Raw genomic sequence first — 144,179 nt, forward strand, 5'->3', positions numbered from 1 at the left:
ACGGGTTAAGACTCAGGCAATGTAAGTGTTAGAATCGATAAAGGGTCATATTGAGTTTTACTACCTTGGTAACAGGAAGGAATATGTCATCACGTGACCACTGTTTGTTTTACCATTATGTTAATGCTTTAATTATTGTTCTGATCTAAGTAAATGATATGTCTTAGATGATTTTATTTATTAATTATGTTGTTGCATATCATATAAAGCATTATTAATTTCTACCCATTATATTAATGTTGTGCAGTACGTCTGTAGCTGCTCATAATTCTCAGCCAATTCATTGATTTTAAATCATCGTGTCATATGTGTTAAAGATATATCTTGCATTTACTTTATTTTGTGCGCATATTCATGTTAATATTTAAGGTCATTGCTAGCATCCTTTTATCATTGTGTTCGTGTTTGCAATTTTACTGGTTATACATGTTGTTGTAGAATGAATGCCGTGTATTGCCGTTAAAATAATGAAAACCCAACATATTTTAGGCCATTTTTCTTTGTGTTTTCACTGTATGTCAATTAGTTGAGAGGGCATTACCGGCGTTGACGCTTTCCTTTATTTAGAAATATTAAACAGGGCATCTTGAAAGCTTCCTTTAACCAACTATCTATAAAGCAAAACGTTCCGGCAAAAAAATGATAACTTATGATGTATATGGTCCAAGACAATAAAAAAAAGATTTTCCGGTTCTGAGCTGAAATTGAATATTTTTTTACCATTAGTTGTTACTAGTATTTCCTATTTTATTTATAGTACCTCCTTTGACGATTAAACATAACTGTTGTTTTCATGCATGAGCATGCTACACAAAATAAAGAAAACAGATTAAAACTGGTAATTGCTGGTGGTTTATAGTTTTACTTGCTTACAACTCTGGTTTTTAAAAAGTACAGCCTGGTCATCTCAAGTTTAGTTTTACCGTAAACATGTTTGCTGTTCACATGTCTTTTTGCTATCAATGATGGGCAGCAAATGGAAACAATCAATCATATATCCTTTACCGTGTAGCAAGCTAGCTTTCATTTAGAGTTTTAATTTGTTGACTCATTATTTAAATGTTTTACGCACCTTTTTAGAAATTGACGTAATGAAGTTGGTTTCAAGTTGCATATCGACATTTGTGCTATGGTCTTACTTATTATAAAAGAAACAAACACAGATGCAAAATGTACGGCACATGGTTTTAAGTTTGTTGTTTTATTGATTAAAAAGGTTTTGAATGTGTATCTATAGTAAGAACATTTTGTTAACTTTTCGACGGTGAATGTAAGATTGCTCCTTGACTGTAATGAATGTAACAATGCTGACGACACTGGCATCAGAGAATGGCAGCGCCCGTCGCTATCACATAAGCAATTATCTCAACTACTGTTGACCATTTCTCACAGCTAATTATTCCAAATTAGTGATATCAAGCTTGAACTGATCAATTCATTGAATTATAATGTGTATTTTAAAAGAAAATTATGTTCGATTCCCGGCTTGGGCGCATGTGAGTTTGGTTTGTGGTCACAAAGCCGGACAAGTGGGTTTTTCTTCGGGTTCTTCGGTTTCCCCCACAACACAAGATCACACTCTCGCGTAAATAAAATCGTGCCAACGAGAGTGATTAATATAATGTTGCAAATTTGTTTTACAATCGTTTAAAACAAATATGTTTAGACCAAAGGCCGATATTTACCTTGTGGCAGAAGCGTGTGGGAAAACGGATGTCGGATACTTCGTACCTCTTCAAATCGTACCTTTAATATATCGTACCTTTCTTAGTAATTCTTCCAGCCGAATCATCGGCAAATGTTACGAATACTCCTGGTACGAGATTGTAGTGGTTACTGGTACGATGTCTCCGTTAATCGGGGAAAACCCGTTTCTTGCGTTAAGATTCTTGGTTTGAATGCGAAGATCGATAAAACATGAGGTTGCTAGTGGATAGTATTTCAATAAAAAAATATTCAATTAAAATGAAATTTATGCATCTCAGTTAAAGTCACCTTTACAAGATTTAATCAGTCTGAGAATTATCTGCTCTGCTTACAAACAAACACAATGGCGTGCATTATTCTCTTCAAGACTTAATGAAGTTCATTGTTACGTGAAATACGGATTAATAAATTTAAATCTTATTTCACGAATACTTTCTTCCAACGATACTTTATGAAAATTTCATTTGCAATAAACATTTAAATGACAAGAAATAGTTTGCTACACACTGTATGAACAATATTACAGAATCATACTTTTCTATCCATACATGGAATGTGCCGAACTAAAAATGAACATGTTCCTCGGGTGTTTCCGTTTTGATTTTCACTGGTTAATTGAAGTCAAAACCCGAATAAAACATGCCCATTTTGCTTGCTGGCCTGCATGCGCTTTAAATATATTTTTAATGAATGATAAGCCTTTCAAGTTTCCGTTTGATGGTTCAATTTTACCCCCCCCCCCAAAAGATAGCTATCAATCCGGCAAGTAAAGAAAATAGTCCATACATGCGATCTGTAAACAAACTTAAGTCAGCTTCGCCGACTTCAAGCCCATATCAAGCATACGATATTTTTTTATAATGTATGCTTGTTTCGAACATGAATGACGTCACGTACATTTAAATGACGTTAAAATCGGTAAAAAAACTTGACGACATCAGTTCGTGAAACGGTCAATAAATATGTATTATTTTTGTTTTTTGTGTGTGATTTTTTAATTTTATAATTTGGCGTATTTGATATATATTGTAGGTTTTAATAGGGGCGTGCTGCCACACGTGTTCACTGAGTGTTTTGGCATGTGACGTCATTTTCTTCAAATATTTTACATGGGTAAAAATTTGGAAGAAAATATTAGATAAAATAAGACGCTTTTATTTTTAATAATGTTTCTTTATTTTTCCCAGTTTTAGTATAACGATGTTATTTTTTATTATGAAACTCTATGATCACACAGTTTTAAACCTTTTATTTTATAAGGCAGATTGTGTGAGATGCTCATAGTTTTAAACAATGACTGCATCGTGTTTTTGAAATGTTTTTGCATTAGGTGCTCTGAATTGTATTCCTCCGTCTGTAGATAGAGTTGGGATCTCTAATGATAAAAGTACTTTGGGGTTTACCTATAAGTTTATTATTATTTGTTTTATTGTAAAGTTTCCTCAAGTTAATGCATTCTTTGATAAGATTTACCTTTTACGTTTTTCTTTATTTAGGATTGTTGGGATAAGAGAGAGGTTTGTGCACTTAAACTGATGTAAAGCCCAAATAAATTTACATTTTACTGACCGTTCAAGGCGGTACCTAACAATCCTTGATAAACAAACCTAGTTTTTTATATATAGTATGTATGCACTTTACTGTTTGTGGAGTTTTGTGCTGTTCTTCCATGTTTCTTGTTTGTGATATTTTGTTTCTATGTTCTATGTCTTTGGCGTTCAACCAGTGCCATTAAACCGGGTTTAATGTTTAAACATTTGCTTCTGAGCTTGTTTCTGTAGTTCTTCTCATAAATAGTCATTATTTTTCTTTAAAACATAATGAAGACTACAATAGTAGTTCGCACTTGACATACACATTAAGTGTGTGTCATTGAAATTAAAATAATGTTATGTGATTTTTGCAATCGAAAACGATGCACCCAAGAAAGATGCAGAATGTCGCGATTACGTATCTAAACGCTAATTTCATTTGGACTGTTTCATCAAATTCTACATTGTTGACTGCCGCAGTTTCTTTATCTACTTGTTCTGATCGGTACCGTTTTCGTGTGTCTTTACTTAAATAGCAGGTTACGAGTTTTTAAAAGTTGTACGAATGGTTTAATTGATAAATTAAGTACTCGGTAAATAATTATTGATTATAAACAGCGAACATAATGTAGTAATGTGCCACATTGACTTTTAAGCACCATGGACTTGTGTTAATTATAATTTCTAAGACCACATTTATAACCGTTGAACAGAAAACATCAGCGACGAGATTTTGAAATATTTCGAATAACAAACTGATTGTTGTTCCAGTCAGCCCTCATTCACATACTATAATCTGATTAAAAAGCATCAAGTGCTCACACAAGACTGAATCCATGAATATATGTCTTAATCACCGATAACAAAGGTAAACTACACTGTACTTGTACGAGTAGCAACATGCACATGGTAAAGCTGCAGCTGAATGTATAACTCATTTTCAAGTTTCTCCTTAAACTAGTACTTGTAGGTTCGCTTATACTCCCACAAATCATTTTCCTCGGGCTATCGTACATTTCAGTCGTAACGTGTATGTAATGAACAAATACCTCGATGACGTAGCGCACAAAAAAGTCCGCACTTAGACGTACCCGTATTATTACAATCTTATCCGCTCTTTTTAATATAGTCATTTGTATAAAGAGAAGAACAGAACAACACACGTTTATTTCAACAAATGATAATTTTTGTTCTTTAACATTTGCTTGGCGTTTTTGATAAATTACTTGATAATTAAACTCACTGTTACTGGAGTGATTAGTTAAGAATACAATATGATTCAGAAACGCCATTAAGAAATATTATTAAAATCATCCGGAAAATACATATATGATAATGAGATTTACTTTGCAACATTATACTAGCACTTATTGAATAACATAGTGATTAACTTATTTCTCTGATTATATTTTGTATACGAAAAAGGTTCTTTAACATAATTCAACCGTTCCATAACTTTGTATATGTATACGAGTACGTTACGTCTAATTTCCATCTATACTTTGCATTCAAGCAATATATGAAATTCTCATGCATTTACTATACAGGCAAGTTCTTCGCACAAAATCTGCAGTATTTATACAACCTCTTTATTAAGCTTATGGAATGATAATAAGTATAATTCTTAATTTTGTAGCGAAACAAAATTATGGGAAGGTTGAAATTCAAATTTAACGCTTTCGTTAATTCTGATAACATGCTTTCATCATATTGAACGAAAACGTCTCCTAATCTTTGTGAACACTAGCACAACCAATTTCTTGTGCGATAGGACATTCTCAAATAACTGAAGATAGTATTTACATATATTTAAGAACATACAACATGTCAAAAATTGTAAGTCAAAGGGCAATAAATTAAAAATATGTCATTACCTATCATGCGAGAGTACATACGTATGTATACGTGATAAATATCCATCGTGTAACCAATGGTCGTCTACAGTGGTATCAATACAAAAAGTTCCATATAAAAAATTCTATCTCAAAAAGACAAAAACAAAAACAAGTCAATGTAAAAGCAAACGAAAATATATACATAAACGCACACGCACACACACATATACAACACCCACAAACCAACACACACATTAAAAGTATACATTATCGGAAGTTAGTTTACATAATGATTCGTAAATGTTCTGGTTTGTCAGTGCGTCTTAGTACTGTGCCAAGTACGGTGCCTGGTGTTGCTCCCGTGTCCTGTTTAATGTGACTCGAGGCAGGATATACGGAGATACGTACTGAAAAGTACGTTTAAATGTTTTAAGGTAAATTAACAAGTAAAATACCACAGTAATTAGTGTAATGTTCAATTGTTTTATACAAATAATTAATTATTAAATACAAATTGTAATGTGAAATACACTGAAAGGAAGACAAGCAAATTTTTATATTATGCGATTCAAAACTGTCGCCGGTGAAGGTACTACGGTAAGAGCGCTGTCCGGCTGCCAAGTGGAGTATTTAAATCAAAGCTTGTATGGCTGTTCATGGGAATGTTTTTGAATGTTTTCATAGTCAAAACATCGATTGATGTCCCCCGCACCACCTTAAGTGACATTTAACACAAACAATACAGTTCATTTCGTGAACATTTATGCTGTATTGTGACAAAGACTGTCTTAGTATAAATTTACTATTGAAGATAACGCATGTGTTTTTGATACCCGGCCGAAGGACATGAAAACCAACAAGGTCAAGTTTTGAGCTTAATTGTGCGTATCTTCAGATTAAACAAAAAAAACCCAAACAATTGCGTTACATCTACGACTAATTTAAACAATTAATCACAATTGATGCCCTACTCAATAAATTATGACTCATATGCAGAAATTATCAATATTAAAGTGATCCCGGATCTATAAAGGCATCTTTGTGAAAAATCCACGGTCATGAACCTCAATCAATTAACTCGATTAAGTTGTAACAGGAGTACGGTATATGCACGACAGAGTAGGATTTATGGCGATGTCTGAAAAAATTGACATTGTAATAGAACCAGTATAAAGGAGCGTGTTTATCATTCTTAAACCTGCCGTAAATTATCCGTGTGTACTACTCTATCGCAGCTGATTTTGTCAGCGTGAATAGGCGAGAGATCGTTCTACAGTATGCGACAATATTTCATATCTATATCTGCTTTACTAAACCATTACCTTGCATACGCCCCTTGCCGCAAATGGTTGCGAAATTCATGACAGTATGACAATGAAATTTTATATAAACTCAACCAAGTGTTATTCTAGACATCTATCCTTTAATTAAGGAATGAATTGCGGGGTTGATGTCATTATCGGGGTATAAACGCATTTTAGCTGGTTAAAGTGTGTGAAATCCGAAGAAAACAAGATAAATAATTTTCAATATACATATTGTTATGCGATGACTCACGATCCGAACATATCGGAAGATATTGCGCTCGTCGGATAAATATCGCAATTTCCGAAAGGCAGTTCATTTCAGAAATGGAAGTTGAGGTGTAAATATTGCTTAGTTGAACATATAGTCCAAAACTAAGAATTAGAATAGAAGAGCAAATAGTGTTGAAAAATGATAAGTAAGAAGCCCACAACAAAAATGTAAAACTGAAAATAACGTCATTACAAAGACACAAATAGCCATAACAACATTTTAGTATATGTAATGTTCTTCGAATTCTATAACAAAGATAGAGTATCCATTGTAGGTTATCTTTACAAATAATTAAGTGTAAGTGAATTCGCTGTCGTACGCGAGTGTGTGTGTGTTTGTGCGCGCGCTCGCGCGCGCGTGTGTGTGTGTGTGTGTGTGTGTGTGTGTGTTTGCGTGCGCACGCGTGTGTATGTGTATGTGTCCGTGTGAATTCACGTGTGTGTAAGGTTTTTTGCTACGGTGCGTGTGCGTGTGTGTGTGTGTGCGTCTGTGCTTAACCATATCAATGGAAAAAAGTGATAAAAAAAGCATAGACTTGTTATATTTATATTATTTAAAGTTTAAATTGTATGTGTTTAATTGAAATCTATGTGAAAAATAAATGACAAAAAATCAGGACAGGATGAATTGGGCATAAATCCACTTAGGACCATTTAAAACAAAATAAAAATAAAATAAAGTTTATAAGCAAACCACACACAGTTTTAATGTATGAAATAATTCATCTGATTTTAAAAGAAAATGTTAAATACCGTGTTTTCTTGTCCGAAACTATTTTTTGTTCCCCATGAGTTGAAACGGGGTCCAGTCGCTGCAACATGGATATATAAAAAACAGTTGATGAAAAACTGTGTCAAATGTTGGGTTATGAATGATCATAATATAAGTGACGAATGTAATATTTAAACATTCTAATTACTACTATACATGTATAAGTGACCAGACAATAAATATAAACATTTGAATGATCGATGTATAAGTTACGGGTAAATAATTAAGAGATAAACGTTGATAATCAACATTGCCTTTTGACGGTTTAAAACTAAAAAAAAATCAAATGATCATTATATAAGTTGCAGCATGTTTACAGTTAAACACTCTTATTAAAGTCATATAAATGACGGGCTGAATCAAGATAAGTTTCGAATTACGTTTTGCTAAGTGACGGTGTATAAAGTTAAACAAATGCATTATCATTAAAGAAGTTACGGATAAATAATTTTAACATTCAAATTTAAAATTATATAAGTGACGAGGTTAGAAAGTTAAACATTTGAATGTCATCCTACCTATCTCTTCTTTCCAAGGCGGCCAAACACTCATCTGATTGTCGCCTGAAGCTGCCGAATCACGCCGCCTGCATAAATTAAATAAACACAATTTTGTATTTGTAAAAGGCAAGATTGTTAGAAATATATTTGTTCAAGTCAGTATATTTATTTCAAAGCACCCAAATGTCATAAATTATCATAGATATTCGTGGAGCTCATTTTGTACATGATTGCCGATTACGCAATGGACGTCATTGCCGAAAGCACAGATGTCCACGATACCAAGTTACTCCTTGCCGATGACATTGATGCCCCTCTTTTCTCTTCGATCAGATATACATCCTTGCCAGAACCACTTGTGTATCTCCTTGAAGACACAACTGCTGTCTATAATAATAAACCCCTCCTGGCTTAAACTACTGAGTTCCTCCTGGCCGATAGCAAAGATGCTCGTCCGTTCTATAGCACTAATGCCCCTCCTTGCCGGTACCACTGATGTGCATATGTACCTTCTTGCCGATACCCTGATATCCTTCCATGCCATTTCCACAGATGGTCTTCTTTGTCTATATCACTGATGTCTGTAATAGTTGATACCACATGATCTTCCGCTGATGTGTCTCCTTACCTGATATCCATCAACGAAACTCATAGTCGGAACCATTGATACCCCTACATAGAGATACTAGAGATATCATTTCTTGCCGTTACGGATACCATCACCGCCAAGACAGCTGATGACCGTCCTTGCCGATACTACCGATGATCATTTTGTACCAATACCACAAATGTGTCTAATTGCTATACCTCTGACGTTCCTTTCCGATACCATTGATTGTACTAAATACCAAAACGACTGATGCCCATCCTTGCCGAAACCGCCGATTTACCTCCTTTCCCAGTCTGATGATAATCCCCATTGCCGATAACGCTGATGTTTCTCTTTTCCGATACCGCTGAAGTCCCTTCTTTTTGATACCTATGTTTCCAATACAAATAATGTATTTTCTTACCGAAATTTCCGATGTTTCTTCTTGACCATTCTGCTGAGCTTTGTCCCCCCTTGCCGATACCACTGATGTCTGTTCTACCCTTACGATGTAAGGAAACATTGTAACTATTAAAACATGTTGGTATTTTTTGCCTAAATGTCAAACATACCGTTTCGAGCTCTTACCTATGAATATTGCCACGGCGTGCCTCTCGGTTCTTTGTGTAAACGACGACAGAGGTGATGATGATCAGAACGGCAATACAGAAGACACTAAGACCTACTGCTACTCCTACCACAACTGCATAGTTGTCTGAAAGTGTAGCATTGTTCAATATATCAAATAAAGCACTGATGTTTATCAAACAGATAACATGATATTGTTATACTGTTTGGCGAAAATATAATGCCTGAATTAGAAGTAAACATGTAAACATTATGAATGAAATGCACTAAAAATCGTAAACATATACCTGTTAATAGTTTAATTGTGTGACATTAAATTATTTCTTATTGTTTATAACCTTTTTATATTTTCATGACGCAATGGTGCTAGCTGTATACTCTGGTATATCAAAAGAAGTAACACATTTAAAATTTGAAAACCTTGATATGTATAAATCTATAGAAACAGTGTTTCCATATACTTGATGATACATTCAGGTCATACATACCCGAAGTAGACAATAGTTCGCACATGGGTTCGTTCCCTTCTATCACACATTCATATCCGGATTCACAGCCACCAAGTGCTTTTTCATAGAGGCCACACAAATCATCATTGGTGTATGATTCTGGAAACGATATTCGGATTTAACCACGATTATTGACATGATTAATATTGTTGGATACATCAGAGGTTGTCTTTTGGAAAGTCAGTCAGATACAGGTACCGGCAATCGTTTCAATTATTTTTATTGTGTAATGAAATATTCCCGCAGCGATACCCTCCGTTGTCCGTCGCAGTGAACTACGCGATCAGCATGGAAACTTTAATGGCTAATGTAAACATTCCACAGTGGACAATAGTTATTTTCCGAAAGTTTAATGAAAAGATGAAATGAAACTAATATCTATTAATGTATATATTCATGCAAAAGTACTCATTTTTCATGGAATGTCAAATGCTTTGTTTTATCGCCGCTCGTCCATTTTACCAATCCATTAGTACAAAAAAGACAGTGCGTTCAACCAATAAGACGACATATTTAACATTGTATGTACAATGTTTTTAAACGTTTTGTTGTCTATCTCCTTGATCTGGTCTTTGAAAGAATTGAAATAAGGTAGCAGTAAATTGTGTGGCAGTCTGACTCGTCCCAGTATGGTATACAACAACATCTTCCAAAATGATTGCATTAGTCGGATTTGCAGAAGCAATAGATACACACTTTAAATGATTTGAACCAACCTAGATATAGCTATCCAAGCTAAGTTTCCTTCTATTTTACGACAAAAGTACAAACTCAAATTGGAAAAGGTACAAATACACAAATGGCTTAATCCATTTATATATTTATATTAAAATACTTCAGTGCAATACATTCAGAAAGAGAGGTGTTTTAAAACATACTCTAAGTACAATGTAAGCAAATCAGGCAATTATTATTATAAAAGGTATAACATACATACCTGGTGCCGACGCAGCCACGATCAAACCATCGTACTCTATCTCTGTGCCTGCAGCAATGTCTACTAAGGCATGTGAAACACCCAACGCCACTTGAGGACTCTTTCGGTATATGATCGAGTAGTTTACATTTATACTTCCAAAGCTAAAACATAAAATGCTTACATTTCTTTCTATATTTCAAAAATGCGATAAAAGTTAACAACACAAGTCAAGAAACAAAATCATAAATGATCATGTTGAGACGTTAACGAATCAACCCAATTTCAATGATAAACGAACAGCCAAGCAAGATACATACAGCTAAAATCATTTTAAATGGTATATTTACCTTAAGTCATTGATTAGAATAGTAATTTCTATTGATATGAATTTCGACAAAAGCTTCCTGATCTGAAAGAAGAAAGAAGAAAGTTTATTCTAGGAAATGTATATTTGAAATATGCCAACGGACCCGTGATCAAATTCATAGAATGGCTAACATTTAACCTATAAACAAGTACATTTGTATTAAAGTTAAAGCAACAGTATCTGAAGAGTTTGATATTCATATCATAAATTATAAATGAATTAAACTATAAACAAATAAATTTGTATCATAGTATTAACAACAGTATCTATAGTATTATATAAACCTCTTATAAATGTCACATAACGTATGCACTATATACAAACACTATTAAGCTAAACGAAGTTAATATCATAAACTATAACTCGAATAGTGCATAATTTAGTAATGATACTTAATAAATTGTACCTTAACTTTCATGTAAACTCAATACAATTACATAGCCATACCCTAAATGTGATATTTATTTTTAAAAATACTACTGATGCGCCATTTTACTAGAATTACTAGGTTATTCTAGGTTATTTGCAATTCTATTTAACATCGTTTTATACATAATTACTTTTATTATACTTTCTTTCACTGAAATGCAATATTTTGAACCAGTGTTTTAAAATATATGTGAATCACATAGAATACAAATCGATTCTTCCTAGCTCACCATATACCAAATCATTTTGTGTATAGATCTAACTCCTTATAAGTTCTTGCAAACATTGTATGTATACTTTCTATATTGGTAGCACGGGAAAATCCCCAAACCTCATTAAATAAGATAGACTTTAAAATAAGGCCACAACAAATTTGCCGCACCTAAAATTCGAAAAACGAAAAAAAAAAAAAAAAAACTTTTTTTTTTGCGCCCGCACTTACTATTTGGCCGCGCATATTATTTATTTTATTTACTTCTGAATTTCCTCTATTTTCTGAAGTTTTTTTACTTAAAATTTGAACCTGCAACGTCGACTTCGCCTTTTTTTGAAGGTATTTCCATGCTTTACATTCTCCGCGAGCAAACTTTCCTCGTGTCAGGACAAAATCAGGTCCGGGTAACCGCAAAACAGCCGATATTTGTTGACAGTCTTTTTTGTCGGGAATATTTTGCAGGACGCACCGTTGTTATCTATGTCCGGTATTAATTTGCAGGATACTTTCAGTTTTCGTTAATGTAAAATACACACTTTTAATTGAAAATCAGTGTCATAGTCAATGGATTATAGTCTTCAGTAAACAACAACAGTTTCACAGCGTCGAAGGCAATAATTATTTATGTGTGTTTTAAGTAATTCATTGTTTTGTACTCAAAATTTAGTGTTAAATAATAACTAAATCAGATTTTGAGTGCAAAACTTATATTAAAATACACGGACACTCGACTTACAACAAATGAACATGTTTTCGTGAGTTATTTTTTAAATTCTAAAATGCATTTCTCTGTTTTATACTCGTAATTGATAAAAATAGGACTTGTAAATGTTTCAGAAACAGTCTGTATTTATGCACCATTCAATAATTGTACCCCCCCCCCAGGACCGGGGGTATACCGGAGATAGCCGGTGAAATGGGCCGTGTTTTCACCTTCCAGGTTGCCCCGCAGTGCCGTTGGTTTTACCCGGGGTTGGCTGGACCGAAAGTCAAAGTCCCCGCTATTCCCCGGACCATGGGGGTCGTGGTTATAATTGACTAGTCCATTACACATACATGTACATGTACAGTATAAAATAACATCAGTAAAATCAGAAAATAAAACCTTTTATAAGTAAAATGACTGTTTTAATTTTCTCAATTCTTTGTTCTTATCCATTTGTTTTCTTTGATCGATTTGTAGTAAAGTGGCCTGTTATTAAAGTGGCCTGTTTCTTACGGGCATTGAAGCTATCGAGGGTGTCATGGTTTTTTTTTTCAAGGCACGGACCTATAAACCATTGGTTCGTGGTAAAGGCGAGGTCTTGAAAGGGAAACATCTTTATTCCACCACCTGCTCTAATATAATGACCGGTGCCACATTTGCAGATTTGTTTAATACTGCTTCAATTGTGTTGTTCCGCAATTTAATCGGCAGTATCTTAAGTAATAGTAAAGCACTGGATCTTATTGCCATTTGTTATATATAGAGACAGATTTTCATGTGATACAATCAAAACCGTTTCATTTATATTTAAACTAAGAACCTATGTTTGCAATTAAAAAGCATTTCTTGACATATTGCATGATAAATTTAGTAAGAAATAAACTTTTTAATTTTTATTTTATTTTTCGCCCTGCGCTCGCCTCTGAATTGCCTTAAATTTTAAAAAAAGTATTTTAATTTTTTTTTCGCTCGCTCGCTCCTACTTTTTTTGGGCAAAATCCGTAGAACAAATGATCAATTTGTTGTGGCCTAAAATGTAATTGAACTAATTTATCAAATAGATCTAACAAATTTTTCCGTTGATATGTTAACAAAACTTTCAAAATAAATTTTCCACTTTAAAAGAGCCTTATTTACCTGGACTGACCTGATAGTGTTTTTATAAGATTATAAAATATTTTCAAAAAATCAGTAAATTAACTAAACAATTGTTCCTTCACATTAAGGACATAACTTATCAAACACCGTTAAGCCAAACTATTGTCAGTAGTTCCCATTTTTGAACGAAACCCGCCATGTGATCCACCTTTATGTACTTTCTTACAGCCCATGATGCCAAGCGTTCATTGGTACAACTAGTGAATATTTTCCCTAATACACTCAAAAATCTAATTCCTCTAAAGTTTTTAACATCTGACAGACCAACCTTCTTTTCAATAGCCACTAAATATTTATCATTAAATAATTCCGGAAAACGACATTTTATTGAACAACAGAGATAATACTGGTGAAAAAATGTCATTTAGAATTAATTATTTTTACTTATATAAACAGTAAAAGGTGCATCTAGCTCATTGAACATTATCTTCATCTCATTATCGACTATGTTTTTATGAAAATAGATAACACCCTCGTCTGCTTGAAAAAAATCTTTATAAGGGTTATTAATTGTTTAAAAATCCCGTGAACGTATTTAAGGTAACGTTTTGTGGATAATTTACGCTTAAGGTTTACTTTAAGAAGCGCGAGCATAACGTTTCATTTTTAAATCGTGCCTGTAACAAAACATTTTTTTATCCTTGGCCTTTACAAAATTTAACGAAGGGACACTTTTCTTATAAAAAACTTCTTGATTGTACTATCGCTGAAAAGATATTATATATTTAAGACTGCGGAAACTTGGAAATAAGTATAGTTTTGTTTGTGAAATGCTGAGGGTTTAATTTAAATATTTTCCGAGAAAATAACACCAACACAACTTACATGATTTATTATGTTTGCTCGATAAGCAATTCAATGTTTTATAATATACTCGTAGGCAACTTAACATATTCCAGTTACTAACAACGTCGAGGGACCCACCGAATATTTGGCTTTTGCTGCTATCTCATCAAAGACAGTATGTACCCTGAGATCTGTTCCTGGGTCCAATTCAACTTCCAGAATTATCGTAAGATCAACCCGAACCTCATCGACTGTAAAACACATAAAACATAACGATAAATCAGAGCAGATATGACTGTCTCGTGCATAACCCGAAAGTGAGTGTCACTTGAAGTTAAAGTTTTAGTCAAGACTTACATAAGTCAGTTTTGCCACTGACATATTGGGAACACGGGAACAGAATCTGTTAATTATTGTTTTGGTCATTTTCGTTCGATTTATAGTGATTACAAGTTTCTGGTTGCTAACAGTTATTATCAGTTATTTGTTTTATTTTAAAGGGAACTATGTATGTTTGATATGCTTTCAAGTTTGGACAATACATAGGGAAACATCAATTATTTGCTATTCAAACTCCGTCAACTTATAAATAAAATGTAATTTAACAAAATGGATAAATTGTAAAGCGCTTAGACTTATTTTAAGTGCAACGCTGCTCTTTGTGGTGTTAATTCCTAAGAACAATTCAAGTGATACCATAGCTTCTGTGACATTCTTAAATTGTTCCTGTTATGAACAGGTAGCAGTATTTCGTCTCCTTGAAAATCGGTTGAGATGCAAATCATCTACAATGTGCCGTCGTGAAGGACAGATGTATCAAACAAATACAACAAAAAATACAGGGACAAGCCCAACAGCAGAACTTTCAGTAGTCGAAAGTTTAAACATAAACCCAGTTTAATGGTATGGGGTTAATTTTAATGACATAGAACGCAGAAACAAACAATCACAAATCAGAAACTTGGAACAACAACACAAAACTCCACAAGCAACACACTACACATAAAACACATAAAACTAGGGGTGTTTATCAAGGATTGTTAGGTATCGCTTTTGAGCGGTCAGTAAATTGTAAATTTACGTTGTTTTTTTCTGTAACGAGTCCCAGGACAATTATTTAGTACAATGTTTAACTCTTAAATGTCATAATTGTAAAAAAAATACCAAAACGTAAAACAAAATATGTGTCGGAGAACCGGTGTCGCCAAAATTGCAGTCCAGTTTTGTATCCACTGTTTTGGTAATATCACGTGATAACATCGACTAGCCAATCACGCATAAGGTATTAATTCTACTAGGTAGACATACCTAGTAATCCCTTTTAATGGAAAATACGAACAAACTGCGAAAATTAAATTAATTGTAAACAATGTGATACTTCAGTTAGTAAGTTTCAATGCATTGTACACATCGATACCAAGTTTTCGACAATTTTATTTTTTCGCTATTTCATTATACGGAGTGCAGCCCCACGAACAAAAGGTTTAAAACTGTGTGATCATCGAGTTTCATAATGTAAAGCATCATTGTACTAACTCTAGGAATAAACAAAGAAAAAATTATTAGAAAAACGTAATATTCATTTGCTAAATTTTTGTTCCGCATAATAACCCTTAGAAATCTTTTGAAATAAAGTGACTTCGATTGAAAAACGGTTTTAAAGATAACACGAATCTGTGTAAAAAAAGTAAATCAAAGGACAAAAGACGAATGTTGCTGTTAGGCATCAAAGACGCGGCTGAATGGGGATTGACCCAAATGGACGTCATTATCACCGTTTACGTCACCATAGTAAACATCAAGCATATATTGCGGACAAAATAAATCATTTCTAAACCTAACGGATGTTGGCAAATCATTATGCGATAACTATCGAGCCTCGTTAATACTTTCGACTATGGTAGAATACAAAGCATTTCCCTCATTCAGTATACAGTCTACATCGACAGCCGTTAATGAGGACATGTGGTTGTGTTCGTAACTAAAAAAGCCAATAATGCAACCAGAGCCATAGCGGTACATTGCATGTCAGTGTATGGAAAAAACAAAGTTTGCCCTTGGTGAAAATGTCCTAAAACACCTCTTTCCATAATGAGTTTTTGCGTTTTCTTTCCCCGCAAAAAGATGGAGGACGATGCTGAATCGTTGTGTCACGTGAAAAATATCGATACCCAATTAGCTTAATAAAGTCATGTGACAATATATACAATTGTTAACATTCCGAATAAACACGGAAATAGCCGAACTATGACGGTTTAATCAACTTTCTAGATCGTAGTTACTCGGTCGTCTCCAGCATGCGTAACTTATTTAGACTGGTACCTTGCATTATCACCGATAAAATTATTGGTGTCGGGTCGATTCGGCCGAGAAATCATTTCGGTCTGATCCTTTTCGGCCTACTTTTATTCATTAATGTTTGTTTTAAATCGTGTGAATGACGCTTTGAACTTTCATTTTATATCAGTTACATTTAAATTGTGTTAATTTCGTTATTGCGACTTATTTTTGTTAGTAAAATCGTGTGAATTAAGCTTAGTACTTCCATTTTATATCAGACACTTAAATTTAAAATAGTCAATTAACGTCGTGTTAAGGCACTTATATTTGTTATCAAATGCATAATTTAAACTATTATTCACAATATGCCCGTAAATTCTCACATGCTTATTTACTACCACAGCATGTATATAAATCGTTTTCACAGAAAGTAAATTTCTAAAATAACGAATTCGTATGACCGGCGACCAGTCAATACAAAAACACAGAGAATAACCTTTTTTTAATTTTCTGTTTTAAACATTAGGCTTATTCGTTTTATATGACGTTTTGGAAGTTTTACACGCATCAAAACGGTTATTGACGACAAATTTTAAGTAAAGATGAAAAAGAGATGATATCATTAACAAATCTTCTTTTTTTTCATAACTAAAATTTATCCGGGTACTCTTCCCCATTGACAATTACAAACATGTCTCCCTATAGACGCGGCCTCCAGTCCGCGTCCAATAAAGCTTAGTTTTGTAAGGTCGCCATAATATATTTTATACAAGAAATTCATCCTCAAAAACAAGAAGGCAAGTCATAGTATTGCCATTATTTACACGGCATGTCTTATGTTAATTGTTATGAAAACGAGAAAAACGATTGTCCCGAGAAATTTAATAGCCAGCAACCGGATATTGAACATTACTTACCCGCAGTCGATACTGTTGTTCTTTCGGCAACTGAAAAAATTTAAACCCCAATTTAACATTGAATGTAATACTTGCGTTGAATACTTGCATTTATAATTATGACTCGTTTAGAAGGATTTTAATTTATTAACTTGATTTACCAATTTCACATTCTCCAGTTCCGCTATTTTTCCTGTATCCTCTTAGACAATCACAGCGGAAACCTCCAGGAAAATTGAAACAGCCAGCGCTGGCGTTCGTGCAAATACCAGAAGTAGTGCATTCATTAATATCAGTGTCGCACATATCCCCTGTCCAGTGTGGGTCACAAATGCACGTTCCGGTCTCTCTGTCACAAGACTGTTCGTCATTTTGAGTGTTTCCAAATGTGCAGTTGCAATTCTGGTTACACTCAGTTCCGTAAGTGTTGTTACTACACTCTATAATTTTGTTAATGCACATGTAGTCTTTTACATGGTCAATAAAGTGTGTGTTTGCATATAAATAGAAGGTACATAATGGGTTGTTTCTTAAATAAAGCTAAAAACAAGCAAATACGACTGCTAAGGCACACAAAAAACAAAACTCAGTTTGTAAACATATTGTATTCAATTATTTTACATAAATACCTTGACAAGAATTATCATTGCTCAATCGCTTGCCTACTGGACATATGCATACGAAGGAACCATCCGAATTCTGGCATGTGGCATCTTGATCGCATATGTTTGCTTTACATTCATTCACATCTAAAATATTATACATGCAAAGAAACTCTTTATAATCATATACGATAGCATCATAAGAATGGCTTATCGCATATATGGCTGTGTTTAATGACACGTACTGTGTAGGTATTATGTCAGTCGTTTATATGTCCTAATTTTATAAAGAAAACTCTTGATTAAACACTAAGTAATCAAGCTTTAAAATACATTTACTAGAAATCTTTGATATCAGAAACATTACAAACCTTCACATGCACCATTTATATCTGTATATCCTGCTTCACACATGCAAATAAACGATCCTTCAGTATTCATGCACAAGGAGTTGGATTTCTCTGCACACGTATTTTCCTCGAAGCTACATTCGTCAACATCGTCATTGCACTGGTCACCCTGCCAGTTCTACAACGTTAAGATCAACAACATCATTCGTTTGTTTCTATTGGCTTCTCAAACCGTGTACCAATCAGCTTATAGCTGTCTTCACAATCGGGAAAACACTTTGAACCAGTCAGCTTACAGCTGCCCTTACAATCGAAGTGAAATTTGGAATTTGTAACGTTTGCATTCAGAATCGACCTCAAAATTTGGTCCAGTTACCTTCAGCTGCCTTTACAAACGAACTCAAAGCGATAATTATATGTTAAATCAAATTAAATAAAAGATAAGACAATCCTGTTTCGAGGCAATACGATCGACAATATATTTTAATGTGTGTGTGCGTATATATCTATAATGTTTTATTCTTAAATAGAAAATATACCTTATACTGCTTATATACTCATCTTAGATTACGACATCGACTAACAAAATATATTCAAAAGCATATACATTTTTTCGGAAGTAGTTTGTATAGTGAACTTTTTAAGAAAATACGCAAATCTTACAATTTTGCACGAACAGTTTCCAAGCACATGATCACACGAGTCAGCACCGGTAAGAAAACACGAACACTGGTTTTCGCAAGAGTCGCCATACCGAAATAGTTCACACGCTGTCGATGGAAGTTGGTAATGCAGATAAAACGTTAATTATATCAACTAAATCTAATACGTTTTTATATAATCAAATCCAATTTTTAATGCAGATCAAGATTAAGTCTTTAATAAATCACACCTAAACCAAATGTAAAAAGTATTAATATTGCTACATAAAAAGGGAAACTGCTAAAACAAAATTGATAAAATAGTGTTTTTGAATGACTTGGAACTACCAAATGTTTATAAAACTTACCGATACATAAACCGTCTTGGTTCACTATGTACCCCGTGTTGCATAGACAGGAGTAACTACCGACAGTGTCGACACAATGCGAGTGTTCGGGACAGGTAATAGAAGACTCGTCTTCACACTCGTTAACGTCTTCTTTGCAATCATCTCCTGTCCACCCGGCTGCGCATGCGCACGTGCCATTTACGGCGTCACATGAGTTTGCATGTGCCTGATCACAGTTACATGCTGATTCGCAGTGTTGACCGAACGTGTATGGTTCACATTCTAAGTCAATAGAATTACATCTAGCATCATTTTTTGAGGTCTACTTTAATCACGTAAACATTGGTCTTGGAAATGTTTTACGTATTCATGTGAATCAAGATATCATTTAAACAAATTCGAGTTGTACAAGCATACAAAACACATAACGCTACTGTATTGTTAACACAAGAGCATTGCTTATCAGACCAGCAGACAGTTACAATCCTACGAATTCTTATGCTCCAATAACTACCTTCGCATGCGGTGCCTTTTATCAGTTTAAAACCAATGTCACAGCTGCAGAAGAAGCTCCCGGCGGTGTTGTTGCAATTCTGGCCGCATGGAGAGGAATCGCTGCATTCATTTTCATCTAGAACAAAATGTCAATGTAAGATAATGTATCAGATAATTTTCGTCATAATATTTTTCGAAATATCAAATCTGTTAAGGGTTGTTATTGCAAAGACAATAAATAAAGGCTCAATACCTTTGCATAGGCCATCATCTTTAAAATAACCCTTATTGCATCGGCAATCCAGTTCAGTTCTATCTCTATAGCAAACCGAATGTTCGGGGCATGCTGAAACTTCTTCCTCTGTGCAATTGGTAACAGCTGAAATGATGCGTAAGCTACGATAAAACGGAGATCGAGTACTTGCCGATTGCCGAAAGTGCCGCTAATCGATTATAAAATATCGGAATTGATATGTCATTTTCTTAAATATACACAGATCATTCCTCGAATATATATATTAACATATATATATAAATGTATTTTTTTTAATTGTTTGATTAAGGTCAGTATGACCCTTGATAAAAACCTTTCATTAAAGATACAATGCAAAACATATAGAAATTAAACGGATAAAACATGACAGTAAATTATACTTAAAATGATATGGAAAAACAGTCTAAGAAACACTCTTACATGCTGCAAATAATGAAAAATGATCATGATTTATAACACAGATTTGTCAAATAGAATGCCCTCTAAATATGAAAAAAAGAATATGAGAAAAGGTTTGATCTAGATATATAATAAAGTCAATAACATGTATGTATTGTTTTGTTAAATGCATTTCGAACCTAGTAAAATTCTCATACCATATACAAAGCATTTGTAAAATAACTTTACGGAGGAATATACTCTAAATAAAAACATTACATTTGAATTTCAGTTGTGATTTGACGAGATTGGTGATTTGTTTTATACCCTTGAATGAGAACTTTTCCAGCATATAACTTATATGTTAATTTAGTTATGTATAAATAAATGCGAAGTACATACGTATGCATGTCTTGTTGTCTGAAACACCTAGATAAAACCCATGTTCACATCCACAAGTATACCCTCCTTCGGTATTGTCACAGGTTTGGTCGCAATCGTTCAGTGTATCGGCAAGACACTCGTCCTCGTCTTTTAAAAGAACAAACTAACACAGTTTTAATACAACTTTAACTACGCAATTCTTATTTATTAAAATCAATTCGAAACAATTTGATTATACTATAATGTTCTTTAAATAGTTTGATTAAAACTGACTGATCATATCAGATGCCGCGAGACCGAGACATGTCCCGTGACCGAGACATGCTCTTATTTGATATTTATATACTATGTTGGGTATTAAGATAGATTACCGTTGCATGTGTTATTTTCTCTGCTGTAGCTATAACTCTCATAACATCCACAATTGTATCCACCTGCAGTATTTGTGCATGTCTGTGTGCAATTGTTCAATGCCCCTTCTTTACACTCATCAATGTCTGTAAAACATAAGTTTATATAACATTTAGAATACAATGACAGAGGTAATTCAGTTTGGGAAACAAATACTGTTTGATCAATGAAACATGATGACAAAGATGGACAGGTAGATGTACTAGCTTATTAATTGAATACTATAAATGAATCCGACCAACAAATATGTGAAATTTGAGCGAAGGGACTGACGATGTCAGATTGATAAATGTTATCAAATTGGTATAGGTAAAACACTTGGTTCGGGGGATTCAAATGCCAATTTTAACATGCATTAAGTTATTATGCAGCTTGAACTAAATTATTGATCTTTTATAAATAAATAATATAAATTAATAATTAAACTATAAACAAAAACAAGGCCGCTCCAACCATTGCAATTTTCTGTCGTCTGGTTTCTCTCGTACCCATCTTGACACACACAATCCGCACCTCCTATCGTATTACTGCAAACAGTGTTTGAATCTTCACAGACTAAATCACCTATTGTACATTCATCTCTATCTATGTTGCATTGGATCCCAGTCCATCCGGAACCACAATGGCATCCTGAATAAGAGCAACCATCGTATAACTTTGAAAAACAATAAAAAAGGAACTTCTTTTGCGGATAGGAAAGATTCAGAGTTTATCTGCATTTTTTTCTGTTATATTTCGTATAACAATGTTTTTACGATACAGGTTTTACAAAAGAGTACATCGAACCAATTAAAACGCGATTATATCATCACTTGCTTCCATTTTCAACTATAAACAGTTATAATCGTATTTATTAAGTTATTTGAGACAACATATGAAAAGGAGACGATCCTATGTACCTGATGTTCTGTTGCACGATCCATGTTCACAATTGCACATTTTCGAACAATTCAGTCCGTAAAAGTTTTCATCGCAATCTGAATCATTGTAGACATTTAAGTAAATATTTTTTAAATATTTTCGAAACAAATGATGTCAAAAATTTAATTTACAAAACATACCGTGACGGTTAACAACGATAGAAGGAAAACAGGATGAACTAGGTGATCTACCTATACAAGAACGTCCGTCATCTTGCAGGTGCGTTCCAACTGGACAAAGGCAAGTGTAATTCCCGTCAGTTTCTTCACACTCGGCGCGCTCATCACAGTGGTTCAAGTCCTCAGCTAAACACTCCTTGATGTCTTAAATACCGATAACAGGCAGAATACATGAGCATGTATACTTTTTGCATCCAAATTATACATAACACAGGAAGGGCAAATATACCAAAGGCGACTGTAAGTTATATTTATCAGTATATTCCGGAATGTAGGAATAAGTACATAAAAGTATGAAAACATACGCTCGGTTGAATGAGAGTTTAACAGTTATGATTAGTGTAAAACTTTGATCTGAATGAGATATGTCTAATAATTTATGACATTTATACACAAAGGGAATAATTTCTTGTTTTCAAATCAGATATAATATATGCAAACAGTCTACCTTTACAAATTTCATCTTTTGCAGTGTACCCAGCGTCACAAGAACATAAGTATGAGCCGTCCACGTTTTCGCAATGACTGTTATCTTTCACAGAGCAAACGTCAGGCGTTTCTGAACACTCGTCCAGATCTTCGGAGCATATCTGTCCTTTCCAACCCTACAGTTGAAAAAACATACATATAACGAATCGATTTATCTTTCACTTTGAGGGTAAAGAAAGGGTAAAGAAACGTTGAGCTGCAACTTAGTATAATTAATACAAAATGCTATGATAATAGGAATTATTTTTCGTCATTGTAAAACTACGCGTTAAAGAGGATAATAGTTTAGAACTCTTATTACGTACCTTAGTTTCCATGACGTTTAATGGCGGTGCATTAATATTTTAATGGACGTTTAAAAGTAATTGCAATATTGTTTTATTGTTCTGTGACTTTTAAGAATCTTACTTTTAAAGTTTTGTATTTTTATTATGTTTTATGAAGACTTTGTTTACAAAAAAGTTCGATCAAGTATTAGGTTGAGCTTTCACAAACTGTTTTTCCCCTAGTATGTTCTCTATATTGACATCTTTTAATTAATATGCTTGTTTTATGTGTTGACCTGTGACGCTCTGTGTCTTTAGTTGAGTATTTCCATGACCAATGTGTTTTTAAACATAATCTTGGTGAATTATTAGGCTACCGAGCTTGATATTTTTGTTTTGTTTAATTGTATCTTGGCTACTGACCTGTAAACAGAAACAGCTCCCATTAACGTTGTCACATTTTGAGGAATGATCCTGTTGGCATGGGCATGTTTCATTGCAACTCCACCCAAAGGTAAAGTTGACACATTCTATCACATAATGTAAAGCACTTTAGAATAATAAGGAGGACATTAACTAGTAAATTCTGACACATATCAACTACAATTTTGTTCAAATAGAGCAAATGAATGTCATTCAAACGTATGTATTAGAACTCAAAATAACCTATTTGACATTTGATATCGTATACATGGTATATACATTATATTGGAACTAGCTGACATATTTTTGCGTTTAGCTTACCGCTACAGTTATCGCCACTTGCTTGTGTATTATAGCCTCTGTTGCAGTTACAAAGATAACTGCCAAACGTATTACTACACCTAGAATTGATCTTGCAAGTGTACAAACTTTGATCTCCGCATTCGTCAACATCTTCGTCACATATTTCACCCGTCCAGCCTTCATCGCACGCACAAGTTCCTGTCACGTGATTGCAAGATTCGGTCCTCAGCCCATTGCACGCGCAAGTGTGAACACAGTCATTTCCATAATGACCCTGCTGACATTCTTTAAGAAAACGTTTAACTTTAAGCAAACTAGAATTGAACGCATGCATTTTCAACATATTGCCGCGATTGATTTAATAACGTATCGAAAAGTATATATCGAATGTACGTATTTTGTATCATAAATTGCAGGTTAAAAAGTAGGTATGATTTAACTCATAATAACACGTATATTAATATCATCTATACCTTGGCACTTCCCATATCCATTCATGAGATAGCCAGTGTTACACACACATTTAAAACTCCCTGGAGTGTCAACACAACTTGAATTATAAGGGCAGTTGTTGGAGCCACCAGGAGAGCATTCATTCAGGTTTTCGGAACAGATGGAGCCTAACCAACCAGCTTTACAAGAACATTCTCCGTTTGTTCCGTTGCATGTTTTGGTATTGTCTTGGTCACATAAACATGGTGAATCACAGTTCTGACCGTATAGCCAGCCTGAACACTCTGAAACATGAACACACATCAATGTTGTTCAAATTAAAGTCGTATATCTTTTGCTTCATGCGTAAGTTGTTACATAAGATGTCCATAACATATAATACGTTTTAAACAATTAGGAAAAACAATATATACATGATTTAAAGCAGGAATAGATAAGACCGACTACAGTGTATGTCTATTTGTAATAACATGTAAGAACAAAAACAGATATTAACCGTTTATTGTAGCTTACCTTCACAAGTAAACCCGTCAGATAACAGTTGGAACCCCATATCACATGAACAAACGTATCCGCCATATTTGTTTAGGCACTGATGCGTACAAGCATCTGTTTCCTGCTGGCATTCGTTTATATCTGAATCACAAGTAATACCTTATAAGTTTAAGGTATACGATTGCCCCTCCCTCCTTTCAAGTTTTTGGAATTGCATACATCAGATAATTCGTCACTTATGATGTAAACTGCAAATAGTTTACTGTGTATTGCAATAAACATAGCAATTCATCATACATGTATTGAGCATGACCATCTCCACAAAAAGGAAAGTTAGTTGTATTTAAGCATAAACTATTACATAAAGAAATGATTTGAACAACCTTACCGTCGCAGCTTCCATTAATCAAATGAGAGCCTTTTAGACAGGTACAAGTGACATTCCCGTTCGTAACGGCACAGGTAGCATTTTGCGGACACCTGATACGTTCGTCATCCGTGCACACGTTTTCCGCTGAAAAGAATATGTACCTTTTTTCTTAATATCGACGTGAACAACATGTAGTATTTTGACCGCATAAGACACAATATGTTATTATAAAATAATTGATAATTATTATTGCAAATAATACATTGTTTGATCATTTTAATCTTTTCTCATCTTCTAATTACTTGAAAACACCAGCCAGACAACATATAAAGAATATGTTAATCTACTTCACAAGTACTTGTAATACAAATGACTACAGTAATTCCATACGTATGCAAGATTGTCTGTCCACGAGATTCAAACTGTACCCGGTGTCACAGAAGCACTTGAAACTGCCGATAAGGTTTGTACACTGGTGGTCACAGTCGTGTGTTCCCTTACACTCATCAATATCTGAAAAACGAAAGTTTTCCTGTTTGAGCAGTCCTTAGTGCACTCGCTTTTCACCTAGGCGCACAGGGTTCGATTCCCGGCTTGGGCGCAAGTGTGTTTGATTTGTGTTCACAAAGCCGGACAAGTGGGTTTTCTCAGGGTGCTCCGGTTTCCCCCACAACATAAGACTACACACTCGCATAAAATCGTGCCAACGAGTGTGATTAATATAATGCTGTAATAACTTCATTTACAATCGTTGTAAAATAAATATGTTTAAGCTTTTAAAATCAAAAGTGAGGGTTTAAATGTAAGTGAAATTATATAAATATATAAACCTACATTAAAAGTCTCGAATAAACCTAGTATGACCATATGGCCACAAGGGCACAGCACAACAATAAGAATATTCTGCAGTTTATATACAAAAACTACCACAATATCATTAGAAATGTTGCCTTTGCATGATGCTGAAGTTTACCTGTACAACTTCCGCCATTTTGCAAAAATCCATGTCGACAACTGCATTCGTAACTTCCGTCAGTGTTATTGCAAAATTGTTCACAGTCGTGCGTCGATATTTTTATGCATTCATCGATATCTATGGAACATAATCCAACTTATATTAAGATAACCAAACCATCATACATTTTACTGCAACGTTTCAACCTATGGACCCGATTTATAAGCAATACACTTTGGATATTCATATACGAAATACCTAAACATTCGTCTGATGTTCCTTCAGCAGTGTACCCTGTTTTACATTGACAAGATGCAGACCCGGGTGCATTCACGCACTGTGTGTAAGGAAGTGTGCAGTTGACTGCGTTTAAAGCACATTCGTCTACATCAACATCGCAGTTAGGTCCCATCCATCCACTTTCACAAATACAACCTAAAGAAAAATACGAAGAAATGCAAGAAAATAGGAATTTGCTTAAACATTAAACAGTCATATATATCAAAATAGAACAAAGGCCAAAACAAACAAAAAAATCACTATTTCTATACAGGCGTGTGGTTCGGGAAGCGCAAGAAATTTCAAAATAAACATAATCAATGTTGTTGTATATGTTTGTAGATTGGTACACATTTAATCGAATCTTCATTGATTAGATGAAAATTGGCGTATTTTATCAAACGGCACTGATATCTTTCAAGCATCCAAGACAACTAGACTCGGGTCGAAACAATCTCAACGTTTGCATTCAAGGTATTATCTAAACAGATTGATAGCATCATAATTTGTAAATTAAATTTGACGCTAAAATATGTGACAGAATTGCAATAGTCAAACATCATTTCCTGAAAATATTAAAAATATAATATCATTTAAATCAAAGAACTAACATACCTATTATATTGTCACATGTGCCCTTAATGCAGCTGCACTCCTGTGTACAATCTCGACCAAAATGGAATTCATCGCATTCTAAAATAATATCGATATTATTTGTCAGATAGTATTTATTATCACAGTATAATATAGTTTACAGTGACAAATATATAATATCATGTTTTGATCATGCCTTCTTAAACCATTATAAAAGGGTTTGAAATCTCATCTTCGTCAAAACAAATTAAGGAGTGTATGCTGCATTTTCAAACACATTGCAGGTATCACTTAAAATAAAAGTTTGAAAGCTGAAAACAGTCAAAATATAAATTGTATGAAATGCCTTCATGCAGTTTTGATAAACAAAGAAATGCGATTCAAGTTAACAATACCTGTGCATGTGCGACCATCGTTTTCCAAACGCGCACCTATTGGGCATTCACACTGATATGATCCGTAAGTGTTCATACATGTGGCAGTAGAATCACAGCCATTCAACTCACTAGTTTGGCATTCATTTACATCTGAGAAAAATATTATAAATATTTAAATACATTCTCTGAGAGATGTTTTAGATGCATTTATTTTTTATGTATATTTCATGTACAATGTTGCAAAATCGCTTTAATTGAGACTGTTCACTGATAAAACATTTTAAATAATAATTATCTCTTTCAGTAACTGCCCAAACTCCGAGATAAGTTTTGCGAATGTAAATGTTTAAATTTGTATATCAATTAGGGATGCAAACGAATGGCAAAATTGATATTCGAATATTCGGTAATTCTTTCGATCGAATATTCGAATACCAAAATGAACCTTTAAGAATTGTAGTAAACTAGTATTCACTAACGTAATAGCCGGAGCCCTGTTACCCTTCTGTGTCGTATACGGTACACGCGACGGACCCTTATTGTTCCACAAATTAGCCTCTGAATTTCCCTATTTTCAAGATATATATCCCAAGAAAAAGCGATATATCTTTATAAAAAACCCCGAATTATACCAATTCCTCTGCGTTCATTTTTGTAAACAATGCAAAATAAGATCAGGTAATTGCGTATTTTCCCGGATTTGCATCCTCGTTCTGGGATTGATGTTTGATATTATCAATCAATGTAATTCACTAAAACGCTAAACGTAATCAAGATGAAATAGAAGTATGTATCTGGTTATAAGAATAAAATCAGTCGATACATTATCTCGGCATCTCTGTGTACGATCATATGTACTGTTAATGAAAGAACATAAAAAACACGTACCAAGACATGTCTGTGCATCTTGTCCTATAACAAACCCTTTTCGACACCTACAATCTGAGGTGTTATCTTTGACTACACAGTACCCGGAACATGTCAGATTAAACAATGTTCTGCACGGATCAGCAACTGAAACAATAAATCGGAACACTATAGATGTAGAATTCCGATAATGTGATTGTCATGTAGAGCAATTATTCGATTGTACTATAAACTAAGGTAGACCCAAATTACTGATAGAAATATTAAATGTGAATATTACTCAGTGTTATAAACCTACTATTAATATTTAGCATGTTCCCATATACTTAATTTAGTATAACGCATTGCGAACTAAATACAACTGAAATGTTATGTTTTAGATATACACTAAAACACATCGTCGTTGTCATTGCGACTAACGTTTGGTACATGTCCGACGATCATCATTCAATTTGTAGCCAAAGTGACAATAGCAGTTGTAGGAGCCAGGCTTATTCTCACATATTTGCTCACAGGTCGCAGTTCCACGGGCACATTCATCAAAATCTTAAAGTAATTAAATTAAAATTAGGCCCATGTTTTTCAACGAAACTGATTTGAAATAATCGTCTTATTATCTGTAATTACGGCAAATACTTCTTTGAAAGAACATATTATATTCGATAATAATCAATAAATCTGAGACACATTGTTTTCATTCCTTGGATTAAACTAGTCCTGACCTTGACACGACGTTCCATTTATTTTGACATAACCAACGCTACAACCGCACGTGTAACTGCCAATGTTGTTCGAACACTGTTGGTGGCAGTCGTTTAACGACGCGTCGGTACATTCATCAACATCTGTGTATCATAATTACAGGCAATGTTATTCATTAAGTGATTGATATAATTGAACATATGCATAATAGGGATAGCATTTCTACTAAAACATATCATAACGAAATAAACGCTAATAGTAAGATGCAATATTTAAAATTAAAAAAACAACAACGATTCCTCGAGACACTTACCAGTGCATGCATCTTCGTCGTTCTTCTCATACCCATTTATGCAATCACACGTGTAAGATCCAACAATATTAGTGCAATACTTTCGAACATCTGCGCATATGTCAGGATCTACGTAACACTCATTAGTGTCATCATCGCACGTGCTTCCGACCCATCCCTCCTCACACTCACAACCTCTGACAGTGTTGCATTCCATCGCCCCTCTTCCGGTACAGTCACACGTATTGTTGCATTCATGTCCATAATATGGTACTTCACATACTTGATAAAAAATAAAATTAAGTCAATGTCCAATTAAAAAAACTTTTGTGGGCAGCAAAGTTATACCTTAATATACAATATAAAGGCATATTTTACAATCTGAAATACAAAAAAATGTAAAACTCATTTCATTAATATTTGTTCTCGTTTAATCTGGTTCAATCTTATCGCTTATCGCTGGTTTTACTAATGTTTTGAAGTTTAAGTTTTGTTTTCAGACATTCAATCTTTGAAAATGGCACATACCAGAACATGTGGATATTCCTTCTAGTCGGTATCCATCTAAACACGAACATTCAAATCCACCATTGAAATTGATGCATTCTTGAGGACATATGTGTCGCAGACATTCGTCAATATCTGCAAATACCATCAAATATAAGAAAATAACATTTTTAAGCCAACATATAGGCAATGTGCATATATTTATTACCAAATGAGTGGTAACATAAATATAATCAAATTACTCAAAGTATTGGAGTGGATCGGTAACAACAATACATTGTAATTTTTCGTGTTGATTTTTTCGAGTTTATAAACACACAATTATAATTACTGCTTAGAAAAATCTGTAGTAATTTGAAATGTCAATGAATATATCTAGTTGATCTGGAACGCCTTATTCACAAATGCATACGAAATGTCAAATGAATATTGCTCTGATTGAAACGAGAAGTCAATACCATATCTGGTTACACAACTTTCATGGTACAATAGAACCATGTTTTGTTTAAGAACTTATTCATAAATTATTTCTCCCGTTGGATGGAACTTCTTTATCAGCGGCGAAGACATGTTTGTAAAATTTGTTATAATATTTTGCATCTTACATTCAATGCAAGACTGTGGTAAATAGACACTTAGCTATCATATGTTTCAAACAGTAACGCACATACTACTTTTCCTGCAACCTGCGTTCTGAAATGCATGTTATTGCTGATTTCTACCAAATCTTAAAACCTTGGCAATTTTTTCCCAAACGATCCAGCTCAAATCCTCGCTCGCAAAAACATGTTGTTGTATTGTATTCGTCTACGGTGCATCCAGCTGTGTTGGTGCAATTTATGGTGGTAGGGTCACATTGATTAACGTCGCCTGTAAAACAATTAAATGAGTTTAATTTTAAATATCGCCTATCAATATCCTGATCAATTAGTAACATATCTAAAACTCGGTCGTACCCTGTAAACATTGCCCGGTGGTCTCGTTCAGAACAAAGCCCGTCCTACATTCACATCGATAACCGCCGTAAAAGTTGTCGCACACCTGACTACAGTTATGAGTTTCGTCTTCGCATTCATTGAAATCTATAAAATACAAATACAGACAAGGCAATACTATCAAACTTCCGGAAGGCAAAATCTATCAATACCAAACAGGCCGGTAATGATAGTCATAAGCTTCCATGAACAAAATATCACATTAAATTTAATCCAACTAGTCAATAATCACATAAGTTTTCCTGACAAATATATGTACCTCACATGCTATCAAGTAAAATTAGAATCATAAAAAAATCAGTTTATTTTAAAATTTTAAAAACAGATATAACAATGATAACACTTACAATTCATGGTTGAAACTGTGAACAGATATGTCAGATATATATATATTGTATGCATTTGTTATAACTTATTCAAACTCTATGTATAAATACCTCTGCACGCAGATAAGTTTGTGCGGTCTTGTTGTAATCCTTGTTCACATACACATATGAAACTTCCTTCGGTATTTATACAAGATTGTTCGCAAGAACTGTAACTAGCGCATTCATCGATGTCTGAAACAAGGACGGTTTCGTCTAAGGCTTCGTGTATGAGTCTGCTTTATATATACAGAAGTTATTTTTTTGATTTGCAAAATGGAAATATATTATCATGAAACTAAATCAAATGTGGTTATTTCTATGAAAAATCATTAACAGTATAATCCAGGTGTATTGGCCTTAGGACAGGAACAAAGTGTTTATGTATATCAATCATATTCCGTCAAAAATTGTTTAACATATACAATACAATGGATAACAGTATGTGTCCCACAATATCTCACACTAGAAGAGAGAGACTCAGGTAAAACATGTTTTAGTCAATTCTAAATTCTGTAAACTTATATTATTGTTAATGATCGTTATCATATTCTATCACCAAATAAAGTTATTATTCTGATTATCGTTTTTGAAGTATTTTTATCTGAAAAACATGCTGGTTAAACCGATACATCAATTATATAGCGAAGCAATACAGGTAAAAGCCAATTTGTGAAATATTTTAGTATAAACAAGAATATCTACTGATGTAAATAAATAAATAAATATACCAATGCAAACATTGTCGTCGCCTTCTCGAGATGTGTACCCTAATGGACACTCACTACACATGTACGCTCGTCCTTGACTTTGCTGCTCCTCCGGTGACAAATCAGTGCAGTTACGGCCAAGGGTACAAGGGTTACCAGCACAACCATTGTAGTTACTTTCGCAGTTAATTCCTGAGAAAACAGAGGGAATAGAAATCTTCATATTAGATTAAGCGTTATCGTATACAAGCTACGATTGCCAACGTTAGTAAAGTAATATAGGGTTACAGTTAATATTCGTTGGCTTGATATCGCCTGGCTCGATATCCTCGTTGGCATAAATTGTATTAAAAGGACCGAGTTTTTCGATAAATTTCGATCGGATGGCTCGGTTTTTCGAGAGCCAATATTTCTACACGCGCGATGTTATTTTCTCGGTTCCAAGTAAGAATTTCACACTTTTTTGTTTGTTTGCTTGGCTCGTTGTCGTTTTTGCAGTCCCATGCAGTCAACGACTTGCACAGTCACCTTAATTGTTCTCGATTTCTCAAAAGTTGCTGTTCGTTTAGGTTTGCTTGATTTGAATCATAATTAAAATTCAATGAAACTTGCTTAACAGCTTTAGCAAACTGAAATATATATCTTCAAGTACACAATTAGTTTACTACATGTATAAATCTCAAATCATGTTGATAAATCCTCCTTTGCATAACATCGGCAACCCAAAAGGTTTCGGTCTTAGGAACTGAGTGAACAAAGAGAAAGCTTTATGCTTTTACTTGAATATCATTTTAAGTTACCGTCATATTCTGGCCGACATTCACATTCGTAGTATCTGAAGTTTTCGTCAACCCGATCTAGCCGTAAATCTGGCGTACAACTGCCATGATCGTTACACCCTGTACAAACGACCACGGAGATAACATGCTCGACAGACACGAGACCTTCCTGATTGATTGCCTGATACCTAGTGTGGTGTAAAAGGATATTGACTCTCAGACTTTAAAAGTCTTAACGCCTAATCGTTAGGAATTGTCGTTTTACTATTTGACAGAATTGACCTCATATTTCGGACCCCCTCTTGATATTTTTATTTAAAATGTCAGACCAATGGGTATCAAAGGAATCGTTAAGTATACGTAGATTAAAAACTAGATCCGTCCCCTATCGATCACATATTGTTTTATCAAGAAACCTGTAAAATACCTTAACGGAGATGATATGTCACCAGTATGAGTATATGTTATAGTTGATGACAATCGATCAAAAGTAGCATTATATGTGTTGTTTTCCAGGATCTGTATATCGATGTTGTCGTCAACATTTACAGTACACGTTACATTTCCCCCTAAAGTGACGTTGACGACATTGCATCCGTCAACAGTTGGTATAACTTCATCTGAATTTAAAATAAAACAAAAAAATGCAACACAATCATTAATAAACTCCATCATGACTATGGCTTTTTAGAGCTCTTGGGTTTTGCAAATCATTGCACAATGCTTGGAAACAAAACACATTTCTGGTTAATGACTTACCGTCATAATTTATAACTTAAGCAAAAGTATGTGGACAAAATACCAATACTGTTTGTAAGAAAGACACTTAAGAAACTCGAAATAATAAAATCATCAGTATTAGTTGAAATGCTGATAATTACTAGGGATGCAAACGAACGGCAAAACAGATATTCGAATAATCTGTAATTCTTCTGAATTGAAATATTAAAATGAATCTTTAAGAAGTTGTATAAAGCTATTAGTATTCGCTATAGTACTTTCCGGGCCTGTTAACGACTATACACGCATTAAACCTTCATTTCTTCCTCCTGATTGGCCTTTGAAATCCTACATTTGCAGAAAAAATCCCAACAAAAATACCGTATAAATTTTGAACAAAAAGCACAAAATCGAATAATTTCAATTCCACAGCATTTCACAGCAATCATATATGAAATCAATGCGAATTTAAATTGGCGAAATTCGTAAATTGCCGGTTAAATAACGGTGGATCGTTTCGTAGGACAAGAAGCCTCGTTCTGTGATAGACCTTTAAATTAACTATGTAAAAACAAAAGCAACTGAAGAACTATTAAAAAAAATAAAACGAAAACAAACGTTGATTTTGAGTCATTATTTGTACAACAATACAAAAATATATCCAGTTATATTTCAAAGCACAAAAGTAATATTTATATACGGAACAAAGTTTATAGCACATAGATGCACATGCCATACATATATTCACGGTGATTTAAGCATATAATACAGTTTAATTGGCAGCCAAAAATACTTTAGTGTGAAGGCCGATTCCTTAAATCCTTGGCATGGTCATTTAAATTTACCGAAAAAAAAAGAAATTTGTTTGATGTCACTTGTCATGAAGCCAGTTATTGTAAACTTACGAAGACTGTTTATAGTACCCGAAGATATGTCCCAAATTGACATTTGGCGCGTACTGCATTGTCATGTCATTCGAGCCTCTGGTAAAACCAAGACAAACGAACTAAATACACAACAGCTCAGCTGTAGGCAAAATGTTTTTTATATTGGTTATTTAACAAAACACATCGAATTTTCGTAAACCGATTTTTACATTTGAATACCAGACATTCGATCGACTACTCGAATATTCGAATATTCGTTTGCATCCCAAAATTTATAACTAAGTTAGTTAGCACCTTGCATCAATTTAATCAATATGTCATATTCAGCGAACCCGAAAGAGTTCAAATAATATAATCATACATGCAATGTAGACAAAGTACGGAGTTACATAACACACGGCCATATAACACTAAACGCCAGATTTTGCTATACCTATTTCCTCTTGATCTTGGTCGAACTGCTTTCTTCTATCCACTGTATCTGCAGCAATCGCCGGATTCAGTGTGAGTGCGAAGTCGTAAATACACTCTGTGCTTGATGTTCCACTGCAAGCCTCTATGGCCAAAGCCATTGTGACATTATCAATCTCGTCCAGAAAGAGTGGTACATATGAAGAGTTGTGAAAGTTATCGTGATCTTTTCCATCCTCATACAAGAACACTGTTGTTCTTTCATTTACAGCCCCTAAAGTAAAGAAATATTATGCAGTCCGAAGAGGTCCAAATTGACACTAGAGTAGTGAAAAATAATGCATCAACAATCAGCTCGTATAAGTACTGGTACTCGACCATTTCATCCCGATTATTATCCGACTTGTCTTATAAATTATTCAACATTTCATATATGTTCCCATACAACATTACATACATGTTTGACCGTAGAAGAAAATTTCTCGCTCTGAGGAGGAGGAGTTAAGAATAGTTCTGTTTGGAAACCTCAAGTCATTAGTTGGATCGCCGTCAAAATTTCCCAGAAGCCCACGTGTATTGTTGGCCAAACTGGATGGCACTATTGTACTCAAAGATAACATCTCGACACCAACACCTATATCCAGCATAACACCTGTTACAAGTCAAATCATAAGCAATTAGTAAGTAGATATTAACTCGGTACTTCATCACCTCATTAAAACAGTGCATAAGCTTCCAAAAATATCAAAACAACTCTATGCAATTAATACTTATATTTTTCGGAAGAGAGATTTTTCAGCAGCAGAAACAATATTATAGTATGGCAAAAAGCAATGTCGATGTATTGTTTGTGGTCGTAAATATTAATGGTAGATATGACATTGATAACGTCCACTTAGTGCCGTCCTATTATCTTACCTCTCTGTTTGAGGATATCAGTTTATAACACACTCTTAATGCACAGTTAAACTGACAGAATAAGGAAAACGAGTATAAAGATACCTGTATTTTTAAAAAACACCCTCGCAGAACCATTGTTGTTTGAAATAGATAACGTGGAAGAATCATACTCATCACCGGACAGGAATTGTTTTGTAAAATCCAACCCGTCACCGTACAAAATTAATCCTGTAGGACATACCAAACAAATAAAAATCAAAGTGAATGTATCATTCTTCAACTTACAATGTATACATTGTTAAATCTTCCCAATTGAACAGTCATTGTTAGAAAAAGGCGCATTTGTGTCATGTCCGTTACATCCATTACTTTGTGCTTTAAGAACAAGGTAAGACTTTTAAACGGCTTTAAATTTTTAAAATATTAATATCACCATGTTTTGCCGAGTTTAATTCAGCGTGTAAGGAGGCATTTGTATGATCCTTTGCTGCAAAAGCACTGAATATAGTCGCATCAGACAGGTTACCATCGTGTTTAACGGCTCGCTCGGTTCGTGCTTGCAAAGTGAACCAAGTATTGTTGGATTCCGTCAAAAGAAGTGTGTATTCTCCAAGCCCGTTGAAAGTATAATTCATTCGATCCAATGTGCTAATATGAGGGTCTCCCCAGAAATTCCCTTTGAAATATTATTAAACACATCAAAGAAGTAGAAACATACATAGTGTTATGACGTGATACCTTTTGAAGAGAACCACAGAAAGAATTACGTTGATTTTTAAGGTCACTAAGGGATGAAGTTTATACAAAGTAATAAATGTATTTAAGCATACTTATTTAAATGAAATGCTCTTTTATAAGATGCAACGAATTACAACCGAAACTCCCTATGTCAAATTATGTTATCTCGATCTTCACGAATGTCTAACTGTTTCCGAATGCTTAGTTTATTATTGTAGACATGTATTGAATTTCGATTAAAGCGAATGTTCATTGTCTCGAAGTATTTTCCGAGGTCTCAAACACTTAGACAGAGCGAGTTTTGACTGCAGCATATCACTTACAGGCTTACTCCTAAAGTTCACTTAATTTCGACTAATTGCACTCTATAGATAATTGTATTACGTCGCTTTTTGAAAGTACCTTGACTGTAGGGTGACCGCGTGTAACAAGTTCCAATAGGGTGAAGTTGATAATATAATTCGCAGTACTTTGATTTGCAACATTTTTGCTTCATTCCAACATCATATATGGCATGATCGCTAGCGGAGAGTGACGGGTGGTAGTGGTAAAGACCACCAGCAAGTGGACGCCCTTCCACAAATCGACGCGACTCGCGATAGTAACAACAAGACTGCAAAAAAAGAGTATTGCAGATATAACAGATGACAATGATTATTGTATATTCATGAATATAACCTAAATACACCGAATAAGCAAAATTAAGTGCATTTTGGTCCTAAATAACGGGAGTCAAAATGACCCTGTATCTGTCCCATAATGATATGACCATCCAATCAGGTTGGTTCTTGTCAAGGGAAATCACTAGTATTGTAGGGAATGCAAGAGAGCTAGTTCTCGGGGACATTTTTTGATGGCAACGGAAGACACATGTTGCTATGGAAGATAATAGCTTCTTATGAAGTAACTGGCTGTTATGGATAAAAGTAGTACATCAGAAAGACAGTGGTTGCTATGAAGGTTATTGTTTTGCTTAGAAAGTCGTTTTTGGTAAAGGTAATCAGTGAAAATCAGAGTAATTGGCTGCTTAGATAGAAAATGGCTGCTAAGGATTTCATTTATCGCTATGGATGAAGGTAGTTGCTAACGAATTATTGGAAAGTCATTGGTTGTTAAGAAAGCCATAATTGTTTATGGATGAAGAGAGTTGATTAGGAAGTCATTGGATGATAGGAAAGTTATTGGTTGCTTATGAAGTGGTTACTAAGGAAATTATTGTTTCCTAATGAATTGATAGGTTGCCAATGAAGTCAATGGTATTTATTCAGTAGGTGGTCACTAAGAATTAATTGGAAATCTTTGGTTGCTAAGAAACTCATTAGTTGCTAATGAAGCAATTGATATTTTAGGAAGAAATTTCAAGCTGTAGACTTATCTGGTTGCTAAAAAGTTGTTGGTAACTAAGGGAATATTTGGTTGCTGAAGAAGTCATCGGTTGATCTGAGTATAGGTAATTGCTTAGAAAGACATTGGTTGCTATTGCTGTATGTATTTGGTTTAAAGAAAGCGGTTGCCTATAAAGTTATTGGTTGCTGAAATGGTTATTGGTTGATAAGTAAACGATTTCTAGTTAGGAAAGTAAGTTGATGATCGGGACCTGTCTGGTTGCTTAGTAATTTGTTGCTAAGGAAGACAAACGTTGCTATGAAAGTAGGTTACTGATAAGGTTGTCATTTGTACCAAAAAAAATCATTTGTTGCTAAATAAATAATTGGGTGCTAAGGAAGTCATTGGTTATTAAGAATAAAAGTTGTTACTAAGAAGGTAAGTAAAAAATCATTGGTTGCTTATGAGGTCCTTGATTACTAATGAAGTAATTAAGTGTAGTTATTATCAACAACATTTGGCTACATACAAAAGATCAATGCTCTGGTCCATGAGAGTGCAGTGAAGATTTTGAATAGTTTACTTAATATAGAAATATATGTATAGAAAATAAAACCTAGGGTCCGCAGCGGGGCCTGCTTTGATCCCAGCAACAAAGTTAAACAACCTTGGTTAAGTACCACTTAATAACTTTAAATAACTTCTAACCCCTGAGGAAGGGCCACCTTTGACTTCATAGACATTATATGATAACTCTTTGTAAAAGACTTATACTTGTGGCTGCATGCTAAATATCAAGGCTATGGTCCTATTGGTTTCAGACATGAATATTTTTAAAGTTTACGAATACTGACGACGGATGAGCTAAAAGAACAGGCATATGAAATACAAAAAATATATATAACATAGAAAAATAATCGTTAGGTCATTTCAAAAAGTTGACAATGAAGAAGCAGTATATGAAATATTGTACGTTGTACAATTTCTGCTAGTGTTTACTGTTCGCGAATTTGCTAACGAAAGATTTCATTCACCGATGCTTACACTCAATTATACACAGCTGCATTAAGCTACTTGTATTCGTATTATAAACCTTTGTTTTATCTCATGGCTAAATTATAATGAAACGATTTTTTTAAATCGAATCTACAAACGTGCATGCAAAATGATCACGTGCTTGCATTTAATTAACATAACATACCTTTCCATATGGATCAAATATACTTCTATGCCACATGTCAACACAGACAACATCTCCCTCAAAGTCATCCTTACTTTGCCACCAGAATCGTCGGATTTTTGAAACAATTCTCCAGAACCATGGGTCAAACCTTGCAAGGTTGAGGTCACAAGGACATTCCGGTAAGTAGATAGACATGATTTCGTGATACGTATTTTTAATTGTAATATGTTGATTGTACCAATGTATGCAATCCAACTCGTCATGGGATTTCCATATTCCGGGTTTAGTCACTAGTTTCAATAAAAGTCCCTCGACATCTAAAACAAGACATATATACACATTATTTCATATCATCCCTCAAAAAGCCATACCAGCCCTCTATATCATCCCCCACAAAAACAAACGTTCTATACACCTGAAACGTCATCAGTAAATAAACTAGTATTAAAATGGCTGCCGCAGTGAAAACAGATATGGAAATTTCTATATGTTTATGTTGACATTTTTAAAGTCAGTACGTGTAGGAAAAATCAACGAGTTAACGCCATTTTATTGTGACTGTCTCTATGCTCAGAATCCTTGTAGCTTTTATTGTATTATTATTGAATAACATTCACCCTGAATTTTATTTATAATGAAGAATAATAATTAATTGGAAAAGTTTATGTATACGTAGTATATTTATGTTGTTCTTTTTTCTTGTTTTGTTCCAATCATGTTATTTACTTTTATTACAAAGTATTCAACTTCGTGTAGACAATTATTTGTACGAGCAGCAGACACACAACGCCCTTGTTAATGCCAAATACAGTTCATTGTTTGAGCGACGCACACTACTTAAACTATATCGCATTATATTTACTTACTCCTAGTTTTAGAAAATAGATCCATCTGAAGAGCGCTTGGTGTGAACGAATATGGATTTGTACTGGTAATTTTCGTGTCTGCGTTATAGTATCCAACCCAAACATTGACATCTTTAACACGTTCTGATTGTAGTGTCCACTGCATTAAATCTCTTGGATAAATGTACAGGAAGAATGTCGTAAGTCCATCCGAAACGAGAGCGAGCTGGAAAGATGCTCTCTGAAACAGTCAAGGGTTCATTTATGTAATGCTACACATTTAACAGTATAAGATCAGTAAATTAGTACATATAAGTTTTTTGGTTTACGCATTGACTTAGAGCTAAATGTATATTTATTTAGGATCATCACATTTTACCCAACTCGGTTGGGAGGGGAATATGTTCATGTAGTTTTATTTCAAGTCGAATAAAACACTTTACTGGTTTTTACAAATAATACAAAAAATTTTTTTTTCTTAAATAAAAACTCTATTTTTATAATTACGTATGCATTGTACAATAAATAGTAACATTTTGGAAATCGGGTTAAAAGCAATATTAATTTTGGGACTTCTTCTATGCACTGTAAAATTTTAGAAATTCTTCACTAGCAATGGAATCACCTGTTGTAAAATATCATGATTGAGATTTACTGAACGCATTACGGTAGTTTATCCATCGTATGTGGTGTAATATATTTTATTTTCACTACCTTACCACAAAACTGCTTATCGTTATTATTAATAAATCTGTAATTTCTGTAATGTCTATTGTAACGCCAGGTTATATAAAACAATATAAACTTACTGATGAGGACTGGAATGTGGTCTGAAGCGGTGAAACCTTGTTCCAGTCGGCAATAAGCAGAAACTTCGGTTCAAATGAGGGCAAACCTCCGAATGTCCTGACAAGATATCTGACCATTTCAATATCACGCGTCTCTTCCTCATTAAATGGAAAGTCATGTAAAATATCAATTGTTCGATAGGAAATTGATTGGGATATATGTGTGTTTATTTCAGCATAGTACGCAGCGATGATTGGAACATCCTTGAAGCCGTTACCATAGCTACCATTAGGACCACTGGTGTTCGGAGGTCCAGGGTTGGTGTGTGGTTTATCAAAACTTACGTAGCCATTAGCGCAAACCTGAATGAATAAAAAGGTTAATGTATACAATTAGATTCAAGCATGGATGTTTTTGTTTCTTTTCAATGAGAATTATTGTACTCGTTTCAAACCATTTGACAATAGAACAATATGATTTCTAAATGTATGCTTCTGAGCTTCACTGTTCATTTTAATGATGACACGACCCACTGCGTTTATTTGTTGTTTATAGTTTTAATAACTGACGCTTGCAATACAAATAAAACACGCGTAATGCTCAACAGGTCATGCCGCATATGACGATTGGTAATACACATAATCATTCTTGCATAATAAGCATATTTTCTTATTGCTTAACCTTTACATATTTTGCTTGCTGTAGTAACGTACCATTTACTTAGCCGTGTCAAAATGTTTGAAATGAAAACACCATAATGACACCAAAATGTACGAATCATCTTGAGAGTTTTCTATTAACACAAATATATTTGTCAGTTTTCCCAAAGTTACATCGACATTTAAGAAATATCTTACATATCCATTTTTACGGATCGAATGGAAAGGAAAGTTCTTACATATATTTTATATCTTATCCGATCGAACACAGGTATTCCTGGTGTAAACCTAATAGGGTTACTGCATTGCTGCGTGACGGCGACGTTTTTTGAAGAGACGTTGTCAAAAGGAAATAGTGGCACTGAAATAGAAAGCTCAATTTGAATACACGTATCGTTTAAAACAACGTAATTATTAAGGAAAAAGTTTCTTTATTATAATGTAGCCAGCCCACTGAGCACATTAGACACCTAGATTGATGAACATCTTAACTCCAGGTTCCTCCCCCTTATGTGGACATGGCGGTAACAGTTACCCATTAACTTAACTAGTTAACTGGTCAGCAAACGGCCATATTAAAATAACCCCCGTTTATGATTCGATCCTTCGACCTAGGAGTTAGGGTGCTCGTAGAGGCGAACGACCTAACCGCTAGATCCCAGAGGCGGTTAAAAATACATATAAATTAAGTTCATAATAATATAGCAATAAATATATAGACAATATTAAAAAATGCGACAACAAGGTTAAACATACTTCTGTCACAGTAGTTTGTCCTGTCGTCATAAACTCCAGTCTTGCAAGAACAAACTCCTTCATCGCATTCTGCATTAGGAGCCAAACAGTATTTTTTGTTGCCACAAGCGCCGTCGATGGGCGCTTTAAAGAGAGTGTATCGTGATTAACACAGTTATACTTTGATCCAAGGTAGGAAGCATTGACTTGTTTAAAAAACAACACTGTTGCAAAATTATAGAATGATCCTAATGTAGTAATATACTTATTTAACATTTACTCAAATAAATATACTAAGGGTTACATTTATACAAACTTACATTTTTGCACACAGATTGGAAAGTCGGTGCTCCATTCTCCGGAACTTTCGCAATTGATGGACATTTCTCCAACAAGAAGATACCCATCATTGCAGTTAAACGTCACGGTGGAGCCAAACGTTAATGAATATGGTTCGACAATGTCACCATTAATTGATGTTTCAATTACAGGACATTCTAAAGAGGAAATGAAAAAAGTTGAAATTTCAAACAGACTGCAAGGAACCTTTTTCCGTTATTTTCAATTATATAATTGATTTGTAAAGCCAAATCTAAACAATATAAAAGTATTGAGTGAAATTCATATAATTTAAAACTAAAAATCATATTTATTACAATAGTGTACTTTTAATGTCACAGCTCGGGTAGTCACTCCATTTGCTTCCATCCAAACATGTTATTCTAGAGTCCCCATTAAGATCGTAACCGAGAAAACATTGAACTTCTGCGCTGTCACCGAATTGTGTTCCAGTATTGAAGAGAACTTTGCCGTTGTCGATGGTTAAATTTCCACAATCTAAAAAATAACAAAGTATAGGAAGCTTGATAAAAATAATAATTTCGGAACTTTGTTAGAAATGCATTATGGAAGGCCTTTTTATAATGGTGTTTTTACCATGAAGCACACACGACACATTTCCCCATCCATTAGCTGTGCACAGGATTTCACCAGAACCATCAAGCGAGTAACCCTCATTGCAAACAATTGATGCATTGTTTCCAAAGGTGGTGTTACCAAACGTTGTAACATGTCCGTTAGCAACAGATGGTGGCCCACAATCTGATAAAGTACACAATCACATTCCTTTAACTTATTCTGTATAATAAAAATTGCTTCAAAAGCAATGTTTCTATTACGTTGAAAACGCACGTATTATATAAGTTATATAAAGCAGGATTTTCCTTTGAATTCAGGACTACTGTCCCTTTGGTATAGTTGTATGAACGAACCAATATGAGTGAGCATAAGATGAGCATTTTGAAAATGATATATTGACAAACAAGTTATAAAAATTGAAGTGCGTTTCGGATATTGCGTTTAAGTCATCAAACGTAATAGGGTTATGTATGTTTAACTTTCACCTAAAGAGTCACAGACAGGGCTTTCGCTCCAGGTTCCGTCTTCCTGACATTTTATGACAGGGTTGCCAGGAATCTCTAAGCCGTCGTCACATGATATAAGTACAATAGTTCCGAACGTGGTTATGGTAGTGTTTCTCTGGCCCCTTCTTGGGGTTGGATCTCCACATTCTGATACAATATTAAAATTGTTATTGAGTCAGTAATAAAGATCAGGTATTACATAGAAAACTATCTACATTTTATGACTTGATGTAGGACACGCTCCACATTACTAAGTGTGAATGACACAGCTGCTTATAAATTGTTTGAAAAATATTTCTATATTTTATTGTCTCTCAAATTAAACAAGTGTATATGTGAAGCAGTAACGGAATGTACATTTTCTCATTTATCTAAACAACTTTTGAACAAACAAACCTCTTATATCACAGGAAGGAATTCCACTCCAAGTTCCGTTAGCAAGACATTTGACTGGAGTTGTCCCCACTGGTAGATACCCAATATCACAGCTAACAAGAGCAATCTCGCCAAATGTTGTAATATTCCCAATATTGACATGTGCATGTTCAGTCTCTATCGGCCCACAATCTAAATAAAGAAATAATTTGAATAAATTTTCAATGTTTTTTATCGCGTATTATAGAAAATTTTAGAGCTTACAACTAATAGTTGTAAAACTAATACACGAATTCTAATAAACCGCTTTTAAGCAATATTGGAGAGGAATTTACGTGTGTCTTATTAATATATTAAGCGCCCAACCAAGTGTACGTGTATGTATATGAAAAATAAAACATCCAACATGAGATTGTCTTACCCACAATTGCACATATTGTGCTATCTGACCACTGCAGATTCTCTTTGCACCATATGACTGAAGTCCCCTTGATGTTATACCCCTCGTCACACGCAATTTCTACAATTTCATTAAATGTGTTCTTTGAAACATTGCTTCTCCCGTTTTCTGGTGTAGGGTCGCCACAATCTGTAATACAAGGAACAATTGCAACCAAACATACAACATACGTTCTAGTAACAGTTAAGTATTTCAAAACAATATAATACATTCAGTTAAACGTTAAACGTACCTACAAGGTATGTACAATAAAGTGAGGGTTAGAGTGAACACCAACTAAGGGTTTCATTTCAATCATTACTTTACAGTTTTGCGTTCTCCTCCCGATATGTAAAATAGTTAAATATACCAATTAAAGGACACTCTGGTCGACTATTCCATGTAGCGTTCCTCTGACAATTTATGAATTGATCGCCTACTAAGTAGTGTCCGTAGTCGCAAGATACTTCTAAAACTGTGCCGTATGAAAACTGTGTCCCGTTGATCGAGCCATTGTTTGGCGTTGGGTCATCACATACTGAAACATATTTTTAATTCGTTCGGATATGTTTTATAACATATAAAACATGATATAAAATAAAATGCATTCTGATATTAGCGTCTTTTTATTAGTTTTCATTAAAAAATCATGAACTCAATTTTGTTCATCCCAAGTGAAACTTGATACTTGTTTATTTGCTTAAACGCCTATTTCTTCATATAAATATATATTCAATGGCGTTGTACAATAATGAATTAGAAGATAATAAAAGCAAAAAAGCAATACAGACACAAGCATTAAATAACGAGTAATCAATGAATAATCACGAATATTTGCTCTCAGTGCATTAGATACATAGTCCAATGCATAGTATATAAATTATATACAACATGTAAATACATGATCGGTGTTCACGAACGTGTAAACAGAAAACAACACATGTACAAGTGCATATGCTGATGCCATACATATTGTACACAGGAAAACATTTTTAAGGTTTTAATATTAATTAAAGTTCACACAGCTTTTAAATTAATAAAAATATACCTGTGCATTTTACAGCCACATCTTGAAAGTGTGAACAGTCATCATATGTAACATACGAGCAGTTGTTAATGTGCGTGTCAGATGAACCACATAAAAGATCGTCGACAAATACCGGCCCTGTCCCACCGCTGTATTCACCATTCAAATACACGGCTTGTGCTGGACTAAAAGGTATTTGAATTAACAATGGAAAACATACATTACTCTTATTGGTATGAAAAACAAATTAACGTCGACAACTTTTAAAGTTGACTTTACCCATTTATAAGCCTTGAATGAAATTGCAGATGCCCAGACATAAAGGACAAAGCACATAACGAGTAGAGTTAGAAATAACGATCACCTGACACACATGGAACGCAGCCAGTTGGATCAATAGCATTGCTATGAACGTATACTTTGATTATTTGATACGCTGTGGTGATGTCCTTGTTTGTCACAGCGTGCAAATTAAGCAGACAGACTTTTGCTGTGGCTATGCCAAGGTACGTTATAAAAATAAACACGTAGGCTTATGAAAATGCCTGCAAATTATGTTTTGCTTGCATTTGGGGTGTTCTTGCATTTTAAAGCAAATGAAATAAGCTTTTATCTCAATAAGCATCATGATCTTATTCACCTTAATCATAGTAATGTTAAACATAGCATTTAAACTCACGGGAAGCCAATCATGTTGCAAATAACGTGAGCCTCTTTCATGCCAAATCCATCTTTGCATATAGTGCCCCAAATGTCCATTGACTTGATCTCAACCCTTCCTTCCATTTTACTCTGGCCTCCAGAAAGGCGAACGTCTTGGATATTAAGGGGCCTGCCTATTATTAAATAATGTCATAACATGTGTGTGTAAAGTATTGCAAATGATCTTACAAGATCAAGATTCCCAAAGTAACAAGAGGTTTAGATTACATAAAAGAAGTTTGTTACTGCAAATATATTTTGGGGAAACACATATTAACACATAAAATATTATATTTAAAAGCAGACTGAGTCGACAAAAAGCGATCGTTGCGGAAATGTTTTGTTCAGAAAAACAACTTGTAGCTGCTTACTGTATTCTTGACATTTCCCTTCTGTAACCCATGCTCCGTTTGCATGGTCGCACGTCATTTTTAATTCGCCAACATACGTTTTATAATAGGAGCAATCAGCGTACAAAGATGAGCCATGGTATGTGAAATAACCGACTCCCCAAAAGGCAATATCTGGTTGACCACATTCTATTTGTAAAAATAAAGTGTTATATATAGCGTGCGGAATTTCTGTTCTGTTTAACAATAGTTTGATACAAGTATTTGATTATTCATTAATTCAACTTAAATACGCACAATGATTTTGTGCAACATATGATTCCGCATACATGTCATAAAGAAGTCTTATTGATTTGATTTTTTTTTAATAACGAACATTTACCATTGCATACGACCGAGACATCTCTTGAATGATCACAAAACCCAACAGAATGATATGGACACTGGTACAGAAACGTGTTTGTTTCACCACAAAAGAGACGGTCAATGTGAATTGGACCTGTTCCTTCCCCATATCTGGCTCCCGTAAAGTAATACGCCGCGCCGAAACTGAAAGATAATATAATAATAATAAAGAAGTTGCACAAAACAACGTGAACGTGTACGGTACACGAACATGCAAAATGTTCGCTCTTTCTATCCCCAACTCTCTCACGAGGCGATAAGTTTTTGTTGAATTATTCATTATTTCATGCAGTAAACTATGTAAATGTGGACCAGCAGATAATATACCTTTGATTGTAGGTCTTGCATATCACTTCTGCGTCCTCAAGATCAAATAAGCTATCGCAAATGGTGCCATAAGTTCCATTCACCTCAATTTCTACACGACCTTTATACACCCCATCGCCATCAACAAGACGGACGGTCGATATGTTCAAGGTCGGACCTTTATTTAGAATACATGTGTAAATTGAAAAGGATGCAACTGCATCGGGAAACAAATGTATACAAAAATGTAGTATTTCAAGTTAAACAAAACAATGTTCATGCAAAATATCTATCTTCCAGAATGTTATTGTAACGAACCTTTTTGATTTTTAAAACACATTTAAAGGAAGCATGTTCGATAATATTGGCAGGGGCTCGTTTTAGAACTGTATCACTATTGACCATGTGTTACATAAACCTTACCGTAGAAATCACAGACACCAGTTTGCGACCAAATACCGTCAGTACATTCAATTACAGGATCATCCAGCAAATACTCATAGTGGCAATGGATCGTTGCTATGGTTCCGTTTGTCGAGTATGTTACTTCGCCGTCTTCTTGTGGAGGACCGCATTCTGTTGAACAAAATTGTGTTGTTGTTGTTGTTTTTTTGCTCGTTCATATGTGCTGTTTGCTTCAATTCTTTGAAATGTTAACTGAAGTTATTTCCAATACATGATTTATTCAATTTTGACGTGTTATTATAATAATCATATACCTATATTGCTTTATAAGGAAAACGGTGAATGTTAGATCTTACACAAAAAATAAATCGGAATCATCAAATGTCCTACAATTATTCCAAATGACACGACAGTTCTATAACCACTGTTGTTTTAATCCAGGCATTATCACAAAGCAAATGGTGTTGGCAAGGCAAAATAATATTTTAAAAGATCGATATACTCTAAAAAGGTTCCATTTTTTTTTATTTATTTCAGTTTGAGTAGTGTTTTTGGCATGTAAAATCTCCGTCATACACATGAAACTTCCTTGGACGGTTTGAAACACAACTACCAAACGTTGTAGAAATAAACGTTGCTGCTATTATCAAAACACTGTAGAATATTCCTTATTTCATTATGTTTAATATTTTCAACACATAGAGAGTATAAACTATTTTAAACAATAAATTCATATACATTATTGCATAGTACTTGTTCGCCAGAAAGTAAATTGTGGTGATAAATGAAATTGCATGCGGCTGACTATATTAATGTCAAGTAATGAGGGATGGATACACCTGTCGCATGATTTTGACAGAAAATGTGTTGTTGCTTTTCCTTCTTGAGGACATAAAGTGACGAGATCTTAAAGTGTTGGACACAGTGCATTCATAGTGGTCCCCTATTTATTTCGAAATGTTAAAGGACGTTATCAGTGAATGAAGCAATTAATGGTGGTAGTGTTATTTTCCAATAAGGTTTTCGTGTTAAAATCGTATGCAATTCACTTGTGACACGACACAATAATCAATGAAAAAAACAACATGCATACAAAAGATATAAAAATATCATAAATTGTGAAACGACTTATCAGTATGAACGTTGTATATTCAATGCAGTCAACTGTAGTCACCTGAGCACACAAGTGAAACGATATCGGACGATGAACATGACAGCGGAGTGCCATGATTGCAATCCTGTATGTGATAATCGTATTCGTCACAATGCAAATACTGAAACATAATAGGGCCGGAACCAGATCCGTGTGTTGAGTTTGTAAAGTACTCCAATAATCTGAAAATATACATAATAGACATTGACGGGTAAACGTTTTTTTAGGGCAAACAAATACACTCGTTTAGCATTAGCTAATAGGTTTAACCACATTTACATAAATATCATCTTTGAGAAAACTTAGTTCCCAATAAATGTAATATTATAATTTAGGATCGAATGAATCGTTCAGAAAAAGTGCTGTGTTTTTTTTAACACCACCCGTTGTTGTCTGGTCTATGTATATGAATTTAATTATAAATGTTTCAAGAACATTTCGTTTAACGTTCAAAATTACAAGGCTGAAATTGAAGCCCGTTCTTGCGCTTGAAACAAACGTCAGTTAGCACAGGGATGGAATTTCAACATTTTTCGAAATGATTTTAGGTTTGTTTACATGTTGGCTTGTTTGTTGGAAAACTTTAAGAGTCTGGCAGCCAGAGTCGAACGCCCTGCATGGTGGTGTTTAGAAAATGTGTTTGCATATTTTGGTAGCCTAGATACTCCAAGAATCCGATTGATGGCCTCGCACCACCTTTGGTATTTTGATTTATTCAAGATGGCATTAATTTTGGCACCCGCTTGGTCCCAATGTACACTATTTAAACACATATGTGCATGCACTTTGGCAAGTAGTCGGAAGACGATACATGTTTGGTTTTAAAAAAGAGGAAATGTGTAATGGTACATCAAAATATATTACAAATGATAAATATTCATAACGGCTCCCAACATATCTGTCAACTGTACTAAATGTTTAATTTCTTACTAACTGCTCCATATCTGACTGGTATTTTTTTATTAAAACATCCTTTTAACATTAAACTCAACATCAAAATGATATCCAAAGTGACCGCCGAAATTTGGAATGTCATTTAAAATTGTGCAGTGGCCTTATATTTGGTCATAAACCATAGCAGTGATTTGGTTAACATTGGACAACTTAACTTAAACGTTATGAGAATGCATTTTGGACCAAATTAATTTCAATATTGCGTCCAAGATGACATCCAAAACAAAACAAAATGAGGTATAATTTTAAAAAGCCATGTTTTCTAGGAAATAAGAAATCATTTTAGGCTCTAAGTCGATACGTCTGAAGCATTGTAGGCATATAATAAAAAAAGAAAACAAATGCTTATTTCAATATAAGACTTGAACATCAAACGAAAATATGCCATTCATGCTCACTCGTGTTCTTGTTCACTCGGTGAAATATATTGCGAACTTATACTGAAACAATTTTTTATCCTCTATATATTATATTTTGTTACAATTTACTCTTTATTATTTCTACGGAAAAAACCTTGATCTGCTTAAAAAGATGAATTTGAAAAGATATTGTGAAAATGCAATCAAATGTGTTTAGATGCCAGCAACATATGAGGACTTGGTAATAGAAATTAAGCTGGACACTAGGGTCTCTGTATTATTTCGACCATTTAAGCATGGCTCTTTTATTGTCCTGATAAAGTCTAGTTTGGCCTCAGTTAGCAAAATATTTCTGAAGTTATTCTTTTATGAATAATCATTCTTGGTATTTCAAAATCCGCCACGTTTGTGCAACAAACAATCTTCGTAAAAGATAGCAAATGTCGGACTCATACCTGACGGTTGCAAAATATCTCTATCACTAACTGCATTTTAGTCATAATAGATCAAAGGGCTAAATCACAACCACAAATAAGAAAATATGGCACTTTTTGTAAAAAAATTATCCGACTTTGAGGACGTATGTCTATTTCCCCAACTTATATTCGTTCATTTATCCCATGTTTAGAGATAGCTTTCGAGATGTGTTTCAAACAGATCCATGGGCAACCATGGAGACACATTAATCCCTGTTCTTGTATAAGAGAGTTTTAAGATTGAAAACACGCATATCTATAAGAACAAGTACATGTTTGTGGCATTTTGATTCAATGCTGAATAATTTCGCATGCTTATAGTTTTATAAAATAATACTTATAAATTGATTATAAGACTGACTTTATAGCACAAACAATGCGCATATTTAATAGGAAATCCATTGTCATGATATATATTGGCAGCCAACTTTGATTCCATTCTTGACGCCATTTTCAGCTTGGTTTTTCCAAAATGTCACTTCATAGCACAGAAAATGCGCAAATTTAAAAGTCTATCATCATGGTATATATTAGTAGCCAACTTGGACTACGTTCTTGGGGCCATTTTGAACGTGGTTTGTTCGAATATCTGTTTGAATATGCAAATGCATAGCTTATTTTTGACAAACCATCGACATAATTGGAGAAGTTCTTAAGACATCTAACACTTTTTATGCCATAAGGACATAAACGCTAAAACGGAAAGCATATCTAATCACTTTAACATGTCTGAAGTACGTTTTAAAACTATGTCACATAAGAAAACTGTGACTTCTTTTGTGCATTATGTTGATAAATATCAGAGCTACTGTGTGATACGGAATCAGCACACTTTGTGTGATACGAATGTCAATATTTTATTGTATAAAGTTTTGAATTGTATCACTTCGGGAAGCCTGTGTTGAGACCATATCACATGAAACGTGGGTATATTTTATATTCTGTTTTATGATTTGTGTTAAATATTTAAGATAAAAAGAGGTATATTTATTATGGATAGACATTCGACCTATGTGTATTCTTTTGCTTAGGTTTACGAATACACACCAAGTTCTTGTGTGATCAGAAACCACAGGAAATGTGGAATTTCTGTTTGGGTGTTTATATGTAATGTATAAATCACGCAATAATGTAAACAAAACAATATCGGCAAAGAAATGCACTAGCCATTTTCACTGTTTGTAGATTTCAGCCTGTTCATAATAACATGATAATTTACTCCTTGCTCCGCAAGTCGTGATATGTAATTTTCGGCGCTCACTCGATGCTATATACTGCGATCGTATACTGAGGCAAACAATAAGCATATACATTACTATCACTACTTATCACTACTTACGACATGTTCATCATTCGACAAAGCGTATTTCCGTCTCTAAACCCAAATCTACCATCACAAACAGTTCCCCAGTAATCGTAATTTTCCTGGATTTCTACGCGGCCATCATATTTACTTGTTCCATCGACGAGGCGAACTCCCGTGACGTTTAATGGTCTTCTATTTTCTGTTATAATAAAATAAAAGCACTGAAAATGTTGAAAGGCTTTAGGCGCGACAAGTGATTTTTCTTTTTTAACAATTCTGTTTATCGATTGAATCCAAAAATTCATATGAGTGGCTTCAAACTTCTTTAATGATCTATTCCCCTCCATCCCTCACAAGGATTTACTTCAGATTATTCGGTGTCCTTTCTAATTCACATACACATTGAAATCTTATGAACATATTTAAATAAAGTGGTATTTTAATTTGCACTATGTTAAACCAGATAACATCAAACGTACTATTAAGTAACCCCGGTGCATTTATTATTTTAACATATCATGTCAAAAGGTAGATCTGACAGTACCTGATTTCGTTATACGGTTCTGAATTATGTAGGCCTGTAGGTACAGTTTAAAAGCAGATAGATGATATTATATATACATGTATTCCTTCCACTTGTACAGTTCATACAATCGAGTTTCTAAAGGGATTGGCTGAGTATAACCGAAGCACGAACTATATCCTATGATTGACGAGATATGAATTGAAATAGATTTTCCACCAATGCAGGTTTATTTTGGTTATATTGCTAAGCCTATATTGACTAACGACTGTGCTAAAAATGTAATGGTCAAACATATTCAAATCAAGGTCTCAACATCTGTACATAGTAGAGTATCATTTGTCATTTGTAACATTTTTGTAAAAAGCAATTGTCACCATTTAAATTTGATTTTTTTACAAAAAATGACATTCGCACTTTTATGTCTAAGTCGATTTAAAACGATATTGCAACCTTAACTTAGAGATATAAACAAATCGTACTGTAACAGGTTACTCCAAAATCTTCATTATGCGAGCATTCGCTACGGTCGTCAAATCCGCATTCCGCTATGCTATTTTCATTTCCAGTGCAAAAAAGGTTTTTTATATGAATGGGACCTGTTCCCCCAGGATTAAGTCCTTCAGAAAAGTGACTGAAAAATATACAGATAATAGATATATAACAGTAAAAGAGTCATAAAAAGTAACATTAAAATGTTTTTAATTAAATATTTATATAGTGAATATATGACAAATGCCTAACAAAAATGTATTGTTAAAGTGTTTGACAAATTGAAAAACACTCCGAGTAGCATTGTGTTATTTTACCCAAAACAGATTTACGACGATATCATTTAACTTAATTCTAATTAACTATTCCATTAATGTACTTTAAACATTAAGATAAAATTGCCCGTTATCAAAGGATTTTACAACCAAATAAACGCAAAACAAAAACGTATGAAACACTTCATGTTACAGTGGTTGTAAAATTATAAACATATTTTCTCAAAATACAAAATTAGTTATGATCGTTTCCCAGCTGTAATAGCATTTCTATGTAACATTACTTCATAACATTCCTGTTAACACACATTTGATTACAATTGAATGGTATTCTTGTTCAAAGAAAACTACGGTTACAAGCCTTTAGATGAAAACATATGCATTTCCCTAACAGTTCGATAAAAGAAAATCAATGCAGTTCAGAGTGCATAAACCGCACGGCTCGATTGCGGCTTTGAGTCCTTTCTAAGAGTCTCAAGATCTTTGAAAGATCACGCCACGCACGAAATATAAACATAACTATTTCGCTTCGATACTGAAACAAATATTGGTGAGAATTTATTTATTATAGATTGGAAATTCTTTATTAACCGTTTCAATGTTCAATGACGTATATGATAGCTAAATTTAAATCGTCCGAACTATATAATGATATAGAAATACTGCCTACTACCGACATACGTTTCACGAGTCTGAAACACATTACACGGATTGTTAAAATTATTTATCAGATCATTGTTCACAGTCTGTAAATCTAATTTATACAGTGTCTTTATATTTATTGAGTTTTATATCCATCTCCTTGCGTAAGAGCACAATGTTAGATGTATCGAAGACGTATGCTAGTAAGTCTTTAACGATGACAGCAGAATACTAGATATATTTATTTTCAGACGTTATAAAACCACTTTGAAGTTCCACATTGACTGCTTAAATACGACAAAAATCAACATCTTCTTCAACAAGCTGATATCGTCAAATTTATTGATTAGGCGTAGATAGTACCTAGCATTTAACATTCTGCAGATGACCGACTTGCTTTGCGAACGAGCGTTGCAAATAGTTCCCCATGTCCCGTTGTACAAAACTTCAACTCGACCATCGTATCGACCAATCCCGTCTACAAGTCGTATGTCTTGTAACAAAAAGGGACCTTAAATGTAAATAATGAGAATACATAGATTTGCATTCTTGTTTAATAAATTGTCAATAATAAATATTCTTTTCATTAACTATACTTGTTTTAAAACATTAATGATTTAAGAAAATGTCCGCAAAGTTAAGGGGTAAAACATTAAGAACGGCATAATAAAGCCGTACAAGACCAACTGTTTTTGCGTTTAGATTCCAAATAAATCTGAGTCTACATAAATTGTGACAACTTGTTTAGGTCAAGAAGATATAAGCAATAATTGTTTCTTGTTCAAACGTGTGTTCAACCTAAGCCTGATAGCGTTTTGTAACTTTCAAAAACCGGCACATTGACGTCACTGTTCTTCAAACAAATTGTTGTTTAACTGTTCAGCGATTGTGTTTACGAACGCTGACAGGTTTTCGCTTAAAGAGCAAACTTTTAAGTGTGAACTTGCCATCGTGAATGATTACCGCATGCCTTAAAATGGAAAACAGTACAGGCTATCTTGAAGTATTTTTTATCAATTTTTTTTGGATTCATATATGAAAGGAAAATGGATTTATTCCACATTTTGACATGTTGAGTATGCTAGAACACGATGAACCACGATCGGTTTGTGTATAAGGTTTGATAAAATTTTGGCATGGAATTTTCTTCATGTGCAGGTATTTCAAGAATCAGCTTCACCAGGTTTGTACACTTGATTTGAAATTTTTATTATAAGTTTGTAGAGTAGTTCCGTAAAAGGGACTTGCTCAATGACAGCACACAACATTTCCAATAGAAATAGGAAGTAAGAATAATTACCCGTTCAGTGAACGGTATTGCGGACAATGCGGTAGTAGCGACATTGGTGATACTTTCAGATATCTATTTAAAAGTAATAATTATGCCGATCAGAGAAATAATTTAAATGAATAATATCGTGTAATCCCGAGTTTGATCAAAGTACATTAGTTAAATGAAATAACTCATCGATATATGTGTCATAACCTATTTGGAAATCCGCGCCGATAGTTCAGGACCCAATAATACTGTGGAATATGTATTCTTTGTTATACCGTTGTATTTGGCCCTTCAGTACATAATCGATTCACCCATTGATGGTATATTGCTCATTCATTGCTTTCAATATTTTTCATTTTTAGGGGAGTTTGTCCGCATTAATTACACCGAAACCCCATATTTCTACGCTATCATCAATAAAATCTGATTACTCACTAAATCGTTAAAACACATTTGTTAAATGGAATAACTCATTGATATATGTTTCATAATCTATTTGGTAATCCGTGCCTTTGTTATACGAACAGCAAATTACAAACGGTGGTAATACGTCCCTACTTAGGATGGATGCGTATTACAATCTAACGTTGATCGATGTGTATTACAATGATAATTTATTGGTTTTATCAACTTTCAATGGAGATGCTTTAAAAGGTAAATTACTACTAGGTCATTACTACATTACTGAATGACATCTTTGTTTTCCCAACTTAACATTCTAACGTAAACATGTACTTTGCTGAGTATATTATACACCGATGTCCTAGATATTTAAAAGTTCAATTATTCATGATTTTAAAATTCATTATATTCTGTTTATTGTTCAGACTATTAACTGTATGAGTGTTAATAATATGTGTTGAAATTATTAAATTATTAAAAATAATATCCCTTACAATGTTATCTGATACTATTTTGGGTTGTAGTGATATAAAAGTTGCCGTAATACAAACTAAATGTCATTGCTGTTGGTGGTGGTAACAATTAGTATGCTAGTGCATCTATGCTAGAATAACTGCGGTATTTCAGTTCCACAGAAAAAAGCTGTGAAATGCAATGTTACTATATAACTGTTGCTGTTCGCCATTATTCGATAATATCCCGCGTGTCTGGCGATAATCGCATAACAACGACCATACACTAACCATTAACCTCTAAAACAATACGTGTCAAGTAATATAATATAATCAAACATACATGTTTCGTAAATCATCCATGATCCATTGCTGAGGCATGTGTGTTCAACGATTATTCCCGAAAGGCATGCAACTGTCAATACGTTCGTAGATGAATTATAGGACACTATGTTTCCATTCTGGATGCCTATTACTCCACATTCTGAAAATCACCACTTTAGTCGTACTTTTATATAACTAACATGATTAATCATGTCAATAAATAAGGGATAAATCCGAACCTGTACGTATCAAGATATTGTAACTAGCAACTAGTACCTGTACATAATAAAGAAATGTCTTCATCAGATGAACAATAGCTAGTAGGAGAGAAGTATGGACAACTATTAATATGCTCCTCTGATCCTGAACAGTTGATATGATTCATTAATGCCGGTCCAGATCTTTGACCTAAATTATTCCTTTTCGTTCTCATGAATGCCGAAAAACTGAAATCATAAAGCACATATTACCTAACAATTAACTACATAAAGGAAATTTCTGCAAAACTCAGTATACCGTTGATTGGTTTGCGGTGTGTATTCGCTGCGTATGCACACAATGATTGTATCAATGGTATTTACATTTTAAAAGTTATTATTCACTCGTAAATTTCATTTCCAATTTAAAAATAAACGTCTCGGTAGGTTTGCACATTATTATTATTATTTTAAGTCAGAATTATTTGGTGGAAAATGTTGGACATATTTTAATTCGGTGTACGTTATGTTTTGTCAATTAATTTGTCAATATAGCCAAACACATACTTAACAAATCAGATAACGTTTATACAAAATAAAATTGAAGTACGCAATTACTTTGCTTTACTAACGGATTAGAGTTATTCAAATGAATAAGATTGGGTTAAGAGGCATTTAAGGCAACATACACTCAACAAGAAACAGAACATCTAACAATACAACAATGAAAGAGATCACACATTAAAACCTTAAGAGTTATAAATTACAATATTTTAAAGGTATTCTGTACGTGCGATCAAGAATAAAACAATCGGCTCAAGACGACCCTTCATCACTCGTCTGATTGAAAGTTAACATAACGTGCAATTCGTTGAAGACAATTTTCAACATTTTGCTGTAACATTTGTTTCAAATTTCAGCGCCTGTTATGCTGATGTATTTTAGGCACCCATTGTCTTTATTTATACTTATTTCGTTAGCTTCAGAAATGAGAAAGTATGTCAATGGTCCCAGTCAAGGTCATCAAAGTAGAGAACGAATAATCGGTAAAATATGTCAAAATGAATATGTTGAACATAAGTACGATTTTTACTTGTTTGTAAATTTCTATAATAGAAGTTTCATGTTAATTTTGCCGTTATTAAAATTAGAACTACTTCTTTATCATCAAACGTTGTTTTTGTTAACTGAATATCAAAACATCTGTTTGATACATGTCATTAAAGAAAGACTTGATGAAATCACTATCTAAATTTGAGCCTGCTATCTTAAACCATCAACTCCGAGTTTCATAATTCATGTTAATACAATGATTCCAGAGTTCATTATGCGAAATATAAGTGTTAATGTCATTTTTTTTAATTATCTTAAATTCATTATCAATCAAAAACAACACTTTTACATAAGGGACCAAAAATCCGCAAAAAAAGATTTTATGAATGTTACATTCAAGTTGAGTCCCACTCAAAGGTGACAATGTAAAAGCAGCATGTAAAACACATTTTCTAAGGTAACAACGCGATATCAGACTTGAAAACAACTGATAGTAATGTCTCAATATATGAAGTCGTTCTGGCTTCCATAACTTTAATGTTGGTATTTATTCTTTTGATGTTTACTACACATTAAAGGTAATATATAACGTGTTCGCTGAAGTTTTTTTTAGCTATATATGAAGTATACAACTGAGGTCAAAAGAAAACAAAAACAACATAATTCTACACATTGAGATTGAGAACATTAAAAATAATAAGTTGGGACATAAAGTAAAGAAACAACACACATAACAGCATTCTTCTGAACGTTTCTAATAAGTGCAAATATACATACAAATTTGATATCAACTACGGAAGCACTGCTACAAGTACTCCAACTATTTTAAGTCTATAGTTTGAATGGAATAAATTTGGTTTCTATTATTCACGTTATGGCATGAATACAGCGGGTAAACAATTGAAAAGAACTGTTCAGTCCATAGCAAGACAAGGGAATCCTAACAGAAATCTGTTATCTAGGTGAATTGGAATCAATAGAAATGCATTTTTCAATATCAGACTTGTGATTCTATGAAGATTTTGCTAATTCATGTTATTTTTAGAACCTTTTTTGGCTAAAACGTTTTTGGCTGACTTGGAGTGTTTTGGCATGTGACTTCATTTTCTTCAAATATATCACATTTTCAAATCATATAGAAGGAAAGATTAGCTTATACATGTCGCTTTTATTTTTAATAATGTTTTCTTTTTTGTTCCCATATTTGGTACAATGATGCATTTTATTATGAAACTCTATCATCACACAGTTTAAACCTTTAATTTTATAAGGCAGTCTGTGTGTGATGTTCATAGTTTCAAACAATGACTGCACCGTATCTTTGAAAAGTTTTTGCATTAGGTGCTCTGAATTGTATTCCTCCGTCTGCAGATAGAGTTTGGATCTCTAATCATAGAAGTACTTGGTGTTTACTGTTTACCTATAAGTTTAATATTATTTCTTTTCTTGTTAAGTTTCCTCATGTTAATGCATGCTTTGATAAAGATTTAACTTTTGCGTTTATCTTTATTTAGGATTGTTCGGATAATAGTGCGGTTTGTGCACTTAAACTGGTTTAAACCCCAAATAAATTTTTATTTTACTGACCGTTCCAAGGCGGTACTTAACAATCCGTGATAAACATACCTAGTTTTTTATATTAAGAATGTATGCACTGTGCTGCTTGTGGAGTTTTGTGCTGTTTTTCCATGTTTCTTGTTTGTGTCTTTGGCGTTTACCTAGTGCCATTAAACCGGGTTTATGTTTTTATTTTTTGCTACTGAGCTGGTTTTTGTAGCTTTTCGCATAACTATTGTGGCCAGCCGGCCACATTGTTTAACCTTTCAACCACTGTGTCAATGGAGTCATAAGTTACCTGAGTGTGTAATTTCTCTATTGAATTATTGATTGAATGGCTTTTTGGGAAGATGAATCATCATGTAACACACGGAACTTGTTATATTCTTTTTTGGGAAAAAGAATAAAGGAAAACAAATCTTTTTGGAAGTTTTTGGGAATGTACTTTCAATGCGCCCATATTTTTTTCAGTAACAATTTTAGTTTTCACAAGAGCTAAAACTAAGTTGAAAACCATTAAACGAAAAACACTATATTGCCAGATCTAACATGTAGCAACGGAACTGAGGATGATCTTTTAAGCAAATTCTGCAAATGTGAGGAAAACGGCTTGTTTGAAATTGCACCAACATTTGTTTGTTTGAATTTAAAACCGACAGATGTTTTATGCATGTTATTGTTACTCATTTTCCCTGTCAACGTCGTGCTTTTTAGCCCAAGCTCACTGTTAGTTGGGTCCTCAATAAAATAATTGGGTTTGTCGCAAGGCCCTAAATTGTCTATCATAATTGTTAAAACCTTCTATGCCATACACCCTTTCTAATACACAGTCATATTTTATAATTCATATCTGTTAAAAGTCCCGATGTCTCGACAGGATACCTCTTTAGTTTTTTTATCAGGTCAGCTAAAACAAATAAATAAGCAAAGTCAAAGTCAACCTACTTTAATCCCATCATGCGGCACAGCACAGTAGCGTCTTTCGCGTCAAACGATTCTCCACAGACCGTACCCCACTGGCCTTGGACCTGTAACTCTACCCTCCCTATGTTAGGATCTCCTCTGCCTGACAGGCGTATACCGGTGATGTTAAGTGGTCTTACTGAAAGACGATCAACTGTTCAGCATGTGTATCAATAACATGAGAAAACTCGATTAAATGATTTATTTAAATTCTGAAGAATATTAATATGTATGTGCAAACAATACGCTGGTAACACGTTATTAAACTCAATAATGCCTTAATTACAAATATTAAGCAGAAACCATTTTCATTTTTTTTTTTATTATATATGACTTTTCCCACAATCGACCCGGAATAACATAAGCACCTTACACAACGAGTTGCACTTAAATTCTAACGAAATTATAATTTTACAACTTTTCTTGATCAAATTACCCCCAAAATTCGTCTTAACATTAGATTTCTTTTGAGTTTAAGCAATAAAGATTTTATTTCCTATCTCAAAGTATCGAGTAGAAATATTCAGTACTATTCATCATTACAGTTATCTTGACCTCGATCCCAGCTAAAACCAAAAGATTATCTGAGCATTAGCGTCCTACACAACAAGAGTTATCACTATATTTCACTATATATTGAGCGGAAACCACTTATTGGACGTCATCCCGCCGTCCCGTCTTATTATCCTGCCCGCACATACAATCAACCATTCTTGTTTAAGTGACACTCTTATTCAAAATCAATACATACACATGTAAATCAAATATATTTTTTGATTGATACACCCTCAACTACTTACTAAATAATTCATTCATCGAAAATATTAATTACTTTTTACAATATTATAACTGTGTATTTAATAGCTGAAAATGCAAAAATATTAAGTGATTGGTGAATGCTAAAAGATTTTCTGCGATCTACTATGATCTCAAAAGGCAGCAATACTGTGTTTTCTGCAAATTTCTTTTAAATTAAACTTGGTATCCTTCATAAGAACCATTCTTTTTGACATCTGTTCGTCCTTTTTGGTATATTTAAACAATTTAATTAAATGTGTTAAATCTTATTTGAGAGTAATAGTGTATCTTTAAAAGTTAACGTAATAAAAATGCTCAATATATTCATTTTATTCTATTTCAGTTCCCATACGCGTATGTTCAAGGTGTTGATAATCTGCAAATAAATTTCTCTGATAATAGAACAATCACTAACCAATCAAATTGCAATGACAGCATTCTGCTTTTAAGTAGTGCCGTTTCCGTCGTGCGTCACAACGTAAATAAAAACATAGAAAATAAGAGATCGAACTAATATTATAAATCATACCGTTCGAACAAAAGTATGACTCTACACATCGAATATACAATGAAAGATTCAACACTGTACTCTTACCTTGACACGCTGTATAAAATTTATAATAGCATGTTGTAACAGTGTCAAAAATGCAATCCGAAAAGGAGCTGTACGGTGGGGAACAAACGATCTGGTCCATCATCGGAGCAACATTTCTTGCCGCATAGACGTTACCAATGGTCGACCTATGTATAAAGTAAACGTTGTTTTCATCATCAATCAAGTAACCCATCAAACGTTAGTAATTGTGGAAGAGTTTGTATGCTTTTACGTGCTTATAGCTAGTGCTAAAGTAAACAATTTATTTATTATATTAACAAATATATTTTGTTTTTGAGTTACATATTGTTTCGCCGTGTTTATAGACATCATTCATTTTGAAAGAAGTCAAATACAATCTAAAATATAACATTTCGTCTGCAATGGTAAAACTTTATAAGTCGAAAAAAACGACATCTTGCATTGATTCGGACATCTTTTCGACGATATAAGTATCATAACTGCGTCAAAATGGTTAGAAAATCTGGTTGAAATAGTCATTTTTGCGTCTGGGTGATATAGTTTTAAATAAGAAATAAACCGAAACATCCGTTAATTAACTCTCTAGTTAAAAGCAATCGCAACAAAGTCACAATTCATCTTATTTTATACGAAAATATATTTGCAGTTTCTCGCAAAAACTAAAGAGTAACAGCCGCAACCTTGATATTCTTCCGTACGATTACAGCCAACCCATGAGTTTGCTAGTTTCATCGGAATGTCTCAAACAATCAAATGGAAACTGGCCCCAATTTCTCGAAAGTTCTTAAGTCTCTATTAACAGGTTTAAGCTAAGCTCATTTTTTTTTGCTTTTCTATAATTTGTGTTATATTTACTACTTTAAGATATTTTAGACTTAAATAGGAATTATCTTTATGATAATTACAATATACCAATTTTCATTTATCTAAATCAAATTTAAGTATATATTTTGGGTAATTGAAATAAGCTACTTAAGCCTGTGAACTTTAAGAAGTTTTGAGAAATTGGGGCCCGTTGTTTTCTGTTTATAAGAACATCTTCCTCGACCTTGGTCCCACAGACTCCATATGGAGTCCAAAGGCACTTCTTTACATAAAACTGCTTCGCGTTTAATCATTCTGAACTAATTCCTAGAAAAACAAAATCGTTTTTCTAAAAATAAATTAAAACTACCTTGACCTAGACATTGTCATTACCAAATGCAGGTCTTTAGGGCCTTTATTCGTGTGTGTATAAATTACACATTCAGTCTATTCATTTTACCTCGATCAGTACGTTTTGAGACCTTGATCATGATGACACTGTGTTTAAATTCACTTTCAATAAACTCGTCTACATGGACTTTATACACAACAAGTGCTATCATTGTTTCAGTTTAAACTTTCTATATGGAGCCCGTCTTAAAAGCTTCAACCCGAATGAAACCTGACGGAACCAGTATGAAATTGTGCCATCCACATTTGTTTGATAAATGAAATGTTCATTAAAACCATATGTAATTGAGCATAAAGAGTCTAATCTATTTTTTGTAGCAGAATCTATAACCTTGTCCCCTTTAACCCTAAATGCATTTCAAGATACTAGTACGTCTTCACATGAGCTTGCTACAAATATGAAGCAACATGGCTTGACGATAAAAAGCCTGCAAAGAAGCCCGCTTGCCAAACGGTATTTCTCGAGTTACCATGGTGTTGTTACAAATCAACAGAACAAAACCTTTCTTCACTTTCATTATTGCACTACATAACGCGTATTAAAAGTACGTGAATCCCAAACATACATAAAGTTGTTGGCTAACAGTGATGGCAAAAGTTTAACCGCACATGTTGGTTAATCATGTCCCAAATTATAACATCTGTAAATAAATCGTAAACAAACATGGTGGAGGACATTACGTTCGTTACAGCGACCTTTTGTAAAACCAATTTTAAAAAAGAATTTGGGCCAGCAATCTATTGCAATTAATTACTGGTCCAAATAATTTTTTTAATTGATTTTTCACATAATACTTTATTACCCGATAGAACAGTAACCATAACAATCCAATCAAGTGACCGAAAAATTAGTGTTTATAAGTTGACTTTCGGTAATTGCCAAATCAGTCGTTGTAAAACCTTTAAAATAATTAAGTTAATCATGTTTTTAGAATTCCTTGTTTAAATTGTAGTTTGTGATGAGATTAACATGCCTATAAGATAGTTACAGATAAACTCTTACTCCCATATAAGATTTACCACAATTAATACAATTGTTTTAATATACCAGAAGGGGTGAATAAATGTCGAAAATAATGGTACTTATGAAGGATACCGAGTTTAATTTGTTAATAAGCCGAGAAAACACGGTATATCTACCTTATGAAACGATAGTAGAACAGAGTAAATCTTTCAGCATTCACCAATCATTTAATATATGTTTGCGTTTTCAGCAATTAAATCACGGTTACAATCTTGTTATCAGTGAATTATATTTTTTGTAAATACATTAGACAGTATTAAGTATTTAAAGGTTTATCTATCAAAGTTTATGTTTTTTATACATTCGTATTTATTGATTTTGAATAATAGTGTCACCTTAAGCTAGCAGCCCTTGGTCATTACTTGCATCCCACATTCGTCAAAGTTATAACGATTTAACGATTAAAATATTAAATAAAACCCGTTATTACGATCTGATACAATAATTGATCTAGTGCAGAGAGATCTGAAGTAGTGTTTTACTGCTTTTTTGGAAGGTATCTAGAATATATAACGTGTAATCAGTGACAGAGATTTTCGTTAGTAACCCCTTAAGTTTAACTTTGCAAAGAATCTGCAATCTATTCGGGTTTTTTTTTCGAACCAATTTTCATAAAGATTAAGTATTTTGAGTATGAACGTTTTATGTAAATTTTGCAAAAACTGCATGTAAATTAGCGTTATGTATAACAAAATTGCAATCCGAGCACAACATACTATTTTCTATCTATGAGCATATATATACAGAAATCGGTATGACAAAATGTGACGCTAAAGAAAGAAAAGTCGTGAGTCTTACTCGCGACACATCTCCTTATTGTACCGAACACTTGTGCATACTTATTCGAAAATCCCTGAGTGCACTACAAAGTTACGACCAGCACACGGATAATTTATGTACGTGCATTTATACATCATTCAAAGCCTAAATTGAAATTTGAAGGTACATCGCCTTAATGCACCGAACACATGTTACGCACACGCACACGCGCACGTGCACACGCACACGGACGCACGCACGCACGCACGCACACACACACACACACACACACACACACACAGGCATTTATTCACATTCATATGCTATTGTCACGGTTACGTTGGTTACAACAAACATATCAAGCAATTCGGATATATATATTATTGCATAAAAGTGTTTTTTTGGTCCGTTATCTTGGTGCGTTAAAACGCAAAACCCCGGGCGTTATCGGTAGTAAACGTGTATTATTCAGTAAATTCACGTGCCGTAATGACCGGCTTTTTGTTTTACATAAGCGCTATCAGGACTTGCATCATCACAATGACCGCTGAGCGACCTGGTTTCTGACCAAAAGTGGGTCAACGATGCCAACTTTTGCACAAAAACTAATTTCACCATATATAGCTGTATACAAATATCAACAAATTAAATAAACCGCATTTAACTTACATATTTTCTTCTGGGTTGTCTTTGCTTGGCAAGCTGATGTGCTTTTACCAGATAGTACTTTCTGCAGTTGTTTTGACTATTTGCTTGCTTTAAAGGCACTTAATTAAGTCTAAAACGTTCAACTCCTCCGAACTTTACTTATATCTGTGGATTTTATTCAGAACAGACGACTTATATGGACATGATTCCATTATGTCGTATGCAATAAACAAAGAAAAGTCAAATATTTTTTCTCTGATGCTGAAGATGCTGCACATTTTAACAAAAACATGTTAACAATTTCTTCAGGCTTAATTTAGTTGTCTAAACAAATAAAGGTTAAAGTAGGTCTATATCGATCCAGTCAATTAAAAAAAAACACTTTCGAAACGAATGAACACTGCAAAAAATGGTGTCGAAACAAAAATGCAACTGCCGATTTATGTTGAGGCCCTAATTGAGCTTAATGTAAAACTTTTTCAATGACATCACTCATGACGTCACACAAGCACCTGTTATGGAGGTTAATTTTTACTAACTGCTTTTGCATTTTCGTGACATTTAACAGCTTTGTAAAACACAAACGTTTCTCATGGTGCTACGCACTCGGGCTGTAAACCATTGTGAGGGCCTTTGCAGATGATAACGACCTCATAAAGGTGTATTAACCCTATACGCATGACAAACAATAACCATTTGGCTATCTAAGTATATAAAGGCTACAGTGACATAATATCTCGTAACAAGCAATATCATGGACATATCCGTGGAAATATGCATGGATACCAAATAAAACGAACAAATATGTAAAATAACGAGTAGACAATAGAGTTCAGACATCCTTAATTTAAAATTATAAGTATCGTCTATGGCCGAGAATGTAAGATAGGTTCATCCCAACCTTTTTCGGAAACGAAGTTAGCCGAGATTCCGCAGAACACCCTGCGCGAGGCTTGAGATGAACCTATTTACACAAGTGACCATGGTAGAGGCTTTTTCTCCCACTGTCTTTCAACTGTGATAAAGGACGTCGTATATGCAAAATGTTGCGGCTAGTTCACTTAGCAAATTCAAACTATTTAAAGATAATCAAACACTTTGTTCTTGAAAATCGACTAACATCGCATTTTTTATCCCCATGAATATCAAAATTGCAAGACCTCCCCCTTAACAAAATATCTCGGGTGATAAGAGCCTTAAGTGTCTTCAATTCAATATAAATTTAACTTAGATACTTACGTGGTGCCAAAATAGCTACACACAACGCGTTCCAAACCGAATGATTGGAAAGAATATGCAGAGCGCGTAGACCAATATGACCAGCCACAAAGTGTTCCCCATGTATTTCCAACAAGGATTTCAACAAAACCGTCATAAAGTCCAGCACCGTTTACAAAACGAACGTCTGTGATATCTGATAATGAATTGATAGAAGCATCTCATTCTGAGCTTAATATTAACCTTTATTCGATATTTATGTTGTGTTAGCGTGGACAACAGTAAAGATGATTGTTCATTTTGGCAAACATTCTGGTCAAAATAATTTTAACAGGCACGAAATATATCCGAACAGAACTAGGTAATATTGTAAGTATAAGACTGTAAATGCCCCTAGCAGCAGCATAAGCAGTATTCTGTTTAAAACGTTTAAAAGTTATAACCAGTTTCTTAATATATTCCTTATAGAAGGAAAAGTCACATTTATTAAACTTGTTGAAACGCAAAATAGTTACCACCAAAACAGAAATTTTTAAAAGTAATGCAGTAACAAGTTTTCAAGTATCACTCTGTGTAAGAGTTGCATTGGTCTGATAAATAATTAAAATAAACTGCATGCTGTCAACCAGTGATTTTAGATTATTGCTCAATACATTTTTATCATGCAAATGTTTTTCCCATAAATAATTTTTACTTTTCAAAGGCAAGTATTTATGTACGCATTGCACCTACTTAAAGGCCCGCAATTATTTAGTGTAGGTATCCATGTTCCATTGTCAAGACAGGTGAATGAAAAAGGGTACTCGTCGGTGCCGTTGCTGCATATTCCGTGGTACACTTGTCCCTCTGTAGTCAGGGAAACGTTACTAAAATCTCCGTAGTAAAATTCATCAGCGCTTGGACACACTGTCACAAAAAATGTTTTATTATTTTACTTGTATTACCATTATTAGATATACATAAATACGTTGGTAATAGTAGACAACAAAACCTATGATCCCTATATAGATCGATGAATTAAACAAATAAACATTGTTTTACCTGAACATGCTACAGCAGCAGCATCGCTCTGTTCGCACTGTTCACCAGTTATACTTGAGCATTCATCGATAGACGTTTCGGATCCAGAGCAAGCGAGCTGGTTGTAAAATATTGGACCAGTTCCAGGTCCATACCTTGTATCGTTGATAACTTGGAGAGCTCTTTGAAATAAAATAAAGATGTTCGAGTTTACGTCATTTAAACCTATATTCAAATACTAACATTGTGCTTTTGACATATATTGCTTTAAGAATACTTAACGTTTCGAAAACATGGTTAGATAGCATTTATTTTAATTACGAGGTATTTTAAAAAGCTTAAAAGAAGTTCGATATTAGAGGTACATTTTGGGCAGTTTTTGATAAATAATGTTTAAATATAAGTACTTACGATAGATCGGGCGACAACATTTTACAGACCACTTGTGCTTCGTTCATACCAAATTTATCACGACAGACCGTGCCCCAAATTCCGTCCAATTTTCTCTCGACACGTCCGTCAAGATTGCTGTAACCGCCAGCTAGACGTATATCAAGGTCGCTAAAGTCATCTGGAAAATAAGTTAAGGGTGAATTTAGTTAAAATACTTTGCAGAAGATCCGATTAAATTGAAACCTAATGCAAATGTCGATTGTGGATATGTTTTGTCATTTTCACAGTTTGCCCAATTGAGAAGACACGGAGTGTTTTAGTAATACGACAATCACCTACCGGTTCCATGAATTTGCATAATCACCTTGATGCCCCCATCCATATAACAAGATTCATGAACAAATCACATTTTAAGTTATGCCAAGATGAAGTTAAAGATCGGTATGTCAACTATTTAGTTGCCATATCAACAGAATGTTTGTCCGACAAAATTATTGTTTTTGCTTTCATTTGCTGCTCTGGATATTGCAGATGAGCAATAAGACAGGTAATTATGTTTTGGCTGTTTCATTAGAATATCATATTTGGCCGAAATAAATTAAAAGACATGCAGAATCTCCATTCATACTAAGTTTCGTTAACATAGCTTCAATAGTTTAATACGCCAAGATCTAGGTAACGACTGGTGGTATTTTCACTAACTTCCTGCAATTTTGGTTCTGCCTAGATCATTAATAAATTTTAAATTGACGAAACCTATTTCAGTGCTTTCGCCAATGCAAAGGATCACATTTCGTGAAAGTTTATCATTTACATCACTATGAGCTCCGTGGTCAGCGTTCATGAAACCTTTGATTTCGAAATTCACCAATTCTAAATATTGAAGAGCATGGATCTAAACGGCAATACTTCGTTATATCAATTTCGTGTTTTCTGAATGTTATGGGATAAAAAGAAGTCAAATGCAATTTCTCAGATGAAATTAAAAATAAAATGAAACAAACATTAACATTAGCCAATTCCTCTCTGCAATGTTGATGTTGGTGGGATTATTATTATGAAAAGGAGATAAAAGAACATCTATAATGGTATGTGTTTGTAATTTGTATCTCCACTACACTCGGACGCCGTGTTCATTGATTTACAAGCATTGAAAGTTTTTTCTCAAAACATTTATAGGCAGTCATTCATATATTCCATGCATAAAAAGATTCTGGTATGACTAAAATATCATTACAATAAATTTACATTCTAAAATGACAGTTCTTCATCGCCATAAGGATTGTCAATTTACTTACATTCTGTTTGCACCGATGTCTGCGCTATGACAACTTTGGTAACACAAGCGGCTGTAAATAAGTAGGGTATTTTGATACAGTGCATTCTTGAACTAGACACCGTTTATAATATTAAAACCCACAAAAAGATTTATGAATGCCATAAACCAACTTAATTTAACAAAAGTCGCACCGTCGTATTTCTTTACGAAATTTTGACCGAGCAGAAACGATTATCTGTGCATTTGGGTATCTATTACACTGTCAATTAAATTTGAATAAGCAGTGTGTTAACGTTATATGATCGCACCGTTGTTTGTGAAATATCTTAGTCGCAATAACCTATATAACTATTATTCATGTATTAAGGTAGATTATGTTGGCATGCAACCACTGGGGTGAAATTTATTACCCAGTATTTACGAGTGGTATGCTAATTTCTTAACTCCCAAGAAAGATCAATCCTGGCTACAGTTTGTTTCATACATACACATAATACATTCAAATGACTTGATTTTTTATACTGGTTGAATCTAATATATGAAATATTGTCCTTTTGAAACCAACAAGAAGATCGACTATTATTTTTTGCCCTTTATCATAGTTGGTGGTGGTCAACTCTAAATATATGATGTTGTCTTAACTAAGCAATCAAAAAGATGATGTACTATTCTTCCGCTTATTAAAATAGTTGTTGATATGGGGACTTACCTAAGCAAAAGACAAGGTGATGTACTATTATTCCGCCCATTAGCATAGTTGGTGAGGTCGACTCTGATATATGATATGGTGTCTTACCTAAGCAAAACAGAAGAAAAAACTATTATTCCGCCCTTCCTATGCACAGGATACAGAATTCTCTATATGCTTATCAAATATTGCTCTCCCTAAGCAAATGTTTTACCACTATACACAAGGGTAAGTTTATAACAACGATATCTATATCATCAATTCATTTCGTAATAATAAATTTCATTTAAGTGCAAAATTGGGATTCATAACTAAACAAACCACTGTTAAGAATACAAATCAGTGTAAAAAGTTAAATATTCAGCACAAAAGTAAAACACAACTATTGCCGTTTTCACTTACGCTAATTTATTTTTTATAATCCATTATATCCTTGCGGCAAGAAAGAGTGAATCGAAAATAATTATTGAGATAAATCAGGAATAACAAGTAATTGGATAGGTACTTAATTCAGATACATTTTAACGCTCTGTTTATCCTGTAATGGTAAGACTATATCAATTGTTTGCACAATTCATTGTTAATGCAATTCCCGTGACTTAACTTCGGAATTGAGTTTCAAAGATATAGATATATGGTGAGTGAGTGAGTGAGTGAGTGAGTGAGTGAGTGAGTGAGTGAGTGAGTGAGTGAGTGAGTGAGTGAGTGAGTGAGTGAGTGAGTGAGTGAGTGAGTGAGTGAGTGAGTGAGTGAGTGAGTGAGTGAGTGAGTGAGTGAGTGAGTGAGTGAGTGAGTGAGTGAGTAAGCACAATAATATCGGTTAAATTGCAAAGAAAAACGTGTCTGTTATCAAAACTGAATTACTGATTGAGAGTTTATGTTTTATAATATTTTTTATTTCATTGTTAGTCATGCCTTTCGATTATATATGGAGTTTAATCAGTGAAATAATAAGAGTGAAAATTTGGATATTTTCACTTCAAACTAGGGACTGAAAATATCAATTTTAAGAACTAATTTTAAAATCAATTGTACTTACCTCCTCCTAATCAAATCATGACACATCACTTTTGACGTTATTAGAAAAATGTTTTTTTCCTGTTTTGCAAACGTTTCCTTGAAGCTGAATGTGTGAACATTTAGTTCAAACAGTATTTATTTCAAATTTACATATACAAGGTATATTAACAACAATACAAATTATACGGATTGGAAAACAAGTTACTAAAAGTTTATGTAAACTCCTTTCCTAATAGTTATTAAGTTCAATAGACTTAAAATATTTAAATCCGATCAAGATGCCTAAAATAAGATGCGTGATATATTTGCTAGTATACTGTTATCATTTCGAACACATGTAGCTATATATTAGGTTTATCATCTCATGCATGACATCCTGCCCTCGACACCGAACACTATCCGAACAGACCCAAACATAGAATCTCCTTGAACTTGATATAAACCTCTGCACACACAGAAATATGTCCTTGTTTTGTTCAAAAGTTAAGCGATCGTCACCGAGAAGTAAATTATGAATGGTTGGTGCACAAGGAAGTTCAATGATTCATCGCTGTCTCTGGGTGGAGTATAAAGGGCATATCATGAAAAAATGGGAAGCATCTTCAATAGCGTTGCATGTACATACAGGAAAGTCAATGATATTTTTTTCTGTGAAGATCATGGTTAAGCGAACTATACCCAAGTCCAAGGCGAAAATGCATGATTTGGTTGCGGCGCGAACTGAAAAGTGGAGATGATTTTGTCGAGTGTGTTTGAAGTTTTTAAAAGATTGGACTGTTTTCGAGTGTCTTGTTGCTACTGGAAGGGAGTTCCAATATCGGACTGAAGCAGGAAGAAATGATGACGCATCTGAATTGGTGTGACAAACTGGTAGTGGAACGTTTATAAGAGGATATCTGACCAGAGACTGGGTGGGCATCAACGATGATAGATATTCAGGTGTCATGCTTTTGCTCATCTTATAAAAATGAACAAGCTTGTGTTTTTTTCTTTAAAATGCAAGAGTGTCCCACTTCAAATCAGCCATAAGACCCTGTGTATAGTTTAGTGGCACCGGTACCTATCCTAGCTCCTTCGGTCTGAATTGATTCGAGTTCACTCTGTAAGTTAGCTTCACAGGTGTCCAAGACAACGTCCCCATACTCCAAAAGGGGTCTTATGAAACTTATCTACATATTTTCAAGGCAGGCACGAGAATGAATGAATTTAAGGGTACGCATGATTCCCAAAGTTTTGTCGAGAACAGAAGTAATCTGATCTTTCCATTTAGCATCATGAAAAAGGCAGATACCAATATGTTTGTGAGAAAGAACACTTTGAATTGGAGTATTGTGCATATGCAAGGGGGGGGGGGGGTAAATCATTTTATCACGTTTCCTAGGGAAAATAATTGATTCTGTTTTGGAAGGATTGAAAGTGACAAGCCATTTAGTTGACCAAGTAGGTAGTTTCTGAAGGTCAGCATTGATTACAGCAGCTGAAGCACAGGTGTCTCGACCACAATGTACATCCTAGTATCATCTGCAAATAACGTTAGCTTCAATATCATCAACGATGTCGTTTATATAAATGAGAAAAAGAAGAGGTCCGAGAATAGAGCCTTGGGGCACTCCCGCAAGCATATCAGACCAAGATGAGGAAGAATTCTAGGCAACTACTCTTTGTTTCCTACCGGAAAGATATGATGTAAACCAGTTGAGAAGATTCCAGATACATTATTTCCGGATGGGTCGGGGTTTGTGTAAATATCGCCTGAAATGAGGACTAACATTGCTAACAGAAACCCACACAAATACATACAGTGTGGCAGAGAGTGTACATGTACCCGACGAGAATACCAAAACAATAAGGCTTTCTGACTAACTAATTAGTATTTAAGGGGGGGGGGGATATATATCCACAATGAATAAAAAGGCCATGTATGTAACGGTTTTACTGATGCGGGATGGATACATACATGGAAGCATAAATCACGAACAGGAGCAGTGAATAAAGCATGAAAACAAAACAATACTGTAACAGCCAGTGCATGACAACAAACCAATACAGCTAACAAAATCATACATACATACTGGTATGATAAAGAATAATTTCCGGACAATTAATAAAAAGAAAAATAATGCTCAACGAAAGTGCATAATGCTATTCCAATTTATTTAGTTAAACGGTAAAAAATAATATCATTGTCAACATAAGGAACACATGTCATTAAAGTACGTTTAAACCTGCACTCTCACAGATTAACCATTTTTCCAACTTCTTTATTTTTGATGTTTGTCTATATAAATAATAAGTTGAATAAGGCATTTAGACCAATAAGAAGTTAAGCATTATCATCGTAATATATGTGAACGAGTTCCTTTAAAAGATTAGGTTACAACGGGGATATAAATTTGGATCGCTCGACCTTGTAATTTCATCTCAATGAAATGTTTACGAGTTAAATAATCTGCACTGTAGTACTACGCAGTATACTGCGTGAGAAAGCAAAGTAATTTAATTAAGGCTTGTCATTGACTTTAAAGACTCGAAGACATCTGGTGTTTAAATCCTATGGCAATTTTGAGATTTGTCTTTAACGTAAATGACACCGTCGAAGGTCCACACACTATCGAAAAGTTTGTCCTTGAACAAACGAAGAATCAATTCAACTTCATAGCTCAGAACAAAATGTCAAATGAAAAGCAATTAAAAATAATACATGTGTCATCATACAAAATCTATGTCACAGTTTATAAATAAAGAGTTCTCAATAACTTACAATGAGGTATATATATATATATATATATATATATATATATATATATATATATATATATATATATATATATATATATATATCCAAAGAAGATTAAGCAAATGGCATGTTATGAGATATTCTCTATGATAAATATGCATCTTTATTACCTCAGTTCTGCAATCCTTCCCATCATTCTGAGTGGCTGATTTTGAGTGACATTGATGTATTATATGGCTTTATATCTCACTGAAAGGAAAACAAAATCAAATTAAAAGGGGAAAAAAACAATAAATGACAATACTGACCATTCATAAATTGACAGACTTACTAATGTGTTAAAATTCTCACAAGATTTAGTTAAAAAGTAAGAACAGCCATTCATGGAATGTGAAGTTTAAAATCATTTCAAATGAATAATCACAACATTGAGTTGAAAATTAATGACAGCAATGGAAATCATAACAGGAATTCCAATAAATTTGAAGAGTAATAATGTTTGAAAAGTTGAATAGTTTTTACACAGAACTGCATACAGAACATAAAAATGTTTCCTGAAATTTACACGTAAAAACACTGATATGTTGAAACTTGAAGCTTTCCCATCATTATTTAAGCATTGGGTATTTAATGATAATGTATGATTTATAAACAATTAAAACTGGTAGTCATCCAATTAACTGTTTAGAAGATTAAAAAATGCTTATTTTCTTAGTTTCAATTGTAAAATGCCTATAAATAAGCCAGTCTGCATTTTCTTATTAACCAATAAAACACTGGATTTATCGGGCAATCCCATTGGCAGAAAAATGCGCATAATCGAAAACAAACTTCAGCTTAACAGATTTTTAATTTTTAAAAAATAACAACCAATTCCCCATTAGTTTATATACTTGTTTTAAAATCGAAAGTCATCATATCCCTAAAGAACCAGGTCTGTTGATTTCATTAAAACCGATCACAATATCCAAAATGCAAATGTCTTATTTATTTAAATTATAAAACATTTCACCAATTTTCATGCAAAAAGAATTGGCAGCCCCTTATGAATAGCAATCTAAATATAATAAAATAATGCTATACATAAACCTACCTCAATGGTTACTCAAAATAACTCACTATTTACAGAGGTTAGCATTTTAATTAAACAAAAAATACTTCCTGGTTAATTCGGACACTCTCGGCTTTTAAGGTTGCATGCCTTATTAGTCATCAAATTGTTCTTGTTTTTGATCACTTTCGGAAACGATGTGTTTATAAATAGCCCTTGTGGAACAATACGATAGATTACTGAATCAAATGGATAGCATCACTCTGTAGATAAATGAATGAATTTTCAGAAATTCGATGGTGCATTGTTGTCCTATTTCGATTTGGAACTGTAAACCAGCATGTTTTATCCCCTGTTTTAGTTTTTGTAAAAATAAATGCAGATAAACTACATAATAATTTATAAAAGTTATACTCACCAATACAGGAGACGTCAATATATCCTTGTAAAGTCACTGGCAATCAAAATAATTCTTCAAATATCCGAAATCCGAAGTATAAAATGTCAGTCAAAACGTCCCAAGACCGGCAGAAAAACGATGTTTTACAAAAAATGCTTGTGAATCTTTCTGCTCGTTTTAATACGACATTAAAATTATAAGTCAGTTTTGGGTAAGGTACGGGTTAAGACTCAAACAATGGAAGTTTTAGGGTCGATAAAGGGTCATATTGAGTTTTACTACCATGGTAATAGGAAGGAATATGTGACCACTGTTTGTTTTACCACTTTGTTAATGCTTTAATTATTGTTCTGATCTAAGTAAATGATATGTCTTAGATGAGTTTATTTATTAATTATGTTGTTGCATATCATATAAAGCCTTATTAATTTCTACCCATTATATTACTGTTGTGAAGTATGTCTGTAGCTGCTCATAATTCTCAGCCAATTCATTGATTTTAAATCATCGTGTCATATGTGATTAAAATATATATTGCGTTTACTTTATTTTGTGCGCATGTTCAAGTTAATATTTAAGGTCATTGCTAGCATCCTTTTATCATAGTGTTCGTTTGCAATTTTACTGGTTATACATGTTGATGGATGTAGGATGAATGCCGTGTATTGCCGTTGAAATATTGAAAACCCAACATGACTTAGGCCATTTTTCTTTGTGTTATCACTGTATGTCAATTAGCTGAGAGGGCATAACCGGCGTTGACGCTTTCCTTTATTTAGTAATATTAAATATAAGAAACGAATTAAACAGGGCCTCTTGAAAGCTTCCTTTAACCAACTATCTATAAAGCAAAACGTTCCGACAAAAATGATAATTTTATGATGTATATGGTCCACGACAATCAAAAAAAGATTTTCCGGGTCTGAGCTGAAATTGAATCTTTTTTATCATTAGTTGTTACTAGTATTTCCTATTTTATTTATAGTACCTCCTTTGACGATTAAACATAACTGTTGTTTTTACGTATAAGCATGCAACACAATATAAAGAAAACAGTTTAAAACTGGCAATTGCTTGATGGTTAATAGTTTTACTTGCTTACATGTCTGGTTTTTAAAAAGTACAGCCTGGTCAAGTTTAGATTTACCGTAAACATGTTAGCTGTGACCTATGGATGGGCAGCAAATGGGATCAATCAATCTATATCAATAATATTTTGACACGTCGAAGGTAAGATTGCTCCTTGACTATAAAGATAAATGCAACAATACTGACGTCACTGGCACTAATCACTGCTCAAACCAGGAGTCGACAACCGAAAGAAAAAAAAACACAAGTCGTTTAGTATGCTATCAAGTCCTTTATGCATGGTTCCATAGTGCTACTCGTAGTATAAAACACCATTACTTAACTGATCGAAACATACATTGCGTATACAGGAATAAAAAGCTTGCGTTAAATGTTATTTCTTAATAAAATATTTAACAAAACTTCTATATGTATGTATTGCAAACTGGGGGAACGCAAGTATCCGACAAACTTATTTTTAGCAAGGTCAAACAGAGGTTACTTACCATTGAGACTCGAACTGGTCCCGGCTCTTCCGGGCAATCCTATAACTATCAAGGACCATCGCTTCCCCAGTCAGTTTGAGAACGATTAAGGATAATTTGATGACACTTAAAACCAGGTACCCTACTACGTCAGAGGTCAAGACAAACTGTTTACCCTTTGGAGCAGAGCCAGCACGGTAACAGAACCTGTCCGCAGGGGCATGTATATGCAGAAGTATGCACAGTACCTTTATGTAAGGATTTGGGATCTTTGAAATGCTCAAAACCGGTGACATTATTACGTACAATGTAAAATCAAGTTAAAGTACTTTCAGGAACAAGTCAAGTATGAAAAAGGAGCAATTCCAGTCTCTCCCGGGAGTATGCACACACAGAATTCTGAGCAATAAACTGCATATGTGTACATACTTAGGAGCTATTGGACACTATAAAACCGTGTCATTACCTCGTCAAAGGTCAAACCATTCAAATTTGAGTAGTGGAACGGTACCGGATCAACGCACTAGATAAACATTATGTCTAAATATACGTAAACGTGATTTTTTAACGTTTAACATATAAATTTGAAAGGTTATAACAACGCCATATCACACTGTTAACCCCAGAGTTACGGCCAATTGTCAAACAAAAACCTGACTAACTTTAGCCACTCTCATATAAGATGAGTTGTTATCCAATATTTACGAAATTTCGTTACAATATTTATGGGCGTAATATCTCCACTGCGTTCGATGAAGATCTCATTTTTTACTGTAGCTGTTGGTCTTGATTTGTCAACATTTGAAAACTTATTTCTACTTTTTCAACTCTCAAACTTATTTATTAGTTATCAAATCTTTACCAAGCTTAGTTACAATGTTTGTGCTCAATATGATAATATGTTCCCGATCAACAGCAAGATTGTACCAAGTCTTGAGTTATGATATATGAATTGTCAAAATTTGGCAGACTTCAATTGTCTTATCTAATGTTTATCGAAATATAAAGCAAGCGTATATGCATACTCAACTTTGCTGTTTTAACCTCTTTCAGAGTTTTACAAAATTGACCTGAATTCCAGAATTGGATCATTTCTACATATATTGCATAACATATTGAACTAACAAGTGGAACGCATAATTCTAGTTACATATATCCTACTCATAATTAATACTCATTTCCCTTTTCCGAAAGTTAGCGCTCCAAGCAAGCGATACATTCAACGCGATGAACTATAGCTTTAGTTCTGAAGTGCATGACATGTCATACAGTGAAAAAAGAAAAGAAGACAACACTTTAAATATATGTATGCAATCATCATTAACTGAACTACAACAAATAGTGAAATAGATCCTTTTGTGACGTCAGAGTAACCTTCCAGTTGTACTTTGTCCGGTCCTTTAGCTGTCATTTCTTGCGCGTTACGGAAGAGTTTCTTTTTTCATCTGCTCCATAATAAATTCCCTACTCGAGTAGATTCTAGCATTTCCCGAATAATACCCACAACGACCGAACTGTATGATCCCGACTTGCACATGCTGCCCCTTGGCTGTTTTACATAGCAATGGTCCTCCGCTGTCGCCCTGTATTGTGATGTTTTTAACATACGCGTAAATATATTTCTTTGTGCGCATGACTGATATATCTTTCAATTCATCGCAACAAATTCAACTATGTATACATACAAAACTATTTTGACCATAAGCAATAAGGCATGATTAACGGACTTTTATAAAAGGTTAAAGCAATGTTAAGTTAGGAAGGACGTCTGTGGAAATGTTAGGTAATTTTACCATTGTAATTGTTTTGGAACACTGTAACTCGAATTTTATTTTAAGGAATCAAGTATTGTTTTCAAACACTTACAAAGCAAGCCGTTTTCGGCGGGGCGAAGGCACAAAGCACATTGCTTTTCCAGCGTCCCTCGTATGGAAAATAATCACAAAATTTTCTTGGATAAATCTTTGCCTTCACCTTTTGGAGAATGTTTGGAAGAATGAGAGGATCTATAACATTAAAAACATCTTTTTCAAATTGTTTTCTCTGTCTTTGGATTGACATAGTGTGCATACATAATGATATCGATTCTTGGCAAACTTGCAAGATTTTATACAGTGCATTGGTACATGAAACCGGTCAGTTCTAGAGAAAAGCTCAGAAATTATTAAAATTGTTGAAAATTAAATCAGAGAAAAAACGTAGTTAGTGTGTGCATTATGTGGTAAAATAACGATGGTTAGGTCGATAATCCCTGCAAATTAATCCAATACGCATACAATCCGCACCCGCACGGAATTGCACAGTGAGCGATTTTTTTGCAATTGTGAACCATAAGCGGAAAGTTTAGAACAGAAGGAAACTTTGTTACGAACAACAAATGAACTAACATGTAATAAATCAATACTACCATAGCTAAATAATACGGGTAAAAAACTGTCAAAAATATGTTTTTTTCAGCACAGAAAAAACACGTTGTAACAAAGCCTTTTTATGATTTAACACTAACTTTTGGTACAGTTGTTACACGAGAACCGAATTAATAAAATTTACCGAGACTAGCAAACCCGAAGCCTGCCATGTAACACTCATTCTGACGTCGAACCCTCTGTTCTAGTTCCCTGTCTGTAAATAAACTGACAGTGCAATGATCATCACCATTCTGTTTTAAAGTATTACGAAATGCAAATACAAACCACTGGAATTTACACAATTTTTTAGTGACAAGATTAATACCATTTTATTGCTATTCACAAATGGTATCAGAGTGTATGCACTCATACAATATGTTCATGTGGCATTCTGTCCTATTACAAGTATTTATGATTCCAGTCCTAGTAGATATGTGTTTGCACTTATTCGGAATTCAGTGGCATATTTGACTTGTGGCTACATAATCATTAGTCGAAAAAGGAGTGGCAACTTAAATAGAATACATACTTGTTACAAGTTTCACTGGAGCTACAAAGTCATTAAACACAAACGGTGTTTCCACCTTCAGGACGCACACGTCAAAGCTCATCATGTCAGCTGAGTTGTACCTTGGATGCTGTAATTATATATATTTTATACAAGAAAGGTACAATTAAAATGTATCCAAATTTTAACGTTTACTTGTTTAATGCAAGAAACACAACATGACATTACACAACAAAACATATAACAAAACTCGACTTAATATTCAATTACATAACATTTCATAATATGACCTATAAGTATAACATAACAAAACATAGTATTTGATAAGCTTATAATGTTAAAGCATTCGTGGTCAACATATAAAAATAACTGCGTGACGGTTTACAGCGATAGGAACCTTTCAGGCATCGATAACCACCTGACTTAAGCGGCAGTTGTCTGAAGGTTGTCATTAAGTCAATGCAAGTATATCTACAGTAGAAACGTATTATGTGCACCGCCTATACGCTTTAGCTTGATACAGGAAAACCTTCATTGTAAAAAAGTCATACACATATCAAATAACTATACAAATAACTATACTTATGATTTAAGATTGAATAATGATCCTCAAGGATATAAAGTATCTTATATTTGTTTATACATGAATAGAAAACCTGGAAATTTAAGTACTGAAACTGGGACCAATAACTACTCCCAGATTTAAATGATTTATAACGTGGAATAAATTTCTACAACAGAGCAGAAAACAGTCAGCAAACAATATGCACATGCGAAGTTTGTAGCACTTAGGCACATGTTTATAGATGGGAGACAAACGTAGGTAGCTGAATATTTCGGCATACACAAATGAATAAAAGCAATTAGTTACAATGGTAGAAGAAACGTCAAATGTACAAAGAAATTGATCAATGAAAGGGCACTCGATTACGCAAGTCTAACTATCGTATGCCCCTTCTCTGTCAGACTTACCAAAGCAACTCCTGTGATGTTTGAAAACTGTTCTGTTCCTTCATCGATTCTTATGTCCCAATCTCCGGCCACAGCCTGGTATTTCGTCCCTTCACTGAGTAGAGTAAAGCCCCTGTGGATGTTAGAAAGTTTTGATGTAATAGCCTCTTACATAATCAATTTCTTTAACAGTGAATTCGAACAAGTGTGTGATAATTAGACCAACTGATTTATATAAACACGAAATGATATGAGTATCAGGAACAATTATTACGAGACGGCCATATTCAGCAATAACACCCCTAGGTTTTTATATTTTATATGTGAACTGTGTTGTTTGTGGAGTTTTGTGCTGTTGTTCTATGTTTCTGGTTTGTGATTGTTTGTTTTTGTGTACTATGTCTTTGGCGTTGACCCTGTGTCATTGAACGGTGTTTACAGTATGTTAAAACTTTTGACTAATGTGCTTATTTTTATAGAATTTCATTTAAATATTGTTAACTTTAAAGGTTAAAAATCACCCCCGGTTGTACTCATAAAATGTTCGAAATGAATGAGGACTTACCCTTAAGTTAAAAAAAAACATTTTGAGGATACGCAAAATCACTCAAGAAGCTCACAAAATGTTGAGATGTGTTAAGGCCCCTTTTTCTCATGTACTTTTATCATTTGATATGTGAAACTCATTAAACAAACATTCTAATTTTGGATCCATGGTGATCCTATATTGGTGTGGTATCAAGTGGAAAGGTATTATGAGCAGAAAACACATAAACAGTATTTAGTCCGAATAGAATATTACAGAGATTGCAAAATAGGTCATTTTGCTACGAGTTTAATTAAATTAAGCACAACAATGCAAAAAAGCAAAAAAGCAAAACAACAACAACACGCTTTGAACTTTATGTCATTACGACATTAGTCATTATTTGTACATATAAACAATCAGCAATTAATAACGGTTCGAATGATACCAATTTGGTATGGGTTCAGCAGGCATCCAAATTTAGCAATATTGCCAATGGTTAATTGAATTACAAGCTTTACAATTATAAACATCACTCACTCGATTCCGTCTTTAAAGCAATGGGCTGCACTCAGCACTGTCGTTTCGTCAAGAATTGTCCCCATACAGAAGAAGAATCCATCTCTTAACATTCGGACTTGATACGGAAACTCGCCAGGATCTGCGTCTTCGCCATCGATAATGTTCCTGTCAGGTTTCTTTCCATTATTGTATGAGTCGATCCCTTGTTGTAGGGTGTGGGCCGATAGTCCATCTACAAACACTTGAATACAATCGAATTATCATGACATTTCACACACAAAGAAACGATTTACGACTGTAAAGCGATACATATTAGGGCATTTTTTATTATATCGATGAAGAAATCAATGTTCTTGTCAAAACTAAGAATAACAAAAGAGAACATATCCGAAGTTGAAATGCTGTTTAAATAGTATGATTTGCGTTTGAAACATTTAGACGAGTGCGCATACTAAAAAAAACAGTTCTATGTGATAACGTTGGTTTCGCTTGAAATTTCCCAAACATATGCCAATTGCATAGTTCACGTAAACGATCTGTAATATATGTAAACCATTTTCGTCACAGATTCCAAAAATATTTTGAATTCTGTTTGAATATATACATCTTATTGTAAATGTTTAAAATATCTGAGTATATATTTAACATAGTATAACATAGTGCACACCTACCAGTAATTCCCATAAACATATACGCGAAAAAGAACAGCATGACACTTTTTCTTAAGAGCATACAATATTTAAGGTAAAAAACTAGATGAACGTTTTTCTGAGAGCAAATTTTTAAATAAAATAATTTCCTTTGCCATGTAATCCATAATGTATATTGAACGCTTTGGGCTGTTCAATATAACTTAATTAGAAATTGGTTTTTTAATTGGTATAAAGATTTGACCCACTTAGCAACGCTGAAGGCATCATCATAACCGTTACCTAAGATAAATTAATTTTAAATGTTAAACAGCTTTTAAACACATTTCTGTAATAATCAAGGGAAAGAATCACTAGTCGGAGACTGGAATTGTAGAGTAGGTGATAGGCCAGATCATAATTTGCACGATAATGTAGTATCCGATTTAGACTCGGAGGACTATTTACCTAACGAAACTAGAGTACGGGCCTCTCAAGATCAATTATGTAACACACGTGGGACTTGCATGCTTGATTTTTGTAAGGCCACTAATATGCGCATTGTCAATGAGAGATTAGGAAAGGATAATAACAAAGGGTCATACACCGATTTCAGCCTTAACGCATGTAGCACTATTTACTACTTGGTGATGAGAGAAATCGATTTTCCAATCATAAGGCATTTTGAAGTCCGTTCAATGCATTCAGTAATCATGCGCCGTTATTATTTGAGTGGTGAGAAACAATAAAACCCTATTTAGAAGAGATTTGATGGCAAATCTAAATACTATTAGTACTATATTCAACGATTTGCACTCTTCACGGCCATGTGACATTGATAAATTGGTCGAAGAATGTTCTCTGTCGTGCTCAAAAGTGCGGACCAGTATTTTAAGAAAACGTATTTATTGCAAAACAATAGTTATAGTTTCATAAATAAATCCACAAATGCCTGGTTTGACCACGAATGTTTTATGGTCAAAAGGGCGTATTTAGAGGCACTCAATAACTTTATCGTTTATAAATCTGAATTAAATAGATCAGTTTTGTGTGATAAAAAGTGTGCATTTAAAATGCTTGTTAAAAAGAAAAAAGAGCGTGTAGGACGCATAAAGCTAAAGAATTGTACGAGTTGCGAAGTAAAAAACCAAAATAATTCTGGAACCACTTTAAATCTTAAAAAAAGTCTTTCAGACAATATTGACACCGAAACCTTTAAGGAATACTTAACCGGTCTGTTCATTGATATACGCTCTACACAAATAGACGAAATAGATAATTTTATCAACGATACTGATTTTAATATCGATGATCCCACATTTGAAGCACTTAACGCCGCCATACTCCTGAGGGAATTCGTCTAGCTGTAAAAGGTATTAAACGAAATAAATCCTCACGTCCGATTGATAATTTACTAAATAAGTTTTTATCGATACCATAGATATTGAAGTCGGTCATTTAACGGACGTCAAAATCATTCTCGACGGAGGTTATTTCCCTTTGACTTGGTCATACGGTTTCGTCGTACCGATACATAAGAAGGGTGACGTTAATGACCCCAACAATTATAGAGGCATTACCTTAGTTTAATCTAGGAAAAAATATTTACACGTGTGCTCACTTAAAGAGTCGAAAACTGGTTCGATGAAAATAACTTGCTTTCGGATGCCCAGTTTGGTTTTCGAAAGGGATCTAGCACAGAAGATGCAATATTTGTTTTACATAATGTTATCAAAATTGCCATTTTTAATAAGTTACGATTACCATGCGCATTTATAAACCCAAAAAGGCATATGACTCTGTTTATAGGAATGCTCTGTGGTACAAACTTTTTAATATGGGGTTGGATGGAAAACTGCTTAAAATATTTAGAGTAATGTATGGTGTGGTAAAATCGTGTGTCAAACATTGCAATTTCGTCTACGATTTCATTGATATTTCTGTTGGTTTACGCCAAGGACAAAATAATTCGTCGGTATTGTTTGCATTATTCCTAGAAGATCAGAACTGTTTCTACAACAGAACGTTGACTGTGGTATAAGCCTATACGATTTATGTATTATGATATTGCAGACTATATGTTTATAATTGGAAACTCAGTAGAAGACTTACAAAGAAGTTAACTCGACAGTGGTTGTGATCAGTTATTCAATTGACAAATAAAAGAATTAAATGGCGTCAATAAACATGCACATGTTTTTATAATCTAATGGATTACATTGACTACCACTGACACGTGACAATGAGCTGGCGTCAATAAACATGCACATGTTTTTATAATCTAATGGATTACATTGACTACCACTGACACGTGACAATGAGCTAGGCTCCTATCGCCGACATGTTAATTAATCCGAAATGAGTGAAAACGTCGCTTTATCACAGAAAACATACTGCGTTAGCCTTACGTCATATTGTAGAGGAATTTGAATAGTTGAATGTAACCGGCGATATGAAAATAGGGAACTAGTCCCGGAAACCGACGATCGAAAGTGAAACCGAAATAGCAACATATTTTTTTTAAATATGACCTCCACGTTAGATGTGTTTATACAGATGTTTTACATCTTTTATATCCTTTGTAATCAGATGAGAGCGGTAGCAAGCTACAAGACCTGCCGTTGACTGAAGGTAAGGAAGCGCGTTTCTCTGCCTCGTCTTCAATATATAAGCAACAGTTCGACAATTACTTCGGACAATTGTCGGCCGGATAAGAATATTTGTCATTTTGTTCATTCAGAAATTGTTAAGAAATATAATGTAGATACGGATGATCCTATTGAGGTCTGCGAATAAATAGTAATTTACGATACAAATAATGCGGAATCAAAGTGCAAAAGAAACAGGATATCTACTTTACGGAAATTAATTAATAACGTACTCTCAAGGCAGTGTAATAAAAGATGGGTGAGACATCAATATTGTTCATGCTAATGCTCTAGAACTCCGTTACATTATTGTACTTTTATAATTCTGTCTATTTGGGAGGTATTGACCGAATTTTTATTAAAAGTATTATGTTTCTCAGCATTACTATTTGTAGCCTGTTGTTTATAAAACATATGATTGTTTGATGGTTGGCACCTGTTATCGCTATAATCAGCTACTTCAATAATAATACATGTTGAAACTTTAAATGTGTTACTTTTTATATTATTTCTCAAGGGAAAAACTCATATTTATTACAAAAAAAGATCATACTTCTTGCATGATTAATCAATATTGATTTTTTTTTTGAAAGTACGGTATCGTATTACGCAAAGGTCCTTTTTTGGTATTACCCTTCTGCCCTCATGGATACCAGCATTGGCACCCTTCTGCCTTCATAAGATGAAATGCTTAAGACTGCTAAATCTTTCACTTGTTTTGATTAAAACGTATAATATGATAATAAATACATACAACCTTGACATATTTGGCAGTTGAAACCTATGATTATTTCAATTAAACACAATTAATAATGTTCATAATTTTCACAGTCCGATGCAAAATGTGACATTTCTCCCTCATCACCCTCTTTTGCAACCTTGTAAAAGACTTACGTGTAATTATTTACAAACTGAAACGTTAAGTTGATATTTGCTCGTTTTTACTGACTCAACTCAATGTACATTTAACACTAATATTATAATCAAACTATTGGCAACGAATAGCCTCCATAGCGGAGAGTCTTGCATGGCGGTATATAGAACCAATCGGAACTCCTCGGCTAGTATCAAGATATGGCCTCGGATATAATACGGGTCGTAAGAAAATAGTCCATCATGGCCGACCAAGAAGATGTTCAAACAACCAAGAGATATGTTAGTCCAAAGACAGAATGAGGAGCGAACTTTTACCACTTATTTGTGTGTAAGTGTTATTTTTATACTTATTGTATTTTAATAAAATATAAAAATAGTTTTAAAAGAGCCCTAATGAGAAACTAATTGGAAATGTCATTAATTCTTAGTGGGTGGGGTAAAGTCTTCTTTCATTTGACAGATTCTAATATAGTAAATAACAATTTTGAAGCTCCAGTGATCAGTGGCAAAAATTAAGAAAACAAATACTCTATTTGATTTTTTTTAATAACAAATAAGTCTGAATCTGACTTTACTTAGATCGATAATAGGTTAGACTTTCTTTCTCAGTATATTTATCTCATACATTTCATATTATTAACTTTAATTTTTTATAATTAAAATTTACATTCTTTTAACCAAGGATGTATGGTTTATATGTCCGTGAGTGTTGGTATCGAACAATCTAATGTAATGGCACAATTGAATGCCTCGGCCCTGTTCACTAATATAGTTCTCTAAATAAATTAGATCTTCATTCTATTGGTTTAACAAAATGAGTTTGAACGCATAAACCAGCACACATTTCCTTCAAGACTAAATTCTATGATATCCACCAGTGGTGGTGATGCAGAAACATTGAAAAATACTGACATTTTTACTGTGCCAATGAAATGCAGACATTTAAATTTTAATCTTATTGTCATTTTCAGAGAAGAGTATGGTACCAGGGGTGCAGCTGACTCTGATTCCCGGCTTCTTCTAATGAAAAAAGGCAGATGAGGTAATGGTTGTACTATTTTCGAAATTCGGACAATAATTTAACAGTCAAGTATCCTATTGGTTTAAGCCCAAAAGTACCTGCATGTTTGTACAATTAACCAACAAGGATTGACAGTATTAAAATATCAACATTGTAGATGAATTTAAACATGATAACAATTTCATTTCATATTTTTTAATTAACCAGTAGTCCAGAGCTAAAAGCTGCTCTCTCACAGATTGACAGTTCTTCTTGGTCATTCTTCAAAAGCCCAAAGGAGTTATTAAATTAAATTTACACATAGAATTAATTATATGGCTTAAAGCAATAGCAAAAAAATATTTTCCAACAATTGAAATCTGTTCTATTATGTGTGACCTTATATGACTAGTTGGAGGAATTTTTACCAAATTTTCAAACTTTTATATGAAAGACTGTGATCTGATATGATGTCAGCAGTCTAATATCACTGGTTTCCATACATTTGCACAATAATTGCCAATTGGCTCATTTAAAGATAAAAATAAAAAAGGTGTCAGAACAGTAAAACTGGGAGGATGCAGCTTTAAATTGGTGTTGCACTTAATGTTTTGTGAATACTTTTCTGTTGTTGTACAGGCTTTTAAAATAATTGATCTGAAAATATGATTCCTATTATTGTTGTATTTTCTGTTTTCTATTTCAGGTACTGGAATCCGAATGTAATCAAAAATGCCATTGTATGAGGATTGACCTGCAATGCATGGAAATCATCTAACACAAATGCAACGCCTAACTTGGAAAAATGAGTGCAAGATGGAAACACAGCGTTCAGTGGAACATCTTGTCATCTCAAATATTTGATGACTTACATACTGATGTGAAGTTGAAGATAAAAGTCGTCTGTTGGTCTGTGATTATTAAATAAATCCGAACATATATTTTAAAAGGGTAATATGGTAAAGGATTTATCTACGCTTAAAGTGGTTTTCCTATATTATGGAGGGAAGATAACTACAAAAACAGAAACAGATGGCATCGGCAGACCAAATAAAGGAGAATTATTTTGTTCAGTTCAATTTTTAAGACTTCAGAAAATCCGTTAATAGGGCACATCCTTGCAAATCCATATTGTGAACTGGGCTCTTTAAAATGTGAAAAGGTGAAAGTGGTCTAGAGGATAAGCCTCAAATTCAAGGTTGTGAGTTCAAGACCTCCAAGATACTTTCTCTTGACCTCAGGAAAAGGATGTCCATACTTGTTTCTACTTAGGCAACAGACTTAAGAGTGATTTTGTAAGCTTCCAGCTTGCAAAGCAATCTGATAAGGCATAAAATAAGATACTAGCTGACTTGCAAACAGTTTTTCCATTTGTGTTGATTTATTTTTCAGTCTGTTGGAATGTTTATTAGAAGTGATGCGCATTGCTTACTGCAACCAATATTTATTTTCTTTATTAAGTTAAATTTAACGAACACATAACATGACTTGTGATTTTACAGATGCATGTTTATTTCGTTGATTGTATGAGTTTATTTTCTCAAATGATGTAATAAAAGTTATTCTGAATGACTGTCCTTTTTTTGTTTGAAGAAAATGTGTTAAGGTTTTGGCATAGCATAGTGTCATTATCATCATCATCATTGTTGTGTACAAATAAAACATTCAAAACAATGTAATAAAAACCAAACTGTCAAGCTAAGTACTCAAAGAGGCACAAGGATATTACTAAAGAGACCGGTAATACATTTAGACAAATAAAATGCAAAGAACGATCTATAATTCTGACACATGGTCATGCTTTAAATAGTCCTCTCATTGTGTGTTTATGGTTAAAGTGGAGACATACAGTATTTTTTATAATGAAGACTTAAATTTGTATGGCAACTTAAAGCCATATATGGGGATTAAACGCCAGAAATATTGTGAAGTCTCCCAAAAGACTCAATGCACTTAAAAGGGCTTGGCACAGAAATGAAAGTAAAAATGGGAGCAAAACCTAATTTATCATTAATTTTACATTGGATTGCATACAGATGGCTCTGTTATTACTTGACTAATATTAAAAATAAAATTAAGAGATATGTTGATCCAAACTGTAATTATTCTTGTTTGCATTTTATGGAGTTGGACATAAAAGAGTCATTGAGTGAAGAGTGATCTAAAGGCTAATTATTCAAAATAGATTAAGTATTATTGAAAAAAGTCTGGTATACATTGCTGAAAAGCTTAGTAACCTGGCTAAATATTTGTTTAAGGCTTTTATTTGTAAAAAAAATAAATCAGTTGAGTATCTTATCAGTTACTCTTTTGGTGTTGTTGTTTTTAATAAAAAATGACAATTTACTCAAAGATATTGAGACTAATAATTATAGATTAAGACAAATATAATGTGTAAGGAAACTTCTAATGAGTGGGTTTTATCCACAGCTTAGGAGGTAAAGTGAAGCATGATCTGCCTTGAACAAATACAATTTTAAGACAAGTTCTGTCAACTTAGTGCACCAGTCAATTGTAACCCCCCACCCCAGGTCCGGGGAAATACTGGGGTTAACCCGGGGAAATGGGCCGTGTTTTTACCTATCAGGTGGCCCTGCAGTGCTGGGTGAATGCGGTGGTTTTATCTTCGCTTAAAATATAGAGGGGAATGGACCTTACCTAGAGTCCCTGGGGTGTGGGGGCATTTGGCAGGGATTTTGCCATTGGATCATCCGCGCAGGGTGGGGATTTTAGCCGGGGTTGGCTGTACTGAAAGTCAAAGTCCCCACTATTCCCCAGACCTGGGGGGGCGTGGTTACAATTGTCTGGTGCATATCCACATGAACGTTGTTCTGGTACTCTAACAATTGAGCTTACTGCGTGGATAGTCACCGCCCCACCTAACCCCACAGAACTGTTTACACAAAAAAAATTGCAGCCCAAACCCAACAATGCTGAAGTAAAGGCATGCATAGATTTCAGCTGGTAAAGCTGACTGTGTGCTCACACCCATCCTACCACAACCCACACAACAAGGCAATCAATGATTTTACAGAATAGTAATGTTGTTTTAATGGCAAGGCATGGTGTGAAAAATAACACGGCAAAGTATGACTTAAAACTTAAAACTTACATTTCATAGGGTATTCCTATAACTGTTGAGAAAATGTTGACATTTAGTCCATGCATGCATTAAATCCGATGTAATGATTCATGCATGCCATGAACCGTATGATCATTTCAATGACTGTCAAGTACATTTTCTGTGTGCTCACGAACATTCTTTGAGGTTACAATAAATATTTTCTCTTAAACAAGCACATTTAATTTAACACAATCCATTTCCTTGTTGTTACAATGGGCCTTCTTTACGCGGATTGAAAACGGTGTTAATCGCCGGCAGCCGCATCGCACTTTCGTATATCCTTACTACTATTTACGAGGTCTATCTCGAAGCTTGCCGGAGATGGCTGAGTTGTTACGATTGATATAGAACATGTTTTGGCTTAGCCTAAACCCTCTTTTACAAGAATTGGATAGATGGCCATGTGCAATCTTCAGTTTAAAATGGAATATTCAAAATGGCGTCCAAGATGGCCGCCACTGGTACAATTTCAGTACAAATATGTGCATGGGTTTTGTTATTTAGTCGTAAGGCCTCACACATTTAATTTTAAACTGAAGGAAATGTGTAATTACATATACATTTTTATGATAGATTAGTATCATTCAACATGGAGTCCAAAATGGCTACCGAATATGCAAAAATGTAAAATTTCTTATATACTTAAAATTCTTAATGGTATTGGTTTGAATTTGTTAATTTTCTTTTAAGATTTCAAGAAGCATTAAAAACAACATCAACATAATGTTTTTAAATAATGTGATTTTTAAAAAATAAAACTGCAGTAACCAAAATACGCTGTTATGTTAATATTATTAGCGCGGGGACACGATAACTTGTCTAAATTTAGAACCGAGTGCTGAGCGACAAAATCTGAGGATGAATATTATTTCAAATCTTAAAGAATAACTGCCAACTTTCTACAAAGCAACATCCTGTCTTAAGAATACGGAAATGTTTAAGGCGGGAAATGTTCTCATGCTCGGTGTTTTAAGCTTCCGTATATAAGGAGCTTACGGGGTATGGACCGCCATTCGTGGTTTCATTGGCAGCGTGGTAGTTAGTTGCCCCACCCAACCTCCCATTGTGATTGTTTTTTATTTCTTCAAGGCTGTGAAAGATGCCCAGATGCTTTATGCTTACATATATTCCAGAAATAATTTTCAATTATCTTTTCAAAAGCGAGTACGTGTCTTGCAATCCAGCTTTGGTGACTTAAGATTAGTTACAATGCAAAACATATCCAATAGTTTTATTCAAATTTGAATTTAGTATTATTTCAGTATCGTATTAACACCGTACCTGTGTCAGAAGTGGTAGGATTTAACTCCACATCGGATTCCGAAGAGACCAGATTTGACGGCTCAACATACAAAATGTCTGGAGACGTTATCAAGACGACAAAACAAAAAGACACATATTCAATCTATCTTTCAAATGTTAAATCATAGTTTTGAGTTGGTTGTTTGTTTGGGCGATGGAAAGAATTTTGATAAGTGAATAATTGCTTTACTCTCGAAAACAGAGTGAGTAAGGTGATTTACCTACCTGATAGAGCGATATCAGCCGAGGACAATAGTTATATTTTTATCAAATACTATGACAAACATGTCTTTTAATTATTTAAGATGAAATTGAACAAACAAAACAAATTAACTGTGCCTGGTAGTGATTGAATACATATCGACTCACAGTGAGTGTTCTTCGAAACTATTTATTTAAAGCATTATCAAACATTTCAGATCTTTAATACAAAACCATTTCAATGCTTTGTCAGATTATGGCTACCAAAAATTTCGAATATTTCTCTTACATGGGGTCATCTGACAATGTCCTAGTTTTCGGTTTGTTTGTTGCGAGGGAAATGGTAGGACACCGCCATGATGTTTATCCAACGTTATCACATTCAGGCGCGTGGGTAGTTTTGTTCCTCGATCCACGGGTCAGTACGTGTTTAGGGCTCCGCCAAATATCAATACGTGTCCTTATCACGAATCATGCGACCACGTTAAATCCAATGGATAACTTTAAACCATTATGATTTAATAATGAATTAAAATGACTTGCATACTGTATGGTTTTAACTTAAGAACTACACATCATCTTAATAATCATACCATTTAAATAATTGGTATGAAAGGAAAAAATACAAACATTTTTTATGATCACTAAGTTAAAATTAATTAATTGTATTTTGTTAAACATGGACTGAACCTTCTACTCGTCCCTATCATGATTCTATCACCGCTACACCATCCACGCAGTGACTAACGGGTGTATGTGTCTCCCCGTGCTTTGATTACTTCTTGAAAGGCAGCAGATCACATATAAAACACTACACACTCTCACCCATATTTTCGGTAGTGTAAAGAAACTCTGATGTTCCGAGACTGGACTTGACTTCGAAACAGCAGCATGGTGTGTTGTCAGTGAATGCGTGTTGATGTGCTGTCGGTGAATGCATGTTGATATGCTGTCAGTGAGTGATTGTTGATGGGCTGTCAGTGTATGCGTGCTGGTGTGCTGTCAGTGTATGCTTGTTGGTGTGCTGTCAGTGTATGCTTGTTGGTGTGCTGTCAGTGTATGCTTGTTGATGTACTGTCAGTGAATGCTTGTTGGTGTGCTGTCAGTGTATGCTTGTTGGTGTGCTGTCAGTATATGCGTGTTGGTGTGTGCTGTCAGTGAATGCTTGTTGGTGTGCTGTCAGTATATGCGTGTTGGTGTGCTGTCAGTGAATGCTTGTTGGTGTGCTGTCAGTGTATGCTTGTTGGTGTGCTGTCAGTGTATTCTTGTTAATGTGCTGTCAGTGTATGCTTGTTGGTGTGCTGTCAGTGTATGCTTGTTGGTGTGCTGTCAGTGTATACTTGTTGGTGTGCTGTCAGTGTATGCTTGTTGGTGTGCTGTCAGTGTATGCTTGTTGGTGTGCTGTCAGTTTATGCTTGTTTGTGCGCTGTCAGTGTATGCTTGTTGGTGTGTTGTATGTGAGTGCGTGTTGGTGTCTTGTATGTGAGTGCGTGTTGGTGAGTTGTATGTGAGTGCGTGTTGGTGTCTTGTATGTGAGTGCGTGTTGGTGTGTTGTCAGTGTATGCTTGTTGGTGTGTTGTATGTGAGTGCGTGTTGGTGTGTTGTCAGTGTTTGCTTGTTGGTGTGTTGTATGTGAGTGCGTGTTGGTGTCTTGTATGTGAGTGCTTGTTGGTGTCTTGTATGTGAGTGCATGTTGGTGTGTTGTATGTGAGTGCGTATTGATGTGTTGTATGTGAGTGCGTGTTGGTGTGCTCTCAGTGAATGCTTGTTGGTGTGTTGTATGTGAGTGCGTGTTGGTGTGCTGTCAGTGTATGCGTGTTGGTGTGTTGTCAGTGTATACGTGTTGGTGTGCTGTCAATGTATGCGTGTTGGTGTATTGTCAGTGTATGCATGTTGGTGTGTTGTCAGTGTTTGTGTGCTGATGTGCTGTCAGTGTATGCGTGTTGATGTGCTGTCAGTGTATACGTGTTGGTGTGCTGTCAGTGTATACGTGTTGGTGTGCTGTCAGTGTATACGTGTTGATGTGCTGTCAGTGTATACGTGTTGGTGTGTTGTCAGTGTAAGCGTGTTGGTGTGCTGTCAGTGTATACGTGTTGATGTGCTGTCAGTGTATGCTTGTTGATGTACTGTCAGTGTATACGTGCTGATGTGCTGTCAGTGTATGCTTGTTGATGTGCTGTCAGTGTATGCGTGTTGATGTGCTGTCAGTGTATGCGTGTTGATGTGCTGTCAGTGTATGCGTGTTGGTGTGCTGTCAGTGTATGCGTGTCGGTGCGCTGTCAGTGCATGCTTGTTGGTGTGTTGTCAGTGTATGCATGTTGATGTGCTGTCAGTGTATACGTGTTGGTGTGCTGTCAGTGTATACGTGTTGGTGTGCTGTCAGTGTAAGCGTGTTGGAGCACTGTCGGTGTATACGTGTTGGTGTGCTGTCAGTGTAAGCGTGTTGGTGCGCTGTCAGTGTATGCGTGTTGGTGTGATGTCAGTGTATGCGTGTTGATGTGCTGTCAGTGTATACGTGTTGGTGTGCTGTCAGTGTAAGCGTGTTGGTGCGCTGTCAGTGTATGCATGTTGGTGTGATGTCAGTGTATACGTGTTGGTGCGCTGTCAGTGTAAGCGTGTTCATGTCCTGCCAGTGTATACGTGTTGATGTGCTGTCAGTGTATACGTGTTGGTGTGCTGTCAGTGTATACGTGTTGGTGTGCTGTCAGTGTATACGTGTTGGTTTGCTGTTAGTGTAAGCGTGTTGGAGCGCTGTTGGTGTATACATGTTGGTGTGCTGTCAGTGTAAGCGTGTTGGTGCGCTGTCAGTGTATGCGTGTTGGTGTGATATCAGTGTATACGTGTTGGTGTGCTGTCAGTGTAAGCGTGTTGGTGCGCTGTCAGTGTATGCGTGTTGGTGTGCTGTCAGTGTATGCGTGTTGATGTGCTGTCAGTGTATACGTGTTGGTGTGCTGTCAGTGTAAGCGTGTTGGTGCGCTGTCAGTGTATGCATGTTGGTGTGATGTCAGTGTATACGTGTTGGTGCGCTGTCATTGTAAGCGTGTTGATGTGCTGCCAGTGTATACGTGTTGATGGGCTGTCAGTGTATGCGTGTTGGTGTGCTGTCAGTGAATACGTGTTGGTTTGCTGTTAGTGTAAGCGTGTTGGAGCGCTGTCGGTGTATACGTGTTGGTGTGCTGTCAGTGTAAGCGTGTTGGTGCGCTGTCAGTGTATGCGTGTTGGTGTGATGTCAGTGTATACGTGTTGGTGTGCTGTCAGTGTATGCGTGTTGGTGTGCTGTCAGTGTATGCGTGTTGATGCGCTGTCAGTGAATGCGTGTTGATGTGCTGTCGGTGAATGCGTGTTGGTGTGCTGTCAGTGAGTGATTGTTGGTGTACTGTCAGTGAATGCTTGTTGATGTGCTGTCGGTGAATGCGTGTTGATGTGTTGTTAGTGAGTGATTGTTGGTGTACTGTCAATGTATGCGTGTTGATGCGCTGTCAGTGAATGCGTGTTGGTGTGCTGTCAGTGTATGTGTGTCGGTGTGATGTCAGTGTATGCGTGTTGATGCGCTGTCAGTGAATGTGTGTTTGTGTGCTGTCAGTGAGTGAGTGTTGGTGTACTGTCAGTGTATGCGTGTTGGTGTGCTGTCAGTGTATGCGTGTTGGTGTGCTGTCAGTGTATGCTTGTTGATGTGCTGTCAGTGTATGATTGTTGGTGTACTGTCAGTGTATGCGTGTTGGTGTGCTGTCAGTGTATGCGTGTTGGTGTGCTGTCAGTGTATGCGTGTTTGTGCGCTGTGAGTGAATGTTTGTTGGTGTGCTGTCAGTGCATACGTGTTGATGTGCTGTCAGTGTATGCGTGTTGATATGCTATCAGTGTATGCTTGTTGGTGTGTTGTATGAGAGTGTGTGTTGGTGTGCTTTCAGTGTTTGCTTGTTGATGTGCTGTCAGTGAATGGGTGTGTGTGTACTGTCAGTGTATGCTTGTTGGTGTACTGCCAGTGTATGCGTGTTGGTGTGCTGTCAGTGTATACGCGTGTATGTACTGCCAGTGTATGCGTGTTGATGTGTTGTCAGTGTATGCTTGTTGGTGTGCTGTCAGTGTATGCTTGTTGATGTGCTGTCAGTGTATACTTGTTGGTGTGCTGTCAGTGTATACTTGTTGGTGTGCTGTCAGTGTATGCGTGTTGGTGTGCTGTCAGTGTATGCTTGTTGGTGTGCTGTCAGTGTATACTTGTTGGTGTGCTGTCAGTGTATACTTGTTGGTGTGCTGTCAGTGTATGCGTGTTGGTGTGCTGTCAGTGTATGCTTGTTGATGTGCTGTCAGTGTATGCGTGTTGGTGTGCTGTCAGTGTATGCGTGTTGATGTGCTGTCAGTGTATGCGTGTTGATGTGCTGTCAGTGTATGCGTGTTGGTGTGCTGTCAGTGTATGCGTGCTGATGTGCTGTCAGTGTATGCGTGCTGGTGTGCTGTCAGTGAATGCGTGTTGGTGTGCTGTCAGTGTATGCGTGTTGGTGTGCTGTCAGTGTATGCGTGTTGGTGTGCTGTCAGTGTATACATGTTGATGTGCTGTCAGTGTATGCGTGTTGGTGTGTTGTCAGTGTATACGTGTTGGTGTGCTGTCAGTGTTTGCTTGTTGATGTGCTGTCAGTGAATGGGTGTTGGTGTACTGTCAGTGTATGCTTGTTGGTGTACTGCCAGTGTATGCGTGTTGGTGTGCTGTCAGTGTATACGCGTGTATGTACTGCCAGTTGAGTGTTGATGTGTTGTCAGTGTATGCTTGTTGGTGTGCTGTCAGTGTATGCTTGTTGATGTGCTGTCAGTGTATACTTGTTGATGTGCTGTCAGTGTATGCTTATTGGTGTTCTGTCAGTGTATGCTTGTTGATGTGCTGTCAGTTTATACTTGTTGGTGTGCTGTCAGTGTATGCGTGTTGGTGTGCTGTAAGTGTATGCGTGTTGATGTGCTATCAGTGTATGCTTGTTGGTGTGCTATCATTGTATACTTGTTGATATGCTGTGAGTGTATGCGTGTTGATGTGCTGTGAGTGTATGCGTGTTGATGTGCTGTGAGTGTATGCGTGTTGATGTGCTGTCAGTGTATGCGTGTTGATGTGTTGTCAATGCATGCGTGTTTGTGTGCTGTCAGTGTATGATTGTTGATGTGCTATCAGTGTATTCGTGTTGATGTGTTGTCAGTGTTTGCGTGTTGATATGCTGTCAGTGTATGCGTGTTGGTTTGCTATCAGTGTATGCGTGTTGATGTCCTGTGAGTGTATGCGTGTTGGTGTGCTGTCAGTGTATGCGTGTTGGTGTGCTGTCAGTGTATGCGTGTTGGTGTGCTGTCAGTGTATGCGTGTTGGTGTGCTGTCAGTGTATGCGTGTTGGTGTGCTGTCAGTGTATACTTGTTGGTGTGCTGTCAGTGTATACTTGTTGGTGTGCTGGCAGTGTATACTTGTTGGTATGCTGTCAGTGTATACTTGTTGGTGTGCTGTCAGTGTATGCGTGTTGGTGTGCTCTCAGTGTATGCTTGTTGGTGTGCTGTCAGTGTATACTTGTTGGTGTGCTGTCAGTGTATACTTGTTGGTGTGCTGTCAGTGTATGCGTGTTGGTGTGCTGTCAGTGTATGCTTGTTGGTGTGCTGTCAGTGTATGCGTGTTGGTGTGCTGTTAGTGTAAGCGTGTTGGAGCGCTGTCGGTGTATACGTGTTGGTGTGCTGTCAGTGTAAGCGTGTTGGTGCGCTGTCAGTGTATGCGTGTTGGTGTGATGTCAGTGTATACGTGTTGGTGTGCTGTCAGTGTAAGCGTGTTGGTGCGCTGTCAGTGTATGCGTGTTGGTGTGATGTCAGTGTATGCGTGTTGATGTGCTGTCAGTGTATACGTGTTGGTGTGCAGTCAGTGTAAGCGTGTTGGTGCGCTGTCAGTGTATGCATGTTGGTGTGATGTCAGTGTACACGTGTTGGTGCGCTGTCATTGTAAGCGTGTTGATGTGCTGCCAGTGTATACGTGTTGATGGGCTGTCAGTGTATGCGTGTTGGTGTGCTGTCAGTGAATACGTGTTGGTTTGCTGTTAGTGTAAGCGTGTTGGAGCGCTGTCGGTGTATACGTGTTGGTGTGCTGTCAGTGTAAGCGTGTTGGTGCGCTGTCAGTGTATGCGTGTTGGTGTGATGTCAGTGTATACGTGTTGGTGTGCTGTCAGTGTATGCGTGTTGTTGTGCTGTCAGTGTATGCGTGTTGATGCGCTGTCAGTGAATGCGTGTTGATGTGCTGTCGGTGAATGCGTGTTGGTGTGCTGTCAGTGAGTGATTGTTGGTGTACTGTCAGTGAATGCTTGTTGATGTGCTGTCGGTGAATGCGTGTTGATGTGTTGTTAGTGAGTGATTGTTGGTGTACTGTCAATGTATGCGTGTTGATGCGCTGTCAGTGAATGCGTGTTGGTGTGTTGTCAGTGTATGTGTGTCGGTGTGATGTCAGTGTATGCGTGTTGATGCGCTGTCAGTGAATGTGTGTTTGTGTGCTGTCAGTGAGTGAGTGTTGGTGTACTGTCAGTGTATGCGCGTTGGTGTGCTGTCAGTGTATGCGTGTTGGTGTGCTGTCAGTGTATGCTTGTTGGTGTGCTATCAGTGTATGCGTGTTGGTGTGCTGTCAGTATATGCTTGTTGATGTGCTGTCAGTGTATGATTGTTGGTGTACTGTCAGTGTATGCGTGTTGGTGTGCTGTCAGTGTATGCGTGTTGGTGTGCTGTCAGTGTATGCGTGTTGGTGTGCTGTCAGTGAATGTTTGTTGGTGTGCTGTCAGTGCATGCGTGTTGATGTGCTGTCAGTGTATGCGTGTTGATATGCTATCAGTGTATGCTTGTTGGTGTGTTGTATGAGAGTGTGTATTGGTGTGCTTTCAGTGTTTGCTTGTTGATGTGCTGTCAGTGAATGGGTGTGTGTGTACAGTCAGTGTATGCTTGTTGGTGTACTGCCAGTGTATGCGTGTTGGTGTGCTGTCAGTGTATACGCGTGTATGTACTAGCAGTGTATGCGTGTTGATGTGTTGTCAGTGTATGCTTGTTGGTGTGCTGTCAGTGTATGCTTGTTGATGTGCTGTCAGTGTATACTTGTTGATGTGCTGTCAGTGTATGCTTATTGGTGTTCTGTCAGTGTATGCTTGTTGATGTGCTGTCAGTTTATACTTGTTGGTGTGCTCTCAGTGTACATTTGTTGGTGTGCTGTAAGTGTATGCGTGTTGATGTGCTATCAGTGTATGCTTGTTGGTGTGCTATCATTGTATACTTGTTGATATGCTGTGAGTGTATGCGTGTTGATGTGCTGTGAGTGTATACGTGTTGATGTGCTGTGAGTGTATGCGTGTTGATGTGCTGTCAGTGTATGCGTGTTGATGTGTTGTCAGTGCATGCGTGTTGATGTGCTGTCAGTGTATGATTGTTGATGTGCTATCAGTGTATGCGTGTTGATGTGTTGTCAGTGTTTGCGTGTTGATATGCTGTCAGTGTATGCGTGTTGGTGTGCTATCAGTGTATGCGTGTTGATGTCCTGTGAGTGTATGCGTGTTGGTGTGCTGTCAGTGTATGCGTGCTGGTGTGCTGTCAGTGAATGCGTGTTGGTGTGCTGTCAGTGTATGCGTGTTGGTGTGCTGTCAGTGTATGCGTGTTGCTGTGCTGTCAGTGTATACTTGTTGGTGTGCTGTCAGTGTATACTTGTTGGTGTGCTGTCAGTGTATACTTGTTGGTGTGCTGTCAGTGTATACTTGTTGGTGTGCTGTCAGTGTATGCGTGTTGGTGTGCTGTCAGTGTATGCTTGTTGGTGTGCTGTCAGTGTATACTTGTTGGTGTGCTGTCAGTGTATACTTGTTGGTGTGCTGTCAGTGTATGCGTGTTGGTGTGCTGTCAGTGTATGCTTGTTGATGTGCTGTCAGTGTATGCGTGTTGGTGTGCTGTCAGTGTATGCGTGCTGATGTGCTGTCAGTGTATGCGTGTTGATGTGTTGTCAGTGTATGCGTGTTGGTGTGCTGTCAGTGTATGCGTGCTGATGTGCTGTCAGTGTATGCGTGCTGATGTGCTGTCAGTGTATGCGTGCTGGTGTGCTGTCAGTGAATGCGTGTTGGTGTGCTGTCAGTGTATGCGTGTTGGTGTGCTGTCAGTGTATGCGTGTTGGTGTGCTGTCAGTGTATACATGTTGATGTGCTGTCAGTGTATGCGTGTTGGTGTGTTGTCAGTGTATACGTGTTGGTGTGCTGTCAGTGTATGCGTGTTGGTGTGCTGTCAGTGTATGCGTGTTGGTGTGCTGTCAGTGTATGCGTGTTGATGTGCTGTCAGTGTATGCGTGTTGGTGTGCTGTCAGTGTATGCGTGTTGGTGTGCTGTCAGTGTATGCGTGTTGGTGCGCTGTCAGTGTATACATGTTGGTGTGTTGTCAGTGTATGCGTGTTGATGTGCTGTCAGTGTATGCGTGTTGGTGTGCTGTCAGTGTAAGCGTGTTGGTGTGCTGTCAGTGTATGCGTGTTGATGTGCTGTCAGTGTATGCATGTTGGTGTGCTGTCAGTGTATACGTGTTGGTGCGCTGTCAGTGTAAGCGTGTTGATGTGCTGCCAGTGTATACGTGTTGATGTGCTGTCAGTGTATACGTGTTGGTGTGCTGTCAGTGTATACGTGTTGGTTTGCTGTTAGTGTAAGCGTGTTGGAGCGCTGTCGGTGTATACGTGTTGGTGTGCTGTCAGTGTAAGCGTGTTGGTGCGCTGTCAGTGTATGCGTGTTGGTGTGATGTCAGTGTATACGTGTTGGTGTGCTGTCAGTGTATACGTGTTGGTGTGCTGTCAGTGTATGCGTGTTGGTGTGCTGTCAGTGTATGCGTGTTGATGTGCTGTCAGTGTATACGTGTTGGTGTGCAGTCAGTGTAAGCGTGTTGGTGCGCTGTCAGTGTATGCATGTTGGTGTGATGTCAGTGTATACGTGTTGGTGCGCTGTCAGTGTAAGCGTGTTGATGTGCTGCCAGTGTATACATGTTGATGTGCTGTCAGTGTATACGTGTTGGTGTGCTGTCAGTGTATACGTGTTGGTTTGCTGTTAGTGTAAGCGTGTTGGAGCGCTGTCGGTGTATACGTGTTGGTGTGCTGTCAGTGTAAGCGTGTTGGTGCGCTGTCAGTGTATGCGTGTTGGTGTGCTGTCAGTGTATACGTGTTGGTGTGCTGTCAGTGTATGCGTGTTGGTGTGCTGTCAGTGTATGCGTGTTGATGCGCTGTCAGTGAATGCTTGTTGATGTGCGGTCGGTGAATGCGTGTTGGTGTGCTGTCAGTGAGTGATTGTTGGTGTACTGTCAGTGAATGCTTGTTGATGTGCTGTCGGTGAATGCGTGTTGATGTGTTGTTAGTGAGTGATTGTTGGTGTACTGTCAATGTATGCGTGTTGATGCGCTGTCAGTGAATGCGTGTTGGTGTGTTGTCAGTGTATGTGTGTCGGTGTGATGTCAGTGTATGCGTGTTGATGCGCTGTCAGTGAATGTGTGTTTGTGTGCTGTCAGTGAGTGAGTGTTGGTGTACTGTCAGTGTATGCGCGTTGGTGTGCTGTCAGTGTATGCGTGTTGGTGTGCTGTCAGGGAATGCTTGTTGGTGTGCTGTCAGTGTATGCGTGTTGGTGTGCTGTCAGTATATGCGTGTTGATGTGCTGTCAGTGTATGCTTGTTGGTGTACTGTCAGTGTATGCGTGTTGGTGTGCTGTCAGTGTATGCGTGTTGGTGTGCTGTCAGTGTATGCGTGTTGGTGTGCTGTCAGTGTATGCGTGTTGATGTGCTGTCAGTGTATGCGTGTTGATATGCTATCAGTGTATGCTTGTTGGTGTGTTGTATGAGAGTGTGTGTTGGTGTGCTTTCAGTGTTTGCTTGTTGATGTGCTGTCAGTGAATGGGTGTTGGTGTACTGTCAGTGTATGCTTGTTGGTGTGCTGTCAGTGTATGCGTGTTGGTGTGCTGTCAGTGTATACGCGTGTATGTACTGCCAGTTGAGTGTTGATGTGTTGTCAGTGTATGCTTGTTGGTGTGCTGTCAGTGTATGCTTGTTGATGTGCTGTCAGTGTATACTTGTTGATGTGCTGTCAGTGTATGCTTGTTGGTGTGCTGTCAGTGTATGCTTGTTGATGTGCTCTTAGTGTTTACTTGTTGGTGTGCTCTCAGTGTATACCTGTTGATGTGCTGTCAGTGTATGCGTGTTGATGTGCTATCAGTGTATGCTTGTTGGTGTGCTATCATTGTATACTTGTTGATATGCTGTGAGTGTATGCGTGTTGATGTGCTGTGAGTGTATGCGTGTTGATGTGCTGTGAGTGTATGCGTGTTGATGTGCAGTCAGTGTATGCGTGTTGATGTGTTGTCAATGCATGCGTGTTTGTTTGCTGTCAGTGTATGATTGTTGATGTGCTATCAGTGTATTCGTGTTGATGTGTTGTCAGTGTTTGCGTGTTGATATGCTGTCAGTGTATGCGTGTTGGTGTGCTATCAGTGTATGCGTGTTGATGTCCTGTGAGTGTATGCGTGTTGGTGTGCTGTCAGTGTATGCGTGTTGGTGTGCTGTCAGTGAATGCGTGTTGGTGTGCTGTCAGTGTATGCGTGTTGGTGTGCTGTCAGTGTATGCGTGTTGGTGTGCTGTCAGTGTATACTTGTTGGTGTGCTGTCAGTGTATACTTGTTGGTGTGCTGTCAGTGTATACTTGTTGGTATGCTGTCAGTGTATACTTGTTGGTGTGCTGTCAGTGTATGCGTGTTGGTGTGCTGTCAGTGTATGCTTGTTGGTGTGCTGTCAGTGTATACTTGTTGGTGTGCTGTCAGTGTATACTTGTTGGTGTGCTGTCAGTGTATGCGTGTTGGTGTGCTGTCAGTGTATGCTTGTTGATGTGCTGTCAGTGTATGCGTGTTGGTGTGCTGTCAGTGTAAGCGTGTTGGAGCGCTGTCGGTGTATACGTGTTGGTGTGCTGTCAGTGTAAGCGTGTTGGTGCGCTGTCAGTGTATGCGTGTTGGTGTGCTGTCAGTGTATGCGTGTTGGTGTGCTGTCAGTGTAAGCGTGTTGGTGCGCTGTCAGTGTATGCGTGTTGGTGTGATGTCAGTGTATGCGTGTTGATGTGCTGTCAGTGTATACGTGTTGGTGTGCAGTCAGTGTAAGCGTGTTGGTGCGCTGTCAGTGTATGCGTGTTGGTGTGATGTCAGTGTATACGTGTTGGTGCGCTGTCAGTGTAAGCGTGTTGATGTGCTGTCAGTGTATACGTGTTGGTGTGCTGTCAGTGTATGCGTGTTGGTGTGCTGTCAGTGTATACGTGTTGGTTTGCTGTTAGTGTAAGCGTGTTGGAGCGCTGTCGGTGTATACGTGTTGGTGTGCTGTCAGTGTAAGCGTGTTGGTGCGCTGTCAGTGTATGCGTGTTGGTGTGATGTCAGTGTATACGTGTTGGTGCGCTGTCAGTGTATGCGTGTTGTTGTGCTGTCAGTGTATGCGTGTTGATGCGCTGTCAGTGAATGCGTGTTGATGTGCTGTCGGTGAATGCGTGTTGATGTGCTGTCAGTGAGTGATTGTTGGTGTACTGTCAGTGAATGCTTGTTGATGTGCTGTCGGTGAATGCGTGTTGATGTGTTGTTAGTGAGTGATTGTTGGTGTACTGTCAATGTATGCGTGTTGATGCGCTGTCAGTGAATGCGTGTTGGTGTGTTGTCAGTGTATGTGTGTCGGTGTGATGTCAGTGTATGCGTGTTGATGAGCTGTCAGTGAATGTGTGTTTGTGTGCTGTCAGTGAGTGAGTGTTGGTGTACTGTCAGTGTATGCGCGTTGGTGTGCTTTCAGTGTATGCGTGTTGGTGTGCTGTCAGGGAATGCTTGTTGGTGTGCTATCAGTGTATGCGTGTTGGTGTGCTGTCAGTATATGCTTGTTGATGTGCTGACAGTGTATGATTGTTGGTGTACTGTCAGTGTATGCGTGTTGGTGTGCTGTCAGTGTATGCGTGTTGGTGTGCTGTCAGTGTATGCGTGTTTGTGCGCTGTGAGTGAATGTTTGTTGGTGTGCTGTCAGTGCATGCGTGTTGATGTGCTGTCAGTGTATGCGTGTTGATATGCTATCAGTGTATGCTTGTTGGTGTGTTGTATGAGAGTGTGTGTTGGTGTGCTTTCAGTGTTTGCTTGTTGATGTGCTGTCAGTGAATGGGTGTGTGTGTACAGTCAGTGTATGCTTGTTGGTGTACTGCCAGTGTATGCGTGTTGGTGTGCTGTCAGTGTATACGCGTGTATGTACTGCCAGTGTATGCGTGTTGATGTGTTGTCAGTGTATGCTTGTTGGTGTGCTGTCAGTGTATGCTTGTTGATGTGCTGTCAGTGTATACTTGTTGATGTGCTGTCAGTGTATGCTTATTGGTGTTCTGTCAGTGTATGCTTGTTGATGTGCTGTCAGTTTATACTTGTTGGTGTGCTCTCAGTGTACATTTGTTGGTGTGCTGTAAGTGTATGCGTGTTGATGTGCTATCAGTGTATGCTTGTTGGTGTGCTATCATTGTATACTTGTTGATATGCTGTGAGTGTATGCGTGTTGATGTGCTGTGAGTGTATACGTGTTGATGTGCTGTGAGTGTATGCGTGTTGATGTGCAGTCAGTGTATGCGTGTTGATGTGTTGTCAATGCATGCGTGTTGATGTGCTATCAGTGTATTCGTGTTGATGTGTTGTCAGTGTTTGCGTGTTGATATGCTGTCAGTGTATGCGTGTTGGTGTGCTATCAGTGTATGCGTGTTGATGTCCTGTGAGTGTATGCGTGTTGGTGTGCTGTCAGTGTATGCGTGCTGGTGTGCTGTCAGTGAATGCGTGTTGGTGTGCTGTCAGTGTATGCGTGTCGGTGTGCTGTCAGTGTATGCGTGTTGCTGTGCTGTCAGTGTATACTTGTTGGTGTGCTGTCAGCGTATACTTGTTGGTGTGCTGGCAGTGTATACTTGTTGGTATGCTGTCAGTGTATACTTGTTGGTGTGCTGTCAGTGTATGCGTGTTGGTGTGCTGTCAGTGTATGCTTGTTGGTGTGCTGTCAGTGTATACTTGTTGGTGTGCTGTCAGTGTATACTTGTTGGTGTGCTGTCAGTGTATGCGTGTTGGTGTGCTGTCAGTGTATGCTTGTTGATGTGCTGTCAGTGTATGCATGTTGGTGTGCTGTCAGTGTATGCGAACTGATGTGCTGTCAGTGTATGCGTGTTGATGTGTTGTCAGTGTATGCGTGTTGGTGTGCTGTCAGTGTATGCGTGTTGGTGTGCTGTCAGTGTATGCGTGTTGGTGTGCTGTCAGTGTATGCGTGCTGGTGTGCTGTCAGTGAATGCGTGTTGGTGTGCTGTCAGTGTATGCGTGTTGGTGTGCTGTCAATGTATGCGTGTTGGTGTGCTGTCAGTGTATAGATGTTGATGTGCTGTCAGTGTATGCGTGTTGGTGTGTTGTCAGTGTATACGTGTTGGTGTGCTGTCAGTGTATGCGTGTTGGTGTGCTGTCAGTGTATGCGTGTTGGTGTGCTGTCAGTGTATGCGTGTTGATGTGCTGTCAGTGTATGCGTGTTGGTGTGCTGTCAGTGTATACGTGTTGGTGTGCTGTCAGTGTATGCGTGTTGGTGTGCTGTCAGTGTATACATGTTGGTGTGTTGTCAGTGTATGCGTGTTGATGTGCTGTCAGTGTATGCGTGTTGGTGTGCTGTCAGTGTAAGCGTGTTGGTGTGCTGTCAGTGTATGCGTGTTGATGTGCTGTCAGTGTATGCATGTTGGTGTGATGTCAGTGTATACGTGTTGGTGCGCTGTCAGTGTAAGCGTGTTGATGTCCTGCCAGTGTATACGTGTTGATGTGCTGTCAGTGTATACGTGTTGGTGTGCTGTCAGTGTATACGTGTTGGTGTGCTGTCAGTGTAAGCGTGTTGGAGCGCTGTCGGTGTATACGTGTTGGTGTGCTGTCAGTGTAAGCGTGTTGGTGCGCTGTCAGTGTATGCGTGTTGGTGTGATGTCAGTGTATACGTGTTGGTGTGCTGTCAGTGTATACGTGTTGGTGTGCTGTCAGTGTATGCGTGTTGGTGTGATGTCAGTGTATGCGTGTTGATGTGCTGTCAGTGTATACGTGTTGGTGTGCAGTCAGTGTAAGCGTGTTGGTGCGCTGTCAGTGTATGCATGTTGGTGTGATGTCAGTGTATACGTGTTGGTGCGCTGTCAGTGTAAGCGTGTTGATGTGCTGCCAGTGTATACGTGTTGATGTGCTGTCAGTGTATACGTGTTGGAGTGCTGTCAGTGTATACGTGTTGGTTTGCTGTTAGTGTAAGCGTGTTGGAGCGCTGTCGGTGTATACGTGTTGGTGTGCTGTCAGTGTAAGCGTGTTGGTGCGCTGTCAGTGTATGCGTGTTGGTGTGATGTCAGTGTATACGTGTTGGTGCGCTGTCAGTGTATGCGTGTTGGTGTGCTGTCAGTGTATGCGTGTTGATGCGCTGTCAGTGAATGCTTGTTGATGTGCTGTCGGTGAATGCGTGTTGGTGTGCTGTCAGTGAGTGATTGTTGGTGTACTGTCAGTGAATGCTTGTTGATGTGCTGTCGGTGAATGCGTGTTGATGTGTTGTTTGTGAGTGATTGTTGGTGTACTGTCAATGTATGCGTGTTGATGCGCTGTCAGTGAATGCGTGTTGGTGTGTTGTCAGTGTATGTGTGTCGGTGTGATGTCAGTGTATGCGTGTTGATGAGCTGTCAGTGAATGTGTGTTTGTGTGCTGTCAGTGAGTGAGTGTTGGTGTACTGTCAGTGTATGCGCGTTGGTGTGCTGTCTGTGTATGCGTGTTGGTGTGCTGTCAGGGAATGCTTGTTGGTGTGCTATCAGTGTATGCGTGTTGGTGTGCTGTCAGTATATGCTTGTTGATGTGCTGACAGTGTATGATTGTTGGTGTACTGTCAGTGTATGCGTGTTGGTGTGCTGTCAGTGTATGCGTGTTGGTGTGCTGTCAGTGTATGCGTGTTTGTGCGCTGTGAGTGAATGTTTGTTGGTGTGCTGTCAGTGCATGCGTGTTGATGTGCTGTCAGTGTATGCGTGTTGATATGCTATCAGTGTATGCTTGTTGGTGTGTTGTATGAGAGTGTGTGTTTGTGTGCTTTCAGTGTTTGCTTGTTGATGTGCTGTCAGTGAATGGGTGTTGGTGTACTGTCAGTGTATGCTTGTTGGTGTACTGCCAGTGTATGCGTGTTGGTGTGCTGTCAGTGTATACGCGTGTATGTGCTGTCAGTTGAGTGTTGATGTGTTGTCAGTGTATGCTTGTTGGTGTGCTGTCAGTGTATGCTTGTTGATGTGCTGTCAGTGTATACTTGTTGATGTGCTGTCAGTGTATGCTTATTGGTGTTCTGTCAGTGTATGCTTGTTGATGTGCTGTCAGTGTATGCTTGTTGGTGTGCTGTCAGTGTATGCTTGTTGATGTGCTGTAAGTGTATGCGTGTTGATGTGCTGTCAGTGTATGCTTGTTGGTGTGCTATCATTGTATACTTGTTGATATGCTGTGAGTGTATGCGTGTTGATGTGCTGTGAGTGTATGCGTGTTGATGTGCTGTCAGTGTATGCGTGTTGATGTGCAGTCAGTGTAAGCGTGTTGATGTGTTGTCAATGCATGCGTGTTTGTGTGCTGTCAGTGTATGATTGTTGATGTGCTATCAGTGTATTCGTGTTGATGTGTTGTCAGTGTTTGCGTGTTGATATGCTGTCAGTGTATGCGTGTTGGTGTGCTATCAGTGTATGCGTGTTGATGTCCTGTGAGTGTATGCGTGTTGGTGTGCTGTCAGTGTATGCGTGCTGGTGTGCTGTCAGTGAATGCGTGTTGGTGTGCTGTCAGTGTATGCGTGTCGGTGTGCTGTCAGTGTATGCGTGTTGCTGTGCTGTCAGTGTATACTTGTTGGTGTGCTGTCAGCGTATACTTGTTGGTGTGCTGGCAGTGTATACTTGTTGGTATGCTGTCAGTGTATACTTGTTGGTGTGCTGTCAGTGTATGCGTGTTGGTGTGCTGTCAGTGTATGCTTGTTGGTGTGCTGTCAGTGTATACTTGTTGGTGTGCTGTCAGTGTATACTTGTTGGTGTGCTGTCAGTGTATGCGTGTTGGTGTGCTGTCAGTGTATGCTTGTTGATGTGCTGTCAGTGTATGCATGTTGGTGTGCTGTCAGTGTATGCGTGTTGATGTGCTGTCAGTGTATGCGTGTTGATGTGTTGTCAGTGTATGCGTGTTGGTGTGCTGTCAGTGTATGCGTGCTGATGTGCTGTCAGTGTATGCGTGCTGGTGTGCTGTCAGTGAATGCGTGTTGGTGTGTTGTTAGTGTATGCGTGTTGGTGTGCTGTCAGTGTATGCGTGTTGGTGTGCTGTCAGTGTATACATGTTGATGTGCTGTCAGTGTATGCGTGTTGGTGTGTTGTCAGTGTATACGTGTTGGTGTGCTTTCAGTGTTTGCTTGTTGATGTGCTGTCAGTGAATGGGTGTTGGTGTACTGTCAGTGTATGCTTGTTGGTGTACTGCCAGTGTATGCGTGTTGGTGTGCTGTCAGTGTATACGCGTGTATGTACTGCCAGTTGAGTGTTGATGTGTTGTCAGTGTATGCTTGTTGGTGTGCTGTCAGTGTATGCTTGTTGATGTGCTGTCAGTGTATACTTGTTGATGTGCTGTCAGTGTATGCTTGTTGGTGTTCTGTCAGTGTATGCTTGTTGATGTGCTGTCAGTTTATACTTGTTGGTGTGCTCTCAGTGTACACTTGTTGGTGTGCTGTAAGTGTATGCGTGTTGATGTGCTATCAGTGTATGCTTGTTGGTGTGCTATCATTGTATACTTGTTGATATGCTGTGAGTGTATGCGTGTTGATGTGCTGTGAGTGTATGCGTGTTGATGTGCTGTGAGTGTATGCGTGTTGATGTGCAGTCAGTGTATGCGTGTTGATGTGTTGTCAATGTATGCGTGTTTGTGTGCTGTCAGTGTATGATTGTTGATGAGCTATCAGTGTATTCGTGTTGATGTGTTGTCAGTGTTTGCGTGTTGATATGCTGTCAGTGTATGCGTGTTGGTGTGTTATCAGTGTATGCGTGTTGATGTCCTGTGAGTGTATGCGTGTTGGTGTGCTGTCAGTGTATGCGTGCTGGTGTGCTGTCAGTGAATGCGTGTTGGTGTGCTGTCAGTGTATGCGTGTTGGTGTGCTGTCAGTGTATGCGTGTTGCTGTGCTGTCAGTGTATACTTGTTGGTGTGCTGTCAGCGTATACTTGTTGGTGTGCTGGCAGTGTATACTTGTTGGTATGCTGTCAGTGTAAACTTGTTGGTGTGCTGTCAGTGTATGCGTGTTGGTGTGCTGTCAGTGTATGCTTGTTGGTGTGCTGTCAGTGTATACTTGTTGGTATGCTGTCAGTGTATACTTGTTGGTGTGCTGTCAGTGTATGCGTGTTGGTGTGCTGTCAGTGTATGCTTGTTGATGTGCTGTCAGTGTATGCGTGTTGGTGTGCTGTCAGTGTATGCGTGCTGATGTGCTGTCAGTGTATGCGTGTTGATGTGTTGTCAGTGTATGCGTGTTGGTGTGCTGTCAGTGTATGCGTGCTGATGTGCTGTCAGTGTATGCGTGCTGGTGTACTGTCAGTGAATGCGTGTTGGTGTGTTGTTAGTGTATGCGTGTTGGTGTGCTGTCAGTGTATGCGTGTTGGTGTGCTGTCAGTGTATACATGTTGATGTGCTGTCAGTGTATGCGTGTTGGTGTGTTGTCAGTGTATACGTGTTGGTGTGCTGTCAGTGTTTACGTATTGGTGTGCTGTCAGTGTATGCGTGTTGGTGTGCTGTCAGTGTATGCGTGTTGATGTGCTGTCAGTGTATTCGTGTTGGTGTGCTGTCAGTGTATACGTGTTGGTGTGCTATCAGTGTATGCGTGTTGGTGCGCTGTCAGTGTATACATGTTGGTGTGTTGTCAGTGTATGCGTGTTGATGTGCTGTCAGTGTATGCGTGTTGGTGTGCTGTCAGTGTAAGCGTGTTGGTGTGCTGTCAGTGTATGCGTGTTGATGTGCTGTCAGTGTATGCGTGTTGGTGTGCTGTCAGTGTATGCGTGTTGATGTGCTGTCAGTGTATTCGTGTTGGTGTGCTGTCAGTGTATACTTGTTGGTGTGCTGTCAGTGTATGCGTGTTGGTGTGCTGTCAGTGTATGCTTGTTGATGTGCTGTCAGTGTATGCATGTTGGTGTGCTGTCAGTGTATGCGTGTTGGTGTGCTGTCAGTGTATGCGTGTTGGTGTGCTGTCAGTGTATGCGTGTTGGTGTGCTGTCAGTGTATGCGTGCTGATGTGCTGTCAGTGTATGCGTGCTGGTGTACTGTCAGTGAATGCGTGTTGGTGTGTTGTTAGTGTATGCGTGTTGGTGTGCTGTCAGTGTATGCGTGTTGGTGTGCTGTCAGTGTATACATGTTGATGTGCTGTCAGTGTATGCGTGTTGGTGTGTTGTCAGTGTATACGTGTTGGTGTGCTGTCAGTGTTTACGTATTGGTGTGCTGTCAGTGTATGCGTGTTGGTGTGCTGTCAGTGTATGCGTGTTGATGTGCTGTCAGTGTATTCGTGTTGGTGTGCTGTCAGTGTATACGTGTTGGTGTGCTGTCAGTGTATGCGTGTTGGTGCGCTGTCAGTGTATACATGTTGGTGTGCTGTCAGTGTATGCGTGTTGATGTGCTGTCAGTGTATGCGTGTTGGTGTGCTGTCAGTGTAAGCGTGTTGGTGTGTTGTCAGTGTATGCGTGTTGATGTGCTGTCAGTGTATGCGTGTTGGTGTGCTGTCAGTGTATGCGTGTTGATGTGCTGTCAGTGTATTCGTGTTGGTGTGCTGTCAGTGTATACGTGTTGGTGTGCTATCAGTGTATGCGTGTTGGTGCGCTGTCAGTGTATACATGTTGGTGTGTTGTCAGTGTATGCGTGTTGATGTGCTGTCAGTGTATGCGTGTTGGTGTGCTGTCAGTGTAAGCGTGTTGGTGTGTTGTCAGTGTATGCGTGTTGATGTGCTGTCAGTGTATGCGTGTTGATGTGCTGTGAGTGAATGCTTGCTGATGCGCTGTCAGTGTATACTTGTTTGTGTGCTGTCAGTGTATGCTTGTTGATGTACTGTCAGTGTATGCGTGTTGATGTGCTGTGTGTGTATGCGTGTTGGTGTGCTATCAGTGTATGCTTGTTGATGTGCTGAAAGTGTATGCTTGTTGGTGTGCATGTTCATGGATGTTTCTTGCACTTTTCATTTAGTAAGTTAAAATACCGTCTGGCTGTAGTTGAATGAACATTGTTGGATAGAGTGAAATCAAAAGTGATTATTTACTGTTCATATCATTAAAATGTTTGAGGACAATAGGATCAAAAACCTTGTCATTTCTTTTAACAAAAGCAAACGTCTGTAAATTTCTTTGCAAAAACAATTAACATGTCAATTTGAAAATCTATAACTTCAATAGCCGAGATATTGAAAGAATTTTTGAAATCAAAAACCATTCAGCTTTACAACCTATAAGGTTGACAGTAGTCTTTGGTATAATCATGCTTTGATTCACTGTTATTTAAAAATTGAAAAACGCAAGTACAATAAGTAGGGACTTACGATTTCGTGTAATGTGGCTTTATTCGCATACTATTAATACAGTCAAAAGTAGTTTGCGTACTTTATATTTCCGATCAATTAATTAGCACAAATAAAAACTCTACAGGTTGAAGCAGTCTGGCAGGCAAAGCCATCTGTTTTAGCGATATGCTTTTTTGTATTAAAGAAGTTTGAAGATTCAGTACCAATACTTGAAGAGTATATTCAATGTATATATGTATGCATTTCGTTAGACCTTGAAGTCAAGGATAACCCGTTAAAGTGCAAGCTTTTTCCAGCGGGATCCTTTGGCTTTGCTGAAGGGAAAGCACGCGGAAGAGACCGTGGTGGGATATAAGAAAGTCCGGGTGCGATACCCTAGATGATTTTCGAAGAAGGCCATTGGTTCTTTTACGTGCTCGGTGTTTAGCACCGATACACGAGGTACAACTTTCCTGGGTTAAATTCGTACCGAGTACACCACTTTCTAAGCACTACTATTTTATTTCTCGGCGTCACAAGGGAGCTGTCTGTTCCAACTGTCGGTATGACGCGGCCAAGGATCGAACTCTTGACCTTCCACTCCGTAGGCTTTTAACCACTTGGCCACGGAGACGGTTTCTCGGATGCCTCAAAGGGAAATGATATAGGCTAGTGCAATAATCCTACTCGACCAACGACCATAAAGGTTCATCAAATCCCATGTACATGTTCTCATCGTTTTTTTTATTTATTTTAAAACATGTATTATGAGACGTTCACTGTAGTATCGCTTACCGTCATGTAGTAATAATATAGAAAGGTTTCTTACTTAATATCGTAAATTAGTATAGTTATTGCCTAATAATTACCAGTGTACCGCGTGTCAATCTATAACAATGTTATATGGCATGAAAATGTCCCACATTACGACATAAGTAATCACTGTCTGGAACTAGTTATGCTAGATTGACTTTACGTTTTGTAATACCACATTCCTAAATCCATTTAAACTGTGTAGGGTTGCGTAGAAGATGAAAAAATGAGTCCAAATTAACATAGTATAATCATGAAAAATTGAAGTACCACATACACACATGATGTTTGTTTTATTAGCATCATTAAGCTGTTTAAATTTTCATCTATATTTCTTCTCTAATACGATCCGCAGTTTTATTCAAAAGACACCACTATATAAGTTGAAATGAAAAAGTGGGAACATGCACTTAAATTGCCTGCTTTTATGTGAATTATGGAGTTTTATCCGTGAAATAATTTCAAACTATGGAGTTAAAAGATCAACCTCAAATCTTTTAAAATCAATTTTAGTTACTTTCCCTTGATCAAACTCCTGTTTGTCAAACATTTTTTTAAGCTGAATGTTCAAATACTTGTTTTCGTACGAAACATTTCAGACGAGAACAACTTCTCGAACATAAATTCGATGTTATATCATTTCTGTAATATCTGTTTAAACTGTATGAATTTGTTATACGAACTTATCTGAAAAATCCAACAAAAATAACTGATAAACTGAATTACCCCACCTCGCCGCAGTCAAAATTTGTCATCAACGAAGCCTTTCAACTTTCTAAGGTTCATTTAGTAAATGACGACCAGTGTAATTTGGTAATGTATTCATACCCTGCTCAATTAAAAAACAATCGTGCTTTGACTGTTTTTATTTGGAACTTCGAGGCATAAATAAACAAGTATTGATGAATGGTCACAAAATGTCTGCACTGAAACACAAGTAAAAAAAATCTTTGAAAAATAATTTTGGAGAACTATTTCTCCACAAGCCGGCGTATGGCCAATAGTCTACGTGGTCGACAATTAAATTTCATCTGAGGTGCTCCCACAGGTTGCCGGATTGTAAAGGGTATTCCGAAAAGGCGGTATTTAGAAAAATACATTAAAATACTAAATCATCTCCGAAAATAAGTATAAAAGAAACAGAACATGTGTTGATTTCTGTGTAAGATGGAATTTTATTTCACTCGTTTTTATTGAAAAACTTTACACTCGTGGTTCATGATAATGTGTTTTATATATGACATTTGTGAAATAAAATACGACCTGACACAGATATCAGCAACCATTCTCTATCAAATTGTTCAGTGGTTCATGACATTCTTGGTTAAATCTTTAGTCTCAAGCCCCATTCTGTCAAGAAACACTCACATTACATACATCGCCTTTATAATTTTAAAACAATATTTGCATTTACAAGCAACTCATTTTACAACTACTGACACCCTGCATACTATTTCTGCTAATTTGCATACGTCATCATGGAAACCTATCATACGTCATCATGGAAACCTATCATACGTCATCATGGAAACCTATCATACGTCATCATGGAAACCTATCATGCGTCATCATGGAAACCTATCATACGTCATCATAGAAACCTATCATACGTCATCATGGAAACCTTCCATACGTCATTATGGAAACTTTTCATACGTCATCAGTTTAACAGCATAAACGTATACCGTATGAACAATAAATGTGAATGGTCACAAGTACGGAAAGTGTAGGAAACAATGCCTTGTTTTTTTATCATAATAAAATATTAAAACATCTTAATTGACTTCTTTCACAGGATGATTACATACTACTATACTATATAATACACTATTTACCACGATCGCATTTAGAATTAAAAAAACATACACAATATAGCAGATTACTTCAAAAGAAGAAAAAAATCATAATAAATAAATAAATAAAATGTGGTTCAGAGCATAAAATGAAATGAGCATTATCAAAGCGAGGATAGTTCAAAGTACGTGGCATGCACTGGAGCCACCAAATCTGTCCACTTGGTAGATTTCCTTTCCATGTTTGGCACGCCAAATGGCTTCCAATACCTGAAACAAATAGGAAAACAATTAGAATGAAAAACCAATTAACACTGCCATGAAAGCAACGGACAAAATGGCAACATAATTAGGATTGCCCTTGATATATTCACAGATTCAAACATTTTCATTTCCTACTATTCAGAAGTCATGAATGATACTCAAATGTACAGGGAAAATATGTGATATCTAGATATTCTAAAGCTTGTTGGACAGTCTTAACTGATTTTAAACTTTGGAAACTTATATTATGTTTCTGGTAAAATGCGTTCACGAGAGACTGTATCTAAGCGGCCAGGCCAACACTCAAACAGAATTAAGGAAGTGTTTTTCCACAACCATTTCTTTAACACTAAACTACGAAATAGTTATGTTCATAAACGGTTAAACATGTCCAATTATTTTAAGTCATTTATATTATATAAAAATAAACCAGTTTGGAGACTTCTAAATAACGACACCCCAAAAGTGCATATAAAATATATGCACGTTCAAAAAACAAATTAAACAAGGAAAATACTTATATTTTGTCTAGTTTGTATTTTTTAATTTACTTGATTGGTTATTAGCAACTTTTGGACAAAAGTTAACCAATCAATACACAGTTTTTCTTTGGACGAAACCAAAACATAAAACTTTTGTATTTATTTCGCTGCAGAACAAAACTGACAATATAATCTTCTGAACTTTGGTTGAAGTGGTTTCTTTTGCAAAGCAAGCAACAAAGGCCATGTTTAGTCTATTAAAAAAAGCAAAAACATTATGTCTATCTATTGACCTACAGATTGATTTGTTTCAGAAAATGGTAAAACCAATTTTATTATATGGATGTGAAGTGTGGGGCTACGGAAATAATCATATTTTAGAAAAAGTACAGTTGAAATTTTTGAAGTATGTACTAAATATTAAAAGCAGTACACCAAACTGTATGGTATATGGCGAAACCGGTGTAAAGCCATTGCAAATAGATATTGATACTCAAATGATCAGTTATTGGTCAAAGCTTATTGCCCCACACTGTACAAAACTTCCAGTATCTGTTTATTATGTTATGCTAAGTAGATATATGTATGATAATAGAATTAGAAACAATGAATTTCAATGGATAAAACATATACGAAACATATTTATTAAATGTGGTATGAATAATATTTGGGAAAGCCATGAGTTCCCAAACATATTATGACTTAAAAGATCCGTTCAAATGAAATTACCTGATCTTTTCAAAAACGAGTGGTATTCTACTTTAAATACGTCAAGAAAATGTTGTAGCTATAGACTGTTTAAAGAGAATTTTGAATTCGAAGAATATTTAGTTAAAACGCCTGCTAAGTTTTTAAATTATTTAGTAAAATTCAGAACAAGAAATAATAGACTACCAATTGAAGTAGGAAGCTGGAACAATATAGAACTGAATGATAGAAAATGCGAACTTTGTGATAAAAACAGTATTGGTGATGGATTTCATTATTTATTAGAATGTAGCTATTTTGCCGAATATAGAATAAGATTTATTGACAGACAATTATACCGATATCCTAATGTTTTTAAATTTAAAGATATTATGAATATCAATCCCAATGATTATATAAAATTCATAAAATTATGTAAATTCCTCAAGTGTATTGTTAACAAATTTAGTATAAGAATGCAGCACTATGTTCTCCTCCACATATATTTATATATGTTTGATATTAAAGTTTCAATAGCATAAAAAATACTCATATTTAGAAAATCTGTATTATTATGTCCAATATATTTTGTAATGCCTCATTATGTTGTATTGTATATGTACCCATGCTCTTTTTGTCATGTACTTATGACATGAGTGATGTTAAATAAACTTGTAAGTAAAAACTTGTCCCTGTATTTTTACTGAATAATCAATGGGACCAAAGAATGGTTAATTTTCTTTAGACTGTCATTATGACACATCGTGTGAAAGGGCTTTAATGTTTTTATTAATATAAAAGCATACAATAGTACAATGGAAACAACAGAAAAGCACAACCCGAAACTATTTGACTTTGACGTTGTTATAAAGATGACGACAATAAAAACCTAACAAACAATGAGCTTATGACACATGTCTCAACATCAGATCAGACACGGAGTACTTAGTTCACATCAGGTCAGACACGGAGTACTTAGTTCACATAAGATCAGACACGGAGTACTTAGTTCACATCAGATCAGACACGGAGTACCTAGTTCACATCAGATCAGACACGGAGTACCTAGTTCACATCAGATCAGACACGGAGTACCTAGTTCACATCAGATCAGACACGGAGTACCTAGTTCACATCAGATCAGACACGGAGTACTTAGTTCACATAAGATCAGACACGGAGTACTTAGTTCACATCAGATCAGACACGGAGTACTTAGTTCACATCAGATCAGACACGGAGTACTTAGTTCACATCAGATCAGACACGGAGTACTTAGTTCACATCAGATCAGACACGGAGTACTTAGTTCACATCAGATCAGACACGGAGTACTTAGTTCACATCAGATCAGACACGGAGTACTTAGTTCACATCAGATCAGACACGGAGTACTTAGTTTACATCAGATCAGACACGGAGTACCTAGTTCACATCAGATCAGACACGGAGTACTTAGTTCACATCAGATCAGACACGGAGTACTTAGTTTACATCAGATCAGACACGGAGTACCTAGTTCACATCAGATCAGACACGGAGTACCTAGTTCACATCAGATCAGACACGGAGTACCTAGTTCACATCAGATCAGACACGGAGTACCTAGTTCACATCAGATCAGACACGGAGTACCTAGTTCACATCAGATCAGACACGGAGTACCTAGTTCACATCAGATCAGACACGGAGTACCTAGTTCACATCAGATCAGACACGGAGTACCTAGTTCACATCAGATCAGACACGGAGTACCTAGTTCACATCAGATCAGACACGGAGTACTTAGTTACACGGAGTACTTAGTTTACATCAGATCAGACACGGAGTACTTAGTTCACATCAGATCAGACACGGAGTACTTAGTTCACATCAGATCAGACACGGAGTGCTTAGTTCACATCAGATCAGACACGGAGTACTAAGTTCACATCAGATCAGACACGGAGTACCTAGTTCACATCAGATCAGACACGGAGTACTTAGTTTACATCAGATCAGACACGGAGTACTTAGTTTACATCAGATCAGACACGGAGTACCTAGTTCACATCAGATCAGACACGGAGTATTTAGTTCACATCAGATCAGACACGGAGTACCTAGTTCACATCAGATCAGACACGGAGTACCTAGTTCACATCAGATCAGACACGGAGTACCTAGTTCACATCAGATCAGACACGGAGTACCTAGTTCACATCAGATCAGACACGGAGTACCTAGTTCACATCAGATCAGACACGGAGTACTTAGTTCACATCAGGTCAGACACGGAGTACCTAGTTCACATCAGATCAGACACGGAGTACTTAGTTCACATAAGATCAGACACGGAGTACTTAGTTCACATCAGATCAGACACGGAGTACCTAGTTCACATCAGATCAGACACGGAGTACCTAGTTCACATCAGATCAGACACGGAGTACTTAGTTTACATCAGATCAGACACGGAGTACCTAGTTCACATCAGATCAGACACGGAGTACTTAGTTCACATCAGATCAGACACGGAGTACTTAGTTTACATCAGATCAGACACGGAGTACCTAGTTCACATCAGGTCAGACACGGAGTACTTAGTTGACATAAGATCAGTCACGGGGTATTTAGTTCACATCAGATCAGACACGGAGTATTTAGTTCACATAAGATCAGACACGGAGTACTTAGTTTACATAAGATCAGTCACGGAGTATTTAGTTCACATCAGATCAGTCACGGAGTACTTAGTTCACATAAGATCAGACACGGAGTACTTAGTTTACATCAGATCAGACACGGAGTACTTAGTTCACATCAGATCAGACACGGAGTACTTAGATCACATCAAATCAGACACGGAGTACTTAGTTTACATCAGATCAATGTCAGACACGGAGTACTTAGTTCACATAAGATCAGACACGGAGTACTTAGTTTACATCAGATCAGACACGGAGTATTTAGTTCACATCAGACCAGACACGGAGTACTTAGATCACATCAAATCAGACACGGAGTACTTAGTTTACACCAGATCAGACACGGAGTACTTAGTTCACATCAGATCAGACACGGAGTACTTAGTTCACATCAGATCAGACACGGAGTACTTAGTTTATGTATTTTAGTTTAAAATATTTATTTTACAAAGATTGTAAAACAAGTAATTACAACATTAAACCAATCATTCTCGTTGGCACGATTTTACGCTTGAGTAAAGGTGAACCTGGAGGAAACCCACTTGTCCAGCTTGGTGACCACAAACCAAACTCACATGCGCCCCAGCCGGGAATCGAACCCGGCTCGCCTGGGTAAGAAGCGAGTGCGCTAACCACTGCGCTAACCGGACACATTTTAATATGTTGGATGAATTCAAACTTAATATAAAGAATGCACTCAGCAATCCGAGATACAAGTCAGTAAAATATATACCTCTTCTTCGTACGGATAGCCGCCTTGCATAACTCTGGAGTACAGCAGCTTACCGTTTACAAACACCTCGAATGAATCTGAAACACAACATTAAAGGCCTGTACTGTCAGAATCTGCTTACCAACATAATCTATGAAATAAATATTTCATGTATTTGGAATACATTGGAAATCCATGTTACCTAGACGCTCACAAATAAACCGCTCAAAGTCAATATAAAAGCCTGTTTAGCTTCTCAAGCGTGGGGGGGGGGGGGCAGGATTGCATATATATCTAAATTCATTAAACTCCCAACGAAGGTTAAAAGGTTTAAATATTTTCTACCGCTTTTTATCATTTAGCTCAGACGCCATTTCTTGTTAAAACAATGTGGGGTTTGGTGTTTTCGGAAAGAGTCGGACGGTTATTATTATTAGAGAATTTATAAATATGTTTGTCTGGCCTAAATTTAATTATTTTATACACAATATTGCTCACTTGAAAGTCAAAGAAAGGATTTTCAAAGGGTTTAAACATACCAAAAGTCTTTTGAAAATGATAACGGCCTGTCTTTCATTTAAACAAGTTTAAATATCAGGATACATAAAGTTTTATTTCAGAGATTTATTTCAAATTCAATAAGGTGAATAAAACACGATTTAAACAAATATGTACATTGGTACATAAATAGATATGATTAGAAGAAGGCACAATATAACTGTTTACCAAAGATCAATTTTTTTTTTATAATTTCAGTACATTGCAAATACATTACATTTATACTGCAATTCTTACAAATTTAAGGATGCGATTTCATAATAAAATGAGGTACTAAGCCGATATTTTATTATATTATACATTACATAAATGTGCCCCTTTTTAGGGTATATAAAGCTGATCGGTCCGTTTATCAATGTATTTTAATAAAAATCTAGTTTCAATGACGTCAGCGGTCCATATCATATTTTTGGCTTGTCCGGACCTCGCCAAAAATCATATGGACCGCTGACGTCATATAATATGGACCGCTGACGTCATAAAAAATCATATGGACCGCTGACGTCATATAATATGGACCGCTGACGTCATAAAACTCATGAGTGCCGCTTGCAATTTTCACAATGGCGTTTTTTTCGCAAGTAAACATTATTAGATGCGTTCAATAAAACACATCAAAGGCGCTTTAAGATTATTAAACAAGTATTCGGTATAATATAAGAAATATAAAACACCACTTCGGCCATATGGCATTATAAGGACAACCAGTCAGCCCCGATAGTGAATAGACCTCGGCTAACGCCTCGGTCCATATACACCTTCGGGGGCTGACTTACCAGTCCTTATATTGTCTTATCACATGCTTACCCTTGTTTTCCGTGTAATATACCCATTACGAATATTGTTATCTTACACATGTGTAAGATAACCTATCAGACATTTCTATTGGCCAGACTAATCACACGCAACCTAGATATCCCTCCGCATTGTTTGTAAACAAAATGGTTTAAATGCCAACAAATACTTACCGTAATAATGAAGCTTTAAGACTTTCGGGAGAGAAATGGCTAACGAATCATAGTGCCAGAAAGCATCTTGTACACAAACTTTCTGATAACAATGTTCCGCCAACCAGATAATGCAGATTACTAGTCACAGAAATATCCAGTCAGTCAACAAATACAGCCACAATAGTGACAAACACCACAAGAACATTTCAAACATCTCCATCTTGACCAACACAAGCAATATGCAATCAATGCCATTTGCTTGCCAATTTAATCAGCTGTCGGTTACCGAAAACACAAATACGAATTCCGCAGCACAGACATCACATTACACATCCCATGGCGGCTAGAACATCATGTTCTCTGGAAACATTCCTGGTGGAAATTAACTTTTTCATCAGCAACATCCATGCAGTACAGAGTACAAGGCTTCGCCGTTATCATCTGCATGTTGTGAAACACCATGTACACCAAGAAAACGCTGCAAAATCATTGTAGAAAGCGACAGCGAATAACTTTTAAATCAATGCACACAGAAAACTTGACAGACCGATGTAGGTCACATAAACCGCGTAATTGCATGTACTCTGAGTGTGACGTCATCAAATTGTGTACTTATTGGGTTTTTTTGGTTAAAATCGTTCGTTATTCATGTTGTTGGATATTTTACTACACATTTTTTTATTTGTGACTTGTTAAGCGCTTTATCAACTTTTAAAACTTGATAACTGCTAGTTACTTTTGTCATTTTAATTTGGAACTATTTATATGGCGCATCGTTGACATTCTACTCTGAGTACTTTGGCTGTCAAACAATCGGTTCAGAAAGTGGAACTTAATTGGTAATAAAAACACCGTTTTAAGCATGTGATAAAAAAGATCTGACACTCGTTGTCATTTAATTCAAGAATTTTATTAAACTCGTCCATGAAAGTTGTTAGTAAGCTCGCCAGAGGCTCGCTTACTAACAAATTTCATGAACTCGTTTAATAAAATCTTGTATTAAATGACAACTCGTGTCAGATCCTATATATCTGACCCTCAGTGGTGTGCAATACTTTTCAAATATATTACTATATTTACATCTCACAAGAATCATTATATATACAGGTTTTGGATAAAATGTATGTAAATATATCTAACCTTTTTTTTGATAATTTAAAAGTTTGCTTCTTTAAGGATAGATTAAGATCTGGTTTCTTTATTGGTTTCTTGGTTTTAATGTTTTACAAAAATGAATCCTTACTTTATTCGCTGAGGCTTTGATTATTTTGCTTTTAAAACGTACTTTTCATTCTATTGTAGAGGCACAACCCAGAGCTAAGTAAAGTTACCGGCCAACCGATTAAGACATTTCGTAAACCTGATTGCAGTAGATTCTCGTACCAATTCTTCCTATGAACTCGGTGAACTTAACATCCCGGAAGTTATCTTCCACGGCCATCCGAATGTCGTCTGCTACGCCCTGGTTCGTACAACCGGTCCTGCAAGAGCAATATTCTTTTTAAGTTTACAATACATATAATCAGTTGTTGTAGTTATGCCTTTCTGTAAACTATATCAAAACCGTCTGAGATATTTCACCCATTTTAAAAAGGTACTTTTGTGCTTATGTTCTTATATGTATTTTAGCAAGTAAATAAAAATAGTATGTATAATGATATAAACATTTCTTTTAAAAATGTCTAGTATGAAAATATGAGAAAAGAAAATGTTTTCTAAACTATTAATGACATTTCAGGATTGAAACATTCAAATAACACAATGGAAGACGTGAAGCCAAATCATTAACAATTAATCTGTGTTGAGGCACAACGCTAAGGCCAAACATACATACATCGAACAATTAACACAGACCGAACGCACGTGCAATAGTCTATAACTTTATCAATAAGTGTTGGGGTATCGCCTTGAAACGCTAAAAGAAATAGAGATACAGGAGGTAGGTGTGACAGTCCCAGTATGTTTTAGTGCAGCAAACTAATTTGTATGTATATCCAAACAAATTCGCTTAACATTTGTGACATTTTTAGCCTCAAAAAGATTAAAAAAAAATGCATTTAAAACAATAATAAAAATGCAATAATATCCAAAGTATAATCTAAGTTTAGCAAAAATTGTCATTATGGAATTTACATATCACGTGACTTTCTTAATGCCAAACATTCAATGTTGCTTTTTATACTAATAATTTCCACTTTTTTATTTAGACTTATAGTATTTAATTATACATTCACTATATTTATTTTTATATATTATTTCAAGTAAAAGCTCGCTGGTATTTAACTGAAGAAAATGGAGGTAATAAGACACTGAGTATTGACACATAAAAGCGATTTGAAACTAATTAACATTGATATTTTTTAATTGAAAATGCTTGCATCAGATTTATTTTAGAAACAGGAGCTTGATTTTTTTCATGTGAAATTTCGATTAAAAAGTCCAGTTTTTCTCTAGTTATTTCTGCAGTCTAAAACCTCAAAAGAGTCCGGCAACTGCTAATGTAGAGTTTGCAAACCGCTATACTCCTGCCACTGATCTAACTCATAAGCATAATTATAGTGAGTAAGTGTTATTTTCCATCCATTTATGTTTAATAAGCATGTGAGTCTTGGGATTATATCAATTATTATTATTATTATTATTATTATTATTATTATTATTATTATTATTATTATTATCAGAAACTTTATCATTATTATATACATGTACACAAAACAACAACTGACAGTAGGATTTTATCCAAACTCATTCAATGTTTCATAGCGTTAATAACGCATTTGACAAAATAGAGCTTTTTAAGCGTATTTTACAATACTTGTATAACTGATAAAATCATTTCGTCTACATTCACATGGAACTGATAGTGTCGATTTCTAACCTTTAAGAACGTAAAAGAGTCCATTTAAAAAATAAAATCAAACGAAATATAAAAACAATAAAAATGCATGTTAACAAGCATAATTTAACTTAAAATGTTAAATTTGGAGAATTCGACTGAAAATATTAAAAGAGTAAAATATATATTTGGGTTTAGTGATGCGCTGAAAACAATTCGTAGTTATAATTTACTGAAATAAACGAAAACAATAACAAACGACAGTTTTGATATACCAAAAAAGCAAGAAGGACAACGTTTATGTTATCTGCCTAGAATTATGAATAAAATTGACTTACCAGTGTTCAATGACGACCTCAACCCGCCCCGAGTATGTGTTACGAGTGGTCCTGTGTGAAGTCCCATAACTCTTTTGGGAATACGTAAAGTTCTTTCTCTCTGCCTCGTATTTCTGCGGATTCTGGTAGTAGATGGCCTTGGCAGTTTGCATAGCGTCATAGTTCCGACCATCCTCATAGTAAGGCGCACCGCCTTTTTTGTCTATAGCGTAATCCGCCAAAGTCGTTGAAACGAAGTGTCGCTTTTCTGAACCCATTTCTGAGCGAGTTAATTAAAATCCGAAAGGAGATAATTCACAGAAACTATACACGCAACCATACCATGATCGAACTAGGGTATTTTTATCGACATAGCAGAGTCGTCTTTGTGAAATTTACTATCCAAATGCTCACAAACAGTACATTCTATCATTATTTAAACTATAAAATTTGTACTGTTTTATATAATCCTAATCGGACTTTTTGAGATCATTCCACATCTGAAATGTATTTCTTCCAAAACTTTGCTTCACTTTAAACGTTTTAATGGTGATGATTTTGCGCAGTGTCATTTACCCACCATATAATTAAAGCAGTCCTGCTTTTAAATCTGTCAACCCTATTCACCACGTCAATCGAAATAGGGTTATTTAATGAAAAGAATGTTTTGTTTGCTTTTGCATCCATATTCGAATACTGTGGATTGATTTCGGCACATATTCATCGCCTTTCAATAGAATAAATAGACAAATCTGAATCAATCAATAAAATCTATGAACATAGTGTTATCGCGGACGACTACATCATAATAGCTCTTCTATCGAAGTTTACAATGCCACTCAAGTGAAAAAAAACTTTTACGCAAACAGTTGAAGGTGTTATTACTGTAAACTCATGAAATATGTTTTTGATGTTTCAATTCGAGAGGTGAAAGCGAAAAGGTTCTATCTTCTTATTTATTTAATGTCACATAGAACCTTTTTGTATTCACCCATCGAATTAGTTGTTTTAAACGTTGACGTGGTATATGGAACCATTTTGATGGTTCAATTAGTTTTGCTTTAAACCACATGCAACCATGACCTCACAACTTGAGAGCATTTTGAACGACCAATGTTTTTCTCTCTGTTTATTGCGTCTGACCATGATGCAATCATTATCATAATGTATGACCCAATCTAATAAGAGCTATATCATATGTGCATATTACAATATTAACGCGTAAACAATTGAATCAGTGCAAAATACTTCTTGTAACGTTTAATTGAAAAGCTTATGACAACAATTTAACAAATTATGAATTTAGACTTTTCAAAATATTGATTTAGGTTTAAGTGGCCTGATGACATTAGCAATAATTACAATTTTCAAATTAAACTAAAACGCGATAATATAATGATTGTAATGTGTTGCTTTCATATTTGGAATTGCCGAAAGGCAAATCATTTAAGTAATAGAAGTAGAGGCCTTAAACAGTGTGTCTGTTGTTGAGTGTGTGTTAGGCCTTGAACAGTATGTCTTGTTGAGTGTGTGTAAGGCCTTGAACAGTGTGTCTCTTGTTGAGTGTGTGTTAGGTCTTGAACAGTATGTCTCTTGTTGAGTGTGTGTTAGGCTTTGAACAGTATGTCTCTTGTTGAGTGTGTTATAGGCCTTGAACAGTATGTCTCTTGTTGAGTGTGTGTTAGGCCTTGAACAGTATGTCTCTTGTTGAGTGTGTGTTAGGCCTTGAACAGTATGTCTCTTGTTGAGTGTGTGTTAGGCCTTGAACAGTATGTCTCTTGTTGAGTGTGTGTTAGGCCTTGAACAGTATGTCTCTTGTTGAGTGTGTGTTAGGCCTTGAACAGTATGTCTCTTGTTGAGTGTGTGTTAGGCCTTGAACAGTGTGTCTCTTGTTGAGTGTGTGTTAGGCCTTGAACAATGTGTCTCTTGTTGCGTGTCTGTTAGGCCTTGAACAGTGTGTCTCTTGTTGAGTGTGTGTTAGGCCTTGAACAGTGTGTCTCTTGTTGAGTGTGTGTTAGGCCTTGAACAGTGTGTCTCTTGTTGAGTGTGTGTTAGGCCTTGAACAGTGTGTCTCTTGTTGAGTGTGTGTTAGGCCTTGAACAGTGTGTCTCTTGTTGAGTGTGTGTTAGGCCTTGAACAGTGTGTCTCTTGTTGAGTGTGTGTTAGGCCTTGAACAATGTATCTCTTGTTGAGTGTGTGTTAGGCCTTGAACAGTGTGTCTCTTGTTGAGTGTGTGTTAGGCCTTGAACAGTGTGTCTCTTGTTGAGTGTGTGTTAGGCCTTGAACAGTGTGTCTCTTGTTGAGTGTGTGTTAGGCCTTGAACAGTATGTCTCTTGTTGAGTGTGTGTTAGGCCTTGAACAGTATGTCTCTTGTTGAGTGTGTGTTAGGCCTTGAACAATGTGTCTCTTGTTGAGTGTGTGTTAGGCCTTGAACAATGTGTCTCTTGTTGAGTGTGTGTTAGGCCTTGAACAATGTGTCTCTTGTTGAGTGTGTGTTAGGCCTTGAACAATGTGTCTCTTGTTGAGTGTGTGTTAGGCCTTGAACAATGTGTCTCTTGTTGAGTGTGTGTTAGGCCTTGAACAGTATGTCTCTTGTTGAGTGTGTGTTAGGCCTTGAACAATGTGTCTCTTGTTGAGTGTGTGTTAGGCCTTGAACAGTATGTCTCTTGTTGAGTGTGTGTTAGGCCTTGAACAGTATGTCTCTTGTTGAGTGTGTGTTAGGCCTTGAACAGTATGTCTCTTGTTGAGTGTGTGTTAGGCCTTGAACAATGTGTCTCTTGTTGAGTGTGTGTTAGGCCTTGAACAGTGTGTCTCTTGTTGAGTGTGTGTTAGGCCTTGAACAATGTGTCTCTTGTTGCGTGTGTGTTAGGCCTTGAACAGTGTGTCTCTTGTTGAGTGTGTGTTAGGCCTTGAACAGTGTGTCTCTTGTTGAGTGTGTGTTAGGCCTTGAACAATGTGTCTCTTGTTGAGTGTGTGTTAGGCCTTGAACAGTGTGTCTCTTGTTGAGTGTGTGTTAGGCCTTGAACAGTGTGTCTCTTGTTGAGTGTGTGTTAGGCCTTGAACAGTATGTCTCTTGTTGAGTGTGTGTTAGGCCTTGAAGAGTCTATGTCTGTTGTTGAATGTGTGTTAGGCCTTGAACAATGTGTCTCTTGTTGAGTGTGTGTTAGGCCTTGAACAATGTGTCTCTTGTTGAGTGTGTGTTAGGCCTTGAATAGTGTGTCTCTTGTTGAGTGTGTGTTAGGTCTTGAACAGTATGTCTCTTGTTGAGTGTGTGTTAGGCCTTGAACAGTATGTCTCTTGTTGCGTGTCTGTTAGGCCTTGAACAGCGTGTCTCTTGTTGCGTGTCTGTTAGGCCTTGAGCAGTGTGTCTCTTGTTGCGTGTCTGTTAAGCCTTCAACAGTGTTTCTTGTTAAGACTGTATGCTAGGCCTTGAGCGAAATGTCTCTTGATAGGGTTATCTCTTAACCTTTCACTACTGGGGATATCCCTGTATGTTGAATTTAATACTGTTGTCTTTTATTTATTTTTTTATCTCAGTGTTCATTAATCAGAACGGGTCATTATTGAAAACAATAACAATCCTGCTTTATTTGTTGCCAATGACATCGGCGGTGACGCAGGTTTTTAGTACAAGGTATTTCTAATAAATATAAAAAATTCATTTGAAATAATGTACTCAACAAATTTATCAGGCATCAGCTGTCTCATATCATTTTCAATTAAATGCCAATGATTACAAATATAAATGCAGGTGGCCGATTGAACGGTGTAAAATGGGGGAATTTAGCTGATACATAGTGGCACTGGAATTAAGACGATCATGCAGAAATAGTGTCATTCTCCAATGTTGAAGAATAGTTAAACTGAATAACACCAAGCAGTTAACAGTAATTCAATTAACTATGTACAGTCAATTTGAATATTTTTTTCGGTTTAAATGTACTCATTTATTAAATGAAAACGTAACACTTATGTTTTTATGACAAGAGTAGTAATAAATATGTATAATAAACTGTATGCCTTAAGTACAGATAACTTGTTGAAGAAATAATATAACATTATATTAAAACAAATAATCACACACAAACGGACATGAGGATCGGGGAACAACATATTGCAGGACGCGGATCACTACTGATAGGTAGGGCGAACTACATTGAAGTACGTTGTACTGCGGCTGGCAACTTGCAAAGCGGGTGAAAGGGTCTGCGCTGAATAACGTTGATACACATGTACGTTTAAATACGGACAGCCCCGAATAACCACGTTCAATACGAATGGGTGCGTTTCAGTACGCATAACTACATAACATAAGTATTGATCCTTACTTCACCTATCCTGCCTAACAAGTGGAAGGCTCTGCAATTTAAACTAGCAAGTTCCTCATGACTCTGAGTATATTGATGTTCTTTGGTAATAAAATAAAAACATAAATGTTAACAAGTCGGCTTATTTTCTAGAAGCAAGAAACGTATACTATATCGGATTAACTATCGGACTTTAAGCACAATCTGATAGACATTATATCTTATTATTTTCATTATTTTTATTTTTATTATTATTATTATTTTTCTTCTTCTTCTTCTTCTTCTTCTTCTTCTTCTTCTTCTTCTTCTTCTTCTTCTTCTTCTTCTTCTTCTTCTTGTTATTATTAACATATTTTTATTTTTATTTTTGAAAGTCAACATTAAATAAACAAGAACAAGATTTTGTCATTGTTTTACGTTTTCACAATTGTCTGACGACAAAAAATAATATGGAAAGACCCCATTCCAACCTCGATTTTGGATGTCTTATATCTAAAATATATAATAAAAAGAAGTGTTTTTTTCTTATATTTATGATTAAATCGATATCCGAAAGCGTTAATATGCACAAATATTAGGGTCATTTAACCATGCTACCCTATGGCAGGTAGAAACAATATATTGTGCTATTTAATTCAAGCAGAACTGTTAAGTTGTTGATATTTCCCCTTTAACCTTAAATAATGACTACTGTATCCACCTATAATCATGTTCAATCGGTAATAGGTAGTGCTCAACTTCAAACAAATAAGAAAAACACAAACGACACAGTTTACAGAAATCCTCGCCGGAAACGTCGGGTGCTGAATGAACTTGTCATGCTATATAGTAACACAAGAGTGTCATGTAAGCAAATTATCAAAAACACTTTAGAGCACTTCATTACATTATAAAAAATATACCCAATATTAATTACTTACAAATACATTTATCATACCGAATGAAGGGCATATCATTAGCAGTGTGTGTATACCACGTGATAAATTACGTCATATATGCTATGTCGGAAGGCAACATTTTGCTTAAAATGAAGACTTAATCAAAGATAACTTTTCTTTAACAACATCATTTTAAATGAAACAAAGGGCAGTCTATGCCACAAGAGCCCCGCGTTTGTTTTATTACCGAAATTTGATAAGGTCATTAGTTTCATCAAACACTTCGACAAACCTTTTTCGTAAGCGGCGTAGACTGCGCTATGTTTCATTTAAAATGGTGAAGAAATAGTGAAGTTATCTTTGTTTAAAGTCTTTTTTTCAAATCAAAATATTGCCTTCAGACGTAGCACTTATGACGCAATTGATCACGTGGTATACACACACTGATTCGTGCGGATACATGAACGTTGTGTTATATAGAAGCGTGTTACATCGTTTCTATTACGCTATTAATCCATTTGTATTTAACCATTATTCTTCCAAGTACCATTGCCACCTCAAGTTTCCACCAACGGTCAAGGAGATGGTTTCTGTAGATGCCAGTACAGTAAGAAATCCACGCATCTTTGATGCCCAAGCAACTCCAGCTGCGTTAAACATTAGCATCGCCCTGCATTAGGACGCTCTTTCTAAACACATATATTATATCAGACGATTATTTGAGAAATTATTTATCAAAGCATGTCGTATCGGAAAAGTTTTTTCTGACTGTCCACGCGAAAGAAAATCTATACTATTAAAAGTGAGTATAATGATACTTTAATGATCCCCTGGAAAGTTCTCGAATCTTTGTAGATTTTAGCTTCTAGCACAGCAGAAACTTTTATTATATATCCATCATAAATCCACAAGAAATGCATATCGCAAAATACGGTAGTCCGTATTCCACTCCAGTGCAATACGGCCGTATTCCACTCTTTTGACGTCATGTCATAACACGTATAGTTGCACGATGTTTATATGATTTCAATCGGCTTGGCTTGCTGATCAAAACGCAGTAATAATGACCCTATTTTATTCTCTGAAATATCAACGTACGAATGAAATATACTTATATTCCTCTCAATGTCATTATTATTATTATTATCATTATTATTATTATTATTATTATTATTATTATTATTATTATTATCTAAATTAACCAGATTTATAACGTCTTCTAAAGCGCCAAACAAACTAAATATATTACAAGATGAAGTTTGCTGTCAAGAATCAAATTTGAGCATACAAATTAAACATGAATGAATTTTAGCACATTAAAATAAGACTATATATAGACAATATATTAAGAAAGAAAATATAATTTGATCATTTACCAGTAAAGAACCTTTAAAACAAATCAAGTAAAACAATAATAAGGAATGATTATAGACACTAATATACAAACACTAAAGTTTACACCTTAAGATTGTCACGTAACGGAGTTACGTATAAAACACTTTAAAGTAATAACAAAAAATCAAAAGTAGACTTCAAAGTTTATTTGGAACGAAAAACAAATATTTCATCATAATTATCAAAGATAGATTTGTATGTAAATTGCCTAGACCTAGCTGTTGACAGATCGTGATAGCCGCTGGCAATTAGTCCAATTAGCTTGACAGTTCATGACTGTAAAAAGACGTCCTTTGTATGTAACCAGAAATTAAATGGGTGGTTGATAGGCACGCCTGTCAAGAGCTAGGAGTATATATGAAAGCATGTTGGAAAGATAGTTAGAGAGGGGTTAGGCAAGGCAAGGAAAGCGGCCTTGGGTCCTTAATGGACGGCAGTTAGGATGCAGGATTACCTTAAATGTCATGATGTAGTTAGAACTTATTATTATACTTAGAAAGAACGTGGAACAATAAAGAACTGACATTCGAACGGTTGTTGTTTAATAACTTACAGACTTCCAACAGTTTAAGTGAACACTTAGAGAGTTCTGTGGCTGTTACGTCACAAGATATCATATCAGTCTAACAACACCAATGCAAGGTTAGTTTCCATGGATACTGATGAAAAAAACCGGCAGAGCTGTCCATAATTTTGGTGCAACTGATGAAAACATTACGACCACCGTACTTCACAGGCCTGCTTTCCGGAACAACTAGTTATTTTGAGTTGTTATTCGATCTCAACTGTCTTGCTGACTTATAGACTGCTAGCATATTTTAGACATAAATCGCTGGTTGATCGTGTAATACTTTGTATATATGAACTTGAAACTTAAAGTCCACTCTGTGAGTAACTGGTGTCCAATGCTGTTCTTTTAAGACCGGTGTAATGTGATCATAACAGTATGTTCTCGAGTATGATGCGAGCTGCAGTGTTGTGAAGGCGTTGAAGTAGGTTCACCATGCAAACGGGCAGTGCAATAACCCAGGCGTGATGTGGAGAGATAATTAACTTACGATTTAAGATCACTTGGCGGCTACCTTCTGTCGTTTTCACAGCGCATAAATCATCTCTCGTCGCTATTTAGACATGTTCAGTTTACAGTGATCAATCAAGGTTTGACAGAGCCGTTGTTGATATCGTCGATGCGGGATGAATTGTGTTCCGACCAAACGTTTCATTCTCTGCTATTACTACATGAAAAATTTCAAGGCGCATCCGTTCAATCTTGTCCACTATTCCCGGACAGAAGTGGGACACCATCTTGAGAATTTCCATTCGACATTCCCGGAACCACAACACGTAAAAGCACGTGTCGAGCATACAGCTGATTGTATAAACAACGTCAACCAACAGCTGTGGCAACCCATTGGTGTGAAAACCAAGGGATAAGATGATGATTATAACAATGGACGTTGAAATGATTACAAGTAAATAAACAAACACAATCGTTGTTGCATTATAACTTCGTAGCGACTTTGCTGTACCATTCACACGACCGTCTCTTACCGGAATGTGCTCCATTTTCACAATTCTAAATATGTTTATGTAGCAGAGTATTGATGATACAATGACGCTGAGAACGCTGATTGAGAACAGTGTATGGGTAGCCTTGTTACATGAGCCGATGACGTCGAGTAACGTAAAATGTGACGTCATTAGGTAACATGCACCGAAACGTACACTGTAATATATTATCGACATTAGAAGCAATATGATAATTACAGTTTTCTTAACCTTTAAAGGGGTAAATAATCTCATATACACATTTGGCCAAGTAAATACTATGAGTCTTTCAAAACACATTATCCCGACCATAAGAAAGGCTAGCCAGGCAAAGTTGATGCTGATAACTTGAATCATTATGTAAGCGGTTTGGCCATCAATGAATTTTCGAACGGTAAATCCGAACACAGCTAAAACATACATCGTTATCAGGACACTGGACAGAAACCTGCAACAACAATTTGAAACATTAATTTCAACAATTGCATCAGACAAAATTAGGATGTGCATATGTGTTAGTGGAGTTTAGTTATTAAAATTGGTATTATATATTTGTGTAATTTATTTGGATTAACAATTTTATTTTTCTTGCATGGTTTATATAAATGTTTTTTTTCATAATGTCGATATGAAAAAGCTCTCGATGAAAACATTAAAAATATTCAAACTGGTCATCTTGTAATTATAAAATGAAAATTTACTAGGTATATTTTTTATAATAATGATGGATGGATTTCTTTAATTACGTTAACTTGGTACTCATACATATAAGTTTCAAGTTTCAAGTTTTATTTATATTAAACCAGAAGGTCGTAGACCCATGAGGCATAAAGTGCACAATGGTGACAAATACAAATAATATGTACTTGTGCGGTAATATATTAACTAATAAATTTCATGACAATGGCTATAATACTAGACTGTTACAAAATGTCTATTTGACATAATGTGAACAGCTTTGTAAACAAATACTCTCAAATTCTTCAATGTTCTTTCATTTTTAGTGTTAATTAACTCTATAAATTTGTGCATACTTGTCGTGAATAGCACGATTACAGTTTGTTTATTTAAATGTTAACTATACTGTGTTAATATTGTACTGAAAACGTATTAGTATAGCATAGTTAACTTATCCTTATTCTAAATCTAGTAATTTAAATCGTTTAATTTGAACGGTGTATTGCTTGTTACGACGGTGAATGTGACGTTGCCGTCGGTGTTTGTACACCGACGGCGACGTCACGATTTACCCACGTTTCAACATTTACACGAGTTTTAGTCACGTGCTTTTGTACTATATAAGCCGTTGACATGTGTTCAGTAGATAGCTAATACTTAGATTGTTGACTATGATGGATAGTAAGATAAAGTGCTATTAAAATTTGGATTATATAAACTCATTGCGTTGTGTGTGTAATTCTCACCCAAGTTCGGATAATTTGGATTGATTATAATATTATTATAATCAATCCTGAGGAAAAGTAAACTCCGATGTGGCGGATGATAAGACGTCGCCACATTGTTTGGTCCCGCGAACCGGATATGAACCAGTGACCTAAGGACCTTTAAAGTAACAGTGGATTCTGCGGTACTTGTGAAAGTTTAAAGTAACCGTGAATTCTGTGCGGTACTTGTGAAAGTTTAAAGTAACCGTGAATTCTCTGCGGTACTTGTGAAAGTTTAGTAACCGTGTATTATGTGAGGTGTTTGTGAAGTGTATAAATAACTGTGTTTTCTGTGCATTGTTCTGTGAATATATTAAAAAGGGTTAAATATGTCCAATCTGTCAACTATAAAGGCGGTGCACACCCGATATGTGAATACCTTGAGCAAAGAAATTGAAACAGCTCAAAGGTTGATATCAGGTGAAGGCCTGGAGGAAGAAAGAGAAATAAATATAGCATTGGGAGATAAATGTTCCAAACTGTTGAAATGCTACAGTGAAAAGGTGGAAACCCAAATGGGTAAATTGTTAGATTTGATGGGTGATAGCGACGCGAAAAGTGCGGATAGTGTGGTGGAAAAAGATTGTGAAATATTGAGAGAAGCAGAGAGATACATTATAGAATTAGAGCAGCTTGGGGAAAGGTTGATACAGAAACCAAAACAAGAAACCGAAAAAAGTCAAATGATAGAGTTGCAAAAACAAATGCAAGATTTGCTACATGTTCAAATGCAGCAACAAAGAGATTTAATGGTGCGTCAAGAAAAAAGAGACAGTCAACAAAAAAGTTGTGTAAAACTACCAAAGTTGGATTTGTGCCCATTTAACGGTGATAAATTAAAGTGGACACAATTTTGGGATGCGTTTGAATGCACAGTTCATGACAACAAGAATTTGTCGAAAATTGAAAAATTCAATTATCTTCAAACAAAGATTGTTGGTGAAGCTAAACAAGCAATTGCCGGATTGGCATTGTCAAACGAGAACTACACTGTGGCAATTGATATATTGAAGCAGAGGTTTGGAAATCCACAGGAGGCTGTGGATTTGCATTACAAAAGGCTGATGAATATGCCAGCACCAAATGGGAAAGTGGATAGTTTACGCGCATACCTAGATACAGTAGAGAAACATTTACGTAGTTTGGAGGTATTGCATGAAGATATTGAACAACATGTGTTCGTTTCAATGATTCGTTCCAAGCTGTCTGGGGATGTGTTAAGACAAATTGAGTTGAAAAAAGGATCAAAGGTAAAATGGACGGTGCATGGGCTAATAGACGCTTTGCGTGAATACATATTAGCCTGTGAACACGCCGACGACAAAGATAAATTGGAGAAAGCTTCAGATAATACTAGGGTGGGAGCACATAAGTTCCAGAAGCCCCAAGAGAGGCCACAGTATTCAACATACCAGTCCCACAGAAGTGAACGACCTTTCCATAAGCCATTAACCTCTGCTGAAACATTATATGCTAATGTGAAAGGTAAATCAGCAGGGAATTTCCAGATTAAATGCAGGTATTGCAATGACCGTCACTGGAGTGATGAATGTTTGAGGTACAAAGGGATTGAAGATCGGAAGAAAAAACTGCATGGGTCATGCTTTAAATGTCTTAAAGAAGGACATACAGCCAGGGAATGTAAGACGAAAAAATTGTGTGTTCATTGTGGTGAAATGGATCATCACCACAGAAGTTTGTGCCCAAAGAAATTCGGAGGGAAAACCACAAATGTGCATCTTTCAGAGGAGATAAGGGAAGACCCATCTCACAATAGTGCTACAAAGGGTCATGTGTTAATATCGTCCGATGAAATGGTGCTCATGCAAACCGCCAAGGCGAGTGTAGGCAATAGAGACACATCAGTTCATGAAACAACTCGATTGTTGTTTGATTCGGGATCACAAAGGACGTATATCACGGAACGACTAGCTAACAAACTAGGTTTAAAACCTACAGCCGAACAGGAACTGAAGCTTGTTACGTTCGGAAGTGAACATACAAAGGTAATAAAGACAAAATCAGTGAACATTGACATTACCTTAAAGGACGGATCCTGTATGAAGTTGACAGCAAATGTAGTGCCTACAATAAGTGGAACAATTCAGAGGAATCCATTGACGAAGGTGCTTTCAAAACAAATGGAACATTTGATTAATAGTGTAGACCTATCAGATACTATTCCAAGAGCTCAGGAAACCACAACAATTGATGTCTTGATTGGGAATGACTATTACTTAGATATTGTGTTACCCCAACGAATAGAGATTGAACCCGGACTGTATTTGTTATCTTCAAAACTTGGATGGATTTTAACAGGCCGTTTGAGTGAAGTTGAAAGTGGAACTGATACACTGAGCATGTTTGTGTTGACGCATGGTACAGACATCACAAAACAAAGTACATTTTCAAGCTTAGATGCTGCAATTCCTACTAAGCCAGATTTGGAAGATTTCTGGAACATCGAGTCGATTGGCATAATTGACAATGTGGACAAGTCCGATGATGACATCGCCATGCGAAAATTCCAGGACACCGTTAGATTTGACGATGGTCGCTATCAAGTTACATGGCCATGGCGTGAAGAAGATTTCGAACTGCCATCTATCCGACAACTTGCTCTTGGTCGTCTGAGGTCCACAGTGGCGAGAATGTGTAAAAGACCAGAGCTTTTCAAAAAGTACAACACAGTGATTGAGGATCAGTTGGAAAAGGGTGTTATTGAAAAGGTGAACTTTGGAGACCAGGATGGCGTGGTTCACTATATTCCCCACCACGCGGTTATTACACCACAAAAAACGACCACCAAATTACGAGTAGTGTACGACGCGTCCGCGAAGACACGAAATGAGAACCACAGTCTTAATGAATGTTTGTATCGTGGTCCAGTGATTTTGCAACAGTTGTGCGGGATGCTTATACGATTCCGTATGCACAGGATAGCAATTACTGCTGATATAGAGAAGGCCTTCCTTCAAATAGGATTACAATTAGACCAACGAGATGTTACCAGATTTCTCTGGTTGAAGAACTGTGAAACACCGACGGTGGACAAGGATAAATTCAAGAGTTTCGTTTTCGTCGAGTCCCGTTTGGTGTTATTTCAAGCCCATTTCTTTTAGGCGCAACGGTGCAAACACATATGGACAAATACAGTACAAGTTTTGCGCAACAAGTGAAAGATAACATCTACGTAGACAATTTGATAACTGGAACTAACACTGATGGTGAAGCAATATGTTTTTACAAAGAAGTGAAATCAATATTCAAAGAAGCATCAATGAACTTACGAGAGTGGATGACTAATAGTGAAATAGTTAATCAATACATTCCCAGTAATGACAGAGCTGACGGAAAACCAATGACTGTTCTTGGATTATATTGGAATCCAAAGGAAGATACAATTGCACTAAAACCTACGGAAGCCCATGAAGTCGAGACTATAACCAAGCGTGTTATCCTGAAAGTCGTAGCTTCAACATTTGATCCGCTTGGATTATTTTCTCCAGTAACTTTGAATGGAAAGCTGCTGATGCAACAGCTGTGGAAAGAGAAGCTTGATTGGGATGATATCGTTTCAGATGAACATGTCCAAGAGTGGAAAACAATCAAGCTCGATCTTGAAAGGATACCCACCTTCAAATTGAAAAGATGTGTTACCAATGAAGCTGATGACAGTGTGACCTACAGTTTGGTGTGTTTTTGTGACGCCTCTGAAAGGGCGTATTCGTCGGCTATTTATCTTCGCCAAATAACCGACAGGGCCATCAAAGTAGAGCTTATCTTTTCTAAGGCAAGACTTGCTCCTGTGAAAGGAATGACCATTCCAAAATTAGAGATAATGGCAGTTGTCATCGGTGTTAGATGTTTAGAGTATGTTCAGAGTCAGGTCGGTGTGCCGATTGAACAATCGGTGTTATACACCGATTCTCAATGTGTATTAAAGTGGATTTCATCTGAGAAGAAACTTCCGGTGTTTGTTCAAAATAGGGTAAATGAGATCAAGAAGCACACCGGTATAAGATTTGCATATGTAAAGACAACTGAAAACCCAGCTGATATCGCTACACGTGGATATACTGTTGAAAAGCTTACTAAAAGTGAATTGTGGTGGAACGGACCATCTTGGTTAATGGACAGGTGTTATAGTGTTCATTGTGACTCAGAATCAACAATGTGCGTATCAGATACATGCGTATGTGTTGAACTGGGAAATGAGCCAAGTGGTGAAAATGAAAATCAGAAGCATGAACTCAAAACGAGCGACGAGTGTAATGCACCGTTTGATATTCGGTATGACACATTCTCTTCCGTGACGAGACTCATACGAGTTACAGCATATGTGAAACGATACTTAGATAATCTGAGATCTCCAGAAAATAAGAAACGTGGTGCTCTCTCAACTTCAGAAATATGTGAAGCAGAGTGGTTATGGTTAAAGTACATTCAGAAGAAACACTATGGAGACGTTTATCTGGCTATCAGCAGCAAGAAACCTAACAACCTACAACGTCAGCTAAACTTGACTCTAGACGACAGGGGTATTTTGCGTTGCAGGGGAAGACTGCAATATGCAGAACTCACTGAAGGTTCGCGAAATCCAATACTGTTGCCTAGAAACGACAGGTTCACTCAACTGTTGATTGAACAACATCACAAACAAATCATGCACTGTGGAGTTTCTCAAACATTAAGCTGTGTGCGTTACAAGTACTGGATTCCTCAAGGACGAGCAGTGGTTAAATCAGTACTTCGTCAGTGTAATGTGTGTCGTCGTTCTGAAGGCGGTCCGTACAAAGTTCCGGAGATGCCACCTCTGCCAAAATCACGAGTGACATCAGCACAGCCATTTACAAACACAGGACTGGATTATTTGGGTCCCTTATACATCAAATCGGCTGCTGAAAAGAAGAAAATCTGGCTGTGTCTATTTACCTGCTTAGTAACCCGTGCAATACATTTAGAGGTAGTGCAAGAGTTTCTCCTTTCATTCAGGAGATTTGTAGCATTGCGTGGTGTTCCGAATGCAATAACGTCCGACAACGCATTACAGTTTAAAACAGCTGGCGCTACAATGGATATGTTGTGGTCACACACACTTAAACACGAGGACGTTACTAGTTATATGTCCGAAAACAGAATAAAGTGGCATTTTATTGTCGAACGTGCACCATGGTTTGGCGGATTCTATGAGAGGCTTGTTGGCTTAGTTAAGAGGTCATTACGCAAGACACTTGGCCGGAAGTTGCTAACTTTGATTCAAATGCAAACAGTTATGAGAGAAGTTGAAGCGGTAGTGAACGCAAGACCGCTCGTGTATGTTGATGACGACATCAACTCAACCATTTTCTGACATTAAATCCTAGAGTTGGTGTACCAGAAATAGACGATGACACAGATGATCTGCCGTAAATACCATGTGAGAGCACAGCCGACAAACTGTTAGCTATGTGGAAGAAGGGTAATTCGTTGTTAAACCTGTTCTGGAAAATGTGGAGAGACGACTATCTGTTGAGTTTGTGAGAACGGACACAAACGCACTTAAAGAGTGGCAGAATTCAGTCTTCAGCTCAACCTTGTGCAGGGGACGTAATTCTTGTTAAGGACGAGCTTCCACGAGGCTGCTGGAAAATGGGAAAAATCAAAAGGCTACGAACAAGTGGTGACGGATATGTACGGTCTGCAGAAGTGCAGCTAGCATCGGGTCGTGTTATCAGACGACCTTTAAACCTGATGTTTCCAATTGAAACATCCAAACAGCATAGTGTGTATATCGGAGAAGCGAGGTCTACACTGGGTCCTTCACCTAGACCGCAGCGCAAGGCTGCAATCGAAGCTCTGCATAAAATTCGAGCGTTAGAATATTAGGTTAAAACGGAATATCAGCGCCTTTGCGAAATATATATATTTCATTAAGTGTATAAAAACAATATCATTTTATTACAATTTGAATAATATAACATTTTATTTTTATTTATCGGTGTTAATTCTAAGAATAAGCTGCCAACGGTGTATGATAATATAGTGTATTTGACACGTGGTTTCTTACCGACACGGATTAACTTCAGTTCGATAAAACTATACACCGTCGGTTAAATTCGTGCACGAGAAATTCGTTTTCAACGTGCATATGCAGTTTCTTATCGTGTATATAAAGTGAAGTAAATGTCAATGTGCCATTCTTTAGTTTGCAATAGCACAAGTTACATTAAAACTACGAAGATGCCAGAACATAAGTGCGGTGTTTGTGATAAAGTGTTCAAACATCAGAGAAGCCTGACCAGACATATAAAGGAGCGACATTCTACCATCGAACATTGGAACTGCACCCAAGATGGATGCTTTTCGAAATTTATACGTCGAAGCTATTTATCAAGACATTTGATTATTAGCCATAGCCTCTCCGGTATTCAGGCTAGAGAGTTGGCCTTATCGGCGCCGCGAGGTAATGCTGCTAGAATTTCTACAAATGAGTATGAGGATATTAGCGAGGTTGACTCGGCGTTCGATATACTTGCCGAGTTAGATGAGCTACGTAAGCTATGCAGCTCTGATGCCAACGACGCTTTCGAGAATGAATTACTCGAGGATATAGATGTCTATCTGAAAGGCCCAGAAATAACTCTGGACGAAGAAACAGTGTGTTCGATCAACGACGAGCCCGTTACCAGTGACGAACCCGTTTCCAGTGACGAACCCGTTACCAACGACGAGCCCGTTACCAGTGACGAACCCGTTTCCATTAACGAACCCGTTACCAACGACGAGCCCGTTACCAGTGACGAACCCGTTTCCAGTGACGAACCCGTTACCAACGACGAACCCGTTACCAACGACGAACCCGTTACCAGCGACGAACCCATTACCAGTGACGAACCCGTTACTTACGAATCCAGAGGAGAAGCATGTTTATACACCGTGCCGAATGGAGAGACTATTTCATCAGCCGACATCAGTATCGCAGACGATGTAAGTGCGTCACCCGACATCGAAACCGATGAAGAACGTAGCGATTCGGATGACACCTCCGTTATCATCATCAGTGACGAGGAAGACGACGAGGAAGACGACACCGTATGCCGAGACACAGCAACTCGTCGTGTGGCATGCTTAACGACATACACAGCTAGAGTAGTGTACACATACAATGGGGATACTGTTATCCATGAACAGTTTGGCACTAGTATAGACTCATGGAGTTATGATATGTAACGTTATTTTTACTGTTTTTACACTGTACTTGTATAGTGAGTTATTTTCTTGTGGCGGACATGTTTGTATTTTCCGTACGTTAAGGAAACTCTGAACGTATCAGCCACGTAAAAATGTTTCATTGTCATTCTTACAAAGTTTAAGATTTTTGAATATATGAAATGTTCACTAGACTTAAGGAAATACCATTAATACTCACTTATGCAGTACTGTGTCATTTAACTTTTGTTCCCGGCGGGAATGTCGTGAATAGCACGATTACAGTTTGTTTATTTAAATGTTAACTATACTGTGTTAATATTGTACTGAAAACGTATTAGTATAGCATAGTTAACTTATCCTTATTCTAAATCTAGTAATTTAAATCGTTTAATTTGAACGGTGTATTGCTTGTTACGACGGTGAATGTGACGTTGCCGTCGGTGTTTGTACACCGACGGCGACGTCACGATTTACCCACGTTTCAACATTTACACGAGTTTTAGTCACGTGCTTTTGTACTATATAAGCCGTTGACATGTGTTCAGTAGATAGCTAATACTTAGATTGTTGACTATGATGGATAGTAAGATAAAGTGCTATTAAAATTTGGATTATATAAACTCATTGCGTTGTGTGTGTAATTCTCACCCAAGTTCGGATAATTTGGATTGATTATAATATTATTATAATCAATCCTGAGGAAAAGTAAACTCCGATGTGGCGGATGATAAGACGTCGCCACAATACTAGGATGTAAATAGTAGGATGGCAATAAAGAGTTTCTAATAACATTATACAATGGACATTCAATAACAAAATGGTATTCATCTTCTAAAATATTACATTCGATACATTTTCTCCCATGTACGGGTATTCATACAGGTCTAGCCCATCTTCCAGTCTCTATACATAGTCTGGAGGAAACTCGTAATTTTGCTAAAGCTATTCTAAATTTACTAATATGTATTACATCTAAATATGGCTGAGGCTTAAAACATGTTATATTTCTATAAAAAATAGCACTGATAGAATCCTGCAATCTTCCATTCCAGCCCTGAATAAACTGATCTTTTAAGCGTTGTCGTACATTTGCGAGAAAAATGTTATCATTGCCAAAATCTTGGAAAAGCCAAACTTCATAAAAACCAAGAGAACACAATAAATCCTTTAACAAAGACCACAAAGATTTACGATGTGGATAGGATTCCAAGTCCCTTTTTAACATGGTATAAACGTGTGTCACATATTTATTTTCTTTGGATATTAAAATCTTTAACCAGAACCTAACTATGTTATAATACCTTCTCACTTGAAAGTCAGTTCGCCCCAATTCACCATCTATTAAATTATTTTGTGTATTTTATTTTTACACCTAACATTTGTTTACACAAATGAAGATGTACTCGTTCTAATGCATTTCCATTTACGAACCCCCAGACCTCACCGCCATAGTTTAAAATTGGAGAAATAAGTTTATCAAAAATTCCCAATCTACGACTCACTGATAGATCCGTAAATTTGTGTAAATACTTATTCATTGCAAAAATGTCTTTAAATGTTTGGCCCGCTATACATTTTTGTGCTTCAAAAAATGACCCCGAAGTGTTAAAAACAATACCTAAATTAGTAAACTTACTTATGATATCAATAATTTCCGTTTTATATTAAAACACAGTATTTCTTGGTAAGCAACCTCCTTTCCTAAAAATCATTACTTTACTATTTCTGACATTAACAACAAGTTTCCAACGATTAAAATAAGAAACATTTTAAAAACATTAACCTCTAAACCTTCTAAGCTATATAGGTAATGAGTAGTCTATAGTTGTCTAATTGTTGCATCAATTGTCAACTGTAACAATAGTAGCTTGCCGTCGTAATTCGAAGGCGTTATATGCATAAACAGCAAGATATCTAAATATGCCGACATTGCTAGACTGTTACATTTCAGTACATTTGAACATGTTCGATCTTAATCTATAGTACTTCTTAATATATTTTACCCGTAATTCATCATATAACTTGCATTTAAAAATAAAATGATATTCATATTCTTATTTGTTACATATACTACAGAGTCTTTCATTTCGTAGAATGTTAGACCACCTTCCTGTTTCAATATTTAGTCTATGACATGACACTAACAATCGTGTGAGGGCAATTCTATATTTTTTTTACATTAGCATTCTTCAGGTAATTATAAGCTCAAATTTTGTTATAATCTTGTAAAAGGCGGCCCATGTTGAACTTTGAATAAATGTGTCTTTCACACTTTATTTAAAAACACTAACAAATTTATTAATGTTAGTAGCTCCTTGTGCTAACCACACATCATTAAAACCAAAATTACATAGCAAATTTCGTAACATAGATAGCCAGTTGATACATCTAGTATTGTTTTCAAAATCTTGCAGTAATATTGTACATAGCTCTCGTATATTTTCTATCTGCACATTGTAATATCTTAGGCTAGTATTTAACTATAGAAGTAAGTCGATGCGAGGACATATCAGTTCTACCTTACTCTCCATATATAAACTTATACTGCGTCGTTATTTTGATGCACATCAGGCTTTTACAAAACATAGTATGAATTCGTTCAATAGCACTGGTTTGCGAAAAAACCCAAACTTCACAACTGTTGAACAATATAGGTTTAACCAACTCATCAAAAAAAATCAAGAACATGATTAACAGATATGTTCGTGAATTAAAAAAAATATCTTTTAAGCTTGTAAACAGCCTTTTAGCTTGACCCGATAGGGTTTTTTTGACATTCTACCCATGAGCCACCTGACGTCATGACTACTCCAAGATAACAATATTTTGATACAATATCGATTTCAGAGTTGCCATAATAAAAATGTAAATTTTCAGGTATTCTACCACCCTTTCTGAAAATAACTATTTTTTCTTATCTTTATTTCCTGTGAGTTTCCATTGCATACAATATTCATGTAAACTATTCAAGTTAAGTTGCATATCTTCACTTGTTTGTGCAAAAATTACAATGTCATCTGCATATATAAACATCAATAATTTTAACAATGAAACATCAATGCCATTAGACCCCTTAAGAAATAACTCTTATTTTTAAGGTATAAGGAGAATAAAAATGGGCTTAGACATTCCCCTTGTCGTACACCAAGTAAACTTTCAAATATTTCCCCAGTATCATATAGTAACTTTACTCTAGATTTCACCTTTAGATACATGCTTTTAATGGCATCAAATAATTGAACTCTTATACATAGCTTATACAGTTTATTACATATATTTTCTATTACTAAATGATCGAACGCTTTAGAATAGTCAACAAATAGGCAGTATAGCTGCTGCTTATTATTACTCACATGATTAATAAGGTTGTTTAGCACATGTTATCTAACATTTTGAACGAAACCAGCTTGCGCTTCGACATGAATATAGTTACTTTCTGCCTATTTGTTTAGGCGTTCATTTATGCATTTTGTAAATAATGTACCGACAACACTTAACAAGGTTATACCTCTTAATTTTTTACATCATCTTATGAACCTTTTTATGTATTAGAGTGATATATCCTTCACTCCATTTATCTGGAATATAACCCATTTGCATTATCGTATTTAAAAGAATCAATAATATTTTGCCTACCACATGTTTACCATGATACAGGAGTTTATTTATAATTTTATCTGGTCCTGAGCTGCGATCTATATTTAAATCTTTAATATTCCGTAAAACATCAATGCTAAATGGCAAATCGAATTCACTAAACATGATTTTCATTTCACTGTTCAAAATATTCTAATTAAAATTTAAGATATCTTCATCTGATGGAAAAATAATATATCATTTGGGTTATAAATAGCTTTAGAATATGTAGTACAATCGTCTAAGAAATGTTATGGGCTGTTTAGCTTTTGTACCGTCTTTTAACAGCTGGCAATACTGTTTCGCATTTTTAAATCTGGCATTTAATAATTTTGAAGTTTTTAATTTAACTTTTTTTCATAATTTAATGATCTAACACTTTCCTTATATAAATTCCGGGCCTCAACCATAGCCTGCCTGTTAATATCTGATTTTTCTCTTCTAAAAATGTTTTATTTGTTGTAAAACAATTTTCTTTTTTCTTCTCAAATGTTTTCATAAAGACGACTTCTTCCCGGCTGTCTTGGTGGGCCTTTTTGTGTGGCATCGTTTGATTTTGTGTTTTTCATTACTTAAATATTTACCAAACAAATGCAAATACAGGTCTTTTTTTCGCATCGCACCATTTATAGTGAAAATCGTCTGGAGATTTCGTTATACTTATTAGGGTTTTGTTTATTTTCTGAAGCGACCTTTGCAGATACAGAATATTTCGCTAAGCAGTGGTCAGATACTAAATTAGGTCCATGGGTTAGAAACGACGTACTCTGCCATTAGCAGCTCTGAGACCCGATTGCTTAAGGAATTCTCAAAGTAGCGACCCATTTGCGTTTGTACTCTTATCTATTCATTTTCTTGGCAATTCATTATCTGTATTGTAATCGTGTGGTAAATATCCAGAAATGCCAATGCATCTGTGTCATGTACAACATAGTCGGACAATGTACCAATTTTAGCGTTTAAATCGCCGAGTTTCATGAATGAACGCCGAGCTTCGTTATAAGTGTCCTGTATGTGTATCATATTTTCTAAAATTTGTTCATACACATTACTCTTATTTAGGACTTGTCTGCTAAAATTGCTAGGCACGATATAGCATCGGCAAACAAATCAGCCAGTGCCTAAATTAAAATGATCACCTTTAAGTCTAATCCAAATGTGTGAATCGTTGAGGTTTAAGATACACATGCTATCACGTGCTAGTCTTTCTGAAACATAAATAATATTGCCACCAGAATTACGAGTTGTTCCTTTCAGTTTCTGTTCTGTTTAAAGTAACATGAATAAATTCAGCTTTACTATAATGTAATTGCTCCACACCCCTGGTTTCTGTGAAACAAACAATACCATTGCGATTAAATTTATTTTCAATTTATTGTGAGTTTAGTTTATTTTGCGCTTTTGTTATTTGACCCTGCACATTAAGTATCGCGAATCTAACTGAAGGTAAACTAATTACACTCGT

At 36.2% G+C, this 144,179-nt stretch overlaps 5 protein-coding genes across 9 annotated transcripts; 2 read left to right on the forward strand and 3 right to left on the reverse strand.

Annotated features, from left to right (window-relative positions):
- Window positions 1-4,387: 4,387 nt before the first annotated feature.
- On the reverse strand, window positions 4,388-74,545 carry LOC128220099 (uncharacterized). 5 transcript variants are annotated; one of them, XM_052928360.1, is made up of 82 exons: window positions 74,449-74,545; window positions 73,150-73,228; window positions 69,244-69,330; window positions 68,554-68,604; window positions 67,274-67,433; window positions 66,884-67,044; window positions 66,575-66,748; window positions 65,864-66,038; window positions 60,997-61,142; window positions 59,586-59,742; window positions 56,110-56,279; window positions 55,853-55,993; window positions 53,740-53,887; window positions 52,450-52,601; window positions 51,478-51,643; window positions 48,371-48,531; window positions 47,215-47,367; window positions 46,813-46,969; window positions 46,463-46,629; window positions 46,102-46,269; window positions 45,708-45,864; window positions 45,050-45,213; window positions 44,372-44,539; window positions 43,984-44,151; window positions 43,584-43,754; window positions 43,167-43,334; window positions 42,700-42,864; window positions 42,430-42,600; window positions 42,084-42,260; window positions 41,785-41,907; window positions 41,268-41,389; window positions 40,390-40,731; window positions 39,602-39,821; window positions 38,754-39,052; window positions 36,629-36,839; window positions 35,922-36,164; window positions 35,591-35,716; window positions 35,046-35,240; window positions 34,611-34,862; window positions 32,998-33,190; window positions 32,592-32,758; window positions 31,813-31,983; window positions 31,154-31,276; window positions 30,678-30,803; window positions 30,457-30,591; window positions 29,743-29,856; window positions 29,236-29,496; window positions 28,943-29,065; window positions 28,641-28,766; window positions 28,242-28,367; window positions 27,372-27,503; window positions 26,998-27,075; window positions 26,362-26,538; window positions 26,122-26,241; window positions 25,539-25,661; window positions 25,167-25,292; window positions 24,797-24,919; window positions 24,304-24,567; window positions 23,849-24,115; window positions 23,528-23,634; window positions 22,798-22,954; window positions 22,362-22,493; window positions 22,149-22,226; window positions 21,703-21,879; window positions 21,210-21,335; window positions 20,857-20,985; window positions 20,056-20,181; window positions 19,822-19,938; window positions 19,326-19,589; window positions 18,980-19,086; window positions 18,338-18,494; window positions 17,994-18,113; window positions 17,526-17,804; window positions 17,386-17,415; window positions 14,327-14,439; window positions 10,876-10,937; window positions 10,547-10,689; window positions 9,589-9,708; window positions 9,101-9,227; window positions 7,942-8,009; window positions 7,405-7,463; window positions 4,388-5,481 (listed from the first exon to the last, which is right to left on the reverse strand). In XM_052928360.1, the coding sequence occupies exons 3-82, from the start codon at window positions 69,287-69,289 to the stop codon at window positions 5,398-5,400; spliced, it is 12,252 nt and encodes a 4,083-aa protein (XP_052784320.1). In that variant the 5' UTR covers window positions 69,290-69,330; window positions 73,150-73,228; window positions 74,449-74,545; the 3' UTR covers window positions 4,388-5,397. The 5 variants fall into 5 exon arrangements, with proteins under 5 accessions (XP_052784320.1, XP_052784318.1, XP_052784319.1 ...); XM_052928358.1 differs by lacking the exon at window positions 74,449-74,545 and adding an exon at window positions 74,073-74,144; XM_052928359.1 differs by lacking the exons at window positions 73,150-73,228; window positions 74,449-74,545 and adding exons at window positions 70,262-70,345; window positions 70,560-71,289.
- A 2,859-nt stretch (window positions 74,546-77,404) lies between these two features.
- On the reverse strand, window positions 77,405-81,588 carry LOC128220095 (chymotrypsin-1-like). The gene is made up of 7 exons (XM_052928353.1): window positions 81,570-81,588; window positions 80,917-81,139; window positions 79,872-79,983; window positions 78,921-79,029; window positions 78,534-78,605; window positions 77,850-77,989; window positions 77,405-77,566 (listed from the first exon to the last, which is right to left on the reverse strand). The coding sequence occupies exons 1-7, from the start codon at window positions 81,586-81,588 to the stop codon at window positions 77,405-77,407; spliced, it is 837 nt and encodes a 278-aa protein (XP_052784313.1).
- A 30,296-nt stretch (window positions 81,589-111,884) lies between these two features.
- LOC128220570 (uncharacterized) lies at window positions 111,885-122,898 on the reverse strand. Its single transcript, XM_052929013.1, has 4 exons — window positions 122,333-122,898; window positions 120,542-120,639; window positions 117,672-117,748; window positions 111,885-113,088 (listed from the first exon to the last, which is right to left on the reverse strand). The coding sequence occupies exons 1-4, from the start codon at window positions 122,587-122,589 to the stop codon at window positions 112,999-113,001; spliced, it is 522 nt and encodes a 173-aa protein (XP_052784973.1). The 5' UTR covers window positions 122,590-122,898; the 3' UTR covers window positions 111,885-112,998.
- A 9,315-nt stretch (window positions 122,899-132,213) lies between these two features.
- Window positions 132,214-135,006, forward strand: LOC128220096 (uncharacterized). Its single transcript, XM_052928354.1, has one exon. The coding sequence runs from the start codon at window positions 132,214-132,216 to the stop codon at window positions 135,004-135,006; it is 2,793 nt and encodes a 930-aa protein (XP_052784314.1).
- A 176-nt stretch (window positions 135,007-135,182) lies between these two features.
- On the forward strand, window positions 135,183-137,237 carry LOC128220097 (uncharacterized). Its single transcript, XM_052928356.1, has one exon. The coding sequence runs from the start codon at window positions 135,183-135,185 to the stop codon at window positions 137,235-137,237; it is 2,055 nt and encodes a 684-aa protein (XP_052784316.1).
- The last annotated feature ends 6,942 nt before the right edge of the window (window positions 137,238-144,179 follow it).

The sequence above is a fragment of the Mya arenaria genome, chromosome 15 (genome assembly GCF_026914265.1).
Source record: "Mya arenaria isolate MELC-2E11 chromosome 15, ASM2691426v1".
Lineage (NCBI taxonomy): Eukaryota > Metazoa > Mollusca > Bivalvia > Myida > Myidae > Mya > Mya arenaria.

Excerpts from the sequence above, each read along its gene's own strand:
- LOC128220095 (XM_052928353.1), bottom strand. Across the intron at positions 79,030-79,871 it reads ACATCACAGGAGTTGCTTTG|CATCCAAGGTACAACTCAGC; the intron begins GTAAGTCTGACA and ends ATATAATTACAG. Across the intron at positions 77,990-78,533 it reads CTTCGGGTTTGCTAGTCTCG|ATCCTCTCATTCTTCCAAAC; the intron begins GTAAATTTTATT and ends TTAATGTTATAG.
- LOC128220096 (XM_052928354.1), top strand. The coding sequence starts at position 132,214 with ATGTCCAATCTGTCAACTATAAAGGCGGTGCACACCCGATATGTGAAT.
- LOC128220570 (XM_052929013.1), bottom strand. The coding sequence starts at position 122,589 with ATGGGTTCAGAAAAGCGACACTTCGTTTCAACGACTTTGGCGGATTAC. Across the intron at positions 120,640-122,332 it reads GAGGTCGTCATTGAACACTG|GACCGGTTGTACGAACCAGG; the intron begins GTAAGTCAATTT and ends TTGCTCTTGCAG. Across the intron at positions 113,089-117,671 it reads GCTATCCGTACGAAGAAGAG|GTATTGGAAGCCATTTGGCG; the intron begins GTATATATTTTA and ends TATTTGTTTCAG.
- LOC128220099 (XM_052928360.1), bottom strand. The coding sequence starts at position 69,289 with ATGCTAATGGGCGGAATAATAGTACATCACCTTGTCTTTTGCTTAG. Across the intron at positions 43,755-43,983 it reads CACAATATGTGCAATTGTGG|ATTGTGGGCCGATAGAGACT; the intron begins GTAAGACAATCT and ends TTCTTTATTTAG. Across the intron at positions 25,293-25,538 it reads GGACAGACAATCTTGCATAC|CGGAAAACGTGTGCACGGAT; the intron begins GTATGGAATTAC and ends TATTCTTTTCAG.
- LOC128220097 (XM_052928356.1), top strand. The coding sequence starts at position 135,183 with ATGACTAATAGTGAAATAGTTAATCAATACATTCCCAGTAATGACAGA.